This window comes from Dendrobates tinctorius, unplaced genomic scaffold, assembly GCF_039654945.1.
Source record: "Dendrobates tinctorius isolate UK_male_01 unplaced genomic scaffold, ASM3965494v1 ptg000358l, whole genome shotgun sequence".
In the NCBI taxonomy this organism is placed as follows: domain Eukaryota; kingdom Metazoa; phylum Chordata; class Amphibia; order Anura; family Dendrobatidae; genus Dendrobates; species Dendrobates tinctorius.
Window position 1 is genome coordinate 282501 of NW_027362024.1, and position 111077 is coordinate 393577.

Below are 111077 nucleotides of genomic sequence, written 5' to 3' on the forward strand. Positions count from 1 at the left end.
TGGCGGCAACTCAGTGCATTTAGGCATGTAGACATGGTCAAGACAATCTCCTGCAGTTCAAACCGAGCATCAGTATGGGGAAGAAAGGTGATTTGAGTGCCTTTGAACGTGGCATGATTGTTGGTGCCAGAAGGGCTGGTCTGAGTATTTCAGAAACTGCTGATCTACTGGGATTTTCACGCACAACCATCTCTAGGGTTTACAGAGAATGGTCCGAAAAAGAAAAAAAATCCAGTGAGCGGCAGTTCTGTGGCCGGAAATGCCTTGTTGATGCCAGAGGAGAATGGGCAGACTGGTTCGAGCTGATAGAAAGGCAACAGTGACTCAAATTGCCACCCGTTACAACCAAGGTAGGCAGAAGAGCATCTCTGAACGCACAGTGCGTCGAACTTTGAGGCAGATGGGCTACAGCAGCAGAAGACCACACTGGGTACCACTCCTCTCAGCTAAGAACAGGAAACTGAGGCTACAATTTGCACAAGCTCATCGAAATTGGACAGTAGAAGATTGGAAAAACGTTGCCTGGTCTGATGAGTCTCGATTTCTGCTGCGACATTCGGATGGTAGGGTCAGAATTTGGCGTAAACAACATGAAAGCATGGATCCATCCTGCCTTGTATCAACGGTTCAGGCTGGTGGTGGTGGTGTCATGGTGTGGGGAATTTTTTCTTGGCACTCTTTGGGCCCCTTGGTACCAATTGAGCATCGTTGCAACGCCACAGCCTACCTGAGTATTGTTGCTGACTATGTCCATCCCTTTATGACCACAATGTACCCAACATCTGATGGCTACTTTCAGCAGGATAATGCGCCATGTCATAAAGCTCGAATCATCTCAGATTGGTTTCTTGAACATGACAATGAGTTCACTGTACTCAAATGGCCTCCTCAGTCACCAGATATCAATCCAATAGAGCATCTTTGGGATGTGGTGGAACGGGAGATTCGCATCAGGGATGTGCAGCCGACAAATCTGCGCCAACTGTGTGATGCCATCATGTCAATATGGTCCAAAATCTCTGAGGAATGCTTCCAGCACCTTGTTGAATCTCTGCCACGAAGAATTGAGGCAGTTCTGAAGGCAAAAGGGGGGTCCAACCCGTTACTAGCATGGTGTACCTAATAAAGTGGCCAGTGAGTGTATACAGGACAGGAGTGGTGCTGTGCAGTGTATATATACAGGACAGGAGTGGTACTGTGCAGTGCATATATACAGGCCAGGAGGAGTGGTGCTGTGCAGTGTATATATACAGGACAGGAGGAGTGGTAATGTGCAGTGTATATATACAGGAGGAGTGGTACTGTGCAGTGTATATATACAGGAGGAGTTGTACTGTGCAGTGTGTATATGCAGGATAGGAGTGGTACTATGCAGTGTGTATATACAGGACACGAGTGGTACTGTGCAGTGTATATTTACAGGACAGGAGGAGTGGTGCTGTGCAGTGTATATATACAGGACAGGAGGAGTGGTGCTGTGCAGTGTATATATACAGGAGTGGGACTGTGCCGTGTATATAGACAGGAGTGGTACTGTGCAGTGTGTATATATACAGGACAGGAGTGGTACTGTGCAGTGCATATATGCAGGACAGGAGTGGTACTGTGCAGTGCATATATGCAGGACAGGAGTGGTACTGTGCAGTGTATATATACAGGACAGGAGTGGTGCTGTGCAGTGTATATATACATCACAGGAGGAGTGGTACTGTGCAGTGTATATATACAGGACAGGAGTGGTACTGTGCAGTGCATATATGCAGGAGGAGGGGTACTGTGCAGTGTATATATAGGAGTGGTACTGTGCAGTGTATATATAGGAGTGGTACTGTGCAGTGTATATACACAGGAAAGGAGGAGTGATGTCGTGCAGTGTATATATACAGGATTGGTACTGTGCAGTGCATATATACAGGACTGGAGTGGTACTGTGGAGTGTATATATACAGGAGTGGTACTGTGCAGTGTATATATACAGGATTGGTACTGTGCAGCGTATATACACAGGACAGGAGTAGTGGTACTGTGCAGTGTATACATATAGGAGTGGTACTGTGCGGTGCATATATACGGGACAGGAGGAGAGGTACTGTGCAGTGCATATATACAGGACAGGAGTGGTACTGTGCAGTGTATATATACAGGAGTGGCGCTGTGCAGTGTATAAAGGAGGAGTGGTACTGTGCAGTGTACATATGCAGGACAGGAGTGGTACTGTGCAGTGTATATATACAGGACAGGAGTGGTATTGTGCAGTGCATATATACAGGACAGGAGTGGTGCTGTGCAGTGTATATATACAGGAGTGGTACTGTGCAGTGTATATATACAGGAGGAGTGGTACTGTGGAGTGTATATATACAGGAGGAGTGGTACTGTGGAGTGTATATATACAGGACAGGAGTGGTGCTGTGCAGTGTATATATACATCACAGGAGGAGTGGTGCTGTGCAGTGTATATATGCAGGACAGGAGTGGTACTGTGCAGTGTATATATACAGGAGTGGGACTGTGCAGTGTATATAGACAGGAGTGGTGCTGTGCAGTGTATATAGACAGGACATGAGTGGTACTGTGCAGTGCATATATGCAGGACAGGAGGAATGGTGCTGTGCAGTGTATATATACATCACAGGAGGAGTGGTGCTGTGCAGTGTATATATACACGACAGGAGTGGTACTGTGCAGTGTATATATACAGGACAGGAGTGGTACTGTGCAGTGTATATACAGGAGTGGTGCTGTGCAATGTATATATGCAGGAGTGGTACTGTGCAGTGTGCATATGCAGGACAGGAGTGGGACTGTGCAGTGTATATATACAGGAGTGGGACTGTGCAGTGTATATAGACAGGAGTGGTACTGTGCAGTGTATATATATACAGGGCATGAGTGGTACAGTGCAGTGCATATATGCAGGACAGGAGGAGTGGCGCTGTGCAGTGTATATATACAGGACACGAGTGGTACTGTGCAGTGTATATATACAGGAGGATGGGGTACTGTGCAGTGTATATATAGGAGGAGTGGTGCTGTGCAGTGTATATATACAGGAGGAGTGGTACTGTGCAGTGTATATATACAGGAGGAGTGGTACTGTGCAGTGTATATATACAGGACAGGAGTGGTACTGTGCAGTGTATATATACAGGAGTGGGACTGTGCAGTGTGTATAGACAGGAGTGGTACTGTGCAGTGTATATATACAGGAGGAGTGGTACTGTGCAGTGCATATATACAGGACAGGAGGAGTGGTACTGTGCAGTGTATATATACAGGAGGAGTGGTACTATGCTGTGTGTATATGCAGGACAGGAGTGGTACTGTGCAGTGTGTATATACAGGACAGGAGTGGTGCTGTGCAGTGTATATATACAGGACAGGAGGAGTGGTGCTGTGCAGTGTATATATACAGGACAGGAGTGGTACTGTGCAGTGTATATATACAGGACAGGAGGAGTGGTGCTGTGCAGTGTATGTATACAGGACAGGAGGAGTGGTGCTGTGGAGTGTATATATACAGGACAGGAGTGGTACTGTGCAGTGTAAATACAGGAGTGGTACTGCGCAGTGTATATATATACAGGAGGAGTGGTACTGTGCAGTGCATATATATACAGGACAGGAGGAGTGGTACTGTGCAGTGTGTATATGCAGGACAGGAGTGGTACTGTGCATTGTATATATACAGGACAGGAGTGGTGCTGTGCAGTGTAAATATACAGGACAGGAGTGGTACTGTGCAGTGCATATATACAGGCCAGGAGGAGTGGTGCTGTGCAGTGTATATATACAGGACTGGAGGAGTGGTACTGTGCAGTGCATATATACAGGACAGGAGGAGTGGTACTGTGCAGTGTATATATACACAGGAGTTGTACTGTGCAGTGTGTATATGCAGGATAGGAGTGGTACTATGCAGTGTGTATATACAGGACACGAGTGGTACTGTGCAGTGTATATATACAGGACAGGAGGAGTGGTGCTGTGCAGTGTATATATACAGGAGTGGGACTGTGCCGTGTATATAGACAGGAGTGGTACTGTGCAGTGTATATATACAGGACAGGAGTGGTACTGTGCAGTGCATATATGCAGGACAGGAGTGGTACTGTGCAGTGTATATATACAGGACAGGAGTGGTACTGTGCAGTGTATATATACAGGACAGGAGTGGTACTGTGCAGTGCATAGATGCAGGAGGAGGGGTACTGTGCAGTGTATATATAGGAGTGGTACTGTGCAGTGTATATATACAGGAAAGGAGGAGTGATGTCGTGCAGTGTATATATACAGGATTGGTACTGTGCAGTGTATATATACAGGACTGGAGTGGTACTGTGGAGTGTATATATACAGGAGTGGTACTGTGCAGTGTATATATAGGAGTGGTACTGTGCAGTGTATATATACAGGAAAGGAGGAGTGATGTCGTGCAGTGTATATATAGGATTGGTACTGTGCAGTGCATATATACAGGACTGGAGTGGTACTGTGGAGTGTATATATACAGGAGTGGTACTGTGCAGTGTATATATACAGGATTGGTACTGTGCAGCGTATATACACAGGACAGGAGTAGTGGTACTGTGCAGTGTATATATATAGGAGTGGTACTGTGCGGTGCATATATACGGGACAGGAGGAGAGGTACTGTGCAGTGCATATATACAGGACAGGAGTGGTACTGTGCAGTGTATATATACAGGAGTGGCACTGTGCAGTGTATAGATAAAGGAGGAGTGGTACTGTGCAGTGTACATATGCAGGACAGGAGTGGTACTGTGCAGTGTATATATACAGGACAGGAGTGGTACTGTGCAGTGCATATATACAGGACAGGATTGGTGCTGTGCAGTGTATATATACAGGAGTGGTACTGTGCAGTGTATATATACAGGAGGAGTGGTACTGTGGAGTGTATATATACAGGACAGGAGTGGTGCTGTGCAGTGTATATATACAGGACAGGAGTGGTACTGTGCAGTGCATATATACAGGACAGGAGTGGTGCTGTGCAGTGTATATATACAGGAGTGGTACTGTGCAGTGTATATATACAGGAGGAGTGGTACTGTGCAGTGCATATATGCAGGACAGGAGGAGTGGTGCTGTGCAGTGTATATATACAGGACAGGAGTGGTACTGTGCAGTGTATATATACAGGACATGAGTGGTACTGTGCAGTGCATATATGCAGGACAGGAGGAGTGGTGCTGTGCAGTGTATATATACAGGACAGGAGTGGTACTGTGCAGTGTATATATACATGACAGGAGTGGTACTGTGCAGTGTATATATAGGAGTGGTGCTGTGCAATGTATATATGCAGGAGTGGTACTGTGCAGTGTGTATATGCAGGACAGGAGTGGGACTGTGCAGTGTATATATACAGGAGTGGGACTGTGCAGTGTATATAGACAGGACATGAGTGGTACTGTGCAGTGCATATATACAGGACAGGAGTGGTACTGTGCAGTGTATATACAGGAGTGGTGCTGTGCAATGTATATATGCAGGAGTGGTACTGTGCAGTGTGTATATGCAGGACAGGAGTGGGACTGTGCAGTGTATATATACAGGAGTGGGACTGTGCAGTGTGTATAGACAGGAGTGGTACTGTGCAGTGTATATATACAGGACAGGAGGAGTGGTACTGTGCAGTGTATATATACAGGAGGAGTGGTACTGTGCTGTGTATATGCAGGACAGGAGTGGTACTGTGCAGTGTATATATACAGGAGGAGTGGTACTGTGCAGTGCACATATACAGGACAGGAGGAGTGGTACTTTGCAGTGTATATATACAGGAGGAGTGGTACTGTGCTGTGTGTATATGCAGGACAGGAGTGGTACTGTGCAGTGTATATATACAGGAGTGGTACTGTGCAGTGCATATATACAGGACAGGAGGAGTGGTGCTGTGCAGTGTATATATACAGGACAGGAGTGGTACTGTGCAGTGTATATATACAGGACAGGAGGAGTGGTGCTGTGCAGTGTATGTATACAGGACAGGAGGAGTGGTGCTGTGGAGTGTATATATACAGGACAGGAGTGGTACTGTGCAGTGTATATACAGGAGTGGTACTGTGCAGTGTATATATACAGGAGGAGTGGTACTGTGCAGTGTGTATATGCAGGACAGGAGTGGTACTGTGCATTGTATATATACAGGAGTGGAACTGTGCAGTGTATATAGACAGGAGTGGTACTGTGCAGTGTGTATATATACAGGACAGGAGTGGTACTGTGCAGTGTATATATACAGGACAGGAGTGGTACTGTGCAGTGCATATATGCAGGAGGAGTGGTACTGTGCAGTGTATATATACAGGACAGGAGTGGTGCTGTGCAGGGTATATATACAGGACAGGAGGAGTGGTACTGTGCAGTGTATATATACAGGAAAGGAGGAGTGGTACTGTGCAGTGTATATATACAGGACAGGAGTGGTACTGTGCAGTGCATATATGCAGGAGGAGGGTTACTGTGCAGTGTATATATAGGAGTGGTACTGTGCAGTGTATATATACAGGACAGGAGGAGTGGTGCTGTGCAGTGTATATATACAGGACAGGAGGAGTGGTGCTGTGCAATGTATATATACAGGACAGGAGTGGTGCTGTGCAGTGCATATATACAGGACAGGAGGAGTGGTGCTGTGCAGTGTATATATACAGGACAGGAGGAGTGGTGCTGTGCAGTGTATATATACAGGACAGGAGTGGTACTGTGCAGTGTATATATACAGGAGGAGTGGTACTGTGCAGTGTGTATATGCAGGAGTGGTACTGTGCAGTGTATATATACAGGACAGGAGGAGTGGTGCTGTGCAGTGTATATATACAGGACAGGAGTGGTACTGTGCAGTGTATATACAGGAGTGGTACTGTGCAGTGTATATGTACAGGAGTGGTACTGTGCAGTGTGTATATGCAGGACAGGAGTGGTACTGTGCAGTGTATATATACAGGAGTGGGACTGTGCAGTGTATATAGACAGGAGTGGGACTGTGCAGTGTATATACATATACAGGAGTGGTACTGTGCAGTGTATATATACAGGAGTGGGACTGTGCAGTGTATATAGACAGGAGTGGGACTGTGCAGTGTATATAGACAGGACAGGAGTGGTACTGTGCAGTGCATATATGCAGAACAGGAGTGGTACTGTGCAGTGTATATATACAGGACAGTAGTACTGTGCAGTGCATATATGCAGGAGGAGGGGTACTGTGCAGTGTATATATAGGAGTGGTGCTGTGCAGGGTATATATACAGGAGGGGTACTGTGCAGTGTATATATACAGGAGGAGTGATACTGTGCAGTGTATATATACAGGAGGAGGGGTACTGTGCAGTGTATATATACAGGAGGAGGGGTACTGTGCAGTGTATATATAGGAGGAGTGGTACTGTGCAGTATATACATATACAGGAGTGGTACTGTGCAGTGTATATATACAGGAGGAGTGGTACTGTGCAGTATATACATATACAGGAGTGGTACTGTGCAGTGTATATATATATACAGGATGAGTGGTACTGTGCAGTATATACATATATAGGAGTGGTACTGTGCAGTGTATATATACAGGAGGAGTGGTACTGTGCAGTATATACATATACAGGAGTGGAACTGTGCAGTGTGTATATATACAGGAGGAGTGGTACTGTGCAGTATATACATATACAGGAGTGGTACTGTGCAGTGTATATACACAGGAGGAGTGGTACTGTGCAGTGTGTATATACAGGAGGAGGGGTACTGTGCAGTGTATATATACAGGAGGAGGGGTACTGTGCAGTGTATATATAGGAGGAGTGGTACTGTGCAGTATATACATATACAGGAGTGGTACTGTGCAGTGTATATATACAGGAGGAGTGGTACTGTGCAGTATATACATATACAGGAGTGGTACTGTGCAGTGTATATATATACAGGATGAGTGGTACTGTGCAGTATCTGTATCCAACATTCTGCCCCAGCTCACAGCCTGCCCCCATGTCCAGCATTCTGCCTCAGTCTCCAGCATTCTGCCCCAGCTTCGAGCATTCTGCCCCATGTCCAGAATTCTGCCCCAGCGTCCAGCATTCTTCTGCCCCATGTCCAGCATTCTGCCCCGTCTCACAGTCTGCCCTCATATCCAGCATTCTGCCACCAGCGTCCAGCATTCTGCCCCATGTCCATTCTGCCCCCAGTGTCCAGCATTATGCCCCATGTCCAGCATTCTGCCCCAGGCTCCCTGGATAGGTGCTCTCAAAAAAAAAAAAAAAATAAAAAAAAAAAAAAAATTCTTCTTACCTTGTTATCTGGCTGTGCTCCAGCGGCGAGGCTCCCTCCCTCTCCCAGTCCCACGTGGCACACTAACTGAATGAGGAAGTGGAGGAGCAGAGCAGTGTGTGACGTCAGGTGAGGGCGGAGCTGTGGCTGGACCATTGTGCAGGGGGGGATTTCGGCGCTGGCTGGACCATGGTGCGGGGGGGGGGCCTGCCCGAGGGGCCCGGCAGGCGCTGAGTCTGAATTTAAAATTTAGCTGCAGAAGCCTGTATAAAATGTAGGGGGGCCCCAGCGCGGATCGGGCTGCCAGCATGGTCGGGCCCCCCTAATCACCGGGCCCCATACACATGTAAGGCCTGTCATGCCCTGATGGCGGCCCTGGTTTCAGGATGCTTGACAGTTGGCATGAGACAAGACTGGTGGTAGCGCTCACCTGGTCTTCTCCGAATAAGCCGTTTTCCAGATGTCCCAAACAATCGAAAAGGGGATTCATCAGAGAAAATGACTTTACCCCAGTCCTCAGCAGTCCACTCCCTGTACCTCTTGCAGAATATCAGTCTGTCCATGATGTTTTTTCTGGAGAGAAGTGGCTTCTTTGCTGTCCTCCTTGAGACCAGGCCTTGCTCCAAGAGTCTCCGCCTCACAGCGTGTGCAGAAGCACTCACACCTGCCTGCTGCCATTCCTGAGCAAGCTCTGCACTGCTGGTAGTCCGATCCCACAGCTGAAGCACTTTTAAGAGACGGTCCTGGCGCTTGCTGGTCTTTCTTGGGCGCCCTGGAGCCTTTTTGGCAACAAGGGAACCTCTCTCCTTGAAGTTCTTGATGATGCGATAGATTGTTGACTGAGGTGCATTCTTTCTAGCTGCGATACTCTTCCCTGTTAGGCCATTTTTGTGCAGTGCAATGATGACTGCACGTGTTTCTTTAGAGATAACCATGGTTAACAGAAGAGAAACAATGATGCCAAGCACCAGCCTCCTTTTAAAGTGTCCAGTGGTGTCATTCTTACTTAATCATGACAGATTGATCTCCAGCCCTGTCCTCATCAACACCCACACCTGTGTTAATGGAGCAATCACTGAAACGATGTTAGCTGGTCCTTTTAAGGCAGGGCTGCAATGATGTTGAAATGTGTTTTGGGGGATAAAGTTAATTTTCTAGGCAAATATTGACTTTGCAAGTAATTGCTGTTAAGCTGATCACTCTTTATAACATTCTGGAGTATATGCAAATTGCCATTAGAAAAAATGAAGCAGTAGACTTTGTAAAAATTATTATTTGTGTCATTCTCAAAATTTTTAGCCATGGCTGTACAGACCAAAGTTTGGACACACCTTCTCATTCAAAGAGTTTGCTTTATTTTCATGACTATGAAAATTGTAGATTCACTCTGAAGGCATCAAAGCTATGAATTAACACATGTGGAATTATATAATTAACAAAAAAGTGTGAAACAACTGAAAATGTGTCTTATATTCTAGGTTCTTCAAAGTAGCCACCTTTTGCTTTGATTACTGCTTTGCACACTCTTGGCATTCTGTTGATGAGCTTCAAGAGGTAGTCACTGGAAATGGTCTTCCAACAGTCTTGAAGGAGTTCCCAGAGATGCTTAGCACTTGTTGGCCCTTTGGCCTTCACTCTGCGGTCCAGCTCACCCCAAACCATCTCGATTGGGTTCAGGTCTGGTGACTGTGGAGGCCAGGTCATCTGGCGTAGCACCCGATCACTCTCCTTCTTGGTCAAATAGCCCTTACACAGCCTGGAGGTGTGTTTGAGGTCATTGTCCTGTTGAAAAATAAATGATGGTCCAGCTAAACACAAACCGGATGGAATAGCATGCCGCTGCAAGATGCTGTGGTGGCCATGCTGGTTCAGTATGCCTTCAATTTTGAATAAATCCCCAACAGTGTCACCAGTAAAGCACCCCCACACCATCACACCTCCTCCTCCATGCTTCACGGTGGGAACCAGGTATGTAGAGTCCATCCGTTCACCTTTTCTGCGTCGCACAAAGACAAGGTGGTTGGAACCAAAGATCTCAAATTTGGACTCATCAGACCAAAGCACAGATTTCCACTGGTCTAATGTCCATTCCTTGAGTTCTTTAGCCCAAACAAGACTCTTCTGCTTGTTGCCTGTCCTTAGCAGTGGTTTCCTAGCAGCTATTTTACCATGAAGGCCTGCTGCACAAAGTCTCCTCTTAGCAGTTGTTGTAGAGATGTGTCTGCTGCTAGAACTCTGTGTGGCATTGACCTGGTCTCTGATCTGAGCTGCTGTTAACCTGCGATTTCTGAGGCTGGTGACTTGGATGAACTTATCCTCCGCAGCAGAGGTGACTCTTGGTCTTCCTTTCCTGGAGCGGTCCTCATGTGAGCCAGTTTCTTTGTAGCGCTTGATGGTTTTTGCCACTGCACGTGGGGACACTTTCAAAGTTTTCCCAATTTTTCGGACTGACTGACCTTCATTTCTTAAAGTAATAATGGCCACTCGTTTTTCTTTACTCAGCTGCTTTTTTCTTGCCATAATACAAATTCTAATAGTCTATTCAGTAGGACTATCAGCTGTGTATCCACCAGACTTCTGCACAACTGATGGTCCCAACCCCATTTATAAGGCAAGAAATCCCACTTATTAAACCATAGTCATGAAAATAAAGAATACGCTTTGATTGAGGTGTGTCCAAACCTTTGGTCTGTAGTGTGTGTGTGTGTGTGTGTGTGTGTGTGTGTGTGTGTGTATATATATATATATATATATACACACACACACACACACACACACACACACTATGACTTATTTATCTCGGCTAAGACAAAGCCTAGATCCTCAGGCTACATCCACATCATGGGCGTAGCCAGGATCAAACCTGGGGGGGCAGAACCTCATACTGCACACCCCTACACTTGAAAATAAAGCCTGCACCTTAAGAAGATGTGGTGGTGAATGCAGTATATTTATTCCAACTATCAGTTGATGTTACTGAAGACGAGCAATGCCTGTCCTGGGCGTCCTTTTGGGCAGCTATGAGGTGGACCTGACTGGTGCTAACAAAAAGGAGTGTTAGTCTGTGTGCTATCCGGCTTTCATTCTTTTTGGTACAGATATGATATGGATAGACAGATATATAAATAAAAGCAGATTAGAAATCTGCTCTGATATTGAAAACATTATCTATGAGCTCAAAAACCTTTCAGGTGATGCAGTTTTTAAAAAGCTGATCTGCTTTTGCAACTGAAAAACGTATCCTCAAAAAACGCAGCAAAAACGCTGTGTGTGAATGTAGCCTTAGATCAGGAATAGAACAGCCATTTATAGGACATTTCATAACTTTCCCAAATTCCTATGAAAAAATATTCAGCACATTCTGCATTGAACTACTGTACCCAATTTATTATATATTTTAGGAGTCGGAATCGGTCCATTTTATACCAACTCCGACTCCACCAAAATGAGCACCGACTCCGACTCCACAGCCCTACATACTAAGGTTGTGTTTTATCTCCCGTCCACCACACTCCAGCTCCGGCTCCGCCCCCCAAGCACCATCCTCTGCTCCCCCCCCATGCTCAGCCTCTGCTCCCCCCCCATGCTCAGCCTCTGCTCCCCCCCCATGCTCAGCCTCTGCTCCCCCCCCATGCTCAGCCTCTGCTCCCCCCCCATGCTCAGCCTCTGCTCCCCCCCCATGCTCAGCCTCTGCTCCCCCCCCATGCTCAGCCTCTGCTCCCCCCCCATGCTCAGCCTCTGCTCCTCCCCCATGCTCAGCCTCTGCTCCCCCCCCATGCTCAGCCTCTGCTCCCCCCCCCATGCTCAGCCTCTGCTCCCCCCCCCATGCTCAGCCTCTGCTCCTCCCCATGCTCAGCCTCTGCTCCTCCCCATGCTCAGCCTCTGCTCCTCCCCATGCTCAGCCTCTGCTCCCCCCCCCATGCTCAGCCTCTGCTCTCCCCCCCATGCTCAGCCTCTGCTCCCCCCCCCCCCCCATGCTCAGCCTCTGCTCCCCCCCCCCCCATGCTCAGCCTCTGCTCCCCCCCCCCCCCCATGCTCAGCCTCTGCTCCCCCCCCCCCCATGCTCAGCCTCTGCTCCCCCCCCCCCCATGCTCAGCCTCTGCTCCCCCCCCCCCCATGCTCAGCCTCTGCTCCCCCCCCCCCATGCTCAGCCTCTGCTCCCCCCCCCCCATGCTCAGCCTCTGCTCCCCCCCCATGCTCAGCCTCTGCTCCCCCCATGCTCAGCCTCTGCTCCCCCCCCCATGCTCAGCCTCTGCTCCCCCCCCCATGCTCAGCCTCTGCTCCCCCCCCCCCATGCTCAGCCTCTGCTCCCCCCCATGCTCAGCCTCTGCTCCCCCCCCATGCTCAGCCTCTGCTCCCCCCCATGCTCAGCCTCTGCTCCCCCCCATGCTCAGCCTCTGCTCCCCCCCCCATGCTCAGCCTCTGCTCCCCCCCCCCCATGCTCAGCCTCTGCTCCCCCCCATGCTCAGCCTCTGCTCCCCCCCCATGCTCAGCCTCTGCTCCCCCCCATGCTCAGCCTCTGCTCCCCCCCCATGCTCAGCCTCTGCTCCCCCCCATGCTCAGCCTCTGCTCCCCCCCCCCCATGCTCAGCCTCTGCTCCCCCCCCCATGCTCAGCCTCTGCTCCCCCCCCCCCATGCTCAGCCTCTGCTCCCCCCCATGCTCAGCCTCTGCTCCCCCCCCATGCTCAGCCTCTGCTCCCCCCCATGCTCAGCCTCTGCTCCCCCCCCCCCATGCTCAGCCTCTGCTCCCCCCCCCCCATGCTCAGCCTCTGCTCCCCCCCCCATGCTCAGCCTCTGCTCCCCCCCCCCCATGCTCAGCCTCTGCTCCCCCCCATGCTCAGCCTCTGCTCCCCCCCCATGCTCAGCCTCTGCTCCCCCCCATGCTCAGCCTCTGCTCCCCCCCCATGCTCAGCCTCTGCTCCCCCCCATGCTCAGCCTCTGCTCCCCCCCCATGCTCAGCCTCTGCTCCCCCCCCCATGCTCAGCCTCTGCTCCCCCCCATGCTCAGCCTCTGCTCCCCCCCCCATGCTCAGCCTCTGCTCCCCCCCCCCCATGCTCAGCCTCTGCTCCCCCCCATGCTCAGCCTCTGCTCCCCCCCCCTGCTCAGCCTCTGCTCCCCCCCCATGCTCAGCCTCTGCTCCCCCCCCCCCCATGCTCAGCCTCTGCTCCCCCCCCCCCATGCTCAGCCTCTGCTCCCCCCCCCATGCTCAGCCTCTGCTCCACCCCCCCATGCTCAGCCTCTGCTCCCCCTCCCATGCTCAGCCTCTGCTCCCCCCCCCATGCTCAGCCTCTGCTCCCCCCCCCATGCTCAGCCTCTGCTCCCCCCCCCATGCTCAGCCTCTGCTCCCCCCCCCATGCTCAGCCTCTGCTCCCCCCCCCATGCTCAGCCTCTGCTCCCCCCCCCCATGCTCAGCCTCTGCTCCCCCCCCCATGCTCAGCCTCTGCTCCCCCCCCATGCTCAGCCTCTGCTCCCCCCCCCCATGCTCAGCCTCTGCTCCCCCCCATGCTCAGCCTCTGCTCCCCCCACTCTCTCCCCCCACTCACCGTCTCCCTTCTGTCCTCTGCGGGGTGTCGCCGCTCCCTCCTCCGCGCTCTTCCCCGCTGACAGCTCCGCTCCTCTGCTGCGCGCTCTCCACAGCAAACATTACGACACCACCGTCGCCTCCTCCATGACTCAGTCCGGCCTCCCACGTCTCCTCACCACACGTCACTTCCCCGCCCGGCCGCCATTTTAGTTCCTGTGGTGGCGGAGCACAGGCGGAAGTGCCGCCATCTGTAGCAGCGGCTGCGGTCCTCCTCACCGTGTCTCCGCCGAGTCAGGAGGTTTTCGTGAGGGGGAGATCTCGGCGGCCTGATACCATAATGCCGTCCACCCCGCTCCGTGTGGCCGCGGTGTGCTCCAGAACCGCAGCATGGAGGCGCACAATCTCCTCCGGTAATGGCGGAGCCCCTTCTTCTTCAGTCTGTGCGCGTAGTTCGGGCCGTGTGAGGCCGGTGATGTCTCTAGGCCTCTGTATGTGATGGAGGACCCTGGGAGCGGCCATACCTTCTTACACACACCTCCATGGTGGCCTTTTCCCCCTCAGATGTAGGAAAATTACACATTTGTAACTGAATGTGTTAGAAACTTTTTTTGGGGGGGGAACTTGCGCCATATAGCAACTCTCCGGCCATTTTTTTTTAAATTCTTTTATATGACTGGGAAAGGATTAAAAGCATAACAGTAGTGGCCTTTTCAGTTACCGGGGCCGACTAGGCCTCACATGGGTTCTGGTCGGGTCGTCATCAGTCCAGTCTGGGCAGGTGGTGTGTATATATATATATATTTTAGTTTTCACCCCCCCCAGTCTCTTCGCTAGTTTTAAGCTTCAGGGGCCTGAAGGTCCTGGAAACCCTTTTATTTCGAGTGATTTCTGGCCGAAGCAAACTTAGGTTTGTTTGTGTCTGGTGGAAACTGATTGCCTTCACTCTGTTTTTTTTTCTGTTTTTGGAGTAAAAAAAAAACTATATATATTAGGTTCTTTTCACACCAGGACGTGTACACTGAATATATTCTATAGGGTATAACAGGCACCCGGCTGCCGAGAGAACGTCCTTCTCAAATCCATCTGACCACTGTACATCCAAAAACACTTACCAGCTGATTCATCAGTTTACATTTTTTTTTTTTTTTAAGCCAAAAAATGTCTCTTGATGTTTTTACAGCCTCTCTGTTAACTTTGTGAAAAGTTGAATAAAATGCCTTTATCTACGATCATCTGATGTCTTGTTACAAAGAAATTAGACAGGGACAGAGTTTTGAATATTGGAATATTACAATTTTTTCTCATGTAGGGTGACCAGCCAATGTTACTGGGCACAGTGAGGCTACATGAAAGCTCCACATGTCCACTGTTAACTCCTGGTGGATTGTTTTATTAGTAATCTGTTCATTGTGGTATAAGTTGTATGCACAACTTTTTGTGTTTTTTGTGTTGTATTTGAATTCAAATGGAATTTGAATTCAGGGGGTCAGAGCCTGGCTGTCCATGGATAAAAGTGGTCCTTGTGGTGCAGGCTTGAGGGTGCACAAATGCCCAACAGAGCACCACACAGCCCCAAGAACTGCTCCCTCACCTCAGTCTGGTAATTAGCTTTCAAATGACATCTCAATGTCCCCTCTGGCTTTGCCAGAAGTCCCACCAGGGGCCCCAATGTCTGATTTGGACAGCAGATCTGTACTGAAGTCCCTGGTGGTGCAAACTCTTGTGTCACCAGGGAGCATGTCAGTGTCAGCAGTCAGGATGGCCTAGTGGTCTAAGGCACTGTGTTCAGGTTGCAGTCTCCCGTGGAGGCGTGGGTTCGAATCCCACTCCTGACAGCAGCAGTACTGGTCCCTGGAGGTGCAAGCTGTTGTGCACCAGGGAGCGTGTTAAGCGTCTGCAGTCACCACATGTGGAGGCGTGGGTTCAAATCCCACTCCTTGACAGCAGCAGTACTGGTCCCTGGAGGTGCAAGCTGTTGTGCACCAGGGAGCGTGTTCAGCGTCTGCAGTCACCACGTGGAGGCGTGGGTTCGAATCCCACTCCTGACAGCGACAGTTTTTTTTTTTTTTTTTTTTAAGAAAAGAAAATAAACCTAGTGGCAGCATGTGTAATAACAGTCTCCAGGTCTTATAGCCTAATGTATACACCATAAATATTGTGTGTCTATACAGTTGGTGTATATATGTGTGAGTATATTTTTTAGCCTTAAAGTTTTGATTCTCCATCCTCATTTCTTTCTTTTCCAAATCAAAAAAACACTCGTGTGAGAGCAATCTGCATCCAAAAAAACTTAGGGATAGGGACAATTTAGTGAGTACGTCGGGCTCCCTTAAAAGGTCAATTCACCCAACGAACAAAGGTGCTGCTTGCTCGTCGGGTGAGATGGGCAGCACGATTATTATCATCTAACACGCTTTCCTAGGATAATCTGCCAACACAAATCTCTTCTTGAATGGACAATCGTTTCTTAAATGACAATTTATGCTGATAAAAAAAAACAAAAGCTCTAAATTAGGAAGGAGGCTGGAGGGGGGGCGTCAGGGACTGGAGGGGGGAGACAGAGGCTGGAGGAGGAAGTGTGGTGGTGTAGACGGGGCTGCGGGAGGCTGTGTGGTGCTGTAGAGCGGGTTGCGGGAGGCTGTGTGGTGGTGTAGAGGCCTACAGGGCCACACAGCCCCCTGGTGTGACTTCCCGAGTGCCATGACAGCTGACTGTATATACATGTTTACACATACATGTATGTACATGTGCCATGACCGCTCCTTAGACCATACATACATGGATTGTCACTTACCCAAACCGAGGATGAAGAGGCTTAGCTGCTCCACATGATGATGGTGGCCGGAGAGCTGTGTTCCTCCATAGCGATGTCGTCCATTAGGCAAACTTGGTGTCCTTGTCCCGCCAGTTCTTGAGCCAGTTTAGTGTCCACGATGCCTTGTTACCTATTGGAAAAAAAAAGGGAAAAGGAAATTATTGAATTTTGACATAGAATAAAAATTAAGTCCTATGAATTGTACTGGTACATTAACCCCTTTTTCTACGAGCGTATATTGCCAGCAGACACACAGAGAGCGGGCGACTGCCCCAAGTGTTACCTACTGAGAGACAGAGAAATAAAAAAACAATAATTAATAAGGGAAATATTGCATTCATAATTAGTGTTCACAGCAGAGTGACAACACAGCCCCCCTAACCCTCCCCTACCCCACAGGGAACGCCTGTACCCCGCCATGCCCCCCACAGCTGTGCCCATACACTGTCCTCACCTCCCCCTGCAGGGACCACCTGTCTCCCCCGTAGTGCCCCCCACAGCTGACCCCATACACTCTGCAGGGACCCCCTGTCTCCCCCGTAGTGCCCCCCACAGCTGACCCCAAACACTCTGCAGGGACCCCCTGTCTCCCACGCAGTGCCCCCCACAGCTGACCCCATACACTCTGCAGAGACCCCCTGTCTCCCCCGTAGTGCCCCCCACAGCTGACCCCATACACTCTGCAGGGACCCCCTGTCTCCCCCGTAGTGCCCCCCACAGCTGACCCCATACACTCTGCAGGGACCCCCTGTCTACCCGCAGTGCCCCCCACAGCTGACCCCATACACTCTGCAGGGACCCCCTGCCTCCCCCCACAGCTGACCCCATACAGGCATACAGTTACCGGCCGGCAGCTCCAAGGTTCAAATCTGGCGCTCAGGTGACGTCATTGTTGCTGCAGTTAGACCGAGAAAGCAGGGGGTGGGCTCGGAGCCACGTGACACAGAGCCCGGCCGCCCATCCCCCAGCCTCACTGTACTGCAAGCCAGGGAGAGACTGTTTGTGTGCTGCACGGTGCTGACTCCGCCCCCCGAGCCAGGGGATGAGTCACAGGCAGCTCGGCGTGTCACACGACTCCTCCCTCTTCCACCTTCTATGCAGGCCGGATCTTGGTTCCCATAGCACAGTGACCCTGCCCACCGGCCAGTCACTGCCGCCCCTCCCCCACCACTAAGCGATCTTACACAGCAGCACAGAGCCGGGGAGGAGATGGGAGATGACCCCGCACCACACAGCGGAGCACTATGAGCCCTGGGGGTGCAGCGCTGACCCCGCCCACGCCGCACCACACAGCGCAGCACTATAAGCCCTGGGGGCGCAGCGCTGACCCCACCCACCCCGCACCACACAGCGGAGCACTATGAGCCCTGGGGGCGCAGCGCTGACCCTGCCCACCCCGCACCACACAGCGCAGCACTATGAGCCCTCGGGGCAGTCTCCCGTAGAGGCGTGGGTTCGAATCCCACTCCTGACAGCAGCAGTACTGGTCCCTGGAGGTCCAAGCTGTTGTGCACCAGGGAGCGTGTTCAGCGTCTGCAGTCACCACGTGGAGGCGTGGGTTCGAATCCCACTCCACACAGCGCAGCACTATGAGCCCTCGGGGCGCAGCCAGGGGTGGGATTCAGCGGGTTCTCCCTGGTTCGGTGGAACCGGTTGTTAAAGCTATTGCTCTCATTTTTGGCACCATTAGCCGGCTCTCACTTTTGAAAATGAGATTTCAAATTTTGAGGTCTGCGGCAGATTCTTTCCGGCGTCCATGCTCCCGGAGGCCACTGCAACATGGCGGCGGCCAGCAAGGGAAGTGCGGGGGCCTCCGGGCTGCGAAGAAATCGCGGCGGAGCCGCCGTCCCTGTACCGGAGCACAGCCCGCTGCCACCACCGCACCGCAGAGCGCCGCCCGCTGCCACCACCACAGAGCCCACCTGCCCCAGCACAGCTGCCCCTGCCTCAGCGCTGCTGCTGCCCCTGCCTCAGCGCTGCTGCTGCCCCTGCCTCAGCGCTGCTGCTGCCCCTGCCTCAGCGCTGCTGCTGCCCCTGCCTCAGCGCTGCTGCTGCCCCTGCCTCAGCGCTGCTGCTGCCCCTGCCTCAGCGCTGCTGCTGCCCCTGCCTCAGCGCTGCTGCTGCCCCTGCCTCAGCGCTGCTGCTGCCCCTGCCTCAGCGCTGCTGCCCCAGCACAACCAACCTGCCCTAGCACAGAGCCACCACCGCACGAGCCTGGACCACTGAATGACCCCTGTGACTACTTCACCTGTGCCAGATCCCTTCCCAGGTAAGCTGAATTCGGACTGTAAGACGGACCCCCATTTGACACATTATTTTTTTTCCCCCCTATTTTCCTACTGAAAATTGGGGTGTTCTTATGGTCCTTTGCATCTTATAGTCCGAAAAATACGGTAATTTATCCTGAGATTACAGAGTCTGCAACTTTTCTATCTAGCCAGTTAGAAGTGACTCATTGTAACACTTAGGGTACCGTTACACCTAGCGATGCACCAGCGATCCCGACTAGCGATATGACGCGGTCAGGATCGCTGGTGCGTCGCTAGTGAGCTGCTACACAGGCAGATCTCACCAGCGACATTGCTGGGGACGGGGATCGCTACTTACCTGTCAGACGCGGCGATCCTGCGTCCTCCCGCCCTGGGCGCCACAGGAAGCCCAGCAGGAAGTGGCCGACGAGGAATGGACCAGGAGCTTCTCGCGCGATCAGTGATAACCAGCGGGGGAGCCGGTCGGAGGTAAGTATCACATGCAGGGATATCGCTAGCAATATCGCTGCAACGTCACAAAATCGGTGACTTTACAGCAATATAGAATCATAGAATCGTAGAGTTGGAAGGGACCTCCTGGGCCATCTGGTCCAACCCCCTGCTCAAAGTAGGATTCGCTAAATCATCCCAGTCAGATGTCTGTCCAGCCTCTGTTTGAAGACTTCCATTGAAGGAGAACTCACCACTTCTCGTGGCAGCTTGTTCCACTCATTGATCACTCTAACTGTCAAAAAGTTTTTTCTAATATCTAATCTGTGTCTCTTCCCATTCAGTTTCATCCCATTGCTTCTAGTCTTTCCTTGTGCAAATGAGAATAAAGTTGATCCTTCTACAATGTGACAGCCCTTTAGATATTTGTAGACAGCTATTAAGTCTCCTCTCAGTCTTCTCTTTTGCAAACTAAACATTCCCAAATCCTGCAACCTTTCCTCATAAGACAGGGTTTGCAGACCGGTCACCATTCTGGTCGCTCTTTTCTGAACTTGCTCCAGTTTGTTGATGTCTTTTTTAAAATGTGGTGCCCAAAACTGGACACAATATTCCAGATGAGGTCTGACCAAAGAGGAGTAGAGGGAAATAATGACTTCACGTGATCTAGACTGTATGCTTCTGTTAATACATCCTAGAATTGCATTTGCCTTTTTTGCTGCTGCATCACACTGTTGACTCATATTCAGTCTGTGATCTATTAGTATACCCAAGTCTTTTTCACATGTGCTGTCACTTAGCCCTATTCCTCCCATTCTATATATGCTTTTTTCATTTTTATTGCCCAGATGTAGTACTTTGCATTTCTCCCTGTTAAAAACCATTCTGTTAGTTGCTGCCCACTTCTCCAGTTTATTTAAATCTTTTTGAATCCTCTCTCTCTCTTCTCTAGTATTAGCTATCCCTCCTAGCTTTGTGTCATCAGCAAATTTAATCAGTTTACCCTCAATTCCTTCATCTAAATCGTTGATAAAGATGTTGAACAATACAGGGCCCAGGACAGAGCCCTGTGGTACCCCACTTGAGACATTCTTCCAACTGGATGTGCAGCCATTTACGACCACTCTTTGGGTCCGATCACTAAGCCAGTTATGAATCCACCTAACAGTTGCCTTGTCCATTCCATACTTAGTCATTTTTTCAATAAGGATTGTATGAGAGACTTTGTCAAATGCTTTGCTGAAGTCAAGATATACTATATCTACAGCATTTCCTTGATCCACCCAATCAGTGATACCGTCATAGAAGGAAATTAAGTTAGTCTGACATGACTTATTAGTTAGAAACCCATGCTGACTCTGTTTAATCACTTCATTCTTATCCAGGTATTGACATACATGTTGTTTAATAATTTGTTCAAAGATCTTTCCTGGTATAGAAGTCAGACTCACCGGCCTATAGTTGCCTGGGTCCACCTTCTTCCCCTTTTTGAAGATAGGAACAACATTTGCTCTTCTCCAGTCTTCTGGCACTTCTCCTGTTCTCCAAGAATTTTCAAAGATTATGGAGAGGGGTTCAAAAATATTGCTAGCGATATCGCAGTGTGTAACGGGGTCTTTACAGACAATGGCGTTTACCATCTGTCTGCAGAACTAAAGTAATGAAAAAGAAGCTGGTAATTAGCTTTCAAATGACATCCCAATGTCCCCTCTGGCTTTACCAGAGGCCCCAGTGTCTGATTTGGACAGCAGATTTGAAAAGACATTTTCAGTCTGGGGCAGTCTTGGGGGTTCTCAATCCCCTTAACTACTCTGCAGAAGGGGTCAGGCAAATCAAGCTTGGCAGGAACATCATCCAGGAGGCCACCTACATACAGCAACATCACTTGTCCCCCTGCTCCAAATGGAATTTGAATTCAGGGGGTCAGAGCCTGGCTGTCCATGGATAAAAGTGGTCCTTGTGGTGCAGGCTTGAGGGTGCACAAATGCCCAACAGAGCACCACACAGCCCCAAGAACTGCTCCCTCACCTCAGTCTGGTAATTAGCTTTCAAATGACATCCCAATGTCCCCTCTGGCTTTGCCAGAAGTCCCACCAGGGGCCCCAATGTCTGATGTGGACAGCAGATCTGTACTGAAGTCCCTGGTGGTGCAAACTCTTGTGTCACCAGGGAGCATGTCAATGTCAGCAGTCAGGATGGCCTAGTGGTCTAAGGCACTGTGTTCAGGTTGCAGTCTCCCGTGGAGGCGTGGGTTCGAATCCCACTCCTGACAGCAGCAGTACTGGTCCCTGGAGGTGCAAGCTGTTGCGCACCAGGGAGCGTGTTAACCGTCTGCAGTCACCACATGTGGAGGCGTGGGTTCAAATCCCACTCCTTGACAGCAGCAGTACTGGTCCCTGGAGGTGCAAGCTGTTGTGCACCAGGGAGCGTGTTCAGCGTCTGCAGTCACCACGTGGAGGCGTGGGTTCGAATCCCACTCCTGACAGCGACAGTTTTTTTTTTGGTTTTTTTTTAAAGAAAAGAAAATAAACCTAGTGGCAGCATGTGTAATAACAGTCTCCAGGTCTTATAGCCTAATGTATACACCATAAATATTTATATGTGTGTCTATACAGTTGGTGTATATATGTGTGAGTATATTTTTTAGCCTTAAAGTTTTGATTCTCCATCCTCATTTCTTTCTTTTCCAAATCAAAAAAACACTCGTGTGAGAGCAATCTGCATCCAAAAAAACTTAGGGATAGGGACAATTTAGTGAGTACGTCGGGCTCCCTTAAAAGGTCAATTCACCCAACGAACAAGGGTGCTGCTCAGGGTGGATTGATTTAAATCACGCCGATTTAAATCATGATTTAAATCACGATTTAAATCAAAAGATTTTTTTCTATTTAAATCGGATCGATTTAAATCATGATTTAAATCACTGATTTAAATCAAAAGGTTTTTTTTTAATATAAATCACGATTAAAATGAGAAGTGAGAGCAGTGTGCATGTGCGCCCATAGTTACACGGACGAAAGTAGGGGCAACGATCTAACGCCAGGGTGAGGGGGGGACCCCAAAGTAAGTAAAAATCTTTTTTGTTTTACTATATGGCAATAGGTAGGTGTTTAAAAGCAGCATGTCTTAATTGTATAAACTATTAATAGCCTCCACATTTTGTTCATACTGCCCCTTTAATTCCACACTTCTAGCATGGTTTCAGTTTTGGTTTAGTTTCTTTTTCCCTGCATTCAGTTGACATGCCCAAACTTGTTGGATAGTCAGCAGTACTTGGCTCAGGCTGTAGTAACATCAGCAGTGCTTGGCTCAGGCTGTAGTAACAATCAAACTTCATAAGTGATCTGTGTGAGCCATGGCAGCAGGTCGTAAGAGAGACCCTATTTGGGTTCATTTTGTTGAGATGCCAGCAGCAGATCTTGGAAAGAAAGGTGCAAGAGCAAAGTGCAAATACTGTCAAAAGGATATCCAAGGACTTGTTTGCCGTTTGAAATCACATTATGAAAACTGCAATCAAATGATTTAAATCAAAAAAATCTGATTTAAATCAAAAAAATCTGATTTTTTTAAAAAATTCAAGATTTTTATCCACCCTGGTGCTGCTTGCTCGTCGGGTGAGATGGGCAGCACGATTATTATCATCTAACACGCTTTCCTAGGATAATCTGCCAACACAAATCTCTTCTTGAATGGACAATCGTTTCTTAAATGACAATTTATGCTGATAAAAAAAACCAAAAGCTCTAAATTAGGAAGGAGGCTGGAGGGGGGGGCGTCAGGGACTGGAGGGGGGAGACAGAGGCTGGAGGAGGAAGTGTGGTGGTGTAGACGGGGCTGCGGGAGGCTGTGTGGTGCTGTAGAGCGGGTTGCGGGAGGCTGTGTGGTGGTGTAGAGGCCTACAGGGCCACACAGCCCCCTGGTGTGACTTCCCGAGTGCCATGACAGCTGACTGTATATACATGTTTACACATACATGTATGTACATGTGCCATGACCGCTCCTTAGACCATACATACATGGATTGTCACTTACCCAAACCGAGGATGAAGAGGCTTAGCTGCTCCACATGATGATGGTGGCCGGAGAGCTGTGTTCCTCCATAGCGATGTCGTCCATTAGGCAAACTTGGTGTCCTTGTCCCGCCAGTTCTTGAGCCAGTTTAGTGTCCACGATGCCTTGTTACCTATTGGAAAAAAAAGGGAAAAGAAAATTATTGAATTTTGACATAGAATAAAAATTAAGTCCTATGAATTGTACTGGTACATTAACCCCTTTTTCTACGAGCGTATATTGCCAGCAGACACACAGAGAGCGGGCGACTGCCCCAAGTGTTACCTACTGAGAGACAGAGAAATAAAAAAACAATAATAAGGGAAATATTGCATTCATAATTAGTGTTCACAGCAGAGTGACAACACAGCCCCCCTAACCCTCCCCTACCCCACAGGGAACGCCTGTACCCCGCCATGCCCCCCACAGCTGTGCCCATACACTGTCCTCACCTCCCCCTGCAGGGACCACCTGTCTCCCACGCAGTGCCCCCCACAGCTGACCCCAAACACTCTGCAGGGACCCCCTGTCTCCCACGCAGTGCCCCCCACAGCTGACCCCATACACTCTGCAGGGACCCCCTGTCTCCCCCGTAGTGCCCCCCACAGCTGACCCCATACACTCTGCAGGGACCCCCTGTCTACCCGCAGTGCCCCCCACAGCTGACCCCATACACTCTGCAGGGACCCCCTGCCTCCCCCCACAGCTGACCCCATACAGGCATACAGTTACCGGCCGGCAGCTCCAAGGTTCAAATCTGGCGCTCAGGTGACGTCATTGTTGCTGCAGTTAGACCGAGAAAGCAGGGGGTGGGCTCGGAGCCACGTGACACAGAGCCCGGCCGCCCATCCCCCAGCCTCACTGTACTGCAAGCCAGGGAGAGACTGTTTGTGTGCTGCACGGCGCTGACTCCGCCCCCCGAGCCAGGGGATGAGTCACAGGCAGCTCGGCGTGTCACACGACTCCTCCCTCTTCCACCTTCTATGCAGGCCGGATCTTGGTTCCCATAGCACAGTGACCCTGCCCACCGGCCAGTCACTGCCGCCCCTCCCCCACCACTAAGCGATCTTACACAGCAGCACAGAGCCGGGGAGGAGATGGGAGATGACCCCGCACCACACAGCGGAGCACTATGAGCCCTGGGGGTGCAGCGCTGACCCCGCCCACGCCGCACCACACAGCGCAGCGCTATAAGCCCTGGGGGCGCATCGCTGACCCCACCCACCCCGCACCACACAGCGGAGCACTATGAGCCCTGGGGGCGCAGCGCTGACCCTGCCCACCCCGCACCACACAGCGCAGCACTATGAGCCCTCGGGGCAGTCTCCCGTAGAGGCGTGGGTTCGAATCCCACTCCTGACAGCAGCAGTACTGGTCCCTGGAGGTGCAAGCTGTTGTGCACCAGGGAGCGTGTTCAGCGTCTGCAGTCACCACGTGGAGGCGTGGGTTCGAATCCCACTCCACACAGCGCAGCACTATGAGCCCTCGGGGCGCAGCCAGGGGTGGGATTCAGCGGGTTCTCCCCGGTTCGGTGGAACCGGTTGTTAAAGCTATTGCTCTCATTTTTGGCACCATTAGCCGGCTCTCACTTTTGAAAATGAGATTTCAAATTTTGAGGTCTGCGGCAGATTCTTTCCGGCGTCCATGCTCCCGGAGGCCACTGCAACATGGCGGCGGCCAGCAAGGGAAGTGCGGGGGCCTCCGGGCTGCGAAGAAATCGCGGCGGAGCCGCCGTCCCTGTACCGGAGCACAGCCCGCTGCCACCACCGCACCGCAGAGCGCCGCCCGCTGCCACCACCACAGAGCCCACCTGCCCCAGCACAGCTGCCCCTGCCCCAGCGCTGCTGCTGCCCCTGCCCCAGCGCTGCTGCTGCCCCTGCCTCAGCGCTGCTGCTGCCCCTGCCTCAGCGCTGCTGCTGCCCCTGCCTCAGCGCTGCTGCTGCCCCTGCCTCAGCGCTGCTGCTGCCCCAGCGCTGCTGCTGCCCCTGCCTCAGCGCTGCTGCTGCCCCTGCCTCAGCGCTGCTGCTGCCCCTGCCTCAGCGCTGCTGCTGCCCCTGCCTCAGCGCAGCTGCCTCTCCCCCAGCGCAGCTGCCCCAGCACAACCAACCTGCCCTAGCACAGAGCCGCCACCGCACGAGCCTGGACCACTGAATGACCCCTGTGACTACTTCACCTGTGCCAGATCCCTTCCCAGGTAAGCTGAATTCGGACTGTAAGACGGACCCCCATTTGACACATTATTTTTTTTCCCCCCTATTTTCCTACTGAAAATTGGGGTGTTCTTATGGTCCGTTGCATCTTATAGTCCGAAAAATACGGTAATTTATCCTGAGATTACAGAGTCTGCAACTTTTCTATCTAGCCAGTTAGAAGTGACTCATTGTAACACTTAGGGTACCGTTACACCTAGCGATGCACCAGCGATCCCGACTAGCGATATGACGCGGTCAGGATCGCTGGTGCATCGCTAGGTGGTCGCTAGTGAGCTGCTACACAGGCAGATCTCACCAGCGACATTGCTGGGGACGGGGATCGCTACTTACCTGTCAGACGCGGCAATCCTGCGTCCTCCCGCCCTGGGCGCCACAGGAAGCCCAGCAGGAAGTGGCCGACGAGGAATGGACCAGGAGCTTCTCGCGCGATCAGTGATAACCAGCGGGGGAGCCGGTCGGAGGTAAGTATCACATGCAGGGATATCGCTAGCAATATCGCTGCAACGTCACAAAATCGGTGACTTTACAGCAATATAGAATCATAGAATCGTAGAGTTGGAAGGGACCTCCTGGGCCATCTGGTCCAACCCCCTGCTCAAAGCAGGATTCGCTAAATCATCCCAGTCAGATGTCTGTCCAGCCTCTGTTTGAAGACTTCCATTGAAGGAGAACTCACCACTTCTCGTGGCAGCCTGTTCCACTCATTGATCACTCTAACTGTCAAAAAGTTTTTTCTAATATCTAATCTGTGTTTCTTCCCATTCAGTTTCATCCCATTGCTTCTAGTCTTTCCTTGTGCAAATGAGAATAAAGTTGATCCTTCTACAATGTGACAGCCCTTTAGATATTTGTAGACAGCTATTAAGTCTCCTCTCAGTCTTCTCTTTTGCAAACTAAACATTCCCAAATCCTGCAACCTTTCCTCATAAGACAAGGTTTGCAGACCGGTCACCATTCTGGTCGCTCTTTTCTGAACTTGCTCCAGTTTGTTGATGTCTTTTTTAAAATGTGGTGCCCAAAACTGGACACAATATTCCAGATGAGGTCTGACCAAAGAGGAGTAGAGGGAAATAATGACTTCACGTGATCTAGACTGTATGCTTCTGTTAATACATCCTAGAATTGCATTTGCCTTTTTTGCTGCTGCATCACACTGTTGACTCATATTCAGCCTGTGATCTATTAGTATACCCAAGTCTTTTTCACATGTGCTGTCACTTAGCCCTATTCCTCCCATTCTATATATGCTTTTTTCATTTTTATTGCCCAGATGTAGTACTTTGCATTTCTCCCTGTTAAAAACCATTCTGTTAGTTGCTGCCCACTTCTCCAGTTTATTTAAATCTTTTTGAATCCTCTCTCTCTCTTCTCTAGTATTAGCTATCCCTCCTAGCTTTGTGTCATCAGCAAATTTAATCAGTTTACCCTCAATTCCTTCATCTAAATCGTTGATAAAGATGTTGAACAATACAGGGCCCAGGACAGAGCCCTGTGGTACCCCACTTGAGACATTCTTCCAACTGGATGTGCAGCCATTTACGACCACTCTTTGGGTCCGATCACTAAGCCAGTTATGAATCCACCTAACAGTTGCCTTGTCCATTCCATACTTAGTCATTTTTTCAATAAGGATTGTATGAGAGACTTTGTCAAATGCTTTGCTGAAGTCAAGATATACTATATCTACAGCATTTCCTTGATCCACCCAATCAGTGATACCGTCATAGAAGGAAATTAAGTTAGTCTGACATGACTTATTAGTTAGAAACCCATGCTGACTCTGTTTAATCACTTCATTCTTATCCAGGTATTGACATACATGTTGTTTAATAATTTGTTCAAAGATCTTTCCTGGTATAGAAGTCAGACTCACCGGCCTATAGTTGCCTGGGTCCACCTTCTTCCCCTTTTTGAAGATAGGAACAACATTTGCTCTTCTCCAGTCTTCTGGCACTTCTCCTGTTCTCCAAGAATTTTCAAAGATTATGGAGAGGGGTTCAAAAATATTGCTAGCGATATCGCAGTGTGTAACGGGGTCTTTACAGACAATGGCGTTTACCATCTGTCTGCAGAACTAAAGTAATGAAAAAGAAGCTGGTAATTAGCTTTCAAATGACATCCCAATGTCCCCTCTGGCTTTACCAGAGGCCCCAATGTCTGATTTGGACAGCAGATTTGAAAAGACATTTTCAGTCTGGGGCAGTCTTGGGGGTTCTCAATCCCCTTAACTACTCTGCAGAAGGGGTCAGGCAAATCAAGCTTGGCAGGAACATCATCCAGGAGGCCACCTACATACAGCAACATCACTTGTCCCCCTGCTCCAAATGGAATTTGAATTCATGGGGTCAGAGCCTGGCTGTCCATGGATAAAAGTGGTCCTTGTGGTGCAGGCTTGAGGGTGCACAAATGCCCAACAGAGCACCACACAGCCCCAAGAACTGCTCCCTCACCTCAGTCTGGTAATTAGCTTTCAAATGACATCCCAATGTCCCCTCTGGCTTTGCCAGAAGTCCCACCAGGGGCCCCAATGTCTGATTTGGACAGCAGATCTGTACTGAAGTCCCTGGTGGTGCAAACTCTTGTGTCACCAGGGAGCATGTCAATGTCAGCAGTCAGGATGGCCTAGTGGTCTAAGGCACTGTGTTCAGGTTGCAGTCTCCCGTGGACAGCAGCAGTACTGGTCCCTGGAGGTGCAAGCTGTTGCGCACCAGGGAGCGTGTTAACCGTCTGCAGTCACCACATGTGGAGGCGTGGGTTCAAATCCCACTCCTTGACAGCAGCAGTACTGGTCCCTGGAGGTGCAAGCTGTTGTGCACCAGGGAGCGTGTTCAGCGTCTGCAGTCACCACGTGGAGGCGTGGGTTCGAATCCCACTCCTGACAGCGACAGTTTTTTTTTTTTTTTGTTTTTTTTTAAAGAAAAGAAAATAAACCTAGTGGCAGCATGTGTAATAACAGTCTCCAGGTCTTATAGCCTAATGTATACACCATAAATATTTATATGTGTGTCTATACAGTTGGTGTATATATGTGTGAGTATATTTTTTAGCCTTAAAGTTTTGATTCTCCATCCTCATTTCTTTCTTTTCCAAATCAAAAAAACACTTGTGTGAGAGCAATCTGCATCCAAAAAAACTTAGGGATAGGGACAATTTAGTGAGTACGTCGGGCTCCCTTAAAAGGTCAATTCACCCAACGAACAAGGGTGCTGCTCACGATTTAAATCAAAAGATTTTTTTCTATTTAAATCATGATTTTAATCATGATTTAAATCACTGATTTAAATCAAAAGGTTTTTTTTTAATATAAATCACGATTAAAATGAGAAGTGAGAGCAGTGTGCATGTGCGCCCATAGTTACACGGACGAAAGTAGGGGCAACGATCTAACGCCAGGGTGAGGGGGGGACCCCAAAGTAAGTAAAAATCTTTTTTGTTTTACTATATGGCAATAGGTAGGTGTTTAAAAGCAGCATGTCTTAATTGTATAAACTATTAATAGCCTCCACATTTTGTTCATACTGCCCCTTTAATTCCACACTTCTAGCTTGGTTTCAGTTTTGGTTTAGTTTCTTTTTCCCTGCATTCAGTTGACATGCCCAAACTTGTTGGATAGTCAGCAGTACTTGGCTCAGGCTGTAGTAACTATGTAGGTGACTATACAGTTTTTTTTTCTTGTATCGGAGGCAGCGGCAGCAGCAACATGTTGGGGCCACTAACTGTGCAGATAACTGGGGCCACTCACTGTGCAGCAAAGCTGGGGCCACTCACTGTGCAGCATTATCTGGGGCCACCCACTGTGCAGCATTATCTGGGGCCACTCACTGTGCAGCATTTTCTGGGGCCAGTCACTGTGCAGCATTATCTGGGGCCATTCACTGTACAGCATTATCTGGGGCCAGTCACTGTACAGCATTATCTGGGGCCACTCACTGTGCAGCATAACTGGGGCCACTCACTGTGCAGCATAACTGGGGCCACTCACTGTGCAGCATAACTGGGGCCACTCACTGTGCAGCATAACTGGGGCCACTCACTGTTCAGCATTATCTGGGGCCACTCACTGTTCAGCATTATCTGGGGCCACTCACTGTGCAGCATTATCTGGGGCCACTCACTGTGCAGCATTATCTGGGGCCACTCACTGTGCAGCATTATCTGTGGCCACTCACTGTGTAGCAATATCTGGGGCCACTCGCTGTCCTCATTATCTGGGGCCACTCACTGTGCAGCATTATATGGGCCTCTCACTGTGCAGCATTATCTGGGTCCACTCACTGTGCAGCATTATCTGGGGCCACTCACTGTGTAGCATTATCTGGGGCCACTCACTGTGTAGCATTATCTGGGGCCACTCACTGTGCAGCATTATCTGGGGCCACTCACTATGCAGCATAACTGGGGCCACTCACTGTGCAGCATTATCTGGGGCCACTCACTGTGCAGCATTATCTGGGGCCACTCACTGTGCAGCATTATCTGGGGCCACTCACTGTGCAGCATTATCTGGGGCCACTCACTGTGCAGCATTATCTGGGGCCACTCACTGTGCAGCATTATCTGGGGCCACTCACTGTGCAGCATTATCTGGGGCCACTCACTGTGCAGCATTATCTGGGGCCACACACTGTGCAGAATTATCTGAGGCCAGTCACTGTGCAGCATAATTGGGGCCAGTCACTGTGCAGCATTATCTGGGGCCACTCACTGTGCAGCATTATCTGGGGCCACTCACTGTGCAGCATTATCTGGGGCCACTCACTGTGCAGCATAACTAGGGCCACTCACTGTGCAGCATTATCTGGGGCCACTCACTGTGCACCCTCGGCTTATACGCGAGTCAATAAGTTTTTTTGTGACAAAATTAGGGGGGTCGGCTTATACACGGGTCGGTGTATATAAGGTAGTACCACAGCCCCAAGGGGTAAATTGCAATGCTATATACAAAAAAAAAACAAAAAATAATCAAAACATAAAATAGAATGATAAAAATAATAATTATGATGGAGCAACATTATGATTAAGACCCCGGCGGGGTGAAAACATCAACAACTGTAGTTGCTTCCTCACATTGTAAATTATCGCTCCCTTGTGAAAACCCCAATAAATCTTTTCTATTTATGCATGAACACCCGGCACTGCCGCTGGCATTCGGACCAGAGCTTGCGGCTGCATAGAAATACATACTGCACACTCTGGTCCGAGTGTCGGCGGCAGTGCCCGGTGTTCATGCGAGAGACTCGCACGAGAATCGTGAGTTTCTTGCATGTGTGTCCCCGGCCTTATCCTGGTCTAGGGCCTATATGGTCCATTACCCCAGCCCCTCACTTTAATTCTCACAGTGTGCAGGCTAATTCTAAATTTCACTGCATCTGTAGTTGCACAAAAACTCAACTAGCACCATTAACAAGCACGTCCACATCCTTGTCCCACCGCAGCGTTCAGTTGTCCACACCCCAGTCCATGGAACGCAAGTGTGGCGCCCCTGAGGCTGTTGCCACAGAGGTACTGCACCTTCTCCTAAGGTGTAGTGCCCCACCGCCTAGGTAAGTTGGGAACTCCTTTCCTCACTCCAACACCTGCATCCCACACACAGGATAGTACAGCAGGACCACATTGCGGCTTCATGCTTAGAGGGTAGCAGAGCACCTTTCGTGGTTCCTGGCTTTATAACACGAGATGTGCTGGGAGGTGGGTGGAGTTGAGATACATAAAAGAGTGGGAAAGTGTAGGATTACAGGTCAGTCTGGCGGGAGGTCAGGCAAAAGAAGGACAGTCAGTCAGGAGAGTCTGAGGATGGGTCCAAGAGGGAAGGAAGAAGGAGTGCTGCAGCTGCCTTAGTGATCTGAGACAGCTGGCATGGGAAAGGAACAAGGAGAAAGATGTAGAACTGCAACCTAAGCTTCCATTAGAGAGAGAGAGAGAACAGTACGGAACGAAGGAGTAGAGAACAGAGAGGAGTTGTGGGTTGGAAGAGGAACCCTGCCTATAGGTTCTCAGCGCAAGGCCGGGGCCCGGTCTCCGAGGTTGTATGGATACTTATGTGTTATGAATGAGTCACCGGAGGAAAAAACAAAAATGCAAGCTATGTCCAGAAAACCGGAGAGGTTGGTAGCTAGCGGATTGCAGACCCCTGATCCTATTCACAACTAACAGTAGCCGTGGAGCGTTCCTACGGTGGTCCTAGACGCCTCTTCACAGCCGAAGAACTAAATAAGCCTAAAGAAAGAAAGGGGAAATCTAAACTGCCCCAGAGCAGACCCCAAAGCAATAGACAGCCCCCAACATGTATTGTCGGTGAAAACAGATGAAAACACAAACACAGACAGAAAGAAAGGCAGAGCAAACGATGGGGCCCAACTAACTAGATAGGAAAGGACAGAAAAGATGCTGGCTGCAATCCACAAAAACCCTACCAAAAAATGTCCCAACACGTCTGATAGGAAAAACGGCCCTGAAGTCACTAGACTTCAAAATCCCTATATCAGCACTCCGATATATTCTGAAGACAGAGCAAAAGAGATTTAACCGATCAGGGACAAAAATGGAAATTCAGCAAAGCCCCAGTCGGGGCTGCCTGAACACAAAACTAAGCAAATCAGACAAAATCTCATAGAACAATAACAGAGCAAAACTTAGCTTTACAAGACAGACACACTGAACATGTGGCATGAACTGGCTCTCTCTACTGCGCATGTGTGCTGTACTCATGGTCAAGGAGTGCACGGTGACTCGCTCTCTGGCGGTCACTGGGCACACGGCACCTCGCTAAATGGCAGTACCACTTTTACAGTTGTGGCCAAAAGTATTGACACCCCTGCAATTCTGTCAAATACTCAGTTTCTTCCTGAAAATGATTGCAAACACAAATTCTTTGTTATTATTATCTTCATTTAATTTGTCTTAAATGAAAAAACACAAAAAGAATTGTCCTAAAGCCAAATTGGATATAATTCCACACCAAACATAAAAAAAGAGGGTGGACAAAAGTATTGGCACTGTTCGAAAAATCATGTGATGCTTCTCTAATTTGTGTAATTAACAGCACCTGTAACTTACCTGTGGCACCTAACAGGTGTTGGCAATAACTAAATCACACTTGCAGCCAGTTGACATGGATTAAAGTTGGCTCAACCTCTGTCCTGTGTCCTTGTGTGTACCACATTGAGCATGGAGAAAAGAAAGAAGACCAAAGAACTGTCTGAGGACTTGAGAAACCAAATTGTGAGGAAGCATGAGCAATCTCAAGGCTACAAGTCCATCTCTAAAGACCTGAATGTTCCTGTGTCTACCGTGCGCAGTGTCATCAAGAAGTTTAAAGCCCATGGCACTGTGGCTAACCTCCCTAGATGTGGACAGAAAAGAAAAATAGACAAGAGATTTCAACCCAAGATTGTGCGGATGTTGGATAAAGAACCTCGACTAACATCCAAACAAGTTCAAGCTGCCCTGCAGTCCGAGGGTACAACAGTGTCAACCCGTACTATCCATCGGCGTCTGAATGAAAAGGGACTGTATGTTAGGAGACCCAGGAAGACCCCACTTCTTACCCCGAGACGAGTTTGCCAAAACTTACCTGAAAAAGCCTAAAACGTTTTGGAAGAATGTTCTCTGGTCAGATGAGACAAAAGTAGAGCTTTTTGGGCAAAGGCATCAACATAGAGTTTACAGGAGAAAAAAGAGGCATTCAAAGAAAAGAACACGGTCCCTACAGTCAAACATGGCGAAGGTTCTCTGATGTTTTGGGGTTGCTTTGCTGCCTCTGGCACTGTACTGCTTGACCGTGTGCATGGCATTATGAAGTCTGAAGACTACCAACAAATTTTGCAGCATAATGTAGGGCCCAGTGTGAGAAAGCTGGGTCTCCCTCAGAGGTCATGGGTCTTCCAGCAGGACAATGACCCAAAACACACTTCAAAAAGCACTAGAAAATGGTTTGAGAAAGCACTGGAGACTTCTAAGGTGGCCAGCAATGAGTCCAGACCTGAATCCCATGGAACACCTGTGGAGAGATCTAAAAATGGCAGTTTGGAGAAGGCACCCTTCAAATATCAGGGACCTGGAGCAGTTTGCCAAAGAAGAATGGTCTAAAATTCCAGCAGAGCATTGTAAGAAACTCATTGATGATTACTGGAAGCGGTTGGTCGCAGTTATTTTCGCTAAAGGTTGTCTAACCAAGTATTAGGCTGAGGGTGCCAATACTTTTGTCTGGCCCATTTTTGGAGTTTTGTGTGAAATGATCAATGTTTTCCTTTTTGCTTCATTCTCTTTTGTGTTTTTTCATTTAGGACAAATTAAATGAAGATAATACCAAAGAATTTGTGATTGCAATCATTTTCAGGAAGAAACCGAGTATTATCTGACAGAATTGCAGGGGTGTCAATACTTTTGGCCACAACTGTATTGGCAGGAGCTGACGGGAAGTCCTTTGCGGTGCCTGTGCTCTAAGGACAGAGCACGCCGCTCAGCCTCCTCTGCGCTGCTTGTCCACACCAAAAATCTCTGCTGTCGTGCCCTTTCTCTTAAGCTGGCCCCCTGCCTCTAGGTCACAGGGTCTGTCTGCTGCAGTTCGCTGCAGCGTCGGCACTTCGAGTGCATTGTGCACTACCCCCCTTGCTGCTCACACGCTCACAGCTGGGGACTCACTCCTGCTTTGTGTTTTTTTCCCTCAGCTTCCGACCACGTTCCCTGTCTATACATGCCCCCTCTTCCTGGGTAATGGAGCCTGTCCATTCCCCTATTACTTCCCTCGGGAAACGCAGCCTTGACAGTTCCGAACCCGGCACAGCACAGGTACCCGCAGCACGGTCATCCTGACTGCGTACATATCTGGCCAATCAGTTCTTTAATGCAAAAATCATAGAAGGCATGTTCTTCCAATTTTCAAGAGAAAATTGTACATTACATCCAGAACACTTTCACTTTGAAGGACTTTGTGGCTCATATCAATCCACAAGATGACACTAGTCTCATACTTCAAAATTTCGGTGGTAAATCATTTCCCCACTGATAGGCTGGGTATGTTCTGACATATGTAACATCATTTGGGTGATAATAATTATTCATACCTATTTGCTTCACAATATATTCATCTTTTTCTTAAAGGCTTCGGAATCTAATGTAAAAGTGAAAGCAAGTTGGTGAAGTGTGTTTTAACTCAAATGTGAAACGAATTGTCATCTTTACTATTTCTCCATTCCGTGTGCGGCTAACCACCTCATTGATCTTATTGAGTTTCTTTGGCAAGAAAACAACAGCACCATCAATACCACGTGCTTTTCCTATTAATTCATCGTGCTGGTAAAGTAGAGGTGAGATTAGTGATCTAGATAACATCTGTGGACTGTAGTCAACATGACACTGTGCCAAGACCCACTGGGATCTAGCTACCAATTTGACAGTTTGTGCACAGCTGAACAGAGTTGTCAGAAAAACGATTTTGATTCAATAACATGTTGGATGGTTTGTCTAGTGGAAACACCCATATAGTATTATTATAATTATTTATTTATATAGCGCCATTAATTCCATGGTTCTGTACATGAGAAGAGGTTACATACAAAGTAATAGATATCGTTTACAGTAAACAAATTTACAATGACAGACTGGTACAGAGAGTAGAGGACCTTGTCCTTGTGGACTAACATTCTACAGGATAATGGGGATGAGACAGAAGGTCGAGGGTGCGGTGCCTCAGCTGGTGGAGAGGCAGCAGCTCATGTGGTGGTGTAGAAGTCACATCTATGACCACCACGCTCTCCAATTGACACCTCTTGAAATGCAGCCGAAATGTCAAAATCTCCGTTACAGAAAGTGCAGGGGCTCCTTTTTTACGTCATCATCCAACCAGTTCAGTATTAGTAGGTAATGGATTTTCAGATTGCGGCCCAGGAACAGCAGCCTTCAGTAGTTGCGAGTCCTGCTCTTCCGCGTGATCTTGCTCTGGCTCTTTCAGTCATGATTTAATCTAGAAGATTTTGCCTTTAAATTCAGAGACAGAGTACAACACCGCCCAAGCGTTAACCCTCTGCTCCTCAGACTTTCTATCTGCGCAATGAATGCCTCTAGGCAAAAGATGATGGTGGTAGTAGTTGGAGTATTTAAGACAGTCATGAAGCAGCCATAATGACTTGAAACAGAAGTATTTTTACCGAGATATCACACTGTTCAATATGTGGCCTGTATTTTTACCCCAAAATAGTGTAGAGGACTAGGGTATCTGACAGCAAATACAGTGGAATATTGGCCAGAATTGCCACAATTTGTATGCATATGATATGTATATACACACATAGAGTGCTTGCCGGCCTTGCACTAATATGTATAGAGCGACGTACACTCCCCTGTCCACATAACACTGCAACCTATATACTCCGGAATTAGTCCTTAGAAGGACTGTTGGTTTAGCTGGATGTGAGTATTTAGGATGGTAGACCCCACACTGACTAATAACTCCCCAAATCTGACCCTATCTCTGCAGCAGAGCTACACTATCTCAATCCAGAGTTGAATGCACCGATCAGGGTGGTGTCCGGTCTCTTATACCCTTGATGATGCTGTGTGGCCAGCCAATAACTGCACGACCATAACAAAGATGGCTGCGGCATTACAGTGCCTGGCAGACAATCCCTGCATGGTGATTGGGTCTCTAAAGACCGCCAAAAATGCTGGGTGGAGCATTTCCCGCCGAGTAGTCCCGGATATGCACTGTGCTCGCCGAGTACAGTGATACTCAGGCGAGTAATGAGGAATAGCAAGCACGTTCGCTCATCACTAATCAGAATATACATAAATGTAATTTATGACAAACAAATGAATGTGATATTGAAAGGATACGTTATGATGTAGAATATCGATGAGGGCACTGTTTATTAAGTAGATATTATAATATATTGCGCAAAAAAAATAAAGGGAACACTTATACAACACGATGTAACTCAAAGTCAATCACTTCTGTAAGATAACCTGTCCAGTGATGATACAACACTGATTGTGAATCAGTTCCTCCTGCTGTTGTGCAAATGGAACAAACAACAGGTAGAAATGATCGGCAATTAGCATGACAACCCTATAAAGGAGGATTCTGCAGGGGGTGACAACAGACCATTTCTCTGATCTCATCCTTCTTGGCTGTTGTTTTGGTCACTTTTGCGTTTTGTCATTGCTGTCATCTCTAGAGCGTGTACAGTAGCATGAGGCAGTATCTACAACCCATAGAAGTTGCTCAGGTAGTGCAGCTCTTCCAGGATGGCACATCAGTGCGAGCTGTGGCGAGAACGGTAGCTGTGTTTGTCAGCAGTGTCCAGAGCATGGAGCAGATACCAGGAAGCAGGCCAGTACACCAGGAGACATGGAGGGGGCCATAGGAGGGCCAAAATCCAGCAGCAGGACTGCTACCTCCTCCTTTGTGCAAGGAGGAATATGAGGAGCAGTGCCAGAGACCTGCAAAACGACCTCCAGCAGTCCACTAACATCCATGTGTCTGCTCAGACTGTCTGGCTTGGCTTTTATCCTAAGTCATGTAACAAGGCTCGTTAAAGGGTCGACATTGACTTTTAGGATTGCTACTTCCAATAGGTGGCACTAGAGTTCTAGTCCTCTTCCTCTTTGATGAGACAATTTGCATAATTAGCTCAGACTGTCAGAAACAGACTCCATAAAGATGGTTTGAGGGCCCAATGTCCACAAGTGGGTGTTGTGCTTACAGCCCAACACTGTGCACGGTGATTGGCATTTGCCAGAGAACACCAAGATTGGCAGATTCAACATTGGTGCCTTGTGCTCTTCATGAATGACAGCAGGTTCACCCTGAGCATGTTACAGACGTGAGTCTGGAGACACTGTGGAGAAAGTTCTGCTGCCTGCAACATCCTCCAGCATGACCGGTTTGGCAGTGGGTCAGTAATGATATGGGAAGGCATTATTTTGGAGGGCCACACATCCCTTTATGTGCTAGCCAGAGGTACTCTGACTGCCATTAAGTACCGGGATGAGACCCTCAGACCCATTGTGAGATCATGGGCCCGTGCAGTGGGTCCGGAGTTCCTTCTGCTGCATGACAATGCTAGGCCTCATGTGGCTGAAATGTCATCAGTTCCTGCATGATGAAGGCACTGATGCTATTGACTGACGTGCCCATTCCCCAGACCTGAATCCAATCAAGCATATCTGTGACTTTGTATCTCGTTCCATCCACCACGTTGCACCACAGACTGTCCAGGAGTTAACTGATACATTAATCCTGGTCAGGGATGAGATCCCTGAGGAGAACATTCGCCTCATCAGGAGAATGCCCAGGCATTGTAGGGAGGTCATACAGGCAGATGGAGGCCACACACATTCCTGAGCATCATTTCTTTTTCTAGAGGACTTTCCACTGAAGTTGGACCAGCCTGTAATTAGATTTTTCTCCTTGATTTTGAGCATCATTCCAAATCCAGCTCTCCGTGGGATACTGTAATTTACATTGATCATTATGTTTTATTGTTATCAACACATTCCACTATTATTATTATTATTATTATTATTTATTGTTATAGCGCCATTTATTCCATGGCGCTTTACCTGTAAGGAGGGGTATACATAATAAAAGTACAATAATCTTAAACAATACAAGTCATAACTGGTACAGGAGGAGAGAGGACCCTGCCCGCGAGGGCTCACAATCTACAAGTATGTAATGAACTGCTCAGCCCACGCATCTAAAGATTTCTGGAAGATGTAATTTCTCAACCAATGTGGCCTGAAGACTCTGACTACACAGATTTGTTTCTAGTCTGTTACCATAGGGCTGCATCTGAGCTGTTCACACCAACAAGCAGAGATCAAGCTGTTTTATTTTACATGTCTCTTTATTTTTTTTAAACTTTCTCCCAAATCATACACAGATGCCCTTCCAGTATTACCAATTTATGGAAATCTGCCATGAAGAATAAGAGCAAGATTTCACCACTTCTTTAAGATGAGTATCTCAAGGAGTTTTTGAAGAAAAAATTGAACAAAAAAAATTCAAAAACTTTAGTTTCAGCTCCAAAAAGTCAGGAAAAAAAATTAGGAAAAAATTAAAAACCAGACCTCAGACACTTCCTGCCTAGCTCCCACACACACTCTACTCTCTGCTTGATCCCCACACGCACTCTACTCTCTGCCTGACCCCCCACACACACTCTACTCTCTGCTTGATCCCCACACACACACATGCTAGGTTAGGATATGGGTTGAACTAAATGGACTTAAAGTCTTCCTTCAACCTTAATAGCTATGTTACTATGTTACTGACTAACCTGCAGGGGGTGAATTATGGGTACAATTTTAGATTTGGAATTAATAAAGTTTAGTTTTGTCAGCAAACATGAGGAATGACAAGAGACAACCCATTTAAGAAGATCCAATTTCCGTTAAAACTATTTCAACACTATGAACATAAAAAAGGCTTCTCCCCTATGTGACGTCTCTGATATTTATTAACAGTTGATTTCCAAGTAAAATATTTCCCACATTAAGAAAATGAAAAAGGCTTCTCCTCTGTGTGACTGCTCCGATGTCTAACAAGAAGAGCTTTCCGTTTAGAACATTTCCCACATTCTGAACATGAATATGGCTTCCCTCCTGTGTGAGCTCTCTGGTGGCTAACAAAATGTGATTTACATGCAAAACATTTTCCACATTCTGAACAAGAAAAAGGCTTCTCCCCTGTGTGAGTTATTTGGTGTTTAACAAGATTCCCTTTATGGTTGAAACATTTCTCACATTCTGAGCAGGAAAAAGGCTTCTCCCCTGTGTGAGTTCTATGGTGATTAACCAAATCTGATTTCCGGTTAAAACGTTTCCCACATTCTGAACAGGAAAAAGGCTTCTTTGCTTTAGGAGCAGTTTGTTTTTTAATGAATCTTTTTTTACTTTGATTTTCCTTAGTAGTCAGTAATGAATCAGGAGATGGGACCTGTTTCATAGGCTTATATGACAGATCTTTGCTGTGAATGGATGATGATAAATCTGGAGTAATGGCATTCACTTTAGTTGTATCTTGTAAGATCTCAAGATCATCAGATTTAAAATCTGAAGATGTCAGCTGTCCCTCTGCTTTCCTGGTACAGTCATCTGCTTAGATAAAAACAATTATTTTTTTAATAAAATATCCTTGAGTTTTATATTTTTGAACATTTCTATTTAAACTGTCCATAAAAATGGCAAGCTATGTAAAAAAAACTATAATTATTTACCAAGACAATGACAGTTCACAGTCTAACATAAAACCTTGAAGGATGAACGAGTAGTGTGTGGTGTTCAACTGTTTGGTTTCTTTATATTTGATATTTGGGAGGCAGAATGAACAATCAATGTTATGTAGGCGAAAATAATACCAATTCTCATCTCACAAAAAACAAGTCCTCACTCAGGTCCATCATCTGTCAGTGGAAAAACAGAGGTTCCCACACTATTAGTGGCTCAAAGGCTGTTGAAAAGCAACAGAGTTTCTATAAACCAATCCAGCAAAATCCGCTCTCATGTCGGAGTCTTGCAGTGTGCGCAAACAACATTTAGGATCTCTGTATTTTGCAATATTATAGGAAGAAGAACCCACTTAATTTGCGGTGTGTGTCTCCTGGAGCACAATCTGGGCACTATGTGCTGGGTAAGAAAATGGCAAATGTGTAATTTTCACTCTCCAACATCCACTGCGTGTTAATTTCCGGAAAGAGGCTGTGGAGTCAAAATATTCACTCCTCCTACACACGTGGTCAAAATTGTTGGAACCCCTCGTTTACTGACAGATAAACCCACAATGGTCACAGAAATAACTTAAAGAAAATGAAAGTCAGATATTGCTTTTCAACCATGCTTCCACAGTACTTTTAAAAAAATAAAACTCATGAATTAGGCCTGGACAGAAATTATGGTGCCTTTAACCCCTTACCTACAATTGACGTAATATTCCGTCCATGTGACCATGGAGCTAATTACCATGGACGGAATATTACGTCATCGCGATCAGCGGCGCCCACGTGGTGAGCGCCGCTGATCGTGGCCGAGTGTCAGCTAATTATCATAGCTGACACCCGGCACAATGTGTCAGGGGCGGTCACGGACCGCCCCCGACACGTTAACCCCTTGCACACCGCGATCAAACGCGATCGCGGTGTATCGGGGGTTAAAGGGAAGCATCGGCAGAGAGGGGGCTCCCTCCGTGCTTCCCTGAGCCCCCCACGGCAGCGGAATGTGCAGCGCTGCTGCGGGGGGCTCCTTTCCTCCAGGCCCCCGAATCCAAGATGGCGACGGGGGCCTTCAGGGGCCTGAGGAAGCTGGCTTCCTCAGTGCCTGCAAAGCGCAGGCATGAGGAAGCCTTCAGCAGTGCCTGTGTCAGATCGCTGATCTGTCACAGTGATCTGTGATGTGACAGATCAGCGATCTGTCACAGGACAGTGATGTCCCACCTGGGACAAGGTAATAAAGTAAAAAAAAAAGTGTTAAAAATAATTTAAAAAAAATCGCTAAATAAATTAGTAAAAAAAAAAAAAAAAATATTCCCCAATAAATCCATTTTTTCAAAATAAAAAAAAACAAAAACAATAAAAGTACACATATTTGGTATCGCCGCGTCCGTAATGACCTGCCCTATAAAACTGTCCCATTAGTTAACCCCTTTAGCGAACCCCTTAAAAAATAAAAATAAAAAATGAAGCAAAAAATAATGATTTATTATCATACCACTGAACAAAAAGTGCAATAACGCGCGATCAAAAAGGCAGATATATTAATATGCATGGTACCGCTGAAAACGTCATCTTGTCCCGCAAAAAACGAGCCACCATACAGCATCATCCACAAAAAAATAAAAAAGTTATAGCTCGCAGAATAAAGCGATACAAAAATAATTATTTTTTATATAAAATAGTTTTCATTGCAAAAAACCGACAAAACATAAAAAAACGACCTAAATGAGGTATCGCTGTAACCGTACCGACCCGGAGAATAAAAATGCGTTATCAATTTTACCGCACGCGGAACGGTGTAAACGCACCCCCCCAAAAGAAATTCATGAAACACTGGTTTTTGTTCATTCTGCGCCCCAAAAATCGGAATAAAAAGCGATCAAAAAATGTCACGTGCCCGAAAATGGTACCAATAAAAACGTCAACTTGTCCCGCAAAAAATAAGACCTCACATGACTCGGTGGGTCAAAATACGGAAAAATTATAGCTCACAATATGTGGTGATGCAAAAACTATTTTTACAATAAAAAGCGTCTTTTAGCGTGCGACAGCCGCCAAACATAAAAACCGCCATAAATCGTAAATCAAACCCCCCGTTATCACCCCCTTAGTTAGGGAAAAATAATAAAACTAAAAGAAAATGTATTTATTTCCATTTTCCCGCTAGGGTTAGGGTTAGGGCTAGGGTTAGGGCTAGGGTTAGGGCTAGGGCTAGGGCTCAGATTAGGGTTAGGGGTGTGTTGAGGTTAGGGTTGGAGTTATAATTGGGGGTTTCCACTGTTTGGGCACATCAGGTGCTCTCCAAAGGCAACATGGCGTCTGATCTCAATTCCAGCCAATTCTGCGTTGAAAAAGTCAAATGGTGCTCCTTCCCTTCCAAGCTCTGCCATGTGCACAAACAGTGTTTTACCCCCACATGTAGGGTATCAGCCTACTCGGGACAAATTACAAAACAACTTTTGGGGTCCAATTTCTCCTGTTACCCTTAGGAAAATAAAAAATTGGGGGCAAAAATATAATTTTGCGGAAAAAAATGTTTTTTTTTTTATTTTCACGCCCAGGCGTTATAAACTTCTGTGAAGCACTTGGGGGTTCAAAGTGCTCTCCACACATCTAGATAAGCTCCGTGGGGGGTCTAGTTTCCAAAATGGGGTCACTTGTGGGGAGTTTCAATAGTTTAGGTACATCAGGGGCTCTCCAAACGCACATGACACCCGCATACCAATCCATCAAAGTCTGCATTCCAAAACGTCACTACTTCCCTTCCGAGCCCCGACGTGTGCCCATACAGTAGTTTTCTCCCACATATGAGGTATCAGCGTACTCAGGACAAATTGGACAACAACTTTTGGGGTCCAATTTCTCCTGTTACCCTTGGGAAAATAAAAAAATGGGGACTAAAAGATCATGTTTGTGGAAAAAATACGATTTTTTTATTTTCACGCCCGGTCGTTATAAACTTCTGTGAAGCACTGGGGGGTTCAAAGTGCTCACCACACATCTAGATAAGTTCATTAGGGGGTCTAGTTTCCAAAATGGGGTCACTTGTGGGGGGTTTCCACTGTTTAGGTACATCAGGGGCTCTCCAAACGCACATGACACCCACAGACCAATCCATCAAAGTCTGCATTCCAAAATGTCACTACTTCCCTTCCGAGCCCCGACGTGTGCCCATACAGTAGTTTTCTCCCACATATGAGGTATCAGCGTACTCAGGACAAATTGGACAACAACTTTTGGGGTCCAATTTCTCCTGTTACCCTTGGGAAAATAAAAAAATGGGGACTAAAAGATCATGTTTGTGGAAAAAATACGATTTTTTTATTTTCACGCCCGGACGTTATAAACTTCAGTGAAGCACTGGGGGGTTCAAAGTGCTCACCACACATCTAGATAAGTTCCTTGGGGGGTCTAGTTTCCAAAATGGTGTCATTTGTGGGGGGTTTCTACTGTTTTGGTACATCAGGGGCTTTCCTAACGCGACATGGTGTCTGATCTCAATTCCAGCCAAAAACGTCAAATGGCGCTGCTTCCCTTCCGAGCTCTGCCATGCGCCCAAATAGTGGTTTATACCCACATGTGGGGTATCAGCGTACTCAGGATAAATTGCACAATATCTTTTAGGGTCCTGTTACTTTTGGAAAAATAAGAATTGAGGGTGAAAAGATCATTTTTGTGGAAAAAATATGAATTTTTAATTGTACTGCTGTACGTTATAAACTTCTGTGAAGCCCTTGGGGGTTCAAAGTGCTCACCACACATCTAGATAAGTTCCTTGGGGGGTCTAGTTTCCAAAATGGGGTCACTTGGGGGGTTTCCACTGTTTAGGTACATCAGGGGCTCTCCAAACGCGACATGGCGTCCGATCTGAATTCCAGCCAATTTTGCATTGAAAAAGTCAAACAGCGCTCCTTCCCTACTGAGGTCTGCCATGCGCCGAAACAGTGGTTCCCCCCCCACATATCAGGTATCAGCGTACTCAGGACAAATTGCACAATAACTTTTGCAGTCCAATTTCTCCTGTTACCCTTGGTAAAATAAAGAAAATTGAACCTGAAGTATTTTTTTTGTGAAAAAAAGTTAAATGTTCATATTTTTTTTTAATATTCAAAAAATTCCTGTGACGCACCTAAAGGGTTAATAAACTTCTTGAATGTGGTTTTAAGCACCTTAAGGGGTGCAGTTTTTAGAATGGTGTCACTTTTGGGTATTTTCTATCATATAGACCCCTCAAAGTGGCTTCAAATGTGAAGTGGTCCCTAAAAATAAAATGGTGTTGCAAAAATGAGAAATCACTGGTCAATTTTTAACCCTTATAACTTCCTAACAAAAAAAAATTTGGGTTCCAAAATTGTGCTGATGTAAAGTAAACATGTGGGAAATGTTATGTATTAAGTTTTTTGTGTGCCGTATCGCTGTGATTTAAGGGCATAAAAATTCAAAGTTGGAAAATTGCGAAATTTTCAAAATTTTCGCCAAATTTCCGTTTTTTTCACAAATAAATGCAAGTTATTTGAATGCAATTTTACCACTACCATGAAGTACAATATGTCACGAGAAAACAATGTCAGAATCACCGGGATCCATGAAAGCGTTCCAGAGTTATGACCTCATAAAGGTACAGTGGTCAGAATTGTAAAAATTGGCCCGGGAGTTAACGTGCAAACCACCCTTGGTAGTGAAGGGGTTAACTTAACCGCTTTGTGACCACCAATAGTACATAAATGTCGGCGCTAGCAGGGCTTTGTGCAGCACTGACGTTTATCTACGGTCGGCGGTTTTGTGCTCATCAGGCCCCCATGTACCTTATAACGAGGGGATTCCAGCGCACAACGTATCCTGTGACCCTCGACCTCATTGAGACCTGGTTGGTTCAGGTCGTTATGACGTCAGCATCACACCAGGCAACGAGACAAATCACTAGGAAAGTTTGTTGTAGCAGCGAACTTTCCCGGGCAATCTGCATCATAAAAACACTGTTTCTCCTCAGATCTCCTGTCAGTGAGAGATTAGAGGAGAAACAGTGTTACAAGTGCTGCTGGCACCAGCTGTGTCAGTCAGCGATTGTGCTATAAAGTAAAAAAACAACTAAGGCAGGTTAGGGTTAGTGCTATAGTTAGGGTTAAAGTTAGGGTTACTGTTGGGCTAAAGTTAGGGTTTATTCTAAAGTTAGGGGTAGGTGTTGTGAATTCTCTTACTTCTGGGTCAGGGCTCCCTCTGGTGGTTACTGGAGGTAGTGGAGCTGGCCGGATTGACAGAGGTCTGCCACCTGATGATGATGACGATTGGAGATCTGGGGTTACTGATTGGAGTATTTAAGTCAGCAGACTTCCTTCAATCCCTGGTGATGATTGCTTTCCTGTGCATTCTGAGGTCTGACGTCTCCTGCCCTGATCCTACAATGTTCAGCTAAGTTGTTCATATGCTAATCCTTTGCATCTGATCTGGTTTTGTCTCTTTCTGCTTGTTGTGAGGGTTCAGCTTGCTCCCTGCTGGGGGCTGTAAGAGACCACCGCTCCATATGTTACAGCTTGTGTCAGTTTGTTCAGTCCCCTGTTATATTAGTCTATTTTGCTTTGCTTCCAGTTCATACCAGAATGCTGATATAGTGGGGGCGAGGTTGTGAGACCTCAGTGTTTTTTTGTACATCAGACATGTTGGATTTTTCAGGGTTTTGCGTGATTGCAGTGTCTTTCCTTTCCTATCCTATCTAGTCAGCTTGGGCCCCATCATTTGCTCAGTCTATTTTCTGCCTGTGTTTTTGTTTCATCTTGTCTCACCGACAATATATGTTTGGGGGCTATCTATTCCTTTGGGGTCTACTCCAGAGCAGTTTAGATTTCACGTTTCTTGCTTTAGGCTTAGCTAGCTCTCCGGCTGTGCCAAGGCATCAAGGGTATTGTAGGTACGCTCCACGGCTGCTGTTAGTTGTGTTGTTAGGACTAGCGGTCTGCAATCCGCTAAGTGACCAACCTTTCTGGTTTTCTGGTGGCCTAGCCTATTCCTGCCATCCTCCTCGGTGACCTGTTTATAACAGGTAGGCTAAAGAATTAGGCTTTTCTCAATTGTCTCCCCAATAATTAGGTCACGTCAGTCACGTCGTAGTTTTCTATTTACGGAAAAAAAATAAAAACGAATAAAATGGCCCGCCAGTATTATAGTGCAGAGGAGGCTTATGCACTTTTATGTTCTGACAGTGAAGAAAGTGCAGTGTCGGATGGCGAGGGCTTTATTAGCAGCCACAGTGATAGCTCAGAAATGAGCAGTGATTCTGGTCCATCCTCACACACAAGGACCAGTACAACAAGGACAAATAGCGCTTCTGGAGAAATGTCTCCAACTCAGGGAACAATGCTCAGTACTAGCGTTGTCCCTAGTGCTCGCGAAATGGCGCACACCAATGTCCAAGGGGCTTTGCCTCTTGATGTAGCATTTCTCAGAAGGGAGGCTTCGGATTCGGCTACTCCATTCATCCCTAATTTTAATGCCATTCCTGGTATAAATGTGGATGTGGAAAATTTTGGACCAATTAATTTTTTTAATTTGTTTATGACAGATAGCTTGCAAGAGCATATTGTCCTACAAATTTATATGCGTCCAAATTCATCAGCCAGAATCCACGATCCTATTATGCTAGGTCAAATTTATGGAACCAACTAATGTCCTAGAAATGAAAGCATTTTTAGGACTTATATTCGCTATGTGGCTTGTTAAAAAACGATCATTCAGTCCTATTTGTCCAACCGCCCTGTTCAAGCCACCCCTATGTTTTCTGCCATTCTTCCTAGGACCCGTTATGAAATGCTCATGAGATTTTGGCATTTTAACGTCAATAGTCAATGCCTGCCCAGAGATGTCCCAGAACATGACAGACTATTCAAAATCAGACCCATCATCGAAGACTTGACAGAAAAGTTCTTATAGCTCTACACCCCAACAGAAAACATTTCCATTGATGAGTCCCTTGTAAAATTCAAAGGAAGACTGCACCTCAAGCAATTTATTCCTTCTAAGAGGGCAAGGTTCGGAATAAAGCTCTATAAAATGTGCGAGAGTTCAACCGGATACACATCAGCTTTTCACATTTATGAGGGGAAAGACAGCCAACTAAACCCACCAGGATGCCCTACTTATCTGGGGACATCTGGAAAAATGGTTTTGATTGCCAGGAAAAGATCACTGAAAATCTTGTTTTTGAAAATGTTGTCCCCGCCAATCCTTTAGAATCTGATGTCAGAAGACTCACTGAGCGACATTTTATTGCACTCATCTCAGTAACTGAAACAAGAAAGAACCCCCAGAGAAGATGTCGTGTATGTTCCAAGAGAGGAATGAGGCATGATACCCGCTATTATTACCCACAATGCCCATCATTGCCAGCCTTATGCCTCCATGACAGCTTTCAAAATAGTACACTATAGGAACAAAAAAGCACAAATAGGGTCTTATCTGGGTTAATAATAAATATAAAAGAAATCCACTCACCTATTGCAGGAGAGATCAGGCACGTACGATTAGTAGTCAGCTGCTGCACGTCCAAAGGTCAAACAAGTGACCGCTGATATATCAATTCTTATGGAACTAATTTATGGACTTCCATGCACTGCTTGACAAAATACAGGAGGTGGCTCTTTTACTTAAAAACACCTGAAGGGGGTGACAGGTTCCTTTTAACAATTTCCGGGGTAGGTCTCCAGAGACACAAATTGGGCACAATATATTGGGCACTACAATGACTTTTTTGCAATTTTTGCTCTGAAACTTCTTCTATGAGTTTCTGGAAATCATCCATGTAGTGAAAATGGTCACTATATCCATAGATGAATTCCCAGAGGGGTGTCATTTCCAAAAAGGGTCACTTCAGGGGAAATTCTGGTGTTCTGGAACTTAGCGGCTCTCCAAAGTGCAACAACAGCAGAATCCCCCCCTGAAGTGACCCCATTTTGGAAATGACTCCCCTGTGGGAATTGGAAATGACACCCTTCTTCGAATTCATCTATGTTATGAATGGGTCACCGAGGAGGAAAGCGCAAAAGGCTATGCCACCAGAACACCAGAGAGGTTGGTCACTCAGCGGATTGCAGACCCCTGATCTTAACACAACTAGCAGTAGCCGTGGAGCGTTCCTACGATGCCCTAGACGCTTCGTCACAGCCGGAGGACTAACTAAGCCTAAAGACAGAAAGGTGAAATCTAAACTGCCCCAGAGCAGATCCCCAAAGGAATAGACAGCCCCCAAACATATATTGTCGGGGAGACAAGATGAGACACAGACAGAAAATAGACTGATCAAATGATGGGGCCCACACTGACTAGATAGGACAGGACAGAAAAGGCACTGTCTGCAATCACGCAAAAACCCTAAAAATTCCAACACGACTGAAGCACAAAAATACTGAGGTTAGCACAACCTCGCCCCCACTAAATATGCACTCAGGTGTGAAATGGCGGCTAGCAACAGGCTAAGGCTAGTTTCACACTAGAGCTTATTCGACGCAGCGCACGGCGCCGCTAAGCCCCGCCCCATCCGGTCATCACCGCCTACTATCGCACATGGATGCTTGCGATCTGCGCACCCTATGTTTAGCTTTTAACCCTTATAACTTCCTAAGGAAAAAAATTTTGTTTCCAAAATTGTGCTGATATATATATATAGTTGATATAGATACTACTGTGCAGGCGCCGCCATCGCCGGTGACATTGTGCTGGATGTAATTTTTTTTCTAAGCCTCACAATGACCACAATATTATAGGCATTATCACCAATAAATTATCACCAATAATATCAATGCTATTATATGCATTATGTAATAATGGGGGCAGGTCAGTGAGGGATCAGCGACCTGTCATAAGCCAATACAGATGCATGCGAGTATTATTTCTTCTCTTAACCCCCCTTTTATAAAACAACTGAAAATATGTCTTATATTCTAGGTTCTTCAAAGTAGCCACCTTTTGCTTTGATTACTGCTTTGCACACTCTTGATGAGCTTCAAGAGGTAGTCACCGGAAATGGTTTTCACTTCACAGGTGTGGCCTGTCAGGTTTAATAAGTGGGATTTCTTGCCTTATAAATGGGGTTGGGACCATCAGTTGTGTTGTGCAGAAGTCTGGTGGATACACAGCTGATAGTCCTACTGAATAGACTGTTAGAATTTGTATTATGGCAAGAAAAAAGCAGTAAAGAAAAACGAGTGGCCATCATTCCTTTAAGAAATGAAGGTTAGTCAGTCTGAAAAATTGGGAAAACTTTGAAAGTGTCCCCAAGTGCATTGGCAAAAACCATCAAGCGCTACAAAGAAACTGGCTCACATGAGGACCGCCCCAGGAAAGGAAGACCAAGAGTCACCTCTGCTGCGGAGGATAAGTTCATCCGAGTCACCAGCCTCAGAAATCGCAGGTTAACAGCAGCTCAGATTAGAGACCAGGTCAATGCCACACAGAGTTCTAGCAGCAGACACATCTCTACAACTGTTAAGAGGAGACTTTGTGCAGCAGGCCTTCATGGTAAAATAGCTGCTAGGAAACCACTGCTAAGGACAGGCAACAAGCAGAAGAGACTTGTTTGGGCTAAGAACACAAGGAATGGACATTAGACCAGTGGAAATCTGTGCTTTGGTCTGATGAGTCCAAATTTGAGATCTTTGGTTCCAACCACCGTGTCTTTGTACGACGCAGAAAAGGTGAACGGATGGACTCTACATGCCTGGTTCCTACCGTGAAGCATGGAGGAGGTGTGATGGTGTGGGGGTGCTTTGCTGGTGACACTGTTGGGGATTTATTCAAAATTGAAGGCATACTGAACCAGCATGGCTACCACAGCATCTTGCAGCGGCATGCTATACCATCCGGTTTGTGTTTAGTTGGACCATCATTTATTTTTCAACAGGACAATGGCCTCAAACGCACCTCCAGGCTGTGTAAGGGCTATTTGACCAAGAAGGAGAGTGATGGGGTGCTACGCCAGATGACCTGGCCTCCACAGTCACCAGACCTGAACCCAATCGAGATGGTTTGGGGTGAGCTGGACCACAGAGTGAAGGCCAAAGGGCCAACAAGTGCTAAGCATCTCTGGGAACTCCTTCAAGACTGTTGGAAGACCATTTCTGGTGACTACCACTTGAAGCTCATCAAGAGAATGCCTAGAGTGTGCAAAGCAATAATCAAAGCAAAAAGTGTCTACTTTGAAGAATCTAGAATATGACATATTTTCTGTTGTTTCACACTTTAATTATATAATTCCACATGTGTTAATTCATTGTTTTGATGCCTTCAGAATGAATCTGCAATTTTCATAGTCATGAAAATAAAGAAAACTCTTTGAATGAGGAGGTGTGTCCAAACTTTGGTCTGTACCGTATACATGTATACAGTGTATTACATATTTACAATTTATTAGTTTTTTGTGTTATAAAGTTGTATTCCAATAAATAGATATTATGTTCTATCTACATATCTTGATTATTGGATCATAGAAATGATTAAATGTCTGTTGTTCACATTGTACAACAATAAATTTTTCACTTAAATATAAGCAATATATGTGGGAGTTGGAGTCGGTGTAAGGGAAATTGAGGAGTCGGAGTCGCAGGTTTGGCTTACCGACTCAACAGCCCTGCTGTTGTGAGTTAATTTTCCCCTTCACCATTGAGGTCTGATGAACTCCCTCTTCTGTGAAGGAAGGTAGTGAGGCTGATTACCAAGCACCTGAGCAGGATGATGATGACTGGGTGGCTGGAATTGCTGACTGGATATAAGGCAGCCGACGTCCTTCTGCCTTGCTAGTGATTTCTCAGAGGGATTCTAGGAGACCAGTCTGATTCCTGCTCCTCAAAAGTTAAGTTTTCTGCTCTGCTTTTTGCATTTGTGTTTTGGTTTTGTTTTGCCTTGTTTTTCTGGAATTCTGCCATTCCCTGCTGGGGTGAGCTGAATTCCTTTTTGCTCTGTCTTCAGAAAATACCTGAGTACTGATATAGTCTTTTGAAGCCTAGCGTCTTCAGGGCTTTTTTCCCTATCAGTCTGTTGGCTCTTGTTTTGATAGGGTTTTGGTGGATTGCAGACAGCAGCTTTTCTATCCTGTCCTATTTAGTTAGCTTGGGCCCTATCATTTGCTCAGCCTATCTTTCTATCTGTGTGAGTGTTTTTTCATCTTGCTTCACCGTCATTATATGTTGGGGGCTGCCTATTGCTTTGGGGTCTGCTCTGGGGCAGTTTAGATTTCCCTTTCTGTCTTTAAGTTATTTAGTTCTCCGGCTGTGATAGAGGGGTCTAGGGCACCGTAGGAACCCCCCACAGCTACTGCTAGTTGTTGTTGATAGGTTCAGGGGTCTGCAATCCGATAGCTGCCAACTTCTCTGGTTTTCTGGACTTAGCTAGTATTTCTGTTTTTGCCTCCTACGGTGACTCATTCATAACACCCTGCTATGAACATAAAAAAGGCTTCTCCCCTATGTGACGTCTCTGATATTTATTAACAGTTGATTTCCAAGTAAAATATTTCCCACATTAAGAAAATGAAAAAGGCTTCTACTCTGTGTGACTGCTCCGATGTCTAACAAGAAGAGCTTTCCGTTTAGAACATTTCCCACATTCTGAACATGAATATGGCTTCTCTCCTGTGTGAGCTCTCTGGTGGCTAACAAAATGTGATTTACGTGCAAAACATTTCCCACATTCTGAACATGAAAAAGGCTTTTCGCCTGTGTGAATTCTTTGGTGTTTAACAAGATTCCCTTTATGGTTAAAACATTTCCCACATTCTGAGCAGGAAAAAGGCTTCTCCCCTGTGTGAGTTCTATGGTGATTAACCAAATCTGATTTCCGGTTAAAACGTTTCCCACATTCTGTACATGAAAAAGGCTTCTCTCCTGTGTGGGTTCTTTGGTGATCATCAAGATTCCCTTTCTGGTTAAAACATTTCCCACATTCTGAACAGGAAAAAGGCTTCTCTCCTGTGTGAGTTCTATGGTGAGTAACAAGCAGTGATTTATGTGCAAAACATTTCGCACATTCTGAACAGGAAAATGACTTCTTTGCTTTAGGAGCAGTTTGTTTTTTATTGCCCCTTTTTTTACTTTGATTTTCCTTAGTAGTCAGTAATGAATCAGAAGATGGGACCTGTTTCATAGGATCAGATGACAGATCTTTGCTGTGAATGGATGATGATATATCTGGAGTAATAGCAATCACTTCAGTTGTAGCTTGTAGGATCTCAAGATCATCCGATTTAAAAGTTGAATATGTCAGCTGTCCCTCTGATCTCCTGGTACAGTCATCTGCTAAGATAAAAACAATTATTACTTATTAATAAAATATCCTTGAGTTTTATATTTTTGAACATTTCTACTTAAACTGTCCATAAAAATGGCAAGCTATGTAAAAACTTTAATTATTTATCAAGACAATGACAGTTCACAGTCTAATAGAAAACCTTGTTGGATGAACCAGTAGTGTGCGGTGTTCAACTGTTTGTTCATTCTGCCTCCCAAATATCAAATAAAAAGAAACCAATCAATGTTATGTAGGCGAAAATAATACCAATTCTCATCTCACAAAAACAAGTCCCCACTCAGGTCCATCATCTGTCAGTGGAAAAACAGAGGTTCCCACACTATTAGTGGCCCAAAGGCTGTTGAAAAGCAACAAGGTTTCTATAAACCAATCCAGCAAAATCCGCTCTCACTTCGGAGTCTTGCAGTGTGCGCCAACAACTTTTAGGATCCCTGTATTCAGCAATATTATAGTGAGAAGAACCCACTTAATTTTTGGTGTGTGTCTCCTGGAGCACAATCTGGGCACTATGTGCTGGGTAAGAAAATGGCAAATGTGTAATTTTCACACTCCAACATCCACTGCGTGTTAATTTCCAGAAAGAGGCTGTGGAGTCAAAATATGCACTCCTCCTACACACGTGGTCAAAATTGTTGGAACCCCTCGTTTACTGACAGATAAACCCACAATGGTCACAGAAATAACTTGAAGCAAATGAAAGTCAGATATTGCTTTTCAACCATGCTTCCACAGTACTTTAAAAAAAATAAAACTCATGAATTAGGCCTGGACAGAAATTATGGTGCCTTTAACTTAACCGCTTTGTGACCACCAATAGTACATAAATGTCGGCGCTAGCAGGGCTTTGTGCAGCACTGACTTTTATCTACGGTCGGCGGTTTTGTGCTCATCAGGCCCCCATGTACCTTATAACGAGGGGATTCCAGCGCACAACGTATCCTGTGACCCTCGACCTCATTGAGACCTGGTTGGTTCAGGTCCTTATGATGTCAGCATCACACCAGGCAACGAGACAAATCACTAGGAAAGTTTGTTGTAGCAGCGAACTTTCCCGGGCAATCTGCATCATAAAAACACTGTTTCTCCTCAGATCTCCTGTCAGTGAGAGATTAGAGGAGAAACAGTGTTACAAGTGCTGCTGGCACCAGCTGTGTCAGTCAGCGATTGTGCTATAAAGTAAAAAAACAACTAAGGCAGGTTAGGGTTAGTGCTATAGTTAGGGTTAAAAATGACAAAAATCTTGGCACTCAATATGTGAAATATTCAGACACTTTTATTTTGTGCATCCAGACAGAAAGGTTTAAACGTTTTCAGTCCAGCATAGGACCTTCATCAGAAAAATCTCGTTTACTGAAATAAATAAATCCTTCCAATGGTAGCCAAAAGAAGGACAAAGTAGAGAGCCTGGATGGCCAGTGGAAATGTTAAATGGCTGGCGTCTGGAAAGCGTATGTGGACTGAGCCGTCCAAAATTAGAACAGGCAGCTGTACAGCGTAGGGCTTCAGAAAAAGGACCTCTAGGGTCACTAAAATAAGGAGTGAAGACAGCACTGATAGCAGTGGTTATACAACCTCTAGAATTGAATTGCACTGGTGAAGCTCTGGTCCGTGGTCTGGCTGCCCTGTGTGTAAGACTGAAAACGTTTAAACCTTTCTGTCTGGATGCACAAAATAAAAGTGTCTGAATATTTCACATATTGAGTGCCAAGATTTTTGTCATTTTTGATTGATGGGTTGGATACCCGACTTGAGCACCAACAACCAAACTATTCCTGAGTGCCGTGCTCTCTTTATAGGATAGTTAGGGTTAAAGTTAGGGTTACTGTTGGGCTAAAGTTAGGGTTTATTCTAAAGTTAGGGGTAGGTATTGTGAATTCTCTTACTTCTGGGTCAGGGCTCCCTCTGGTGGTTACTGGAGGTAGTGGAGCTGGCCGGATTGACAGAGGTCTGCCACCTGATGATGATGACGATTGGAGATCTGGGGTTACTGATTAGAGTATTTAAGTCAGCAGACTTCCTTCAATCCCGGGTGATGATTGCTTTCCTGTGCATTCTGAGGTCTGATGTCTCCTGCCCTGATCCTGCAATGTTCAGCTAAGTTGTTCATGTGCTAATCCTTTGCATCTGATCTGGTTTTGTCTCTTTCTGCTTGTTGTGAGGGTTCAGCTTGCTCCCTGCTGGGGGCTGTAAGAGACCACCGCTCCATATGTTACAGCTTGTGTCAGTTTGTTCAATCCCCTGTTATATTAGTCTCTTTTGCTTTGCTTCCAGTTCATATCAGAAAGCTGATATAGTGGGGGCGAGGTCGTGAGACCTCAGTGTTTTTTTGTACATCAGACATGTTGGATTTTTCAGGGTTTTTTGCGTGATTGCAGACAGTGTCTTTCCTTTCCTATCCTATCTAGCCAGCTTGGGCCCCATTATTTGCTCAGTCTATTTTCTGCCTGCGTTTGTGTTTTATCTTGTCTCACCGACGATATATGTTTGGGGGCTATCTATTCCTTTGGGGTCTACTCCAGGGCAGTTTAGATTTCACCTTTCTTGCTTTAGGCTTTGCTAGCTCTCCGGCTGTGCCAAGGCATCAAGGGTATCATAGGTACGCTCCACGGCTGCTGTTAGTTGTGTTGTTAGGACTAGGGATCTGCAATCCGCTAAGTGACCAACCTTTCTGGTTTTCTGGTGGCCTAGCCTATTCCTGCCATCCTCCTCGGTGACCTGTTCATAACAGGTAGGCTAAAGAATTAGGCTTTTCTCAATTGTCTCCCCAATAATTAGGTCACATCAGTCACGTCGTAGTTTTCTACTTACGGGAAAAAAAATAAAAACGAATAAAATGGCCCGTCAGTTTTATAGTGCAGAGGAGGCTTATGCACTTTTATGTTCTGACAGTGAAGAAAGTGCAGTGTCAGATGGCGATGAGGATGGCGAGGGCTTTATTAGCAGCCACAGTGATAGCTCAGAAATGAGCAGTGATTCTGGTCCATCCTCACACACAAGGACCAGTACAACAAGAAGGACAAATAGCGCTTCTGGAGAAATGTCACCAACTCAGGGAACAATGCCCAGTACTAGCGTTGTCCCTAGTGCTCGCGAATTGGCGCACACCAATGTCCAAGGGGCTTTGCCTCTTGATGTAGCATTTCTCAGAAGGGAGGCTTCGGATTCGGCTACTCCATTCATCCCTAATTTTAATGCCACTCCTGGTATAAATGTGGAGGTGGAAAATTTTGGACCAATTAATTTTTTTAATTTGTTTATGACAGATAGCTTGCAAGAGCATATTGTCCTACAAATTTATATGCGTCCAAATTCATCAGCCAGAATCCACGATCCTATTATGCTAGGTCAAATTTATGGTACCAACTAATATCCTAGAAATTAAAACATTTTTAGGACTTACATTCGCTATGGGGCTTGTTAAAAAACGATCATTCAGTCCTATTTGTCCAACCGCCCTGTTCAAGCCACCCCTATGTTTTCTGCCATTCTTCCTAGGACCCGTTATGAAATGCTCATGAGATTTTGGCATTTTAACGTCAATAGTCAATGCCTGCCCAGAGATGTCCCAGAACATGACAGACTATTCAAAATCAGACCCATCATCGAAGACTTGACAGAAAAGTTCTTATAGCTCTACACCCCAACAGAAAACATTTCCATTGATGAGTCCCTTGTAAAATTCAAAGGAAGACTGCACCTCAAGCAATTTATTCCTTCTAAGAGGGCAAGGTTCGGAATAAAGCTCTATAAAATGTGCGAGAGTTCAACCGGATACACATCAGCATTTCACATTTATGAGGGGAAAGACAGCCAACTAAACCCACCAGGATGCCCTACTTATCTGGGGACATCTGGAAAAATGGTTTTGATTACCAGGAAAAGATCACTGAAAATCTTGTTTTTGAAAATGTTGTCCCTGCCAATCCTTTAGAATCTGATGTCAGAAGACTCACTGAGCGACATTTTATTGCACTCATCTCAGTAACTGAAACAAGAAAGAACACCCAGAGAAGATGATGTGTATGTTCCAAGAGACGAATGAGGCATGATACTTGCTATTACCCACAATGCCCATCATTGCCAGCCTTATGCCTCCATGACAGCTTTCAATATAGTACACTATAGGAACAAAAAAGCACAAATAGGGTCTTATCTGGGTTAATAATAAATATAAAAGAAATCCACTCACCTATTGCAGGAGAGATCAGGCATGTATGATTAGTAGTCAGCTGCTGCACATCTAAAAGGTCAAACAAGTGACCGCTGATATATCAATTCTTATGGAACTAATTTATGGACTTCCATGCACTGCTTGACAAAATACAGGAGGTGGCTCTTTTACTTAAAAACGCCTGAGAGGGGTGACAGGTTCCTTTTAACATTTTCCGGGGGTAGGTCTCCAGAGACACAAATTGGGCACAATATATTGGGCACTACAATGACATTTTTGCAATTTTTGCTCTGAAACTTCTTCTAAGAGTTTCTGGAAATCATCCATGTAGTGAAAATGGTCACTATATCCATAGATGAATTCCCAGAGGGGTGTCATTTCCAAAAAGGATCACTTCAGGGGAAATTCTGGTGTTCTGGCACTTAGAGGCTCTCCAAAGGGCAACAACAGCAGAATCCCCCCTGAAGTGACCCCATTTTGGAAATGACACCCCTCTGGGAATTGGAAATGACACCCTTCCTCGAATTTATCTGTTATGAATGGGTCACCGAGGAGGAAAGCGCAAAAGGCTATGCCACCAGAACACCAGAAAGGTTGGTCACTCAGCGGATTGCAGACCCCTGATCTTAACAACACAACTAGCAGTAGCCGTGGAGCGTTCCTACGATGCCCTAGACGCCTCGTCACAGCCGGAGGACTAACTAAGCCTAAAGACAGAAAGGTGAAATCTAAACTGCCCCAGAGCAGATCCCCAAAGGAATAGACAGCCCCCAAACATATATTGTCGGGGAGACAAGATGAGACACAGACAGAAAATAGACTGATCAAATGATGGGGCCCACACTGACTAGATAGGATAGGACAGAAAAGGCACTGTCTGCAATCACGCAAAAACCCTACAAATTCCAACATGACTGAAGCACAAAAATACTGAGGTTAGCACAACCTCGCCCCCACTAAATCAGCACTCAGGTGTTAAATGGAGGCTAGCAACAGGCTAATACAGCAGGTGACTGAGCAAACAAACACAAGATACAAAAATACAGGGCAGGAGCCAGAAGCCCCAGGGGGAGCCAGCTGACTCCTGACAGCAAGGCAAAATCAGATGCAAAGGATTTAGCAAATGACACTTAGCTGGAAAGTGCAGGATCAGGCAGGAGACAGATATCCTCACTATGCACAGACAGGAGTATCCCCGGCAGCCACTGAGAGAAGTCTGCTCGCTTATGTACTCCCAGTCTCTACCCCCACTTCTCCAATCATCCTCTGCAGCTGTTGGATTAACATCAAATTGACCAGCTCCACTACCAGCAGTATCCACCAGAGGGAGCCCTGCCTCAAAAGTAAGATTAAGAGAGTTCACAACACATCTATGTACACCCATAGTTTTACCTATGTTGACCATATACTTATCTACCTATTTTCCATTGTAAAATCTGGGCTTAAAACAACATTTTAGCGGTAAAAATGTACCATATTTTTCGGACTATAAGACGCACTTTTTCCCAAAAATTTTTTAGAGTCGGAATATACTTACAAATGCTGCGGCGCATCGCAGCAATGGAGCTGTGGGGACTCCGGCTTTGACAAAATGGTGGCGGAGGCCCCTCGCAGCACAGAGCACTGCCGCCCCAGCACAGAGCATTGCCGCCGCACCAGCACAGAGCGCTGCCGCCGCACCAGCCTTGACCACCGAACGTCTGTGACCACTCATGCACCTTTGCTGATCCCTCCCAGTAAGCTGAATTCAGACTCTCCAAACGCGACATGGCAACCGCTAATTATTCCAGCAAATTTTACATTCAAAAAGTCAAATGGTGCGCTTTCCCTTCTGAGCTCTGCCGTGCGCACACACAGTAGATTTCCCCCAAATATGGGGTATCAGCATGCTCAGGAGAAATTTCAAAACAAAACGTATCATCCATTTTCTCCTGTTACCCTTGCAAAAGTAAAAAAAAAATTAGGTCTACATGAAAATTTTTGTGAAAGAAAAGTAAATGTTTATTTTTTCCTTACACATTCCAATCATTCCTGTGAAGCACCTGAAGGGTTAAGAAACTTCTTGAATGTGATTTTGAGTACCTTTAGGGGTGCAGTTTTTACAATGGTGTCACTTTTGGGTATTTCCTGTCATACTGACCCCCCCAAACTCACTTCAAAGGTGAGGTGGTCCCTAAAAAAAATGGTTTTGTAAATTTTGTTGTAAAAATGAGAAATCGCTGTTTAGCTTTTAACCCTTATAACTTCCTAAGGAAAAAAAATTTGTTTCCAAAATTGTGCTGATATATATATAGTTGATATAGATGCTACTGTGCAGGCGCCGCCATCGCCGGTGACATTTTGCTGGATGTAATTTTTTTTATAAGCCCAACAATAGCCACAATATTATAGGCATGTACATATTTTAATTGTCTCCCATTGTAAGATCTTTTTATATCTCTGTAAACAGTGCCTACTTTTTGGAGTAAATATAAAATTTATTAGTTCCGTCTCCTTGTTCTGTGACGAATTCATGTGCCTATAAGCTAATTACGCTACTATTTGGGTTGGCTTCGGAACCCCTGTATTAATTTTAAATATTAATATAGAGAATCAGAAGTTGGTGGCAGCGGTGTGTTTTGGCTAGGTGGGTAGAGCTGGTAGTGACTGAGCGGGTTTTATAGGCAGATTGTGTAGCTGCGGCCAAAGCATTTATAATTCCCTCACTGCAAGTGGACCTAATAGCCATTGCACAACAAGAAGCCCGTCCGGCGACTTCCTAGGTGCAGTTCTCTGACTGACCTGAAGGTAAGGGGGGGCGCCTGCGAGCTCCAAAGTGGAACTGGAAAGTGGGATATACATAAATCTCGGCAGTTCGTGACATATTGTGGCAGCAGTGGGATATCTACAATAAACCCCTGCGGTAAATTGTTGGCAAGACAAGCTTGCTGCTTTCATCACATTGTTGACAGCAGTGGAATAACTAAGATAAGCCCCCCTGCACATGTGATAGCCGTGTGCGGTCAAAGGTCACACCACTGTCCCCTCCAACCTCCCTTATCTCTGCCGAGGAATTTGGCACACACTTCAAAAATAAGATCTACCAAACAAGCCAAGTCTTCATCATTCAACCAACACAACCCCTTTGTATACCAGACCACTGCCCAAACCCCATAACCTCCCTCTCCAACATCGCTGAAGGGGAGCTTAATTGTCTCTTCTCCAAATCGCACCTCACAACCTGTGCACTCGACCACATCCCATCCCCTCCCCAACTTCAACACCACACTTATCTCATCCCTAACCCACCTCTTCAACCTATCACTAACGTCTGGTACCTTCCCTTCTGCTTTCAAACATGCCACAATCACGCCTATCCTTTAAAAGCCAACCCTCGACCCAACCGCAATGTCCAGCTATCGTCCAATATCACTGCTCCCATTTGCTTCCAAACTCCAGGAGCAGCACGTCCACGCTGAACTTTCTTCCCATCTATCATCTAACTTGCTCTTTGACAATCTACAATCTTTATTTATGCCCCCATCACTCCACTGAGACAGCCCTGACCAAAATTACTAACAACCTAATTACAGCAAAATTAAATGGACAATACTCTCTACTCCTGCTTCTAGACCTGTCTTCTGCATTCGACACAGTTGACCACTGCCTCCTACTACATATCCTCTCCTCCTTTGGCATCAAAGACATCGCCCTATCCTGGATCTCCTCATGCCTTTCCAACCGCACATTCAGCGTCTCCCACTCCCACACTACCTTCCTCATCCCACCCTCTCTCTCTGTTGGAGTCCCCCAAGCCTCTGTTCTAGGACCCCTACTCTTCTTAATCTATACACTTGGCCTGGGGCAACTCAAAGTCCCACAGATTCCAGTACCACCTTTATGCCGATGACACTCAGATCTACCTTTCTGAGTGGGTACATTTTGGGTACAACATTTTGGCCCAGATGTCACCTCTCTGCTGTACAGAATCCCGGACTGTCTATCAGCCATATCCTCCATCTCCTCTCGCTTCCTCAAGCTCAATGTGGACAAATCTGAAGTCTTCTTTCCTCCATCTCACAGATCTTCCTTACCTGACCTATCACGATTAATGACATCACGCTTTCCCCAGTAACAGAAGTCTGCTGCCTCGGAGTAACCTTTGACTCTGCCCTGTGGTTCAAACCTCACATCCAAGCTCTTTCTACCTCCTCTTGCCTCCAGCTCAAAAATATTTCAAGAACCTGTCCTTTCCTCAACCTACTAAAATACTTGTGCATGACCTCATCTCCCGCCTCGACTACGGCAGAATTCTTTTCTGTGGTCTCCCTGCTAACACCCTCGCACCTCTCCAGTCCATCCTTAACTCTGCTGCCCGACTAATTAATCTCTCTCCTCGCTACTCCTCCACTTCTCCCCTCTGCAAATCTCTTCACTGGCTCCCACTCCCTCAGCGTATCCAGTTCAAATTACTAATACTGACCTACAAGGCCATCTATAACCTGTCTCCCCCATATGCCTCTGAACTAATCTCCCGATACCTTCCCTCACGTAATCTCTGGTCCTCCCAAGACCTCCTCACCTCCACAATTATTCGCTCCTCACCCAACTGCCTCCAAGACTTCTCCCGAACTGCCCCAATTCTCTAGAATTCTTTGCCCCAACAAGTCCAAATATCAACCACATTTGGATCCTTCAGACGGAACCTGAAAACCCACCTCTTCAAGAAAGCCTACAGCCTGCAATGACCCCGCTACCTCCTTCTCTCTCACCACTACCGGGGATATCACCTCAACCAACACCGGAACTGCTACGACCCACCAACCTACTGTCTCCTTACCCACCATCCTGTAGCATGTAAGCCCTAAAGGGCAGGGTGCTCTCTATCAATCTGTGATTGTTAGCTTGTTTACTGTGACATCTGCAATTTGTATGTAACCCCCTCTCATGTACAGCACCATGGAATCAATGGTGCTATATAAATAATAAAAAAAAATGTAATCAGAGCACCACATAAAGCCCCGCCCAGAGCATGAGAATCTCATTAACTGAAAACTACAAATACAGATTACACAACAGTAAACCAGAGTTGCATTCATTTATGGTGGCTCATTGGAGCTACTATGAATCCTGAGCAGAAGATTAGAGATAGTTTTGCTCCCCATTTCAGGAGAGATTGTGCAGTAATCTGAATTCCTTAGGATCAAAAACAATGTAATTGGTTGTAAGTTCTATAGAAAAGGGCTTTCAATGCCCAAAGTCATTTGAACAGTTTTGGGTGGAGGAGAATGTTGTGGTCTAGAGGCAAAATGGTGATCATGGTAATACGGCCGGACTACACCACCGATGAAGCAGCCAAAGCCAGTGACTGAGAGGAATCTGTGACTTCTCTGGATTCAGTGGTTACTACTCACCATTCATCACCCCTCACATATGTCTCTGTAGTATTAATATGGGTCAGATCTTCACCCTGAAACAAATATTGTAAAAGTCACCGACAGATGGAGAAGTCCCATCTATGATCAGCTCTAATCCTGCCATCTCCACCGTTCTCATCACACAAGTATAAAACATATAATACTGGTGGATAAAACAAGACTGAGCATAAGACCTTCACAGCCGTCTACACATCATAGGGGAGATCTCCTGACACCTTCTCTCCATCTACCTGATGATCCTGAGGAGCACTGGGATCTTCTTGGTTACAGTCCTGTGGAAGAAGAGGACGGGGACATCTCTCTGGTGTTGTCCTCTTACTAGATAGATCTGGAGGAAACACAGGGACTGAATTCATTCTCTACATACAGATAATTATAGGCCGTGTGTATTTAGTCCTGTCTATTACCTGGAGATGTGAGGGGCTGGGGAACCTCCATTATGACGTCCTTGTACAGATCTCTGTGTCCTTCTAAATACTCCCACTCCTCCATGGAGAAATAGACAGCGACATCCTGACACCTTATAGGAACCTGACACATACAATGATACCGTCATCCCCCGATCCCTTCATAGTGTTACTGTATAATGTCCCTGCATTCCCAGCAGTGTCACCTCTCCAGTCAGCAGCTCCATCATCTTGTAGGTGAGTTCTAGGATCTTCTGGTCATTGATGTCCACATGGATCAGGGGGAGAGGTGGAGGCCCCATGATTGGGCTCAGGGGTCTTTCACATCCCTCAGACACAGGGTCCTGACAGCGATCACTAGAGGTCTTCTTCACCACTGTGTAATCCTGGTTATGGAGAGACACATTAATAAATCTCACTCCAGACATTTCCAGAGTCCTCACCTCTCCAGTTCTGTCCATCTGTTATTCCCATAGATAAGAATGATGTAATGTGACGTCATCAGAATCTCTCACCTCTCCAGTGAGACGGAAGAGGATCTCTAGGGTGAGGTGTAGTATCCTCTCCGCCATCTTGTCTCTGTCCATATCCATCCTTGGTGGGTAAATCAGGAAAATTCTCTTTTGTAGAAGATCTTCACTGAGAGGATCCGATATTGTAGAGACCTGAATGAGAAGAAGATGATCCGATGTAACACCATAAGAATCCTGTGTAATAATACAATTACTGGAGATAATAAGGGAAACATATGAGGAGATTTATTATCTTACAGGGTTTAGTTTTCTTCCCTGACATCTACTAATAAAACCTATATATTTAGGCCACAGACAACAAGCAGTTTCCTCCTCGGAGTCGGCAGTTGAACACGTTCCTCATAGACTCATCTTCCATAACGCTAATTCTCGTCTCATTACCGACACTGGAATCGGCATTAGCAATACTGCAGGAGATATTCATTACACGCGACATGAGAAATAACTCCTTCATGATGAGGACAACATCTTCATCTTCTACTGCGGCTCTAGAAACAGATTTGGCCAGAGTCGGTCACTGACTCCATCCCCACCGGCCGTCTATATGAAGGTTTCCCGTCTTCCCCATACTGGAATCTTCTCTCACGTTAGATCTCAGCTCTGAGTCACACACAGAAGTTTGAGGCTTTTAGAAAAGATTTTTAGGTTCCACAATCACAACGGACAGAAATGATCTGATCCCAAAGTCTCCATGTACAGTGATTTATGGGGTTTATTTCTGGCCTTAGGCTTTCCTATATTACAAGAAAAACTCCAGAAAAAGCCGATATTAAAATGTTTCTACAGAAAATTGGCTCCAACAATTCTTGTAAAAATAAAAACATAAAAAAAGCAGAAGACACATTATATTTTAACAAGTGAAACTTTTTGGGCCCCATAACATAGATGTACACCGCAGGAACGGCACAGGAGCGTCTGCAACAAAACCCTGGCAGTTTAAAGGGAAGGTGCCAACAAAGCCGGATGTGGCGTTGGCGCGCGTTCCACTTGCCGGATGTGGCGTTGGCGTGCGTTCCACTTGCCGGATGTGGCATTGGCGCGCGTTCCACTTGCCGGATGTGGCATTGGCGTGCGTTCCACTTGCCGGAGATACAAGGCTGTGGACCGTGCGCCATCAAGCCAACTTGGTTTCATATTCTACTTCTATGCGGTTCAAGAAACCGGAAGTTATTTTGGCGTGTGTTCCACGTACCGGAAACACTAGGTTGTGGAGCGCACGCCTCTACCTCATTGGACACAATTAGTAGCCCGCCTTCATTTGAGTGTGGTGGATTTTTTCCTTGCGGCTCACGCGCCTTTATGGCACACTGGCGTGCGTTTCAACCACCAGAAGTACCATGGTATGTTCTCCCCCTGCCTTTCTCTGGGGTAACACGCGTCTGTAAGACGTCCTAGTGATTGGAGACATAATGGCATGCACACCATATGTTCAGTGTTAACACCTGTGGGAATTCCTAATGGGAAGTGGTAATTAATTTCTCCTCATCTATGTAAAGTTAACCCTTTTTGTCCTGCCGTTCCTCACAGCTTCAGACAAGGAGTGGAGGGATCCATTCCTCTCTAGCTCAGCACTATGGCACCTCACCTCCTATCACAAGCAGAAGTCCCCTGATGACTCAGCTTGGAAGAAACGCGTTGGGCCCTTCCATGGGGGAATGCAGGGCTTGTTTAGCACAGGGGGAGCTGTGGACGGTCGGGGGGGGGGGAGTCTTGGGGATAGACTACTGTTAGCCCTTTGGGGTCTTGTAGGGCATTTTCTTCCCCTTGTCCTGTATGGATCATCCTGGACCCAGGATCTCCTTTTCCTCCCGCACCGGCTTCATGAATTGCTGAGCTTGTGCCTTTCCTTCCTTATTGTTCTGGCATATTTCGGGTGGTAACTCTATAACTGTCATCCAGATTCCAGTCATTCCTGTTATATGCAGCCAGAATCTGTCAGTCGTTATTTGCGGGGTTCTGTGGGATTCTCCCAGATCCACAAGGTGAGATTCTGGGACTTGCTGATTGCAGTTCAGCCATTTCAAGTGGGAATCATTCCTCCTGATCGGGCTGTGCTCCTCACGCCCCTTTATTTGTGACTTCACCCAAACATTTATATTTATTCACTCTGGGGGACACAAAATTGTATTTATTCTACTATCTAACTAAAGGTTATGTTTTATCTCCCGTCCACCACACGCCAGCTCCAGCTCCGCCCCCGTCCACCACACGCCGACTCCGCCTCCGCTCCCATCCACCACACGCCAGCTCCAGCTCCGCCCCCGTCCACCACACGCCGGCTCCGCCTCCGCTCCCGTCCACCACATGCCAGCTCCGCCTCCGCTCCCATCCACCACACGCCAGCTCCACCTCCGCTCCCGTCCACCACACGCCGGCTCCGCCTCCGCTCCCGTCCACCACACGCCGGCTCCGCCTTCGCTCCCGTCCACAACACGCCGGCTCCGCCTCCGCTCCCGTCCACCACGCGCCAGCTCCGGCTCTGCTCCCGTCCACCACGCGCCAGCTCCGGCTCTGCTCCCGTCCACCACGCGCCAGCTCCGGCTCTGCTCCCGTCCACCACGCGCCAGCTCCGGCTCTGCTCCCGTCCACCACACGCCAGCTCCGCCCCCGTCCACCACGCTCCAGCTCTGCTCCAATCCACCACGCGCCGCCTCCGCTTCCGTCCACCACGCGCCAGCTCCGCCTCCGCTCCCGTCCACCACGCACCAGCTCCGCCTCCGCTCCCGTCCACCATGCGCCAGCTCCGCCTACCACGCGCCAGCTCCGCTCCCGTCCACCACACGCCAGCTCCGCCTCCGCTCCCATCCACCACACTCCGGCTCTGCTCCCATCCACCACGCGCCGGCTCCGGCTCTGCTCCCGTCCACCACGCGCCGGCTCCAGCTATGCTCCCGTCCACCACGCGCCGGCTCCGGCTCTGCTCCCGTCCACCATGCGCCAGCTCCACCCCCGTCCACCACGCGCCAGCTCCGCCTACCACGCGCCATCTCCGCTCCCGTCCACCACACGCCAGCTCCGCCTCCGCTCCCGTCCACCACACGCCGGCTCTGCTCCCATCCACCACGCTCCGGCTCTGCTCCCGTCCACCACGCTCCGGCTCTGCTCCCGTCCACCACGCTCCGGCTCTGCTCCCGTCCACCATGCGCCGGCTCCGGCTCTGCTCCCGTCCACCATGCGCCAGCTCCGCTCCCGTCCACCACGCGCCAGCTCCGCCTCCGCTTCCGTCCACCACACGCCAGCTCCGGCTCCGCTCCCGTCCACCACACGCCGGCTCCGGCTCTGCTCCCGTCCACCACGCGCCGGCTCCGGCTCTGCTCCCGTCCACCACGCGCCAGCTCCGACTCTGCTCCCGTCCACCACGCGCCAGCTCCGACTCTGCTCCCGTCCACCACGCGCCAGCTCCGGCTCTGCTCCCGTCCACCACGCGCCAGCTCCGCCCCGTCCATCACACTCCAGCTCCGGCTCTGCTCCCGTCCACCACGCGACAGCTCCGGCTCCGCCCCGTCCACCACGCGCCAGCTCCGCCCCCGTCCACCATGCGCCAGCTCCGCCCCGTCCACCACACTCCAGCTCCGGCTCCGCTTCCGTCCACCACACGCCAGCTCCGCCTCCGCTTCCGTCCACCACGCGCCAGCTCCGCCTCCGCTTCCATCCACCACACGCCGGCTCCGGCTCTGCTCCCGTCCACCACACGCCGGCTCCGGCTCTGCTCCCGTCCACCACGCGCCAGCTCCGGCTCTGCTCCCGTCCACCACGCGCCAGCTCCGGCTCTGCTCCCGTCCACCACGCGCCAGCTCCGGCTCTGCTCCCGTCCACCACGCGCCAGCTCCGGCTCTGCTCCCGTCCACCACGCGCCAGCTCCGGCTCTGCTCCCGTCCACCACACGCCAGCTCCGCCCCGTCCACCATGCGCCAGCTCCGCCCCGTCCACCACACTCCGGCTCTGCTCCCGTCCACCACGCGCCAGCTCTGCTCCCGTCCACCACACGCCAGCTCCGGCTCCGCTCCCGTCCACCACGTGCCAGCTCCGGCTCCGCTCCAGTCCACCACACGCCAGCTCCGCCAGCTCCGGCTCTGCTCCCGTCCACCACGCGCCTGCTCCGGCTCTGCTCCCGTCCACCACGCGCCAGCTCCGCCCCCGTCCACCACGCACCAGCTCCGCCCCCGTCCACCACGCGCCAGCTCCGGCTCTGCTCCCGTCCACCACACGCTAGCTCTGCTCCCGTCCACCACGCGCCAGCTCCGGCTCTGCTCCCGTCCACCACACGCCAGCTCCGGCTCTGCTCCCGTCCACCACGCGCCAGCTCCAGCTCTGCTCCCGTCCACCACGCACCAGCTCCGCCTCCGCTCCCGTCCACCACACGCCAGCTCCGCCTCCGCTCCCGTCCACCACACGCCAGCTCCGCCTCCGCTCCCGTCCACCACACGCCAGCTCCGCCTCCGCTCCCGTCCACCACACGCCAGCTCCGCCTCCGCTCCCGTCCACCACACGCCGGCTCTGCCTCCGCTCCTGTCCACCAAGTGCCGGCTCCGGCTCCGCTCCCGTCCACCATGCACCAGCTCCGCCCCGTCCACCACACTCCAGCTCCGGCTCTGCTCCCGTCCACACGCCAGCTCTGCTCCCGTCCACCACACGCCAGCTCCGGCTCCGCTCCCGTCCACCACGTGCCGGCTCCGCTCCCGTCCACCACGCGCCAGCTCCGCCTCTCCCCACCCCACATTGGCAGCCTCTGCCTGTTACCCCATGCCCAGCCTCTGCCCCCCCACACTCTCTCCACAGACCGTCTTCTTTCTGTCCTCTGCGGGGTGTCGGCTGCTCCCTCCTCCGCTCTCTTCCCCGCTGAAAGCTCCGCTCCTCTGCTGCGCGCTCTCCACACTGCTCTCCTATGGTGAATGCTGGACAGTGTGGGCGGGGCCACAGCTTCCTCCCGTCTGCTCTATGGAGGAGGAGGCACCGCCCCTTCTGGTCACATGGGCATGACGTCACTACAGGTCCTGTGTGCACAGAGCAGCCATATATGTGGTGGACACTCCTGGACCTTCTGCTTTCTGGGCCGGTTCCTCCTGTGAGTCCTATTAACCCTTTCGCTCCCTGTCTTCTCCTTTCTGACAGGACAATCTCTGAATTCGGACAGTGTGACGGGAATTTCAGCAATGTGGAAGGAAAAAATGACAATTTTCCTGTTTTCCTCACAGAAATGTGACTTTCCCCCCAATGTATCATTGTCCTAAAGGTGACAGGAGCGCTGAGGCCGCACAGTGCGCCGTGTCTCCTGAGTGCCGATACCCCACAGGCTCAGGAGGGAAGGGGCGCCATTGTGACTGGGATAGACGGCGGACGCCGTGTAACGTGTGAAGAGCGCTGACACCAGAACAGCAGAGACCCCACAAGTGGCCCCATGTTACCCCCTCCACCTCTAGGGGACAGGGAGGATTATTAACCCTCAGGGGAATCGCTTGTGTAACACACGACCGCTCCAAAGTTTGGGGTCACCCAGACAATTTTGTGTTTTCCATGAAAACTCCGACTTTTATTCATCTATTGAGTTGCCAAATTAATTTAACCACTTAAAGGGAGTCTGTCACCCCATTTTAGCACTATAAGCTGGGGCCGCCGCCATCAGGGGCTTATCTGCAGCATTCTGTAATGCATTCTGTAATGCTGTAGATAAGCCCCGATGTAACCCGAAAGATAAGGAAAACACGTTAGATTATACTCACCCCGGCGTACGGTGCCTCCCATCTTCATACGATGACGTCCTCCTCCTAACTTCTCCCTCGGCTCCTGTGCAGGCGTACTGATCTGACCTGTAGAGGGCAGAGTAAAGTACTGCAGTGCGAGGGGCCGGGAAGGGCACAGAGGTCCTGCGCACTGCAGTACTCTGCTCTGCCTTCTACAGGACCGATAAAGCACGCCTGCGCGGGAGCCGAGGGAGAAGTTAGGAGGAGGACGTCATCGTATGAAGATGGGAGGCCCTGGACCAGACTGCAACGCCCCCTGGTGAGTATAATCTCACGTGTTTTTCTTATCTTTCAGGTTACATCAGGGGCTTATCTGCAGCATTACAGAATGCATTACAGAATGCTGTAGATAAGCCCCTGATGGCGGTGGCCGCAGCTGATAGGGCTAAAATGGGGTGACAGACTCCCTTTAATGAACGGAGCTTTTTTCATTTTTCGCTCCCCTTATTTCCAGAGCCATAACTTTTTTATTTCTCCGTCAGTATGGCTGTATGCAGGATGAGTTGTGCTTTTGAACGACACCATTCGTTTTATCATGTCTTGTACTCAAAACTGGGAAAAAAATTCTAAATGCGGTAAAATTGCAAAAAAAGTGCAAACCCTCACTTTTTTGTTTGGCTTTTTTGCTAAGTTCACTAAATGCTAAAACTGCCCTGCCATCATGATTCTCCAGCTCATTACGAGTTCATAGACTCCAAACATGTCTAGGTTCTCTTTTATCCAAGTGGTGGAAAAAAATTCCAAAATTTGCTAAAAAATAAGCACAATTTTTCGAGCCCCGTAGCGTCTCCATTTTTCGTGATCTTGTGCTTGGTGAGGGCTTATTTTTTGCGTGCCGAGCTGATGTTTTTAATGATACCATATTTGTGCAGATACATTCTTTTGATCACCCGTTATTGCATTTTAATGCAATGTCACGGCGACCAAAAAACCGTAATTCTGGCGTTTTGATTTTTTTTTCTCGCTACGCCATTTAGCAGTCGGGTTAATCCTTTTTTTATTGATAGATCGGGCGATTCTGAATGCGGCGATACCAAATATCTGTAGGTTTGATTTTTTTTATTGTTTATTTTGATTGGGGCGAAAGGGGGGTGATTTGAATTTTTATGATTTTTATTTTCTTTAATTTTTAAACACTTTTTTTTTTTATTTTTGGCACGCTTCAATAGTCTCCACGGGAGAGTAGAAGCATGCCATACTTGATCGGCTCTGCTACATATGGGAGATGAGCAGATCGCTCATATGTAGCAGTAATACAGCATTGCTATGAGCGCCAACAACAGAGTGGCACTCATAGCAATCTGACGGCAACAACCATAGAGGTCTCTATGAGACCTCTGATTGTCATGGCAACGCGTCGCTGACCCCCGATCACGTGACGGGGGTTGGTGATACGCTCATTTCCGGTTGGACGCCGGAAATACTAGTTTAATGCCCGCTGTCAGTGTTTGACAGTGGGATTTAACTAGTTAATAGGCGCGGGCAGATCTTGATTCCGCCCGCGCCTATTGCCGGCACATGTCACCTGTTTATAACAGCTGACATGTCGAGGTTTTGAAGTGGGCTCACCGCCGGAGCCCACATCAAAGCAGAGGATACTGACCGCTGATGTACTATCCCGTCAGCGGTCTGTAAGGGGTTAAAATCTCGTCCAGACATTGACAAGGTTCGAAAAAAAGATTTTTATTTGAAATAATAATTTTCTCCTTCAAATTTTGCTTTTGTCAGAGAATGCTCCCTTTGCTGCAATTCCAGCATTGCAAACCTTTGGCATTCTAGCAGTTAATTTGCTGAGGTAATCTGGAGAAATTTCACCCCATGCTTCCAGAAGCCTCTCCCACAAGTTGGTTTGTCTTGATGGGCACTTTTTGCGTGCCATACGGTCAAGCTGCTCCCACAACAGCTCAATGGTGTTGAGATCTGGTGACTGCCCTGGCCATTCCATTACAGATAGAATACCAGCTGCCAGCTTCTTCCCTAAATAGTTCTTTCATAATTTGGGTCATTGTCCTGTTGTAGGATGAAATTGGCTCCATTCAAGCGCTGTCCACAGGGTATGGTGTTGTGAGTTCATTTTTCCCTTCACCAGTGATGTCTGATGAACTCCCTCTTCTGGCGAAGGAAGGTAGTGAGGCTGATTACCAAACAGCTGAGCAGGTAGATGATGACTGGGTCACAGGAACTGATGACTGGATATAAGGCAGCCGACGCCCTGCTGCCTTGCTGGTGATCTTCCTGCTGCATTCTTGGAGACCAGTCTGATTTCTGCTTCTCAAAGCTAAGTTTTGCTCTGCTTTTTGTACACTTTAGTTCTGGTTTTGTTTGCCTTGTTTTTTGGGAGTTCTGCCATCCCCGGCCAGGGGTGAGCTGAATTCCATTTTTGTCTCTGATCTGTTGATCTTTGGCTCTGTCTTAAGAATTTACCTGAGTGCTGATATAGTCTTTTTGAAGCCTAGCGACTTCAGGGCCTGTTTCTCCTATCAGTCTGTTGGTACATTTTTGGATAGGGTTTTTGCGGATTGCAGACAGCAGCTTTTCTGTCCTGTCTTATTTAGTTAGCTTGGGCCCCATCATTTGCTCAGCCTATCTTTCTATCTGTGTTAGTGTTTTTCATCTTGCTTCACAGTCATTATATGTTGGGGGCTGCCTATTGCTTTGGGGGCTGCTCTGGGGCAGTTTAGATTTCCCCTTTCTGTCTTTAGGCTAATTTAGTTCTCTGGCTGTGATCGAGGGGTCTAGGGCACCGTAGGAACCCCCCACGGCTACTGCTAGTTGTTGTGGATAGGTTCAGGGGGTCTGCAATCCGATAGCTTCCAACTTCTCTGGTTTTCTGGACTTAGCTATTATTTTTGTTTTTTCCTCCTTCGGTGACTCATCCATAACAGTATGGCATGGCGTTGCAAAATGGAGTGATAGCCTTCCTTATTCAAAATCCCTTTTACCTTGTACAAATCTCACACTTTACCATCACCAAAGCAACCCCTGACCATCACGTTACCTCCACCATGCTTGACAGATGGCGTCAGGCACTCTTTCATCATCTTTTCAGTTAATCTGCGTCTCACAAATGTTCTTCTGTGTGATCCAAACACCTCAAACTTGGATTCGTCTGTCCTTAACACTTTTTTCCAATCTTCCTCTGTCCAATGTCTGTGTTCTTTTGCCCATATTAATCTTTTCCTTTTATTAGCCAGTCTCAGATATGGCTTTTTCTTTTCCACTTTGCCCTGTAGGCCAGCATCCCGGAGTCGCCTCTTCACTGTAGGTGTTGATACTGGTGTTTTGTGTGTATTTAATGAAGCTGCCAGTTGAGGACCTGTGAGGCGTCGATTTCTCAAACTACAGACTCTAATGTACTTGTTACTCAGTTGTGCAGTGGGGCCTCCTACTTCACTTTCTACTCTGGTTAGAGCCTGTTTGTCGTCTCCTCTGAAGGGAGTAGTACACACCGTGGTAGGAATTCTTCAGTTTTCTGGCAATGTCTCACAAATAATTCATTTCTAAGAACAAGAATAGACTGTCAAGTTTCACACGAAAGTCCTTTTTTCTGGCCATTTTGAGAGTTTAATGGAACCAACAAATATAATGCTCCAGATTCTCAACTAGCTCAAAGGAAGGTCAGATTTATAGCTTCTCTAATCAGCCAAACTGTTTTCAGCTGTGCTAACATACTTGCACAATGGTAATCTAACCATCCATTAGCTTCTTACACAGTTATCAAAGTACCATAAGAACACTGTAGTGATGGTTGTTGGAAATGGGCCTCCTTACACCTATGAAGATATTGCATTACAAACCAGACATTTGCAGCTAGAATAGTCACACGGTAGTGTACTTTAATATTGGCCCTATTTCCTGTTGGCAGGTATACCTTTTCTTTTAGGATTTGATAAAAACGGCCACCAGTGGAGAAGAAACCTCTTCTACTAATATTTTGCAGAACTCCCCTGGCAGCCCATCTGGTCCGGGTGCCTCGCTATTTTTCAGGGAGTTAATAGTGTCCACTATCTCTTCCTTTCTTATTGTAGAGTTGAATCTTTCTCACCTTCTGAGACTGTTGGGAGGGATAGTCTATCTAGGAATGTCTTCCCCTCTTCTCCATCTACTGGTTCTTGTTCATACAATGTGTTATAGTATTTATGCCAGATGTCATTTATGATTTTTGGGTCTGTTTGTGGTGAACCTTTGTGATCATTCAATCTACCTATAAATCTCATAGGTGTTCGGCTTTTTGCCAAGCGAGCCAATAATGAACCAGCCTTATTACCGTATCTAAAAAATTCAGATGTTTTTTGGTTCCCCCTTATTCTTTCTAGTCTGTCCAGCTAAAGGTCAAATTCTGCTTTAGCTTTAATCCATTTATGCCTATTTTCTAAATTGGGTCGGTTAAGTGCTTGGTGTATAGGCCGCTTAGCTCTTCACTTGCTGTGTTATAGGATAATGTAGTTTTAGTCCGTGTTTACCACAATGTCACACAGGTTGGGAAACACCGGCTTTTGTGCTGGGTATGTTCGGCTATATTTGGTGATTTAATCGATGATTAAATTGTTGAATATTGCAATTTCGGCGATCGTGAGCCGAACTTTAACCCCTTTCTGACATGAGACGTACTATCCCATCCATGGGACCCGGGCCCCTATGCCCATGGACGGGATAGTACGTCTACCGAGATCAGCGGCGCCCACGTGGTGAGCGGCGCTGATCGCGGCCGGGTGTCAGCTGATTATCGCAGCTGACACCCGGCACAATGTGTCAGGGGCGGTCACGGACCGCCCCCAACATGTTAACCCCTTGCACACCGCGATCAAACATGATCACGGTGTACCGGGGGTTAAAGGGAAGCATCGGCAGGGAGGGGGCTCCCTCCGTGCTTCCCTGAGCCCCCCACGGCAGCGCAATGTGCAGCGCTGCTGCGGGGGGCTCCTTTCCTGCAGGCCCCCGAATCAAAGATGGCGACGGGGGCCTTCGGGGGCCTGCAGGAAGCTGGCTTCCTCAGTGCCTGCAAAGCGCAGGCATGAGGAAGCCTTCTGCAGTGCCTGTGACAGATTGCTGATCTGTCACAGTGATCTGTGATGTGACAGATCAGCGATCTGTCACAGGACAGTGATGTCCCACCTGGGACTATTTAATAAAGTAAAAAAAAAAATAAAAAAAATGTTAAAATAAATTAAAAAAAATCGCCAAATAAATTAGAAAAAAAAAAAAATATTCCCCCAAATAAATCCATTTTTTAGAAATAAAAAAAAAAAACAATAAAAGTACACATATTAGGTATCGCCGCGTCCGTTACGACCCGCCCTATAAAACTATCCCATTAGTTAACCCCTTTAGCGAACCCCTTAAAAAATAAAAATAAAAAACGAAGCAAAAAATAATGATTTGTTATCATACCGCCAAACAAAAAGTGTAATAACGCGCAATCAAAAAGACGCATATAAATATCCATGGTACCGCTGAAAACGACATCTTGTCCCGCAAAAAACGAGCTGCCAAACAGCATCATCAGCAAAAAAATAAAAAAGTTATAGCTCGCAGAATAAAGCGATGCAAAAATAATTATTTTTTATATAAAATAGTTTTCATTGCATAAAACCAACAAAACATAAAAAAAACGACCTAAATAAGGTATCGCTGTAACCGTACTGACACGAAGAATAAAAACGCTTTATCAATTTTATCGCACGCGGAACGGTGTAAACGCACCCCCCCAAAAGAAATTCATGAAACGCTGGTTTTTGTTCATTCTGCGTCCCAAAAATCGGAATAAAAAGTGATCAAAAAATGTCACGTGCCCGAAAATGGTACCAATAAAAACGTCAACTCGTCCCGCAAAAAATAAGACCTCACATGACTCGGTGGGTCAAAATACGGAAAAATTATAGCTCTCAATATGTGGTGATGCAAAAACTATTTTTACAATAAAAAGCGTCTTTTAGCGTGTGACAGCTGCCAAACATAAAAACCGCCATAAATAGTAAATCAAACCCCCCGTTATCACCCCCTTAGTTAGGGAAAAATAAAATTAAAAAATTTATTTATTTCCATTTTCCCGTTAGGGTTAGGGCTAGGGTTAGTGCTAGGGTTAGGGCTCAGATTAGGGTTAGGGGTGTGTTGGGGTTAGGGTTGGAGTTATAATTGGGGGTTTCCACTGTTTGGGCACATCAGGGGCTCTCCAAATGCAACATGGCGTCTGATCTCAATTCCAGCCAATTCTGAGTTAAAAAAGTCAAATGGTGCTCCTTCCCTTCCAAGCTCTGCCATGCGCCCAGTGTTTTACCCCCACATGTATCAGCCTACTCAGGTCAAATTGCAAATCAATTTTTGGGGTCCAAATTCTCCTGTTACCCTTAGGAAAATAAAAAATTGGGGGCAAAAATATCATTTTTGTGGAAAAAAATGATTTTTTTATTTTCACGTCCGAGCGTTATAAACTTCTGTGAAGCACTTGGGGGTTCAAAGTGCTCACCACACATCTAGATAAGTTCCGTGGGGGGCCTAGTGTCCAAAATGGGGTCACTTGTGGGGAGTTTCAATAGTTTAGGTACATCAGGGGCTCTCCAAACGCACATGACACCCGCAGACCATTCCATCAAAGTCTGCATTCCAAAATGTCACTGCTTCCCTTCCGAGCCCCGACGTGTGTCCATACAGTAGTTTTCTCCCACATATGGGGTGTCAGCGTACTCATGACAAATTGGACAACAACTTTTGGGGTCCAATTTCTCCTGTTACCCTTGGGAAAATAAAAAAAATTGGGGACTAATTGATCATGCTTGTGGAAAAAATACGATTTTTTTATTTTCATGCCCGGGCATTATAAACTTCTGTGAAGCCTTTGGGGGTTCAAAGTGCTCACCTCACATCTAGATAAGTTCCTTAGGGGGTCTCGTTTCCAAAATGGGGTCATTTGTGGGGGTTTCCACTGTTTAGGTACATTAGGGGCTCTCCAAAGGCAACATGACACCCGCAGACCATTCCATCAAAGTCTGCATTCCAAAACGTCACTACTTCCCTTCCGAGCCCCGACGTGTGTCCATACAGTAGTTTTCTCCCACATATGGGGTGTCAGCGTACTCAGGACAAATTGGACAACATCTTTTGGGGTTCAATTTCTCCTGTTACCCTTGGGAAAATAAAAAAATTGGGGACTAATTGATCATGTTTGTGGAAAAAATACGAATTTTTTATTTTCACGCCCGGGCGTTATAAACTTCTGTGAAGCACTGGGGAGTTCAAAGTGCTCACCACACATCTAGAGAAGTTCCTTGGGGGGTCTAGTTTACAAAATGGTGTCATTTGTGGGGGGTTTCCACTGTTTAGGTACATCAGGGGTTTTCCAATCGCGACATGGTGTCCGATCTCAATTCCAGCCAAAAACATCAAATGGCGCTGCTTCCCTTCCGAGCTCTGCCATGCGCCCAAATAGTGGTTTACCCCCACATGTGGGGTATCAGCGTACTCAGGACAAATTGCACAATAACTTTTAGGGTCCTGTTACCCTTGGAAAAATAAGAATTGAAGGTGAAAAGATCATTTTTGTGGAAAAAATATGATTTTTTAATTGTACGGCTTTATGTTATAAACTTCTGTGAAGCCCTTGGGGGTTCAAAGTTCTCACCACACATCTAGATAAGTTCCTTAGGGGGTCTAGTTTCCAAAATGGTGTCATTTGTGGGGGATTTCCACTGTTTAGGTACATCAGGGGTTTTCCAATCGCGACATGGTGTCCGATCTCAATTCCAGCCAAAAACGTCAAATGGCGCTGCTTCCCTTCCGAGCTCGGCCATGCGCCCAAATAGTGGTTTACCCCCACATGTGGGGTATCAGCGTACTCAGGACAAATTGCACAATAAATTTTAGGGTCCTGTTACCCTTGGGAAAATAAAAATTGGGGTGAAAAGATCATTTTTGTGGAAAAAATATGATTTTTTAATTGCACCGCTGTACGTTATAAACTTCTGTAAAGCCCTTGTGGGTTCAAAGTTCTCACCGCATATCAAGATAAGTTCCTTGGGGGTCTAGTTTCCAAAATGGGGTCACTTGTAGGAGGTTTCCACTGTTTAGGTACATCAGGGACTCTCCAAACGTGACATGGCGTCCGATCTGAATTCCAGCCAATTTTGCATTGAAAAAGTCAAACGGCACTCCTTCCATTCTGAGCTCTGCCATGCGCCGAAACAGTCGTTCCCCCCAACATATAAGGTTTCAGCGCACTCAGGACAAATTGCACAATAACTTTTACAGTCCAATTTCTCCTGTTACCCTTGGTAAAATAAAAAAAATTGAACCTGAAGTTTTTTTTTGTGAAAAAAAGTTAGATGTTCATTTTTTTTTAAATATTCAAAAAAATTCCTGTGACGCACTTAAAGGGTTAATAAACTTCTTGAATGTGGTTTTGAGCACATTAAGGGGTGCAGTTTTTAGAATGGTGTCACTTTTGGGTATTTTCTATCATATAGACCCCTCAAAGTGGCTTCAAATGTGATGTGGTCCTAAAAATAAAATGGTGTTGTAAAAATGAGAAATCACTGGTCAACTTTTAACCCTTATAACTTCCTAACAAAAAAAAAAAATTTGGTTCCAAAATTGTGCTGATGTAAAGTAAACATGTGGGAAATATTAGTTATCAAGTTTTTTGTGTGCCGTATCTCTATGATTTAAGGGCATAAAAACTCAAAGTTGGAAAATTGCGAAGTTTTCAAAATTTTCGCCAAATTTCCATTTTTCTCACAAATAAACGCAAGTTATTTGAATGAAATTTTACCACTAACATGAAGTACAATATGTCACGAGAAAACAATGTCAGAATCACCGGGATCCATGGAAGCGTTCCAGAGTTATGACCTCATAAAGGGACAGTGGTCAGAATTGTAAAAATTGGCCCAGTCATGAACGTGCAAACCACCCTTGGGGGTGAAGGGGTTAATCTGTAAGACCTGTAGCCACCATCTTTTAGCCACATTTAAAAAGCCATCCTGTAAGATTCCAGCCGCTTGCAAACTTAAGAAAATAATCATTCTCCTTCTCGTAAGCTAATTGGCAGCGTCCAGTCGGATGAGTGTCTATGGTCCCTGCTTAGCACCTCCTCTGACCCCACAATTGCCATCCTCCTGCCTTTACTGACGTGGCTGACGCCTCCTATGTCATCCAGTCTGTTGCGCTGCGCAGCTCCTGTTCCCTCCTGTGCAGGTGCGAGAGCTGGACAGACAGTGGATGACACAGGAGACGTCAGCCATGTCAATCAAGGCAGGAGAGACGGTGAATCAGGCCCATAGTGAGCAACAAAAACCGCTGTGCACATGATGCTGAAAATTCAGCGCGGAAACACAGCGGTTTATTTTCCACAGCATGTCAATTCTTTGTGCGGATTCCGCAGCGGTTTTACACCTATTCCATTATAGAGAAAACCAAAAACAAAACACAAAACAAATATCCTGGAATAAAAAAGTAAAAAAATATATTGCAAAAATTGCATGAAGGTAGTAATAATAGTAATAATAAGGGTATTTAGTTAACATAATTTTGATCAAAATAATGTAGAAGCCATCCCGCCACGTCACGGCAACCCTTGTGGGACAGTCCTAACTCTTGTATTTAAAACCTTTCCACTTGTCAAGTGACGTAAATGTGAACAAGGACAGAGGGACTGAACCACCAGTAATAGTGTAGGCCAGACAGGATGGATTTTCCAACTCAGAAGCAGGGCGGTCACACCCTTATATGCACAGAATGCGCAATGAAACAAATGAGAAACTGGGTCTGAGCAGAAAAAGTAAATTAATGTGCATGCAAATTGTAATTGCATATGAACACATGACCTTTACACAGAGAAAACCAAAAGCAAAACACAAAACAAATATCCTGGAATAAAAAAGTAAAAAAATATATTGCAAAAATTGCATGAAGGTAGTAATAATAGTAATAATAAGGGTATTTAGTTAACATAATTTTGATCAAAATAATTTAGAAGCCATCCCGCCACGTCACGGCAACCCTTGTGGGACAGTCCTAACTCTTGTATTTAAAACCTTTACCTATTCCATTATAGGAATCTGCAGGTGTAAAAACGCAGAGCAAATCCGCACTAAATCCGCAGGAACCTGCAGGTAAAACACAGGTCGTCTTACCTGCGGATTCTGCAGAATCCATGCAGAAAAATCCACAATGGAATAAGCAACGTGTGCACATACCCTTAGTCTCTGTCCAGCTTGCAGGATAAACAAGACATAAAAGTTTAAAGGGGTTGTCCACTACATTAAATTAACCCCCAAAGTATCCCCCCAGGCCCCTAATGAATTTTGTAAATACCTCATGTTGCCTATACTGCCTGTGAGTGGCGTTATCGCTGGCCGCTCACAGGCAGCACGTAACCCAGCGCTGATGTCACAAGTGAGGCGTGACTCAGCGCTGGGTCCCCGCAGTGGCTGCTGGGTTGTGGGCGGGGTTACCCCCGGGGTCACACCCAGCATCCACCCAGCATCCACTGCGCGCTTTCTCAATGAATGGGCGCTTGGTGGATGCCGGGTGTGATGCGGGGGGATAATCGCTCCCACAGCCTGGCAGCCAGCGCGGAAGGAGGAAGATGGACCCCCGGCTGCTGCCAGCACTTGTCGGGACGTCAGCGGAAGCAAGAGCCGGCTGCAGCCAGGGGTCATGTGCTGCCTGTGAGCGGCCAGCGATAGCGACGCTCACAGGCAGTATAGGCAACATGAGGTATTTACAAAATTCATTAGGGGCGCCAGGGGGATACATTGGGGGGTTAATTTAAAGTAGTGGACAACCCCTTTAAGAACCTTCATTGCTTTATATATCTGTATGTATATATTCGACCAACAGATTAGACATATCAAATAGTAAATGACATGTGCCAAGACACTCATCAGTCCTCATGCTGTGTCCAGTGTGTCCCTGGTCCTCGGTGCTGCTCCTAGCCTCCTTGGCTGTCAGGCTCCTTCCAGACAGAAGCAGAAGAGTGCAGACAGTGAGCTCAGCTCACAGTCAGAGGCAGAGCAAGCCCCGCTGCGTCCAGGCTTTTGGGGCTGATGACTTCTCTGCAGCAGGGAGCTTTGAAGGAGAGCGCGCTCATCCTGGATTGGGTGGGTAACCTTCCTTCCCCCTCTCCTCCACAAACTGCAGAAGAGTGGTTACATGACTCACTCCCTGCACTCTGATACATGTGAAGTACAAACGCCAGCCCTGACAGTAGCTCCAGGTGGGCCCGCTCTCAAGCACAGTGTTACATCGCATCATCTTCTTCTCATTCAGGTCTCTACAATATCGGATCCTCTCAGTGAAGATCTTCTACAAAAGAAAATATTCTTGATTTACCCATCAAGGATGGGTATGGACAGAGACAAGATGGCGGAGAGAATGTTACACCTCACCCTAGAGATCCTCTTCCGTCTCACTGGAGAGGTGAGAGATTCTGATGACGTCACATTCTATCATTCTTATCTATGGGAATAACATATGGACAGAACTGGAGAGGTGAGGACTCTGGAAATGTCTGTAGTGAGATTTATTAATGTGTCTCTCCATAACCAGGATTACACAGTGGTGAAGAAGACCTCTAGTGATCGCTGTCAGGACCCTGTGTCTGAGGGATCTGGAAGACCCCTGAGCCCAATCACGGGGCCTCCACCTCACCCCCTAATCCGTGAGGATATCAATGACCAGAAGATCCTAGAACTCATCTACAAGATGTTTGAGCTGCTGACTGGAGAGGTGACACTGCTGGGAATGCCTGGACATTATACAGAAACACTATGAAGGGATCGGGGGATGACGGTATCATTGTATGTGTCAGGTTCCTATAAGGTGTCAGGAGGTCGCTGTCTATTTCTCCATGGAGGAGTGGGAGTATTTAGAAGGACACAGCGATCTGTACAAGAACGTCATAATGGAGGTTCCCCAGCCCCTCACATCACCAGGTAATAGGACTAAATACACATGGCCTATAATTATCTGTATGTAGAGAATGAATTCAGTCCCTGTATGTGTTTCCTCCAGATCTATCCAGTAAGAGGACAACACCAGAGAGATGTCCCCGTCCTCTTCTTCCACAGGACTGTAAACAAGAGGATCCCAGTGCTCCTCAGGATCATCAGGTAGATGGAGAGAAGGTGTCAGGAGATCTCCCCTATGATGTGTAGACGGCTGTGAAGGTCTTGTGCTCAGTCTTGTTTTATCCACCAGTGTTATATGTTTTATACCTGTGTAATGAGAACGGTGGAGATGGCAGGATTAGAGCTGATCATAGATGGGACTTCTCCATCTGTCGGTGACTTTTACAATATTTGTTTCAGGGTGAAGATCTGACCCATATTAATACTACAGAGACATATGTAAGAGATGATGAGCGGTGTAAAGAGGAGATTCCCACATATGACTACCCAGGTGAGTAGTAACCACTGAATGTAGAGAAGTCACAGATTCCTCTCAGTCACCGGCTGTGGTTGCTTTATCGGTGGTGTAGTCCGGCCGTATTACCATGATCACCATTTTGCCTCTAGTACCACAACATTCTCCTCCACCCAAAACTGTTCATTGATTTTGGACATTGAAATCCCTTTTCTATAGAACTTACAACCTGGTAGATCCACCTACCCCCTGGGATTAGGAGACGCTGACTGTTCCCTGCCCAGATCTGTAACTAAATCCAAATGACAGCGTACGTAGAATGTGCTGACAAGATAGAAAATCACTTGTAGAAAAATCTTATGCTGGGCCTGTAAGAGAAAGCGGAGGGTAATGATGCTGTTGGCTTCCTAGATCCCTGAGATCTTATCGGATGAATCTTCTCTCCCTTCTGTGCTGCTGAATGTCTCATGGTCCCTACAAGACCAGGTCCAGTCTTTCTGGCCAAACATCTCTTTTATGATCCACAACAGTAAATGTGCAGTGAGGCCAAGTGTGAATTTCTGTACAATAACAGCAGAGTTTCCCTTTATCCTGACTTTCCAATTTGTATTAAAACTACCGTATTTTTCGGACTACAAGACACACTTTTATCCTTCAAAAATGTGGAGGAAAATGGGGGGTGCGTCTTATAGTCCGGATGTACCGGCTCTGGCTTTGGTGTGGAGGTGAGGGAACTGCATCAGCGGAGCAGCGGGTCACAGGAGGCTGGAGCCGGTGACTGCGGCTAAATCTTGTTCCCGCTGCTAAAGAGAAATGAATATTCACTGCATTACACGCCCATGGGCTTGGAGGGCAATGAATATTCATTTCTCTTTAATAATAGTATCTTGAGATGATTAGCCCCTAACCCCGGTCCTGGTATGCATGGCCCCATCCTTATAATTGGCCCCCACCCCCGTCCCCATCCTGGTATGCATGGTCCCATCAGAAAACATTAAAAAACAAATCATTACACTTACTTACCCCGCGCTCCCTCGCAGCGTCCTGCTCCGGTGCCAGCAACTGCTATATGCTTGTAAGCAGCGCATGGCAGGGACGTGCACGCAAAGGGCAGTGAGTATTCATTGCTCTTCAGTAGCGCGCAGTGTCAGCCACCGGCTTCCTGCTGCTACCGGCGGTCACGTGTGCCGCTACTTAAGAGAAATGAATATTCATGAATGCTCACTGTTCTCAGCGCTGCTTACAAGCAAATAGCAGATGCTGGCACCAGAGGTAAGCGTAATGGTTTGGTTTTTTTTTTAATGTTTTGTGATGGGCCATGCACACCAGGATAGGAATGGGGGTGGGGGCTTCTTATAAGGATGGGGCCCTACATACCAGGACGAAATAAGTCACTGAATACCAGGACGAGATGGGGTCCATGCATACCAGGATAAGGTTGGGGCCATGCTTTCCAGGATAGCGATGAGGTGCCATGCATACTAGGTTGAGATGGGGCCCTGCATACCAGGATGAGATGGGGCCATGCCTACTAGGACAAGATGGGGACCCTGCATACCAGGATTGGGATGGGACCATGCATACTAGAACGAGATGGGGACCCTGCATACAAGGATAGGGATGGGACCATGCATACTAGAACGAGATGGGGACCCTGCATACAAGGATAGGGATGGGACCATGCATACCAGGACAAGATGGGAGCTCTGCATACCAGGATAGGGATGGGATCATGCATACCAGGACAAGATGGGGACCCTGCATACCAGGATTGGGATGAGGCCATGCATACCAGGATAGAGATGAGTGGGCCATGTGTATCAGAATGGGTATGAGGGGACCATATATACCAGGATAGGGGATATTAAGTACAGAATTGACCACATTTTTTGCTTCAATTTTTTTTCCTAATTTCATTCTCTAAAACCTAGGTGCGTCTTATGGTCCAAAAAATACAGTAATTTCAAGGAGGATTGTGATAATCTCCAGGACAAACATTCCACCTGTGCCATGATAGATCTCTAAGCTGTGTGTGGCTGATGGCTGTAATATACATTTATTCCCGCCTGCAGGAGATGTGTTGGCTCCAGCCCTGGTGTCATAGATTTACTAAACGTCATGAATTCCAATATGTTTTCCATCCTAAGGAATTCAGATAACTGCACAATCTCTCCTGAAATGGGGGCGCTAATACTTTCTCTACTCCTCCGGTCAGGATTCATAGTGGCTGCAATGGTCCACCATAAATGAGTGCAACTCGTTTAGTGTTCTCCCCTTGTACATACGTTGTTGGGGATGTAACATATTTTTTTATTCTGTGTCTTTTTTTTATAACCTGTTCATTCTGTATGATAGTTTGATTGTGGTGGGATCGGCCTTCCTGCCTAATGTGAGTCTGTAACTCCCTGATAGTCTTGAAAAAAATCTCTCCATTGCCTCTTCCAAATGCCTAAGATCTAAATTTAAAGGGATCCTGTCAGCCGGATTGTGCACAGTAACCTACAGACACTGTCAGGTCAGCGTCGTTATACTGATTACAGTGATACCTGGTGATGAAATCCGTCTTGTGGTTTATGTTTAATCTGTATTTGTAGTCTTCAGTTAATGAGATTCTCGTGCTCTGGGGCGGGGCTGTGGGCGGAGCTTTATATGATGGTCTGTTTACATATGCATCTGTATTGGCTTATGACAGGTCGCTGACCCCTCACTGACCTGCCCACATTATTACATAATGCATATAATAGTGTTGATATTATTGGTGATTATGCCTATAATATTGTGGCTATTGTGAGGCTTAGAAAAAAGAAATTACAAATGACACTGGCGGCGCCTGGCCAGTAGCATCTATCTCTTACTTATAGATGGTACTGCGCAGGCGCCACCATCGCCGGTGACATTTTTCTGGATGTAATTTTTTATGTAAAATAGGGGGCAGGTCACTGAAGGGTCAGTGTCATAAGCCAATACAGATGAATATATACGCAGAGCACCACATAAGGCCCCTCCCACAGCCCAACCCACAGCCACTCCCACAATCCCACCCCGAAGCACAAGAATCTCATTAACTGAAAACTACAAATACAGATTAAACAATAACCAGCCCGCAGCTGCCCAGAAAACCCAGAAATTCCGACACTTTGCCCGGCTCTTCCTACTTACCCTGTGTTTTGTTTTATCTCTAATAAAAGACTTTATTCTGGCTGTGATTTATTTACCATATATCTATAGGATTAGTAATGGATAGGTGTCTTACTCTCCATTACTAAGCCGTGGGCTTGATGTCACCTGACAATACAACCCCACAAATATGAAGCCCACTTGCCATCACTACAGGGCAAGTGGGAAGAGCCGGGCAAAGCACCAGAATAGGCGCATTTAATAGATTTTCCTTTTCTGGGCAGCTGCAGGCTGCTATTTTTAGGCTGGGGGGTCAATATCTATGGCCCCTTACAAGCCTGAGAATACTAGCCCCCAGTTGTCAGCTTTAGCAAGGCTGGTTGTCAAAAATGGAGGGGAACTCACGCCGTTTTTTTAAATTATTTAATTAATTAAAAAAACTGTTTGGACCCCTCTATTCTTGAAAACCAGCCTTGCCAAAGCTGACAGATGAGGGTTGCAGCCCCCAGTTGTGAGTTTTTCCGGACTGGTTATAGAAAATAAAAGGGAACGCACGCCGTTTTTTCATTCCTTTATTTTGTTATAGCGCAGGCGGCGGGTGAGGAATACTCCCATCATCTGCTCCTGCTGTCATTGTTCTTAGCATCAGGTGTAGGTTGATGGGAGTAATAGTCATCATTCTTACTTTAATATAACTCATTATTCTCCCCGCCGGCAGAGCAGGGGAGAATGATGTGAGCGTCTTCAGCACCCGCTGCCGGGGAACAGCGCTTACTGTAGCGCTTCTTCCCTGTCGGCCGTCCTTGTGGTACTGATGCTGCACTAGGGCGGCACACGGTTGTCACACATGTGCCACAAGTATTACACACATGGACATCTCCGGTACCGGAAATATCAGGACGTGTGAAACCGGCCTTATACACAGTTCTCTTTAAATGCCTAATATTTCTTCTTGAAACTCATCTGACAGAAAATATTGGAGCTTAGGATAGTATAGATTGTGAAGTCTCCGAGACCCATACTCTAATTACACCAGAGAGGTTTCACCACTAGTTACTCATTTAGTACTGATGGAGACTGTGGAGTTTGATCATTTCAGTAGTTCCTAATCAGGCCCCATTATTAACCCCTTCCTGCCATCCGACGTACTATCCCGTCCACGGTACCCGGGCCCGTATGACCGGGGACGGGATAGTACGTCGGGCCCTTTAATGCGATACCGCGACTAAAGTCGCGGTGATCGCATTAAAATTCCGACGCCATCTCACCTTAGAAAAGATGGCGTCGGCATCCCGGGCTGCGATCCCGCCCCCCCGGCATCCAGAGCGCTGTGATTGGCTGTTCAATTCTGAACAGCCAATCGCAGCGTTTCTCATTGTTTCAGCCAATCAGCTTGGCTGAAACAATGATGTCCTAGGCGGGGATCGAGTACCGATGTACTCGATCCTAGAGCCGGTGCCTGGCAACTCCAGGCACCGGCAAAAAGCACCCGGATTGGCGCGATCGCCGATCTGATCGATCGCGCCAATCGCAGTGCACAGCGGCGCTATATCGCCGCTGTGCCCTGCCAGTACCGGCCAGGATCGGTGCTATATTAGCACCGATCATGCTGGAGCCTGATGCAGGCCCAGTAGGGCCTGCAGGAGTTGGCTGGCGCGATCGATTAGATCGGCGATCGCGCCAACCACAGGGCACAGCTGCGGTCACCATGTGACCGCTCTGTGCCCTGCTGGTGACCTGGGCATGACCTGCCTAGTAATCGGAGCTGTGAGCTCCGATTCTAGGCAGTTGCCATGGTCACCAGGCAGATCAGGGATTGGTGGGATCGATGTAATCATTCGATCCCACCAATGACAGGTCACAGCAGCGATGTGACCGCTCTGTGACCTGCCCCCTGACCTGTCTGACCTGTCTGCAGGGGTCCTCACTCTAGCTGAGGATTCCTGCAGAGAAGTCGGACGCAGCAAGAGCTCCTGTGCTGGGTATTGTGGTGCCACAGCTTGTAGCATCACAATCCCTGCAGAAGAAAGAAGAAGAAGAAGAAAGAAAACTACAATTGTAAGTGTTAATTGATCCCTGATCCCCTGCCCAATCTATCTTCACCCCCCCAATCTATCTTCATCCCCCCATCCCCCCTCCACCCCCCCTCTTACCCCCCTTTTACCCCCCTCCACCCCACTTTTGCGTCACCTCCGTGCGCAGCCGGCGAGCGTTGATCGGTGACGCAGTTCACCGATCAACACTCGCGCTCGCTTTTTTTTCCTTAGCCCCCTTTGCGCCACTTCCGTTCACACATTCCGCAGCCGCAAAAGTTGGATAAGTGACACACGTCACTTATCCAAGCTTGTGCCTGCCGTTTTTCATTTTTTTCACCCCCCTTTGTGCCACCTAACTACAACCCTAACTGTTGATCCCTGCCCAATCTATCTTCATCCACCCCAATCCCCCCATCCCCCTTCCCCCTATTTTTACCCCCCTCCACCCCACTTTTGCGCCACCTCCGTGCGCAGCTGCCGAGCGTTGATTGGTGACGAGGTTCACCGATCAACACTTGAGCTCGTTTTTTTTTCCTTAGCCCCTTTTGCGCCACTTCCGTACACACATCCCGCAGCCGCAAAAGTTGGATAAGTGACACACGTCACTTATCCAAGCTTGTGCCTGCCGCTTTTCATTTTTTTCACCCCCCTTTGTGCCACCTAACTACAACCCTAACTGTTGATCCCTGCCCAATCTCTCTTCTTCCACCCCAATCCCCCCATCCCCCTTCCCCCTATTTTTACCCCCCTCCACCCCACTTTTGCGCCACCTCCGTGCGCAGCCGCCGAGCGTTGATTGGTGACGCAGTTCACCGATCAACACTTGAGCTCGCTTTTTTTTCCTTAGCCCCTCCGTACACACATCCCGCAGCTGCGAAACTTGGATAAGTGACACAGTTCACTTATCAGAGTTTGCCGTTTTCCTTTTTTTTTTTTTTTCCACCCCCCCCTTGCGCCACCCCGTGCGCACATCCAGCAGCCTAGTTTTGATAAGTGACACTTATCAGCTAGGGCCTGCTGTTTTATACTTTTTTCCACAGCTTTTTCTTTACAGAAAGTTTACACCAATCACTCCCCCCCCCCCCCCCCCCCTCACGTACACATACAGTTTTCAATAAAGTGTACACCCAAGCACCATATTTACACAAAAATGTCATCAAATTCATCCCAACAGCGCTATTCAGTGGAGGAGGCATATGCTTTACTTGCCTCCGAAACTGATAGCGATTTGGATGACGATCCGACTTTTCTTTATTTTTCGGATTCTTCATCCTCTTCTTCTTCCTCTTCTCCCTCCTCATCTTCCTCCTCGGGTCCTGCGGAACCGCCACGCAGACGCTCCAGGACAGAAGATGAGGCAGCGCCCACCATGCCCGCAGCTGACCCAGTGCTCCCCGTATGGACCTCGCCCCCCGAAAATTACGAGCCACTGATTCCTGATTTTGTGGCAGAATCAGGAATCAAGTTTGACACCACCGGCCTCACAGAAATTGACTTTTTCAAAGTCTTTTTCTCTGAGGATTTTGTTAACCTCATGGTGGAGCAAACTAATTTGTACGCTCGTCAATTTTTGGAGCAAAACCCGCGTTCAACATTTTCAAACTGGTCTCCTGTAGACGCAGTTGAAATGACGCAGTTTTGGGGCCTGGTCCTCCATATGGGGATACTGAAGAAACCGGAAATTCGGCAATATTGGAGTGTTGATATTTTATACAACACTCCAGTGTTCCGAATGGTCATGGCCCGGACGCGTTTTGAGGCCATCCACAAGTTTCTGCATTATACTGATAATGCAGCGTGTCCCGCACAAGATGACCCCAACTTTGACCGTCTGTTCAAAGTTCGGCCGGTCATCGAACACTTCAACAAAAAGTTTGCTGAAGTGTACGTGCCCCAAAGGGACATCTGCGTGGATGAGTCCTTGGTTCACTTCAAGGGAAGGCTGCGATTCCGTCCCAGTAAGAGGGCCAGGTACGGAATCAAACTCTATAAGTTGTGTGAGAGTACCTCAGGGTACACCCACAAGTTTAGAGTTTACGAAGGGAAGGACACCCGGATTGAACCCCCTGAGTGTCCTCCTTTCCTGGGAGTGAGTGGGAAAATTGTGTGGGATTTGGTGCACCCACTGCTGGATAAAGGTTATCACCTCTACACTGATAACTTTTATACCAGCATCCCACTCTACAAATCCCTCTCTGAGCGACGTACCGCAGCCTGCGGTACTGTCCGCAAAAATCAGAGAGGCCTCCTGAAGACGCTACTTGGGCAGATGCTCCAAAAAGGTGAGAGCAGAGCCCAATGTAGCGACCACCTGCTGGTGGTCAAGTACAAGGACAAGAGAGATGTCCATCTCTTGACCACCATACACGGTGATGGCAGTACCCTCTGCACTGTACGGGGTACCTCTACACAGGTCCTCAAACCGACATGTGTAGTGGGGTACAACAAAAAAATGGGGGGAGTTGATCTCTCCGATCAACTCCTCCAACCGTACAATGCATTGAGGAAGGCCAAGGTGTGGTACAAAAAGCTGGCCGTGCACATCGTCCAAATGGCAATGCTCAACGCATTCCTGCTGTCACAATGTGCATGCCCCAGCGATACGGCGTACCTTCATTTCCAGGAGGTAGTGGTTAAGGCCATGATGTTTGGCGCTCAGGAAGGAGCGGGCCCCAGTACTTCAGGAACTGAAGGTGCTCGTATTGTCCCAGGTCAGCATTTTCCGGGGGTGGTCCCGCCAACCCCAAGAAAAGGTAAGCCGCAAAAAAGGTGTCGAGTGTGTTACAAAAAAGGAATACGCAGGGACACCACTTACCAGTGCGACACCTGCCCCGAAAAACCTGGCCTGTGCATGAAGGATTGCTTCAAATTGTACCACACCTCCATGCACTACTAATTTACATTAGATTAGTTGGGGGCACATCTAGATTTGTTCATTGGGGGTCTAGTATCCAAAATGATGTCATATGTGGGTTTTTTTCCTGTTTAGGCACATCAGGGACTCTGCAAATGGAACATGACGCCAGCAGACCATCAAAGTCTGCATTCCAAAACAACACTACTTCCCTTTCGAGCCCCAACGTGTGCCTAAACAGTTTTTTCCCACATGTGGGGTACCAGAGTACCCAGGACAAATTGGACAACGACTTTTGGGGTCCAATTTCTCCTGTTACTCTTGGGAAAATTAAAAATTGGGGACTAAATGATCATTTATGTGGGAACAAAACAGGATTTTATATTTTCACGCCTGGGCATTATAATCTTTAGTGAAACACTTGGGGGTTCAAAGTGCTCACCACACATCTAGATAAGTTCCTTAGGGGGTCTAGTTTCCAAAATGGGGTCACTTATGGGGGGTTTCTACTGTTTAGGAACATCAAGGGCTCTGCAAATGGAACATGACGCCCGCAGACCATTCCATCAAAGTCTGCTTTCCAAAACGTCATTACTTCCCTTTCGAGCCCTGACGTGTGCCCAAACAGTAGTTTTCTCCCACATGTGGGGTATCAGGGTACTCAGGACAAATTGGACAACAACTTTTGGGGTCCAATTTCTCCTGTTACTCTTGGGAAAATTTAAAAATTGGGGACTAAATGATCATTTATGTGGGAACAAAACAGGATTTTATATTTTCACGCCCGGGTGTTATAAACTTCTGTGAAGCCCTTGGGGGTTCAAAGTGCTCACCACACATCTAGATAAGTTCCTTAGGGGGTCTAGTTTCCAAAATGGGGTCACTTGTGGGGGGTTTCCACTGTTTAGGCACATCAGATGCTCGTCAAACGTGACATGGCGTCCGATCTCAATTCCAGCCAATTTTAGGTTGAAAAAGTCAAACGGGGCTCCTTCCCTTGTGAGCCCTGCCATGTGCCTAAACAGTGGTTCCCCCCCACATATTGGGTATCAGCATACTCAGGACAAATTTGACAAGAACCTTTGGGGTCCAATTTCTCCTGTTACCCTTGGGAAAACAAAATATTGGGGACTAAATGATCATGTTTGTGGAAAAAATATGATTTTTTATTTTCACGCCCGGGTGTTATAAACTTCTGTGAAGCCCTTGGGGGTTCAAAGTGGTCACCACACATCTAGATAAGTTCCTTAGGGGGTCTAGTTTCCAAAAGGGGGCCACTTGTGGGGGGTTTCCACTGTTTAGGCACATCAGACGCTTGTCAAACGCGACATGGCGTCCGATCTCAATTCCAGCCAATTTTAGGTTGAAAAAGTCAAACGGGGCTCCTTCCCTTCTGAGCCCTGCCATGTGCCCAAACAGTGGTTCATCCCCACATATTGGGTATCAGCGTACTCAGGACAAATTTGACAAGAACCTTTGGGGTCCAATTTCTGCTGTTACCCTTGGGAAAACAAAATATTGGGGACTAAATGATCATGTTTGTGGAAAAAATATGATTTTTTATTTTCACTCCCGGGTGTTATAAACTTCTGTGAAGCCCTTGGGGGTTCAAAGTGGTCACCACACATCTAGATAAGTTCCTTAGGGGGTCTAGTTTCCAAAATGGGGTCACTTGTGGGGGGTTTCCACTGTTTAGGCACATCAGACGCTCGTCAAACGTGACATGGCGTCCGATCTCACTTCCAGCCAATTCTAGGTTGAAAAAGTCAAACGGGGCTCCTTCCCTTCTGAGCCCTGCCATGTGCCTAAACAGTGGTTCCCCCCCACATATTGGGTATCAGCGTACTCAGGACAAATTTGACAACAACCTTTGGGGTCCAATTTCTCCTGTTACCCTTGGGAAAACAAAATATTGGGGACTAAATGATCATGTTTGTGGAAAAAATATGATTTTTTATTTTCACGCCTGGGTGTTATAAACTTCTGTGAAGCCCTTGGGGGTTCAAAGTGGTCACCACACATCTAGATAAGTTCCTTAGGGGGTCTAGTTTCCAAAATGGGGTCACTTGTGGGGGGTTTCCACTGTTTAGGCACATCAGACACTCGTCAAACGCGACATGGCGTCCGATCTCAATTCCAGCCAATTTTAGATTGAAAAAGTCAAACGGGGCTCCTTCCCTTCTGAGCCCTGCCATGTGCCCAAACAGTGGTTCCTCCCCACATATTGGGTATCAGCGTACTCAGGACAAATTTGACAACAACCTTTGGGGTCCAATTTCTCCTGTTACCCTTGGGAAAACAAAATATTGGGGACTAAATGATCATGTTTGTGGAAAAAATATGATTTTTTATTTTCACTCCCGGGTGTTATAAACTTCTGTGAAGCCCTTGGGGGTTCAAAGTGGTCACCACACATCTAGATAAGTTCCTTAGGGGGTCTAGTTTCCAAAATGGGGTCACTTGTGGGGGGTTTCCACTGTTTAGGCACATCAGACACTCGTCAAACGCGACATGGCGTCCGATCTCAATTCCAGCCAATTTTAGGTTGAAAAAGTCAAACGGGGCTCCTTCCCTTCTGAGCCCTGCCTTGTGCCCAAACAGTGGTTCCCCCCATATATTGGGTATCAGCGTACTCAGGACAAATTTGACAACAACCTTTGGGGTCCAATTTCTCCTGTTACCCTTGGGAAAACAAAATATTGGGGACTAAATGATCATGTTTGTGGAAAAAATATGATTTTTTATTTTCACTCCCGGGTGTTATAAACTTCTGTGAAGCCCTTGGGGGTTCAAAGTGGTCACCACACATCTAGATAAGTTCCTTAGGGGGTCTAGTTTCCAAAATGGGGTCACTTGTGGGGGGTTTCCACTGTTTAGGCACATCAGACGCTCGTCAAACGTGACATGGCGTCCGATCTCAATTCCAGCCAATTTTAGGTTGAAAAAGTCAAACGGGGCTCCTTCCCTTCTGAGCCCTGCCATGTGCCTAAACAGTGGTTCCCCCCCACATATTGGGTATCAGCGTACTCAGGACAAATTTGACAACAACCTTTGGGGTCCAATTTCTCCTGTTACCCTTGGGAAAACAAAATATTGGGGACTAAATGATCATGTTTGTGGAAAAAATATGATTTTTTATTTTCACGCCTGGGTGTTATAAACTTCTGTGAAGCCCTTGGGGGTTCAAAGTGGTCACCACACATCTAGATAAGTTCCTTAGGGGGTCTAGTTTCCAAAATGGGGTCACTTGTGGGGGGTTTCCACTGTTTAGGCACATCAGACACTCGTCAAACGCGACATGGCGTCCGATCTCAATTCCAGCCAATTTTAGGTTGAAAAAGTCAAACGGGGCTCCTTCCCTTCTGAGCCCTGCCTTGTGCCCAAACAGTGGTTCCCCCCATATATTGGGTATCAGCGTACTCAGGACAAATTTGACGACAACTTTTGGGGTCCAATTTCTCCTGTTACCCTTGGGAAAACAAAATATTGGGGACTAAATGATCATGTTTGTGGAAAAAATATGATTTTTTATTTTCACGCCTGGGTGTTATAAACTTCTGTGAAGCCCTTGGGGGTTCAAAGTGGTCACCACACATCTAGATAAGTTCCTTAGGGGGTCTAGTTTCCAAAATGGGGTCACTTGTGGGGGGTTTCCACTGTTTAGGCACATCAGACACTCGTCAAATGCGACATGGCGTCCGATCTCAATTCCAGCCAATTTTAGGTTGAAAAAGTCAAACGGGGCTCCTTCCCTTCTGAGCCCTGCCTTGTGCCCAAACAGTGGTTCCCCCCCATATATTGGGTATCAGCGTACTCAGGACAAATTTGACAACAACTTTTGGGGTCCAATTTCTCCTGTTACCCTTGGGAAAATAAAAAAATTGTTGCTAAAATATTATTTTTGTGACTAAAAAGTTAAATGTTCATTTTTTCCTTCCACGTTGCTTCTGCTCCTGTGAAGCACCTGAAGGGTTAATAATCTTCTTGAATGTAGTTTTGAGTAGCTTCAGGGGTGCAGTTTTTAGAATGGTGTCACTTTTGGGTATTTTCTGCCATATAGACCCCTCAAAGTGACTTCAAATGTGAGGTGGTCCCTAGAAAAAATGGTTTTGTAAGTTTTGTTGTAAAAATTAGAAATCGCTTGTCAAATTTTAACCCTTATAACTTCCTAACAAAAAAAAATGTTGTTTCCCAAATTGTGCTGGTGTAAAGTAGACATGTGGGAAATGTTATTTAGTAACTATTTTGTGTCACATATTTCTCTGTTTTAAGGGCATACAAATTCAAAGTTTGAAAATTGCAAAATTTTCAAAATTTTTGCCATATTTCTGTTTTTCTCATAAATAAACGCAAGTTATAGCGAAAATTTTTTACCACTAAAGTGAAGTACAATATGTCACGAGAAAACAATCTCAGAATCGCCTAGATCCGTTGAAGCGTTCCAGAGTTATAACCTCATAAAGGGACAGTGGTCAGAATTGTAAAAATTGGCCCGGTCATGAACGTGCAAACCACCCTTGGGGGTGAAGGGGTTAATATCTGACGTGTGTCACTTTATGTGGTGATAAATTCTTCACAAAGGATAATAGAAAACAACTGGATCTTACAAATTATTTTCCAGCTTCGCACTATACCCTACATACGATTGTACACTACTGTCTGGGCACATGGCAGTGTTCAGAAGGGAAGGAGCGCCATTTAGCTATTTGAATGAAGATCTAGCTGGAATAGTTTGCAGACACAATGTATTGGGAGCACTGTTCATGGTCACCTGGCAGCTCAAAAGAAGTCCACCATGAACATGCTTGGCTCTATCTTCTCTGCTTTCCATATCCCAAGGATTGCCTTGCTCATCGCCCTTTAATACCATTACATGAATCTGGACTTACACTGGGACCCCTAGGCTTGGACCATGGTGTTACCTGCTATTCTGTGCTGTTAGATGGCAAGAAGAATAGTCAGATAGCTGGGTTAGAACCAGAAGGACAGAATACAGAATCAGAAGACACAAGAGTAGTCAATAAACGGGCCACGGTCACAGCAGGAAACAAATACACAAGCCGCAAGCTGAGCACAGAGGACTCAACCAGAGGAGAACAGCGCTGTATCTGGCAGATTCCGGCCATGTGCTTTGCGCTTTAGTAAGGTGTGGTACTTTCCAATTGGCTGAAGTAGGGAGCAGATTACTCCAGCTGGACAGCAGGAACAGATCCCAGATGAGATTGGACACACCATATGCAGAAGCCCTAACTAGTGTTGAGCGATACCTTCCGATATCGGGAAATATAGGATCGGATTGGATCGTACCGATACCCCAAAAATATCGGGTATCGCCGATTCAGATACCGGAAACCCATGCAAGTCAATGGGGCACAAATATCGGAATGAAAATAAACCCTTTCTTTCCTTGCACATCCAGTTCGGGAGGGGGGAAGAGTGTGGGCGGAGGCTGTGCGTGTGTGTGTGTGTGCAGGCGGGGTCTGTGCGGGCCTGCCGGAGGTCTGTGCGGGCCTGCCGGGGGTCTGTGTGGGCCTGTAGGGGGTCTGTACGGGCCTGCCGGGGGTCTGTGCGGGCCTGTAGGTTGTGTGTGTGGGCCTGTCGGTTGTGTGTGTGTGCAGGCATCGTCCGATGGGACTACAAGTCCCATCGGGTGATGCCTGCTACAATGATAGTGATTGACACATTAGCCAATGATGGGACAGTAGTAGTCCCATCATCCGGCTAATGTGTTGAATGTAAAAAAAAAAAAAAAGCATACATACTACATATATACTACATTCATACAACATGCTACATACATACAACATACATACTACATACAATACATTCATACAATACATTCACATAGACATACAGTACATACAGTTGTGGCCAAAAGTATTGACACCCCTGCAATTCTGTCAGATAATACTCAGTTTCTTCCTGAAAATGATTGCAAACACAAATTCTTTGATATTATTATCTTCATTTAATTTGTCTTAAATGAAAAAACACAAAAAGAATTGTCCTAAAGCCAAATTGGATATAATTCCACACCAAACATAAAAAAGAGGGTGGACAAAAGTATTGGCACTGTTCGAAAAATCATGTGATGCTTCTCTAATTTGTGTAATTAACAGCACCTGTAACTTACCTGTGGCACCTAACAGGTGTTGGCAATAACTAAATCACACTTGCAGCCAGTTGACATGGATTAAAGTTGACTCAACCTCTGTCCTGTGTCCTTGTGTGTACATTGAGCATGGAGAAAAGAAAGAAGACCAAAGAACTGTCTGAGGACTTGAGAAACCAAATTGTGAGGAAGCATGAGCAATCTCAAGGCTACAAGTCCATCTCCAAAGACCTGAGTGTTCCTGTGTCTACCGTGCGCAGTGAACTGTATAACAGAGTACATACTCACCATCACTTGTCACTTTGATCCCCGAAGCCAGTGTCATCTATAAAAAATATTAAAATAACAAACAACCAATATACTCCCTGGTCCGCAGAAATCCACGAGTGTCCCACGACGATCTCCCGTGGAGAGCAGCAGCATCAGCTGATGCGACTGCCCTCTAGGGGCTCCAGGAATACAATGACGGGAGGTAGGCATTCCTCCGCCACTGTAAAAAAAATAGTCCCTAGTCTCACTTTTGGCATTGCTGTGTGAGAAAGTTCCCACGCAGCTTTTGCCATAAAGTGAGACTAGTGAACTATAGTAACCTCTCAGTGATGCACTGCAGGAGATCGTCGTGGGACACTAGTGGATTTCTGCGGATCACAGAGTATATTGGTTGTTTGTTATTTTAATATTTTTTACAGATGACACTGGCTTCGGGGATCAAAGTGACAAGTGATGGTGAGTATGTACTCTATGTTATATGTACTGTATGTCTATATGTATGTATTGTATGTTGTATGAATGAAGTATATATGTAGTAAGTATGTATTATGTAGTATGTATGTTGTATGAATGTAGTATGTATGGTTGTATGAATGTAGTATATATGTAGTATGTATGTTGTATGAATGTAGTATGTATGTATGTTGTATGAATGTTGTGTGTATATATGTAGTATGAATGTTGTGTGTATATATGTAGTATGTATGAATGTAGTATATATGTAGTATGTTGTATGAATGTAGTATGTATGTTGTATGAATGTTGTGTATATATGTAGTATGTATGTATGTTGTATGAATGTATTATATATGTAGTAAGTATGTATGTTGTATGAATGTAGTATATATAGTATGTATGAATGTAGTATGTATGCATGTTGTATGTATGTAGTATGTATAGTTTTTTTTTTTTTTTACATTCAACACATTAGCCGGATGATGGGACTACTACTGTCTCATCATTGGCTAATGTGTCAATCACTGTCATTGTAGCAGGCATAGCCCGATGGGACTTGCAGTCCCATCGGATGATGCCTGCACACACACACAACCCCCGGCAGGCCCGCACAGACCCCCGGCAGGCCCGCACAAACCGCGCATCATGATGACATCATTTCAGCAGTCAATCACAGCCATGCCATTAGTTAACATGGCTAACACAACTGGCTCATGTATTATGGGAACTTCCGATTCCGGTATTCGATAGTGTAAAAATATCGGAACTCCGATAAAGCGAATATCAGCCGATACCCGATATTTGCAGTATCGGAATGCTCAACACTAGACCTAACATAACTAAATGACAGAAAACCAGAACAATCGAAATCCCCATAAAGTGATTCTATTTTATAAATTAATTCACTGAGGGTTATAATCCTTAGGAGGAGTGAATATTTTGACTCCACAGCCACTTTCTGCAAATTAACACGCAGTGGATGTTGGAGAGTGAAAATTACACATTTTCCATTTTATTACCCACCACATAGTGCCCAGATTGTGCTCCAGGAGACACACACCGCAAATTAAGTGGATTCTTCTCACTATAATATTACTAAATACAGGGATCCTAAATAGAGTTGAGCGACTTTTGGTTTTTTAGGGTCGCGTTTCGTGAAACCCGACTTTTCCAAAAGTCGGGTCGAGCAAGATCGTCCGATGATAGGGAAAAGTCGGGGTCGTCACGAAACCCAATGTAAGTCAATGGGGAATAAAAGTCGGCAGTGAGAGGAGTACAGGAAACACACCAACAGTGCCCATTTGAATGCCAAAAGCATCAATTCTTCTTACTTAAGCTTGTCAACCTTAATTAACTTCATAATACAAGTTATGCACTGAAAAATGGGGGTTATTTGCCTACAGTTGTGGGGGGAGGGCTGGCTCCAGGTTTTCATGTGCCCTGGGAGAAAGAGCGCCCCTTTAACACATACCACAACTCATCATGCTCCGATACGGCAGAGAAATAGCGGTATATAGTACAATGAAAAATACTTCACTTTTTACATCTCATGACGAGGCCCATCTATTTCTCCATACAGAATCATTGGTCCCATATAATGTTTGAAACAGTATATGATGAGCTCCACATAATGCTACAGTATATGTTGGTCCCCATGGATGAAGCTCCACTGTCTTATGGGCCCAAATAATGCTCCAAACATAATGGGCCCCATTTCTAATGCTCTAGTGTATAATGGGCCCTGTAAATGCTGCTCCAGTGTCTGATGTCCACCTTTGGAATGTTCCAGTGTATGGTGGGCCCCATCTATCATTCTCCAGAGTATAGTGCTCCCCAAAAATTGCTGTCCCAACATTGAAAACAATCAAATAAGTCTCCTCGCTAGGGAATCCCTGTACTTGTCTGGACTCCTCGTCGTCCCCATCTTCCATCTCACTGCACAGTATTTCAACTTTGCAAGTGCTGTGATCCTGAGCAAGCAGGGGGGGCCCACTCGTTGGCGACGGCACTGGCACAGAGCCCCTGATAGTACGGTGGTGTGTCTGATGGCGGGTGGGCCGAACCTGCACTTTCATCTTCAGCTTCCTCTTTGTCACCGTGTAAGATGGAACTGTATATGGGAAGGGTAACCTGAGTTTCATCAGGGTCAGATTCAGGCCGTGTAGCGTGCGAGGGGAATGTAGTGGTCTGGGTCAATGTACCAGCAGATTCATCGAGCAGTGGCTGGGCATCAGTGCACTTGTGTCGCCCCCAGGAGTACGGTCGCCACAGTGGCATTACCTTCTTCCTAGGGAGTGTGATGTCATGCTTGGGAGCAACGAACGATCTCTCTAGCAGGTTAACTGATTGGGCGGCGTTATTCCCACGAGTCATGACCCTCCAAACAGCGTTCATGAAGGCAAAGTGTTTGTTTTACGTGGGCAGTATGGTTGCAAAGCTGAACCTTAAAGGAATGTCCAGAAGGGCACCACCAGGAGTGGAGCCTACAGTTAAATTCGACTCCACCTGGGAAACCTCAACCATGCCAGCTACAGAACAGATGCACACATTGCAAGCTTAATTCCGTTAACGAACGAGACTCCGTCATGCCCCGCGGTCCAAGTCCGGCTTACTAGAGGGACACGTGAGGCTCTGGCACATGAGATTGGCCAATAACTGGTGTGTCATGCCCTTACATGTCCGTGGCTGCATGTGCGCTACACTGAAAAGGCCAGCGTTTGTCGCTTACAGGTGCAGATAACCCGCTGAACAACGTTAGTGATGGGGATCTGTGATTACAATTATTACCCGCGAACAATGATTTCCCAGTAAGTGCAGGTCAACTGCAGTTCCGGAATTAGGCCTAACCGTCATTCCTGAAAAAATGAAAAACTTACGTGTGCAAACCACAGGTGCTGTAGCTTGCTTAACAGCTCGCCAGCCGTTCTCACGCCCAGTATGGATTGCATGTGATTGCACAAAGGTTAGAAAGGGTACCATATCCCCGGATAACATGTATGGATAGCGTACACATTCAAAATATATGTCTATACATCAGGAGGCAGGCTCAGACGGTGTTAGGCCCAGTATGGATTGCACGTGATTGCACAAAGGTTAGAAAGGGTACCGTATCCCCGGATAACATGTATGGATAGCATACACATTAAAAAGATATGTCTATACATCAGGAGGCAGGCTCAGACGGTGTTAGGCCCAGTATGGATTGCACGTGATTGCACAAAGGTGAGAAAGGGTACCGTATCCCCAGATAACATGTATGGATAGCATACACATTCAAAATATATGTCTATACATCAGGAGGCAGGCTCAGACGGTGTCAGGCCCAGTATGGATTGCACGTGATTGCACAAAGGTGAGAAAGGGTTCCGTATCCTCAGATAACATGTATGGATAGCGTACACATTCAAAATATATGTCTATACATCAGGAGGCAGGCTCAGACGGTGTTAGGCCCAGTATGGATTGCACGTGATTGCACAAAGGTGAGAAGGGGTACCGTATCCCCAGATAACATATATGGATAGCGTACACATTCAAAATATATGTCTATACATCAGGAGGCAGGCTCAGACGGTGTTAGGCCCAGTATGGATTGCACGTGATTGCACAAAGGTTAGAAAGGGTACCGTATCCTCAGATAACATGTATGGATAGCGTACACATTCAAAATATATGTCTATACATCATGAGGCAGGCTCAGACGGTGTTAGGCCCAGTATGGATTGCACGTGATTGCACAAAGGTGAGAAAGGGTACCGTATCCCCAGATAACATGTATGGATAGCATACACATTCAAAATATATGTCTATACATCAGGAGGCAGGCTCAGACGGTGTTAGGCCCAGTATGGATTGCACTTGATTGCACAAAGGTGAGAAAGGGTACCGTATACCCAGATAACATGTATGGATAGCGTACACATTCAAAATATATGTCTATACATCATGAGGCAGGCTCAGACGGTGTTAGGCCCAGTATGGATTGCACGTGATTGCACAAAGGTGAGAAAGGGTACCGTATCCCCAGATAACATGTATGGATAGCGTACACATTCAAAATATATGTCTATACATCAGGAGGCAGGCTCAGATGGTGTTAGGCCCAGTATGGATTGCACGTGATTGCACAAAGGTTAGAAAGGGTACCGTATCCCCAGATAACATGTATGGATAGCGTACACATTCAAAATATATGTCTATACATCAGGAGGCAGGCTCAAACGGTGTCAGGCCCAGTATGGATTTGACGGCCCAGACTACACAGCGGAGGAGCAGGGAGAGGTAAAGATTGCAAATGCTGGGGCCCCGCCCAAGCAAGGGGGGCCCACTCGTGGGCGTCGGTACTGGCACTGGGCCCCTCATAGTACGGCGGTGTGTCTGACGGCGGGTGTGCACCACCACCGTCAGAGACACTTGATTGCACGATGAGGGACCCTGTGCCAGTGCCCGCGCCCAAGATTCGGCCTACCCACCTGTCCAGGGCAACGGCACTCGCACGGTGTCGTGCGCTAGGTGGTGACCCCGGCCATGGGGGGGAGGCAGCACAGTTAGGGAGTTTTAGAAAGTGGCATATGTTGATGTTGGACATTCAGCTGATGCAAAAGGTGAAATAGGTCAAGACCCAGGAATAGGTGGACCAAAGCAAGCCATTTTTCTGTCACCCTATGTGTCATCAGGGGAAGGTGGGACAAAATCCTTGGAAACCCATGCGTGGTTCATTTTAATGAAGGTTAGATCATCCACATTTTGGGTTGACAGACGGGTCCTTTTTTCTGTCAGGATTGATCCAGCTGCACTGAAGACTCTTTCCGATAGCACACTTGCAGCTGGGCAAGCGAGCTCCTGTAAGGCATATTGTGCCAATTCAGGCCAGGTGTCCAGTTTAGCAGCCCAATAGTCAAAGGGGAATGACCTGTGTGGGAGAACATCGATATGGGAGGAAAAGTAGTTTGTAACCATAGTTGACAACTGCTGTCTCCTGTCACTTTCCATCGATGCAGTATTACCAGTTGTGTGAGCGGTACTTGAAAAATCAGTCCACAACATTATCATGAAACCCCTGTCTCCAACGCCACTTCTGCTGTGTGCACCACGAACACCTCTGCCAAGCTGACCCCGGCCCGTACGGCTCGTGTGAGAACCATCACCGCTGCTGTGTGCTGGGAATGCCTCAAGCAACCGATTTACCAGAGTTGCTTGTTTATTAGCCAATATTAGGTCAAGGTTCTCCTGTGGCATGATGTTTTGTAATTTGCCTTTATAGCGTGGATCCAGGATGCTGGCCAACCAGTAGTCGTCATCGTTCATCATTTTGGCAATGCGGGGGTCCCTTTTTAGGATCTGCAAGGCATAATCTGACATGTGGGCCAATGTTCCCGGTGTCAATGATGCACTGCGAGTGCTGGTTGGAGGAGCACTTTCTGGCAAATCCACATCCCTCCAGTCATGCACAAACCCTGTACCAGACCTTGCCACGCCAACATTTTCACTTGCCCCACGAGATGCATCCTCCTCCCCTAAGTAATCATCCCCATCATCCTCCTCCTCTTCTTCCTCCACCTCGTCCAGGAGAGGTCCCTGAGCAGACAATGGCTGAATGTCATCAAGGATTCCCTCCTCCTCTTCCTCCTCATCAACATTGGCTGCAGAAGCCTGCTCCTTAAGGTGCGTCAAAGTTTGCATGAGCAGACGCATAAGTGGGATGCTCATGCTTAGGATGGCGTCGTCTGCGCTTACCAGCCGTGTGCATTCCTCAAAACACTGAAGGACTTTACAGAGGTCTTTCAGCTTCGACCACTGCACACCTGTCAACTCCATGTCTGCTCTCAAAGTGCCTGGCCGTGTATCCTCCCACAAATGCATTATGGCCTGCCTCTGCTCGCACAGCCGCTCCACCATGTGCAGGGTGGAGTTCCACCTTGTTGCAATGTCGATAATGAGGCGGTGGTTGGGAAGGTGGAGCAATCGCTGCAGCTTCTGCATACGAACGGAGTGTACAGGCGACCGGCGGATGTGCGCGCACAGTCTTCGCACCTTCTGGAGCAGGGCTGTTAACTCCGGATAATTTTTGAGGAAGCACTGCACCACCAGGTTCAAGGTGTGAGCCAAGCAAGGTATGTGGCTGAGTTTTGAAAGGGCTATGGCTGCCACAAAATTACGGCCGTTATCACTAACTACCTTGCCTGCCTCAAGATGTACACTGCCCAGCCATGACTCAGTTTGTCGCTGAAAGTACTCGGCCAGCACCTCGGCGGTGTGTCTGTCGCCCAAACACATCATCTGCAACACAGCCTGCTGACGCTTTCCACTAGCTGCTCGATAGGGGGACACCTCGTGTGCAACAGTGGCAGCTGCAGATGGAGTGCTCGTACGACTGCGCTCTGGACGAGTTTTCGCTTCTGGAGGAGGAGGGTCGAACGCCTACAGCCAACTGTTTCCTATACCGTGGGCTAGGCAGCACTGTCCCACCACCGCTGTCCCCTGTGGACCCTGCATCCACCACATTAACCCAGTGCGCAGTGATGGACACGTAACGGCCCTGGCCATGCCGACTGGACCATGCATCAGTTGTGAGGTGCACCTTTCCGCTCACTGACTGCTTGAGTGCATGGACAATGCGGTCTTTCACATGATGGTGGAGGGCTGGGATGGCTTTGCGAGAGAAGAAGTGGCGACTGGGTAGGTCATAGCGTGGTACTGCATAGGCCATGAGTTCGCGGAAAGCTGCGCTTTCCACCAACCGAAAGGGCATCATCTCAAACGAGATTAGTTTGGCAATGTGGGCGTTCAAACCCAGTGTACGTGGATGAGAGACTGAGTACTTTCTTGACCTATTCATAGTGTCTGGGAGGGTGAGCTGGACTTGAGAGCTGCATATGGTGGAAGTAGCGGTGGACAGGGCGGACTGAGAGAGGGTTGATGATGGTGATGGAGTTGGTGTTCTTTCTGATGGCCTAGAATCAGTCTTTCGTTGATATAACAGTGGGATTCCCTGACTGCTGTGGCCTTGCAATGACACCTCAACATTTGCTGCTGTGCTAACCGGTGGGCTTACAGTGGGGGAAACAATGTAGCGTTGCTGACTACCTTCGTTGTGATCAGTTGCACATGTGGCACTTGAGGTTTGGTGTTGTGTCCACGCTTGCAAGTGCATGCTGGTTAAATGTCTAAGCATGCAACTGGTATTCAAATTTTTCAGATTTTTCCCTCGGCTAAAGGTCTTTGCGCACTTCTTACAGATAACCTTGGCCTGATCATGAGGATTTTGTTCAAAAAAGTGCCACACTGCACTCTTCCTACTTTGGCAGACATTTTGCGGCCTAGCACGCTGTGATCTTTTGACCCTCTGGACAAGCTGTCCAGCAACTCTTTTGATTTTTGGAACCTGTCTTTGGAGTGCTCCGGGCCTGCCAGATAACAGCTGTTGCGATGTCGATGTCTGCTGTGGATGCTCCTCATCTGAGCTATTGGAAGCAGCACCCTCTTCCCCCAATGGATGCCAATCTGGGTCAACAACTGGGTCATCTATCACCTCCTTTTCAATGTCATGTGCACCTTCCTCTGTGTCACCGTGTATGGTGGTATAGTGTGCGGGAAGGGGCACCTGAGTCTCATCAGGGTCAGAATCTGGCTCTGTACACTGCGAGGACAATGTAGTGCTCTGAGTGAATGTACCAGCAGAATCATCCATCAGCGGCTGTGCATCAGTGCACTCCATGTCAGATTCATCTTGGCCTGGGTAATTCACCATTTCACTTGATAATCCAGGCATGGTATGTGAAAACAGCTCCATCGAGTAATCAGTAGTATGGCCTGCGTCATCCTTCAATCTTGGTTGGGGTGAAGGACACAAGGAAAGGTGTGTTTCATGAACATGAGCCTCCAATGACGACTCAGTGCTTTTACTTTTTACAACTGAAGAAGAGGAGGCGATAGAGCTGGAGGCTGAGTCAGCAATGTAAGACAAAACTTTTTCCTGATGCTCTGGCTTTAAAAGCGGTTTGCCAACTCCTAGAAAACTAAGCCTTCGAAGCCTTATGGAGCCAGACGATGACGCAGGCTCAACACCTGCATTTGGTCCTATTTTGCTCTTGCCACTACCATCAGATCCACCACCAACACCATCATTACCAGCTGCCAACCCCCACCCAATTCCACAGCCTCTTCCACCAGCCTTCCTCATTTTTGGTAAAAATGTAGACAAAATCCAACAAACTATATAGTAATGTAAAACAAGGTACAAGGTGTCTATAGGACAGGGGAGATTTTGAATTTCTGCTCACACTAGTGGACACTGGACACTTTTGGATTGTGTGAGGCCCACTGAATATCTGAGCGCTATGTGACAGGCTCGATGGCACAGCTGTGACCAAAGTGACTAGAGGATAAGTGAGATTTTGAATTTCTGCAGACACTTGTGGACACTGGACACTTTTGGATTGTGTGAGGCCCACTGAATATCTGAGCGCTATGTCACAGGCTCGATGGCACAGCTGTGACCAAGGTGACTAGAGGATAAGTGAGATTTTGAATTTCTGCAGACACTTGTGGACACTGGACACTTTTGGATTGTGTGAGGCCCACTGAATATCTGAGCGCTATGTGACAGGCTCGATGGCACAGCTGTGACCAAAGTGACTAGAGGATAAGTGAGATTTTGAATTTCTGCAGACACTTGTGGACACTGGACACTTTTGGATTGTGTGAGGCCCACTGAATATCTGAGCCCTATGTGACAGGCTCGATGGCACAGCTGTGACCAAAGTGACTAGAGGATAAGTGAGATTTTGAATTTCTGCAGACACTTGTGGACACTGGACACTTTTGGATTGTGTGAGGCCCACTGAATATCTGAGCGCTATGTGACAGGCTCGATGGCACAGCTGTGACCAAAGTGACTAGAGGATAAGTGAGATTTTGAATTTCTGCAGACACTTGTGGACACTGGACACTTTTGGATTGTGTGAGGCCCACTGAATATCTGAGCGCTATGTCACAGGCTCGATGGCACAGCTGTGACCAAAGTGACTAGAGGATAAGTGAGATTTTGAATTTCTGCAGACACTTGTGGACACTGGACACTTTTGGATTGTGTGAGGCCCACTGAATATCTGAGCGCTATGTGACAGGCTCGATGGCACAGCTGTGACCAAATGACCAGAGGATAAGTGAGATTTTGAATTTCTGCAGACACTTGTTGACACTGGACACTTTTGGATTGTGTGAGGCCCACTGAATATCTGAGTGCTGTCACAGGCTCGATGGCACAGCTGTGACCAAAGTGACTAGAGGATAAGTGAGATTTTGAATTTCTGCAGACACTTGTGGACACTGGACACTTTTGGATTGTGTGAGGCCCACTGAATATCTGAGCGCTATGTCACAGGCTCGATGGCACAGCTGTGACCAAAGTGACTAGAGGATAAGTGAGATTTTGAATTTCTGCAGACACTTGTGGACACTGGACACTTTTGGATTGTGTGAGGCCCACTGAATATCTGAGCGCTATGTGACAGGCTCGATGGCACAGCTGTGACCAAAGTGACTAGAGGATAAGTGAGATTTTGAATTTCTGCAGACACTTGTGGACACTGGACACTTTTGGATTGTGTGAGGCCCACTGAATATCTGAGCGCTATGTCACAGGCTCGATGGCACAGCTGTGACCAAAGTGAATAGAGGATAAGTGAGATTTTGAATTTCTGCAGACACTTGTGGACACTGGACACTTTTGGATTGTGTGAGGCCCACTGAATATCTGAGCGCTATGTGACAGGCTCGATGGCACAGCTGTGACCAAAGTGACTAGAGGATAAGTGAGATTTTGAATTTCTGCAGACACTTGTGGACACTGGACACTTTTGGATTGTGTGAGGCCCACTGAATATCTGAGCGCTATGTCACAGGCTCGATGGCACAGCTGTGACCAAAGTGACTAGAGGATAAGTGAGATTTTGAATTTCTGCAGACACTGGACACTTTTGGATTGTGTGAGGCCCACTGAATATCTGAGTGCTATGTCACAGGCAGAAATTGGCTAGTGTATCACAAACTACAAGGTGTATGTAGAATTGGGCAGAGTAGGAATCTCCCTAGAGTACAGGTCTGTAAGAACGGAACATGTCCTCGACTTATTCTCACAGAGTGACACAGATAGCTTCACTGTGGCTGTGATAATAGCCGTTACACGGTACTGTGTGAGAAGCGTACACCGCTGTATGGTGTGAAAAAATGCACGCTCAGTACCTCAGCAGGACAAAAAAAAACAAATTGGGATTGCTTTTAAAAAAGCAGTTTGCAGCTCAGTACCTCAGCAGGACAAAAAAAAAATTGGGATTGCTTTTAAAAAAGCAGTTTGCAGAGCAGTGGGTAAACAGCAACGCCAGCTGTCAGGAAGCCTTAGAAGGCAGTCCAACAACCAACACCACTGATACACCACAATATAGCCTCCCCTTGCACTGCACACACAGTGACTGGTGTGTTGTACAGGCACAATCGCTAGCAGCAGAAGCAGTTTTTTTTCTTCCCTGCCTAACACTCTCCCTACAGAATCAGCAGCAACCTCTCCCTATACTGAGATCGGCAGAAGTAAGATGGCGGTCGGCGTGCACGCCCTTTTATACCCCCTGTGACGCCCACCAAAGCAAGCCAATCACTTGCATGCCCTTCTGAAAGATGGTGGTGACCCGTGCCTATGTCATCACGTTGCCCACAGTGTCCGTGGATCCTGATTGGCTGAAAAAGAGCGCAAAACAAACTTTTGAAACGCGACTTTGGCGCGCAAGTCGCCGACCTCGTGGCCGACCTCATCCTAGGGTCAGGTTTCGTTTCATGAAACCCGACTGCCCAAAGTCGGCGACTTTTGAAATTTTTCGACTCGTTTCGCTCAACTCTAATCCTAAATGTTGTTTGCGCACATTGCAAGACTCCAAAGTGAAAGCGGATATAACTGGATTGGTTTATGGAAACCTTGTTGCTTTTCAACAGCCTTTGAGCCACTAATAGTGTTTACAGATGATGGACCTGAGTGGGGACTTGTTTTTTGTGAGATGAGAATTGGTATTATTTTCACCTACATAACATTGATTGGTTTCTTTTTATTTGATATTTGGGAGGCAGAATGAACAAACAGTTGAACACCACACACTGCTGGTTCATCCAACAAGGTTTTCTATTAGACTGTGAACTGTCATTGTCTTGGTAAATAATTAAAGTTTTTTACATAGGTTGCCATTTTTATGTACAGTTTAAGTAGAAATGTTCAAAAATATAAAACTTAATATTTTATTAAATTTTTTTTTTTTTTTTATCTTCGCAGATGACTGTAGCAGGAGATCAGAGGGACAGCTGACATCTTCAATTTTTAAATCTGATGATCTTGAGATCCTACAAGATACAACTGAAGTGATAGCTATTACTCCAGATATATCATCATCCATTCACAGCAAAGATCTGTCATCTGATCCTATGAAACAGGTCCCATCTTCTGTTCATTACTGACTATTAAGGAAAATCAAAGTCACAAAAGAGGCATTAAAAAACAAACTGCTCCTAAAGGAAAGAAGACATTTTCATGTTCAGAATGTGGGAAATGTTTTAACAAGAAATCAGATTATGTTAAGCACCAGAGAACTCACACAGTGGAGAAGCCTTTTTCCTGTTCAGAATGTGGGAAATATTTTGCACAGAAATCAAATTTTGTTACCCACCAGAGAACTCACACAGGGGAGAAGCCTTTTTCCTGTTCAGAATGTGGGAAATCTTTTGCACAGAAATCACAATTGGTTACCCACAAGAGAACTCACACAGGGGAGAAGGCTTTTTCATGTTCAGAATGTGGGAAATGTTTTAACAATAAATCACATTGTGTTAAGCACCAGAGAACTCACACAGGGGAGAAACTATATTCATGTTCAGAATGTGGGAAATGTTTTGTACATAAATCACATTTTGTTATCCACCAAATAACTCACACAGGAGAGAAGCCTTTTTCATGTTCAGAATGTGGGAAATGCTTTAACAATAAATCAAATTTTGTTAAGCACCAGAGAACTCACACAGGGGAGAAGCCATTTTCATGTTCAGAATGTGGGAAACATTTTAACCAGAAAGCGCTTCTTCATCGCCATCAGAGCAGTCACACAGATGAGAAGCCTTTTTTATTTTCTTAATGTGGGAAATATTTTACTTGGAAATCAACTGTTAATAAACATCAGAGACATAACAAAGGGGAGAAGACTTTTTATGTTCATAATGTTGGAATAGTTTTAACCAAAATTAAATCTTCTTAAATGGGTTGTCTCTTGTCATTCCTCATGTTTGCTGACAAAAGGATAAATATAAACCTTATTAATTCCAAATGTAAAACTATACCCATAATTCACCCCCTGAAGGTTAGTCAGTAGGTGACTAATAGAAAAAAACATGTACCCTACATCTCAGGTATATAGGGTGAGGTGATGTATACACACTCACTCTCCAAGCCTCTCATTTCTACGGGTTTCATCGTCCTCACCAAAGGCGTCATCAGGAGACTAATTAATATTGATCTATATTCAAGCGAGACTAGACAAAAAAAACTAAAATCATGTATCATGTTATCCGAAACAAAACTAGCCACATATATGCAGATCCCAGACTTCAAACTATATACTTCATACAGTTTTTACATCACGAGGGACACGGATCTATAATTCTATAGGAAACAATCTAGGGGTGACAGTGAGTGGTGTCAGGAAACAAAACAATGCATGTGAAAAGAGCCAAATGTGACACCACCAAGTGGCCAGTGAAAGTGCAACGGATAAGAAAAGAGAATAAAAAGTGATATGGTAAAGTTATAACGATAAAAGCAGCTTAAAAAACAGTGATGGATAATAAAATATATGGAAAAGTGTTTGTTGTGAAGTGTATACACTCATAGAAATGTTTTCTTTGAAATATAAATAAATCAGTATTAGGATGTGTAAAAAAAGAGAAATATGTTATTTTGAGAAAATGTAATGAACAATAAGTTAAGTGAATAATCGTGAATGAAATTGTTATTAAAAAATATAATTAAATCCCAGAACCTGACACTTCCCAGGATATATGGGCTTATATTGGAATCCCAATTAACCAACTGGAAAGTTAAAAATAAAGGATACAAAAAAACAAGCCCAAAACACCTCATAACCCACAATGTAAGGTCAGAAAAATACAGAAAAAATATAAGTTTATATTCACACTGCAATATCAGTCACATGTGATCTGTGTCTCCCAGAAGAAAAGTCATCATAGTGTCATTCCCAGTAATAACCGTATAGAGGAGTAAATGAATGTGGAGAGACCGTTCATTGTTAGAATAGTGGGTAGACACAGATGGTATCCAATGTTCCTGACTGTCCGGATGTAATGCTAAGTAGATATGATTTTACGGAACATTCTAGTATCTCCCATTGCTACTCTACTGATGAGAAAATCTACCTGTCAGCTGAAAACCCCCCTTACTCACTTACAGCTCTGTGTCTGCATTAGTAATAGGACACCAGACATTTCCTGTTGCAAGCAGCTGTCTCTCTCTTCCCCCCTCCCTGCACAGCCAGGAAAGGAAGTCTTTGTTTAAACCATACGGGGCAAGCTTATGAATGAGAGATATTAAAATAAGCCTAGCGCAGGCTCCGGTCGCAACAGAAAAATGAAACAGACATTTCTGTGATCTGCGCGGACCCGGCTTCGCTACGGTGGCTCTTGCGAAGTTCTAGCACTCTCATAAACGGAGATATGGATTACTCCCAAATGTTGTGTCCTAACTACTGCATGTTTGGTTTTGTTTTATTGTATTCGATAAATGGGGAAAAACGATGCCATCTGCGTGTTTATGTGAGCTTGCCTCATCGAGATATAGTTAGTATAAATTTTACAGTTAGATTGTAACTTAGAGAAAGGGGGGCCAAACGTCTCCAGCAACCCCTTCTGTGATGTCACACAGCAGACGCCATAAGGCATGCCAGTAAACAAACCAGTCAGTTAAGCTGGAGTTTTCATGCTGAAAGGACCCACCAGATGTTGGGAGATGTCTGGCTGGCTGCCTGCCCATCTCCCAGCCACATGATTTGCCTAAAGATAATTGAGCAACTGTAAGTTTTAATTTCTGCTTTTCATCCCTGTTATTTTATATTTGCAATGTACATATCTAATGTTTCAACTTTGTAACAACTTTTTATCTATGTAATCACTGCCCGCCTTTGGGGAATAAATCATAAAATTATCAGTCTGTCTTCATGCTCTAAGAAACGAACACGTGCCTTTAGATAATTATGCTACCGAATTGGGTTGGCTTCGAACCCCTCTATTAAGTCTATAACTTAAGCAGAGAAACCAGGGGCTGGTGGCGGCGTGGTGTGTTTGGTTGGTTGGGCTAGCTGGCAGTACGCAAGGGTCTTATGCTGATTGGGTGACTGAGGCCAGAGCACTGATAATCCCCTTACTGCAGCAGTCTAATCGCCTGTGCACAACAAGCAGCCAGTCCGGCGACTAATTATCCTAGGTGTAGTTCCCTGACTGACCTGAGAATAAGGGGGGCGCCTGAGAGCTGCAAGTTACAAAGTGGAACTGAGAAAGTGGGATATACATAAATCCCCGCAGTTCTTGGAAGGTTGTTAGCAGTGTTGGGGCATCCAAAATAACCCCCCTGCGATAAATTGTTAGGGCAAGACTAGCTTGCTGTATTTTTGTCACATGGTGCCAGTGGTGGGTTAACTAAGATAAGCCCCCACTGTGCCTGTGATAGCCATGTGTCGACAGTGCGTCGCATTCCCCCGTCCGTGACATATCGGTGTCAGCAGTGGGATCGTGACATATTGGTGGCAGCGGTGATATCGTGACACCGGATGTCTAGAGGATCTTCACCATAGGAGAGTAAAGTGCAGATAGGCTATCTTGTGACTGTTGTTTTATGAGGAAACCTTTTAAATAAAAGGGAAATGAAAAACAAATAAGACACATGGAAATCAGATAAAACTGTTTTATTTAAAAAAGAGTGTAGAGAACAAATTCTACCAAACCCCCTATAGGAAAGGGGAGATGCTGAGAACTTCATTTACACCATTGGGATATAAGGTAATTGCCAGATCCATTTAGTTTCTAATTGTGACCAGTAGTGATGGGCGAACCCCCCCCCCCCCCCCCCCCGATGATCGGGATCGCTGGGTTCGCCCGAGATTTTTTGTAAAGTTCAAGCTCGGGGCCGGAGATGACGCGAACTTGCGTCCAAACCCAGAGCTTGGACTTTACAGATATGGGGTGGGGGGCTGTAAAAGCATAAAATTAATAATAAACATTATAATTATACTTACTAGTCCAGTGACGCGTCCTCCCGCCTTGTCTCCCGGCTGCATCTACTTCCGGGGCCGCTCATTAACTTCCGGCTTATTCACTCCACTGCTCGGAAATTTTCAGCCAGTGTCAGTGGCGTTCGTGTGGTGACGTCAGGGTTCACCCCAGTTAATGCGCGGCCCCAGAAGCAGATGCGG

The 111077-nt window shown here is 46.9% G+C and overlaps 2 protein-coding genes and 2 non-coding genes across 4 annotated transcripts; 3 read left to right on the forward strand and 1 right to left on the reverse strand.

The window, feature by feature from the left end:
• The first annotated feature begins 15565 nt into the window (after nt 1-15565).
• Nucleotides 15566-15648, forward strand: TRNAL-CAG (transfer RNA leucine (anticodon CAG)). The gene has a single exon. It is a non-coding gene; the product is annotated as a tRNA-Leu (tRNA).
• A 5868-nt stretch (nt 15649-21516) lies between these two features.
• Nucleotides 21517-21599, forward strand: TRNAL-CAG (transfer RNA leucine (anticodon CAG)). Its single transcript has one exon. It is a non-coding gene; the product is annotated as a tRNA-Leu (tRNA).
• A 29653-nt stretch (nt 21600-51252) lies between these two features.
• On the reverse strand, nt 51253-61990 carry LOC141075503 (uncharacterized). The gene is made up of 3 exons (XM_073562588.1): nt 61910-61990; nt 61656-61711; nt 51253-52078 (listed from the first exon to the last, which is right to left on the reverse strand). Exons 2-3 carry the CDS (start codon nt 61660-61662, stop codon nt 51327-51329), a joined length of 759 nt encoding a protein of 252 aa, XP_073418689.1. The 5' UTR covers nt 61663-61711; nt 61910-61990; the 3' UTR covers nt 51253-51326.
• A 17120-nt stretch (nt 61991-79110) lies between these two features.
• Nucleotides 79111-107861, forward strand: LOC141075490 (uncharacterized). The gene is made up of 5 exons (XM_073562578.1): nt 79111-79456; nt 79626-79775; nt 79905-80084; nt 80167-80290; nt 107029-107861. Exons 1-5 carry the CDS (start codon nt 79403-79405, stop codon nt 107733-107735), a joined length of 1215 nt encoding a protein of 404 aa, XP_073418679.1. The 5' UTR covers nt 79111-79402; the 3' UTR covers nt 107736-107861.
• Nucleotides 107862-111077: the final 3216 nt, after the last annotated feature.

Bases quoted from the DNA above. Each gene is read 5' to 3' on its own strand.
- LOC141075490 (XM_073562578.1), top strand. From the start codon at position 79,403: ATGACTTCTCTGCAGCAGGGAGCTTTGAAGGAGAGCGCGCTCATCCTG. The intron at 79,457-79,625 runs GTGGGTAACCTT...CTTCTCATTCAG, and splicing joins GCGCGCTCATCCTGGATTGG to GTCTCTACAATATCGGATCC. The intron at 80,085-80,166 runs GTGACACTGCTG...TGTATGTGTCAG, and splicing joins TTGAGCTGCTGACTGGAGAG to GTTCCTATAAGGTGTCAGGA.